The following is a 138,056-nucleotide window of genomic DNA, read 5'->3' on the forward strand; positions in this document are numbered from 1 at the left end:
GCAAGGATGATTCCTGTGGATCCATGCTATGCTATCCCCACCTACTGGATATCAGAGGAAACAGTGGGAGAAGAATTTCCCCGCTGCTCTCCTCAGTTAGTAGCGTGGGCTCTCCTGGAGCAGAGGTGATCACTTCCTGGAGGTCTTCTCTCAGATCTTTCAGGTCAACCATCCAGAGGTGGGAGGCAGGTCCAACCAATGAAAATTCCCTCCACAGCAGGAGACTTTAAAGATGGCTTTCACACTGCTTACCGGCCACGGAACATCGTGCCGAGCTCCTGGAATGACAGCGTCTTCCTGGTGCGATTTGGCAGTTCTTGTGCAAAATCGCGCCAGGAAGACGCTGTCGTTCTGGGAACTCAGCGCGATGTTCCATGGCCAGTAAGCAGTGTGAAGGCCTAGGATCTGGTAGACCCAGGTTCAAATCCCCACTCTGCCACAGAAGCCTGCTGAGTGACCCAGGACCACTTGTGTTAGTTGGTTGTAGCAGAATAAAAAAAAAAAATCAAGAGGCACTTAAAAGACTAACATTTATTTCTACATGACCTGCTCCCCCTTGTCATCTTCTCCCGTAAGAAGAGCTTGCAGTTTGATCTCCACGTATCTGAAGTCGGTTGAGACTCACAAAAGTTCAGATGGAAATAAGCGTTGTTTGTTCTTCAGGTGCCACTGAATCTTTGGTTTTACTGACCTTTGGCCCAGTTACTCACTCACTCTCGCAGACTGACCTACCTCGCTGGGTTGTTGTGAAGTTAAAAAATGCAGAAGCGGTGAATGATGTAAGCTGCTTTGAACCCCCACTGGGGAGAAATGTAACATAAGAAGTAAATAAAAATAAATCCATCTGTCTGCCTAGGATTTAAGACAATGGCAACTCTAGCCAACAATGAATGGGTCTAAACAAGTTGTTCTGCTAGAATTAAAATACGGGATCTTTCAAATAAATTGGATTCAAGTGATTTTTTTTCTCTTCTCCTTTCTATGCCACTTTGACCCAGCATACTGCAGAATGAAAGAAAAGTACGTGTTAAAACCTAGAACAACAGGCAGCAAGATGTAGTATTTTTACTGTTAGTCATAGAAGAATGACCACAATGAAAAGGTGAATGTTATCAATGGAGATTCAAATAGTCATATCATTTTAAAAACATACATTCTGTAAAATTAAAGGGGGAAAGCCAGGTACAGCAACCAAAGTTCCACCCCGTCGCACACTTCTTTGGCCACAAATTTGTATTTGTATTATTGCCAGACAGCAACCGAATCATGGATGTTAAACAAACTTGCAAAATTGTCCACGCTCCTCCAAACCCTTCTTCAAATACATTTGCCCTAAAGAGAATTTTACTATTGAACTAATCTTATTCCCCGCAAAACTGCAAGCAGCTCATTTGTCCTTCAAAGGCACCAGAAGCAAGCGGTAGGACGCAAACAGTATTGTATGTGATGGGTTTCGAAATCCAGATTGATCTGATCAACAGCGTCCAGGCAAAATATGGAGAAGACTCTTAAAGGGATGGGGAGAGGGGAATCCATGGCTGCAGAGGTGGGCAATGTCCACTTTTATGCTGTAATGGCACCTAGGAAACACTGGAGTCCGAAGCCCGAGGAATAAAATGAGGTTTCTTACAGGCAGCCTCTGCAAGTAGCTCTTCTCTGTGTTCTCCATTGTGCAAAAGTTCTTGATCGTGCCTCTTGCGTTTGTTGACAAGAGGACTGGCTTCCTCGCTCCGCTTCCCCTCTGGCACGCCAAGGGTCCTTAAACAGGCAATAGCAGCAGCTTGTTCTGCCAGCTTCTTCGACTTCTCCCTGAAGGAGAGGAGGGCGAAACAGCTAAGAGAACAATGCAGAAAATATGCTGGGCTACTCGTTTTGGATAAAAATGGGAAAACACAACCAGGTGGAGCGAGTTCCAGCTGGTTAGCCTCAGACAGCTCTACTAGGTTAGGGCAGGAAGGTTTCTGAAGCCAGAAGACACATGGTTGTTATTACAGACTCTGGTCTTTCATGTAATTTTACTGGAAGGATTATTCTATGATGCTCTGAGACTCTCTTGGGGCTATAAACAGGAGATTATTTTTAAATAAATCAAATTTCTTATCAAGAACTTCCAGTCTCAAGGTAATGAACTGGGCTTGTGGCTTTCTCGCAAGGCTAGGGGGAAGCTTCTGTTTGGTGGAACTCAGGCAGGGAGAAAGAAGGTACAGGTTTGGGTCAAGACAACAGAGTAGGACAAATGACCTCTCTGCAAAGGATCAGACTTCCTGGCTCGCAAAATTCAGTTTATGTTCAGGTTCAGAGTTTTCCGGGAACAGTTTTGAGTATGAGCACACACAAACCTAACTATGAACCAGAAAAGCATATTTAGATTCTGTACATGTAGTACTCAGGCACAAAAGACAAACAGGCAAGAAAGATGATACCACTTGGAATTTGCTTAGATTTCCCCCCACCCCCCGCCCCGGTCACGTTACAACCAACTTATGGTGTCCCCATACGGCTTTCAAGGCAAGAGACTTCAGAGGTGGTTCACCATTGTCTGCTTCTGCACAGCAACTCTAGATTTCCAGGGCTGACCTTGCTTAGCTTCTGAGATCTGACTAGCCTGGGCTATACAGATCAGGGCTGGCTTACATTATGGTAAAAGAAGTATTTATTTGAAGAAGATAATGCTTTTGCTGAGGAGTGGGTTAGAAGAAGCCAGGAGGGGGGGGAAATGTAGAACACTCATAAGCCTGCAAAACTCAAGGACAGCAATTTCAATCTTAATAAATACAAGCTTTTTTTAACAACAAAATCAGAAGGAGGGAGCCAAACAGTCTAGAAGGCGGCACAAGATCACGGTGCGGGGGGGATAAAACTCAAATGAATGCAGACAAAAAGCAAAAAGGAAGGTATTCACCTGGCACTTGAACACAGACAGAGAAGGCACCAGGCAAAGATAAAGGAAGGGGGGGGTCAGGTGGGTAGCTGTGTCGGTCTGCAGTAGAAGAGCAAGATTTTGGGTCCTGTAGCACCTTAAAGGCCAACTAGACTTCCCGAGTATGAGTTTCAAGAGTCAAAGGTCCCTTTGTCAGATACAAGGAGTAGAAAAGGGTAGGAGACTTTATAATGCAGGGAGGGGGGAAAGCGTTTCGAGAAGTGCTCAACTGGTCACCTCATCTCAGAAGACCCAGATACCAGGAGAAGGGCCTTCCCAGAAGATCTTAATGGACAGGCAGGTGTCTATGGGAGGAGACTGTCCTTCAGGTGGCCAGTGCAGTCTGCACTCTGCATAGCATTTAAGTATGGCCATGGCATGTCTTGGAATACACAGGTGAAATTGGCTTTTACATTTCTCCTCCATTTTATCCTCACAACAACCACCCTGTGAAGTAAGTTAGGCTAACACAATGTAACTGGCCCAAGATCAACCAGCCAGCTTTCATGGCAGAGTGAGGATTTGAACACAGGTCTCCCAGATCCTAGTCCTTGACACTCTGACTACTACATCACACTGGCTCACAAGACGTAAAATGTTCTTTTCTCTCAAGGTTTATACACTATCTAACAGCATCAAAATATAAATGCATTTCCCCCCAAATCCACTTGCAATTCCCCCCACCCCTCCAAAACAGCTTACCAGAAACTTGATCTGTACTTTTGTTCAGCGACTGTGACGACAGAACGGAAGAGTCTATCCCCCGGTCTTTCAATCTGAAACAAGGCAAGAGGCCAAGGGGGGGGGGGTCACCTGATACCAGCTCTGTAAAAACGCAATATACTCCAGTGTCCTGGAATTGGCTCCCAGAATCTGCTACAACATGACTTCTTGCGGTGAATACTTGGGGCTGGCTCTAGCTATACAGCAATGGTCATTTTGGCCCCTCACTTTGGAAAGGCAGTAAGTTCAGCCAGCACTTTCAACAACTGAGAACCTAAATGGGAAGTTGGAGCACTGACTCTCATAAAATACACCTTGCTCATTGATCTAACGTGTATCATCAGGGTGATGGTGCTGGATTTTCAAGGCAAGAGACAGACAGAGGTGGTTTGCCATTACTGGCCTCTGTGTAGCAACCCTGGGCTTCCTTGGGCGGGGGGGCGCGTGTCTTTCATCCAAGTACTAACTAGGGCCAACCTTGCTGAAATCTGACAAGATCGAGCAAGCCTGGGTTACCCAGGGTAAGGCATCACCGGGGCAGCACAGGGCAAAACAGTAACAACAATCCAGGCACCGCAGCTGAGAATTTTTATTCTGACAATGGAAGTAAAGCTCACTGACAGCATGCTAATCCCAGGATCCAACAAATCACGTAACTGGGCCCTGCTGTGGACTGCGCAGCCCTCGCAACAACGGATAGCTTTTGATAATAAAGAGGCGCTTCTAAGCAGTTTGGGTTACAGCATAGTTGAGTCTGTTGTGCAGAGTACAAATTCCAATCCCCCCTCTGCAGGTTACGTGCAAGCCTTTGGCCATGGCCTAAAGGAACCCTTTAGAGATCCTGGACTGCAGGATCCCCTTCATGGGCTGCTAACATTCAAGAAAGGAAGCAGCTGCATACTTGCTCCAAGAACAACGATTGGTAGCAAGGAGTTCCTTTCCCACTTACCATTTAATGGAGGACTAAAGTCGACCTGACCTCCATTTTGCTCTGACCGTTCATTCACCAGCCAGCCTGGGTTCTGAATGGCCAATAAGATGAGCGAGCAGCAGCAAGCCAATCAGTACTTGAAATGGAAATCTGCATACAACTGAGTCTCTTCCTCCCCCCAATCAGGAAAAGACTTCCACGTTCGTTAAAAATGACACAAAGGAAATGCGTGCATGTGCTTTCAAAAAAGCAAGCACAAGGAAGAGAAAGGGGGAAACGATGGTGCAGGGGGACGAGGATTGTATTTTGCTCAAAGATCCCTACATGTTTTGCACACAGCTTGTCTAGATGGTTGCCTTACAGATCCCCTTGAAGAAACTCCGTGAGAAACAGACAGGGATCTTGGAGAAAAATAAATCTCTTTTCTCCCTGCACCATCTTTCCCCCCCTTTTGCTTTCTTGATTCTGCATCGGTAAAAGCCTTCTTTTCAGCATTTCGTAAAAAGCTGCACACCACCACATACGTGCCTGTAAACAAATGGGGAATATCATGCCCCGAGGGGAGGATCCCCAAGTTCTACCTGCACATTCTGAAAAATGAAATAGTTCATAGGTGCCACCCCCACTCCGAGTACTCCCTTAAATTTCCAATTTTTCTATTGGAAGAAAACCTGAAAAAAGCTCTCAGACGGAGAATATCTCCCAATTCTTCCTGCTGTCCCCCACCCCCACCCCCGGCCGCCCCCAGGCTGTCACATCTCTAAGCTGGCTAATGTCCTTGTCTGCAGAATGCAGAGACTCACGGTTTCATACACAGGCTGGGGGTGTTTTTCTTTCCTGCACCATTCCAAGAGACACATTTTGGGTGTAATCTGCAGGGGGTATTCTCGCCTAACGGGGAAAAAAAGTAGAAAGTCAGTAACTATTCATTGCAGGAAAAGGAGCTACTTGGACAGCCAAACAAGCTCTGCTGTGAACAAACAGAGCTGCCTTCCACCCAGTCAAACCACTGGCTTCTCCAGCTCAGCCTGGGCTGCTCCTAAGATCTCAGGAAGAGAAAGCCCCCCCCCCCGGCTGCTACTGCTTGGGGTTCTTTAACTGGAGATGGAGCTTGGGCCCTTTGGCATGCAAAGCAGGGGCTTCACCACTGAGCCGCTGCCCTGCGAGGAAAGCTTTAAGAAAAATATGAAGCTGCTTTATCCCGAGTCAGAGTATTGTGGTGCCTCTAGCTCAGTGGTGTCTACTCTGGCTAGAAGCGGGTCTCCAAGGTCTCAAACCGAGAAAGCTCCTTCCTAAGGCTTTCTCCTCCAAATCCTTTTGAACCAGAAAACCCAGAGAGAGAACTTTTGGACTTCTACATAAAATAACACATGGTATCAATGTGTTTTATTATTTACTTGGGTTGTTAGCTGCCTTTCAGATATTTACCAGCAGAGGACCCACGAGCTTCAAGGGGGGTTTCCATCCTCCCTGGCCTGCCCATTTACTGGCCAGCTTGCCTGCAGGCACCACCCACACCAGCTCCAGCTCTTCCTCCTCCTCCTCTCTCATGTCCCCACCACTGGTGGTGGTGGCCCACTCCTCCCCCAGCTGCTAAGTTCACACTATGGCAGGCAACTGTACCTCCTTTCTCCAAAACGGCATCCAAAACTTCACGACCTAGCACTGCAAGATCTCCGTGTTTTCCTAAAACTGTTCACATCCCCCCCCTTTTCTCAGGATTTTTCTGCACACCTGGGCATCCCCCTGCATTTGTAGAAGCACATCCCTAATCTGTACCTGACCCCGGTGTGCAGATGTAACGATCCACATACTGAGGTCCTGGTTCAGCATCAGCTCTTTGATGGTATGGAGAAATGCAGCAGAAACAGGTTTGGCAAGAGAAGAACATGTTTTGCCATTACATAAAAGCAGAGATGACCAACTTTTGCAGACCCCTGGAATCCCTACCTATATAACCACCATCACCACCTTCGTATGATTAAAAAAAAAAGCGAGTTTCACTCCAATGTTAAGTTTCTCTTTCTGGGGCTTTTGATATACTATAAAGGATTGTACCCAACCAGTTTTCCACTGGTGAAAAAGGCACATATCCCGTGACGCTCCCAAAAGGCTACACAGGTGATCGTGGGCAAAAAACAAGCGGAATGAGGACGGTAACAAGGACAGGAATCATGTGAGATTGAGAGAGGAAGCTGGCTAGGTCCAACCCTATATGTAAAATGTAGGAAAAGGTCTTGGTACATGGAAACGCTGACATAATACACTTTTGGCTTCTGGACCACTGCTGTGACATCAGACTCTCCCTCTAAAAACAGAGAACCTTGCTTTTCCAATCCAAAAGCAGCACAGGAAACAAACTTTTTCTCTTACTTGTCAAATTTAACCGCCATCGTTATGACATCCACGTCTTCCAGCTGGTCATCTTCGCCTTGGTCCTTTGTTTCTAATGAAGCCTTTCTGGCCTCTAAGAGTGCTGAAGTTTCTTTGTAAAAACTGCCCATTTCAAAGATTTCGCTAATCAAAAACACACACACACACACACACATCAGTTAAGGCTCAAAAGATCCCATTTGATTGCAGAAAGGAAAACGATACCGTGATATTAAAGACGATTTTCTAATGTTGGCAACTGCTGGGCGGGAGGTGGGTGGGGGTGGGGGTCACGTATTAATTTTCCATTTCTCAAAAGTGGTGCAAAGAAGACCACGTCACAGAAGAGGGCAACTCAGCAACAGCACCTGCTTGACAAACGCTGCACAACTGTCTACGAAGCCACCTAACCCACTTTTCAGACAAAAAAGGATATTGCAAAGTGGTTCTTGGCAATTAAAATGCAACACACAACCTTGGTGGCAGTTCTGCACACAAATAAACCAGCAGGACCTGCCTCCAGGCTTAGCGACTAAAAGATATGGGGAGGGGAACGATGCGGGGAAAGCAGAAGGACGGAGAAAGAGCTTAGACAGCACCAGGACAGAGGCAAGTTGCTAGAGGCAAGGAAAAGCTGCACTCATCTCCCACCCTTCATTTCTTCCTTTCAATTCTCCCCACTCTTGAACCTTGCAATTAACGAGGCTGCCGATGAACAACATGGCTAGTTCTGGCCTCGTGCTCAGCCTGGAACTTTTTACTGGATGCATTGCCTCAGCTGACCACTAGGTAGCAGTTACATCCCATTTTTTAGAATTCAAAGAGCCAGGGAGGCAACAGGGACTGAGCCTTTTCCAGTGGGCTGGTGTTGAAACACCTGCTGCACGACCCTGACTGACTCATGAACCAGGACTCCTAAAAGCAAAGCAAGCCCCTATCAAAAAACACATACACACTGTGTCAAATTTTGAGATCTGCAAAATATGGGATGTCAAGATTACCACCAGCAGAACTGGAACACACCAGATGTTCAAATGCCAATGGGATTCTTTAAGACCGAGAAGTCCACCCTCCCCTAACAGATCTAAAGAGATGGCTTCCAATGCAAGGAGTTGTGGCAGGAAAAGAAAATCTGGGAAGCCCGGGCACAGATGCGGAAATGCCTGCACGTGCTCACATACATCTCTGAATTGCAGCCTGCTGCCTCAACCTTTTCACTGTATTTACTGCCCAAACAACAGGTGAGACTGAACTGGCAAAGATGCCAGGACTTATGAGGGACCTGCAAATGGGCAGAACACACAGATGGCAGCTGCCTCTCCCCTTGTACCAGACTTCATGTTAAAAAACAAAAGCCTTCTTTTCAAAGTTTATTTTCCGAGCTAGCTAGTATTTTGTCATTAGGAATCCAAACAGGCCAAAAAAGAAAGCCAAATGGCGCTCATACAGAAATTAGCCAGAGTGCTTTTACAGTTTGGATTTTCACACTGCTTTGCACAGTTTGGTATTAACAAAGGAGTATTCCCAAATTATATAAATGAAGAAACCCTTTTCCTTCCAAGGAATGAAAGATAACTGGCAGCTTAACAAAATGAAGTGTATCTTTGTATGATCACAATAACCCTTCTTGGGAGACTTTTTTCTAGACGGGAAGGCGAACATATAGACAAGGGGTCCCCAAACTTTTTGAGCCTGCGGGCACACTTGGAGTTCTGACACAGGGTGGTTGGCGCAACAAGAAAATGGCTGCCACAAAATGGCTGCTGGAGATGGAACCAGTCATAAAATGGCTGCTGCAGAGTACCTTCAGTCACACAGCGAAGATCCTTGTGCTGTAGAAGCAGTTTCTGCCAAAGCAGTATTTTTAAAAATCTGCACAGTCAATCAATATTCCAGTGTCCAATTAGAAGCCATGCTTTGCAAAAGCTCCACCCATTTTCTAAAAATAACTTTTTGCGCACCACGAAAGTTGGTGGTGGGCACAACTGTGCCCATGGGCACCACTCTGGGGATCCCTGATATACACTTTAAATAGAGAAACTGTCTCTTTTCTTTAGGAACCGTAAAAGACACTTTTTATTGATGTTATGTGACATTACAGATAAAACTAACTTAAAAATGTGTTTGAACATAATTAACGGGTGTCTTAATCAGCTAAGAGTCTTTGACAGCACAAGAAAAAGATGAATCAGCTTTTGTAAGCTGTAACACAAAACAGCATCTCAAAGAAACAAACTTTATCCCATGGAATTTCAGAAGGCTTGATACATTACACTGGTGGGACTGGACAGTTATTTTCCTTAAATGGAACAATCCCTACCAGATTTCCTCCAAGGACTGTGCCGCATGCAGCTTCTTCCCTTGTGCATTTTCTAGTTGCTCCCTTAACATCTGACACAAACAGTACTTCGTGTTGGTGTAGTGATTATCATACCGCACTGCCTGAAGGACAAAAGACAAGAAATAATAATTTAAGACAGAAGTATGGTGGAAAGCCCCTGACCTGGATAGCCAGATGAGCCTGATCTTGCTAGAGCTCAGAAGCTAAGCAGGGTCGGCCTGGGTTTAGTAATCGGATGGGAGACCTTCAACAAAGACCAATGTTGCAGAGACAGGCAATGGCAAACCACCTCTGTTAGGCTCTTGCCCTGAAAACCCTGTTAGGGGTTGTCATCTCTGACTTGAGGGCACTCTCCACCACCACATGATGGAAAGCAATAAATTGTGTCACTAGTTACTGAAGCACTGCAATAATCTGCCCCTTCTGCTCAATCTTGTTCTTTGCCAGAGGAGGTCAGGAGAGCCCCCACCCTCCTGGCTTTCCGCAAACAACGCAAAACTGATTCAAAAAGGCCTTTTTTCTCAGCTAAGAGGGAGGTGTTGTAGGAAAGGGATCCCAGATGTTTCGCTAATGATTTATAAGCCAAAGATTTCACCATTATGTTGCCTTACATATTATCTGTTGCTTTAAATATGTACTCCTATATCCTACCTGTGCTTTATGTTGTTCAATGTAAGTCCCAGAATTGATTATGTTGTTTCAGCAATTCCTCAACCCCATACTGGATCTTTGCTAATACTATATCTTTGCAAACTTATATTTTTTTATCCCATGACATTGTTTATGGAAATGTTCTTGACACCGTATGGCAATGCCTGCTCTTGTCCTTGCCACTAATTGTACTAATCTCACACTATGTAATCCGCCTTAAGTCTCAGTGAGAAAGGCGGAATATAAATAAATAAATAAAAATAAATAAATGTATTAAAGTGATACTCACAGTGGCTTAGGGGCTACCTGGGATCTCCTGAGCACCAGTCCACCACATGGCAGTTGCTTCATGTTTCAAGGAAGTGGTCAGGGCCCAAATACAGGAGGCACTGGAGGACAGGCACATTGTAGGCATCCCTGAGCTATGGGCTCGTCCTCTCCAACAACCATCTCCCCTTTTCTCTGCCACTTCTGTTCTTTCATCCTGGCCCCCAGAGGACTGTCAGGAAGAAAGCAAGCTGGCTGCTGGGGAGAGTAATCCACTGCTCTGGCAAAAAGCAAGCTTTTCCCACAGCCAGCTCTCCTCCCAGAGCCTTGGCAATTTAACTCTCTCACCTAAGCGACTGGGTGTCATGCTGAACAAAGACAGAGATGGCAGAGAGGGAAAGCCTCTCTCACACAGCAGATATACAAGGGCTGGCTAAGAGTCAACAGGGGTGGGGAGAGATAACTCTATATGCTCAGAGGCAGTCCAGTAATTAAGGTTATAATTATAAATTTATTATTAATAGTTGTATCTTATACGTGTGTGCATGTGTGAGGGAGAGGAGCTGTGCACAAGGCATTCAGTAGTCATGTGGCTCTGTTCATTGATGGTAAAGGCCAATGCAGTTCTCCACGAGCTGCAGTGAGTACAACCGATTTACACAATGGGATCATTACTAGGCTGTGGCTGATTCCGCACACATTGGATAATGCGCTTCCAATCCTCTTTAGAGATCATTTGGAACTGAGTTTTTTGACTGTGAAACAAAAAATCCACTTCCAAGCGATAGCTAAAGTGCATTGAAAGTGCATTATCCAACGTGTGCGGAATCAGCCCAGGTCTGTGTAATCTAACATGCTAAAGGCACGCAAGCCAACTAACACAAGGCTTGCTCAGACATTCACTTCTCAAGCCAGGACAAGCACCTCCAGACGCTACCCCATTTTGTTTTTTAAGGAAAGGTCAAACTATAACCCTCTAAGTGGCAGGTAAGATTTTGAATAAATGAAGATACGAAGTTGCCTTAAACTGAGTCAGACTGACAGATTCTCTAGCCCAGTCCTAATAATGATCTGGCAGCAACTGTCTAGGGTTTCAGACAGAAAAAGGTCTTTCCCAGCACCTAACCGGAAACGCCAGAGACTGAACCTGGGGCTGTGTATGCAAAGAGGATGCTCTACCTCTGTGTCACTACCTCCCCTCCACCATAAGAAACCAGAGTTTCTTCTTGCCTAGTACTGAGACTGGCTGAAAGTCAGTCTATGTGTAGGATTATCTCAGTTTAAAATTGTGGGCAAATTCAACAACTCATGCGGCTTTCAAGTGACTGCGGCCCCTACAGTTGTAAAAGACTAAAAAGGAAAGAATCCCCAGAGCATACGTATTTGATGTATTCTTGTATGACGTTGTTCAGGGGCTGGGGTCCTTCTTTCCGGAAGATGGAGGGGTTCCACATGGCCGCGCGAGCCACCATCACAGAGGATGCCGCCGTCGCTTGCTGGAAGGCCTCCAGGTCAGAATATTCTTTAATGAAGTCATGGGAGCCTCCACTGAAAAGAGCAACGGCATTGTTCTCATCAGCACGGGCAAGACACATAAACAGCAGCTGTGCTCAAAACACGCAGGGGACACGCATGCATTGATAAACAGAATGCATCAAGGTTGCGCTGCCCCGTAATGTGCATAAACAAAAGGCGCACAGAAGGATGAGAGTGAGTTCTCCTTGCTTTTAAAATGGGCAACTGGTTATTTTGGATTAAACAGCAGCTACCTATTTATGGTATTGCATTTCTATCTTGCTTTTCCTCTGGGGGCCACAAGCAGTCTCTGATAGACCTGCACAGTTTCAGTAAGCCGGTTGTATCGGGTGCCTATGGACCCCGTTCCTGGCCAACATGCTATATTCCAAGCCAGAAGACACCACCATTTGTGGGTGGTGGGCACAGCTACCAACTGGCTGCCACAGGAGGTGGCGCCAAACAGAAAACACCAAGAGTGAGTTCGTGCATAGCTCTACTGGCAATTTTTCAACATTTCAGGATGCCTTTTAAAAATGATCATAGTATTCCAAAGTATTTTCTTGCATACCTTCCTTCTTGCTTACCTTCAGTCATACAGTGAAGTGTGGCAGCTCTTGCCCAAGCAATTTTTTAAGAATCTGCACAGCCAATCAGATCTCCAATGTGGGTGGTGGTGATCTCACCAGGAGGCCTGGTGATCTCCAATGATCTCCAATGACCAATCATAACCTCCGCTGGGTAAATGCCCCACTTGGCCCACCCACTTTCTATAAACACTTGGCAGGCCCCAGGAAAGGTGTTGGCAGGTGCCATGGTGCCCAAGAATGCCACACTGGGGACTTCTGTTCGAAGCAGCCAAAGTACTTTGTGTACCATGTCTCCGTGATCATTACAACAGTCCTGCATAATCATCGTACAGCTGGAAGGGGGGAGACAGAGAGACCAGGGCCTTACCAAAAGGGTCTGAACCAGGGCCTTCTCAGCTCACAGAAACAGACCGAAGCCAGGGCTAAGCTATGCTTCACTCAAGTGACAGTGGGCATTAGAGAAGGGAGATGGCAGATTTCAAATTCATGGCGAAACTGGTCATGAGATATGGACAGTCAGAACATCTGAACCTTTGTTTCGTCATCTGCTCATCCGCTAGTAAGAGGGGAAAGAGTCTTATTCCAACTGCACAAACTCCCAATCTCTAGAAATATTAAAAAAACAAATCAAATCAGTGTAGCTGCTTTCTTAACCTTCATCAGCTAGGATATGATCAGTAGGGTCAGCTGCCTAACCAACACAAAGACAACCAATCCTGCCCAAGGGAAGAAGTGAACTATGACTCTCAAAAGCTCATACTGAAATATATATTGGTAGCCTTTCAGGCACCACTGGACTTTCAGTTCAAAGTGAGAACAGCCCTTTATTAGTACACGAAAATGTACACGTACATTCATGGCATTTAAGTTCATGCCATTTGTAATTAAAAAAAAAAAATTACAAATTTTCATTTGAGAAGACTCCCTGCTTACTAGAAGTGTAATTTATAGTGCTGCCCTATGCAAAGTTACTCCAGCCTGATGCTGTTGCTTTTGATGGGTACAGACTGGAGTATCTCTGCAGAGGATTGTACTTTTTTAGGAGACTGACAACGCCATCCTCAGCAGACTGTCGCCCATCTAAGCCTGTTGACTCTAACTGAATTCAAAGAGGGTAACACTGCTTGGGATGACACCATAAGCTGCCAAAGGAAAGGGAGACTGCAATGGGAAGGGAACCTGTCTCCAGGAAATGAGCAGCCACTGGGGAAACATACAAAAAGACCGGAGAATGCATAAGTCTAGAGAACAAGACAACAACAGAACCAAGGGAAAACTACACAATGGTCTGATCAAGTTTTTAGGGGAGGGGAGAGCCAGGTTTCTTCAGGACACTGAAACACAAAGAACATTAAACATATTTTTTGCTGATATGGCAAAGAGCCTTTGTTTGACTTATTCTCCCATTTGCTGTTATGTTTCTACTGTCCTTTCAAAGCATTTGGAACTCACTATGCCTGTAACTATATAAAGAAACTGGAAAACAAATTGCTGGGGACTGTTGAGTTGATAATGCAGGGCTTCTGTTCACGGACACATCCCCGAGTACTCAGTTGTGTGCTTATCGATATATAAAAAAGCCCATCCTACTCCCTCCCCACGATCGGAGCAATACCTTGCTATTTCAGTTGTCTTACGACACTGTGTGGGGGAGGACTTGTGGGCAGCACACAACAAGGAAAGAAAAAAGAACGGCACATCGATGGCAAACAAAATCAAAGGAAAGCATCAATAGTTTAAAAGGTGCAACAGATCAATACTGTCATAACAGTGTTCCTGTAAAAAAAAAAATCCCAGTGGATTGTTCTGTATCTGGAAATCTTGGCAACATTATCCTACATTCTATGTTTTCTTCCCATTTTGTATCACAAGGGATGTAGCGTGAAAGTTTATGAATTTTCACAGCACCAATATTAGTCGCAATAACAATATTCATTCTCTTCAGCAATTGGGGTTTGATGAACAGTATGATTGCTGATCTGTTGCAAACCCATTTTTAAAGGGAGGGGGGGGGAAGCAAATGAAAGGAAACACAAAGTAAATAATAAAAGTGTTACTGAAACTTGGCTGGAAGCCTCCCATAGTTTGAATGCCGGGACGGAAGGATAATAAGATGTGTACACCTACATGGAAATCAAAGACAGTGGAACTTGTTAGCTTTGTTGGGAGCATGTGAGTAATAAATAAAGGAAGAAAGGAAGAAAAACGTTATGGCTGGAAGTCTCCTACAGAAAGCCAGCCCAAGGACCGGATGCTTATCTTGCACAAAATGTGTGCAAGAAAGAAGCGTTAGGAATAACGAAAAACCAATTCAAGACAAGCCCACCCCTCAAGGGAGCCAAGCGGCCTTTGCAGTGCATCCCTGACAACCAGAGGAAGTGTCACTCCTCCACTATGCTGGGATGGACTGCAGAGGCGAGCACTGCACCTGCAGGCCATTCTGAACTTTGCTGGGGAGGGGGCAGAGAAAGGGTGCCCCTCCCATTCATGCCGTTCTCACCCAGGGTTACAGCTCTTCTGCATCTGCAGCCCTCCCTAAACCCTTCAGGGGCATCACAGGGTGATGCTTAGACTGGCTGAAAAGCTTGAGCCAATCCTGCTTTGACTACCTGTCTAGAGACGAGCTCCGCTAAGCACAGAACGTCCAAAAATTCCCGATTTTCCTTGCGCATCACTTCCCCTTTCGGAAGGCCAAGGAAGGCACAGAGGGTCTGGCTATTCTTGACTTGATCCTAACCGTTAGGGAAGGCTTGGTCGAGGAGGTGAAAGGAGCCAGAGGAAAACAACCACACAGTGGAATTATTGATCCTGGGGGGAAGCGAAAAATGAGTGCCGTCAAAGCAAGTACCTTGAACTTTGGGAAGGTTGATTTCAATAAACTTTAGAGAAATTCTAGGCAGGAATTCATTGATACATAAGCTACCAAAGAGAACAGAATATAAGGGGGGGGCTGCCTTTAAAAAAATGCACTAAGAGCACAACTGCAAATGTTACTAAGGACAAAAACAAACCCCAGTGGGGCGTATAAAGAAACCAACCTGACTGAATAAATCACCTGAAGTAGTAAAAATCAAAAAGGATACATATAAGCAGGGCTTTTTTCCTGGGAAAAGAGGTGGTGGAACTCAGTGATGGAACTCAGGACCGCACAATGATGTCACTTTGGGTCAGCTGGAACAAGGGGGGAGTTTTTTAAAGTTTAAATCACCTTTGGCGAAAATGGTCACATGGCCGGTGGCCCCACCCCCTGATCTCCAGACAGAGGGGGGGGTGGTTTAGATTGCCCTCCGTGCCATTTTCAAGAGGTGCCGGAACTCCGTTCCACCACGTTCCTGCTGAAAAAAAGCCCTGCATATAAGCAATGCAAAGACGGACAGTTCACAGAGGACATCAACTGAGGAGTAGCCTGGACTTGTAGAACAGGCAGAAGAGGGCAGAGAAGATTTAGATGTGGGGGCAGAAAACGAGGCTGAAAGAGCTGGGAATGTCTAGCTTGGCGTAGAGGAGGCCACAGCAAGGACACGATGGGCCTTTTCTGACACCCGAAGGGCTGTTTCATGGAAGAGATGCCTCATATGGCAAGACGAGATATAATGAGAGTGACAGCCGTGGAGGTTTCAGTTGAACGTTGGGAGAAACTTCCCAACAGTAAGAGCTGCTCTACAATGGAACCGGGAGGGGGATGACCATATGCTCTTTGCTGCTGGAGGTCTTCAAGAATAACAACAACAACAACAACAACAACAACACTGCCCTTCAGGACAACTTAACGTCCACTCAGAGCAGTTTACAAAGTATGTTATTAATACCGCCACAACAAAACACCCTGTGAGGTGGGTGGGGCTGAGACAGCTCCTAGAAGCTACGACTGCCCCAAGGTCACCCAGCTGGCTTCAAGCGGAGGAGTGGGGGATCAGAGACGGGTTCTCCAGATCAGACTCCCGCTGCTCTTAACCACTACACCAAACTGGCTCAACAGAAGAGCTGTTGGGGATGCTCTAACAACAACAACAACTTTAGTGCTTTGCATTGCCTGCACTAAACAGAAGGTTGGGTCTCTAAGCCCCTTCCAGTTATATGCAGGGTATTCTTTTTAAACACTTGGTAGAGTTTATAGGGGGAAAAAACTTCTTCCAGGTGTCCAATATGCTTCTGAATAGGCTGTAACACTGTACAAGAGAAGCCCAGGGTCACCTTAAAGACTTGACAACAGCTTTCATGTGACTGACCTCGCTTCTTCGGACTCATGCTGAAATAAACACGGCTAGTCTTTACGGGTGCCATTGGACTTCTGTTTTATTTTGCTACAACGGACTGTCACGGCTACCTCTCTGCTTTGAACACTGTAAATCAAAGCTACAAGATTGCAGTAGGATCACCCCACCGCCAAAAGCAAGCAGGACTTTAAACAGTTATAATTCAATACCTGGCAATCCGTGTAAACCAAGAGGGTTTGTTAATTAAAAAGTTCTGCAAACAACGCACGCTCCCCTGGTGCTCCCACCACCTTATGAGAACATGCTGCCCCAGTAAAGCACACAGAATGCTTCCTTCCAAAGTGCTCGGAACTCATTGCTTCCAGGAGGATTAAGAGAACTGGTTATCGAGGCAGCCAGGAGACTTATGCAAACACTTCTAATATGCAGTTGTCGGTCTAAGCCAAAAAACAAAAGCACAGAAGTATTGTAAAGCTGGTACCAAAATCCTCATCCAAAAAGGAAAAAAATCAAAGTCCTGGCATTAGGCGTTCCCAGGGCTGCAAGACTGTTCCAACAAAAACACAAAATGTACCCCCTGGAGCAAAATTCAGCTTCCAAAAAAAGTTGGTTTAAAAAAAAACAAACAAACCTAAACTTCGATGTTTATAAGAAGAGCCCCGGTGGATCAGACCAGGGGACCATCTAGCCCCACGTCCTGTTTCGCATAGTGGCCAAACAGTTGCCCTGGTAGGCTAATAAACAGGGCACAGAGGCCAAGATCATCCCCTGACCCTGCCCTCTAGCCCTGATAGTCAGAGGTTCACTCTCTCCTTTGGCAGTACGTTTTTTTTTTAAAGTGCATAGACAACATCTGTTGAAACTTCAAAAGCCAGGGGGTTGGCTTGATGAGATTTTCAAGAGGAGGGCTTCTGTGCTCTACAAAAGGTCTTGGGGCCTCCTCAAAACCAAGAAAACCAGAAGTGAGTAAGTACTGAAAATTGAAAAATTATATGCAATGTGAAAAAAACAATCTCCCTAGGTATATTACTGACAGCCACAGCATTCTGTTCCTTGGCGCACCATCTGGATTTGTTTTTGTGCCCCAACTACAAAACCCTCCCCTCACCATGCTGTATTTCCTGCAAGAATCATTCATCTGCCTGCTTCCCGTTAACTATTTTTTCCTTAACAGATTCTCCATTAGACGCCTTAAAATAAAAGAAGCCTGCTTTCTCCCACTTACTTGGCTATTACGGGAACAGAGACGGCTTCTGAGATCGCTTTGATCACGTCGCAGTGGACGGGATGCTGAGGCCTCTCTTCTTTCTTCCTTTGCAAGGGAGAGCGCAAACAAGCAGATCAAAAGATTACCGGCACAAAGCGCCCCTCTCCAAACAGACACAATCCCAGCCAGCCAGGTACTCGTGACGCAGAACAACATCCGAGAAGGGCTAAGAAAATTCCTTCTCCCCAGACGGGCGGATGATTTACCTTCCGTGAACGGCAATGGCGGCAACTCCAGTTTTTTCTATCGTCTTCGCTAAACTTATTGTTTCTTCTTTCTGGGTGAGGTTGGGGGAAAGAAAAGGAAAAACACACATCGCCCACATTTTCGATTTCAGTTCAGTGGAAGTAGTACTTAGCTCTATGGCAATGGAAGGTGGGGAAGTGCAGAAGGGCTGGCCCTATGCATGCCCTAGATGCCACAAAGTAACGGCCTACACTCGCCATCATTGCTGTTCGCTTTTGAGAGGTTTGGACTCGATCTTCATAAAGGGAGCTCTACGTGCCAGGCGCCTTTTCAAACAGACTATCCAATGCATGGGCAACAAAGCAGCTGCAGCAAGACAGCCCTGATCAGGCTTCAACCTGCCACCCCCTGGTGACAGCCACATCTGCCCCAAGCTCTCGTCTGCAAGCAACATTCAGTGCTAATGACAAGAGAGCAGGTTACAAAAGCAATTAAAACAGCTTTTTAAAAGAAGCTGCTCAGCTACAGACTCTAAGCATATTTGCTTCCAAGATCTGTCCACTTTCTAAGTATATTACAGATTTCAAACGTAGCAGAAGGAGAGTATGATGCTGTATAGCACTCCAGGGGGAAAAAAATAACAGGAGGACCAACAAATGTAGCTCTGGATTGGTGTCAGGCCATAGCTCCCATCTTCCTAGCTACGTTTCTGCATACTTCCCAGCAGAGCAGATGACTGCCAAAACCACACCAAGGCACGGTGCACTGCATTAGTGCTGAAGTGTGCACTTAGATGATAACATTAGGATTCCCAACACTGCCTTAGCAAACAATGGGAGATTTGGGGGGTAGTGCATGAGGAGGGTGGAGTTTGGGAAGGATGTGATGTTGCTTCTAAGTGACATCTAGGCTTCCTCTCCTAGTCTCTATGGCCTTTACCAAAGAGACTAGGGGAAATTCCTAGATCCTCACTATGTGGAAGCCATTTTTAACTCCTGCTCCTCAATTCTGCAGGGGCAACGAATTGAGGCTGCAGGTAGATAATTCCCCACCACAAGTAGGTAAATGGGAGACCCACGGCACACTCATATGCACCAAACATGACTTCCGGCACATTTACTCTAAAGGCTATTGAATTAAGAATGCCATCATGTAATTGAAATATATTATCTTTGATCATCTTAATCACTAAGAACTTCACTACGGACTGTCAAGGATGGCAGGTTTTCCACTCACTTCTGACTCAACTATTTTTAAGTGGCTAACAATTTGTTCTTTCTTGTTAAGAGCATCACAGTTTTTCATGATCAGACACTTCAGACACCTTAATGCGTTCTTACTGATGGCAAGATCCGGATTTTGCAGGTCACTGGCTTACAGATTCCTTTGACGAGGGTGCTGAGAATCTAGAGAAAGCGAGGGAGAGAAAGGGTGCTGTTTAAGCAAAAAAGGAATGCAACGTTTTAAATCTTGAATTTCCTGCCCAGTGCAGCCCCCCTGCTCCCTTCCCATTTCGGTTCCTTTCTCATGAAGAACTATGCAAGAGATGAAACACATTGAGCCTTTCCTAAATAATAACCAGAGTAAATAGGATTCCCTAGTCTTACGAATGCTAGTTTGTCTGTTGGAACTGCAGGACAACCCATGCCTGGAAGCCTTCAGCTATCAACGTCCCTAATTCACCATCTACTTCACAGCCGCAGCACAACGTTGGGCATATTTGGGAGTCACCATCTGGACCAGACTTCAGTTCTCTGATAACTATGCCACCCAAGAGCAGAGAGCAGCACTACGGGTGTCTTTTGTGTGAAGTTAAATCAAGGACTCTTTTGTGTGAAGTTAAGTCACATGCTTGCAGGTACGCTTCATTATTCATTTTATTTATAGCCCACCTTTCTCGCTGAAACTCAAGAAGGATTACAGCATAACAAACCATCAGACAGCAGAGACCTCCAGTTGACAGTGGAGCAGAACTAAGGTTACAGAACTGGGCAACAATGCAAGCAAACAAGAAAGTGGAAAATTTTTTCCAATGCTCTATTTCCCCATGGGAAAAAAAAATGCCGCCTCACATATGTAAAAAATAGTCCGTCTGCAGCTGTCGGGGATGCTGTGCTGCAAATTCATGGCGTTAGATGGGCTAAAGGTAAGGTACGAAGCAGAGACAAACCCCAGTGCTTATGTATGGTCCACACTCGTACATGGGGTATCTCCCTTCTTTTGCCAACATTATTTAAATATTTATTTATTTGAACTGGAAAAAGTTTCCAGTTCATATTTTCCAAGAAAAACCACATGACCGACCGTAAAACAAAAAGTGGGTCCAAAGCCAGAAGACAATGCAGTAAAGGGAAGGTGATCCATATAAAAAAGATTGCAACAGATTACAAACCTACTGTATATAAAGGGACCTCCATTATACTACATTTCTACTCCCGTGACAAGAATATCTTCCCCAAACATTTGTTTTGCTCATTCGGCAGAATGATAAAAGGAGGAGGGGGGCGTTCCTGATGGCCTCGGGCAGGCCGATCCAGAAGATGGGAGCGTCTCCCCACCTCTGCAGCTTGTTCTTCACGAATAATGCCATAAGGCATTGCAAATATTAGAGTAAAGAGAATACTTACAGATTCTATTTTGTCAGGATCAGACAGGAGTGCTGCTCCCATACCTCCCTGATAAAATGCAAAACAAAAAAGGGGACGGGAGAAAAGCCTTCGTTAACTCATCAGTACTAAACACGCTACAAAATACTACTATCCAGAAAGCACGGCAGGAAACCTCGAAGCATCCCAAACCTTATCTTTGCTTCCATGCAACACATGCTACCCCTGGCTGTAGCGCTAACCCTTGGCATGACGCCCAGCAAAGACGTGCACAGTCCTCTGACGACTTTTTTTACTCAAGCCTCTGGAACTGCTGGAAGGCAGCCTCGTTTTTTCCATGGAGACGTTTCTGTTATAAGGATGTTATTTATTATATCCTGCTCTCCTTTTTGGAAAGCTCAGAGGGGCTTACACATAATTCCCTCTGGTATCTTACTCTGATACAGAGAAGGACCCACACCCACTCAAGCTTTTGACCCAATGCCCAATAATGCAACTGAGCATAAGGAAGCAGCATGTAACAAACACTTTTGATGAGAAGAGAGACTGTCAAGAGTAGGCAAACCCTCTGGGCCTGGTTCTGGTGCTGCTAACAGCCACACAGTGTCCCAGAAGCCTTCTAAGAGGAGTGTGCCCCGCTTGTTTTATGTGAGACTCACTGGTCTCTGGGTTCTTAGTCTGGAGGTCCTTGCGCACAGCAGTCAGACTCTCGAGACACAGGAAAGGTAATTATTTATTAAATCAAGAGAGTGGTTAGAAGATAACAGTGCCCACTCTCAAGGCAGAAGCAATGGCAATAATAACAATTAAAAAGTTTAGTCTAATCTTAGCTAAAACAAAACTCACTGGACAGATAATTACTTAACCTAGGTGCTCCCGTGGTTCAGCTTCCTCCTTCCCACAGTCTACCCCAGCCCTTTATTCAAGCCAGGAGGAGGAGCCGCCTAACTGAGCACAAACACCAGGTGCACTCAATTAACTAACTATTCGCTGTTCGAGACAGAGACCTCATTGCCACCCCAGGACATATCTCTGTGATTTGAAACGGAAGCAGTGGTGGTCCATTTGCGGCAGACATAACTCGTGAGAGAAGAAGGCTAGAAGTTTCAAAATGGGAAGGTCGCGGGAGCTGCAGTGCCAAAAAAGGAGGGAATTGGACTGTCCCTCTGCTATCTGCAACAGAAGGGATGGCGTACTTGCTAAAAGCCAGAAAGGTGGAGGCAGCACAGGCAAGGAGGGTGGAGTGTTATTCATCCTCTATTTCAGACGAGTTTTGCCAGTTAAGAGGTCTTCTGGAGGATGACGTCGATTGGCATGATATTCTAGAAGAAGCAGTTCTTGTGCAGACATCTAAAGTATTATGAAATCTTTTTGCTACAAGTGTTTGCTGTTTCAAATCCTTATAATCTGTAAGACGCATTATAAGGAGTAGAAGATGCTCTGAATCAAGCCAGGATAGAAATCAAGATACAGAAATGACACAGAAAGAGGCAATAAAGCTCTTATAATGATTGAAGATTGTGTTCTAACCACGGGTGGCTCTCACTTGAAAACATTTGGACATCCTGAACCACAAAGAGACAATAATTATGGACTTGCAAATGAATTTGTGATGGAGATTGCATATCATCCTGAGCAGCTTGAAGAATTCATATGAGAAATTGAGCAGACTTAATACTGGACCAAAGGGACATTTTTGAAGAAATTACAGATGCTGTTTTCAATGAGCAGGCTTTCATAGATGATCCGGGTGGAACAGGAAAGTTATTTCTTTTAAGTCTACTTTTGGCTACAGTTCGCCAAAAAGTCAGGTATTGCTGCAATTCTTTGGGAGGCAGAACTGCTCATTCTGTATTTAAACTACCATTAAATATATCAACTGTAACTAGGCAAATTGCAACATTGGTAGAGGAACGGGAAAAGCTAAAATTTTACAAGTATGCATGCTTGGTGTAATGGTGCTATAGCCTGATAGAGAAGGATACATACCCCTGGGAAACATTGGGAATATCGTAGGTAACTTGGAAGATCTACAGAACTAAATATTTCGAGATGCTATATGAACCCAAAGGGCTTTTTTAGCACCTAAAAATGATGCTGTATATGTAATTAACAGAGAACAATAATGATAGGCAATGCAGCAGGCCAGGAGGTATTTATCCCAAGAATTCCTATACTGCCTACAGATTTTCTATTTCAGTTTAAGAGGCTTCATTTTCCCATTTGTTTAAGTTTGGCAATGAGCATTAATAAAGTTCAAGGACTATCATTAAAAAGAGTTGGCCCTGATTGGCAAAACCCTTGCTTTGGACATAGGTGACTTTATGTAGGATGCGCAAGATCTTTTATTATTTCTATTTAATTATATTAATAGTCCACTCTCCCCACAAGTGGGCTCAGAGTAGATCACAAGATCAGGAGACAGAAGAAAACTATTTATTATAGCTCCTCATAGTAGGATAATCAAATACTACCATAAATGTTTTGCTGTTTCATTTCCAAAACTGTTAATTCATATTTGTAGCCTAATTATGTATTTGCTATTAGTAATTATGATTTACCACATACAGACAGATGTAAAATTGTTGATTATACTGGTTATATAAATACATATATAATAATAATAATATGTTTATTGCTTTTCCGGCCAAAGCCATAAGCCATACAAACACCAACAAAATATGAACTGTACACTTGAACATACCCAATTCACACAGACATAACTCGTCATTATCACTTTAAACTATCTAAGCTCATGAAGATTTTGTTTCTTTATCACCGTGGCTAAAAAGGAAGCCACTATAGCAGAGGTTTGATTGTCAGGAAAGTTATCAGACAATAACACTGAGATTGCCCAAGGAAGGAAGGGAAGCTTTTCTTTTAATATAATAGGAATAATAAATCTCTCTCTTTCCTTACTCCACTTAGGGCAAAAAACTATTATATGATCCAAGGTCTCTAACTTTCCTTGTCCACAGTCAGAAACTCGTTCAGAATAAGGGAGTCCAGAGAAACGACCAGAAAGCACTTTAGAGGGGAAGGAGTTAAGTCTGGCCAATGTGAAGGCTCTGCGTTGAGCTGGAATCTTTAAAGAACAGCAATAAGATGGAATACCCTCTGGAGGTGAAAGTCCCAGGGATAAGCCCGAACATGTACGTCTGGCTCTCTGGAGAGTACTGCTGTAATCGAGATCCTTTAGTTTTAATTTTATAACTCTTAGGGCCTCATTTGTCTGTAAAGATGTTATATCAATATCCAGAATTTTTAGTTTCTGGTTAATTAAATTAGTTCGGCTACTCTTATAGGTATCCTGCGAGATCAAATGTGCAAAACCTACTTTCCCTGAATTGTCCTTGTAAATTTCCTTGTTCAAATACATATATTAATACATAACATTTATGCAAATATACATTAATATATAACTGCGTTTTAATGGCTAGAGTTGGGCTAGGATCTGGGAGAACCAGGATCAAATCCTCGTTCTGCCATGGAAGCTCAATGGGTGACCGTGGGGCCAGTCACACCCTCTCAGCCTAGCCTACCTCACAGAGTTTCACTGTGAGCGTAAAATGGAGAAGAGCTGATGTATGATGCTTTGACTTCCCACTGGGGAGAAAAGCACTATATAAATGAAAATGAAGTCATATATTGTTAGATAAACTAAATTGTTTCATTACTGCTGATTCCGCACACGTTGGATAATGCACTTTTAATGCACTTTATCAATCGTTTGAGGTGGATTTTTTGTTCTGCACACAAAAAAATCCATTCCAAATGATCTAACGTGTGCGGAATCACTCTACATTATATAGCAAAAATATGCAATATTTGTTTAAATTTCTTGATAAAGGTGATCAAAATCCAAAGGCAGTATGTTTTTGTTCTGAGTGATTTGTTTTACAGAACAGTTATTTGTGTCAAACAAATTGTATGGAAATTACTTCTCTCTAGGAGAAATATATGATGAAGCTCCACTTTTGCGGTTTGTCCATGGAGTGTGCAGGGCCCAATAAAATTGTAAATGGCTTAAGGCCATAGCACCTGTAGGACTACCTCTGCCCACATGAGCCTGTCCGTGATAGCTGATTTCTACCGGTGCTCTGTTCTGTGATTCTGCAGTGACAGCAGTTAAAGTGATAAGTGTGGTAGACAAGGGTTTTTCAGGTGCAGCCTCTACACTGTGAAACTTTCCTGAATTAGGAGGTTCATTATCGTCCCCCACACTTTTATCCATCGTATTCTAGGGGGCATTTGGTATTATTAACTTCCTGACCTGATGCTATTTTAATTCTGCACACCACTTATGTTAAATTAAAGTAGATCAACAGAAGAAAACACACAACGGTTCTAAAGAAAACAAAACACTGTGGGCGAGTTTCAACCTGCCTTAGTGGAATATTCTTTAGGGCATCCCATGTTAACATCAATGGCGGCCACGTCATTCTCTCTGAAAAGACAAAGAGGCAACACGTAACAAGAGACAGGCTGCAAATCCATTACCATTAAGACCTGTATTTCCACTATGCATTCTGGATCCTCTGCAGCCATACTGTGAGAAACAATGGCCATTCTCATGTCCTTAATTTGTCCATTACAAAAATCAGACCACTCTGCTTTTGTGCTCAATGAGGGTATAAAATGCGGGTCTGACACTTACAATCAATGTTACTTGCAATTGCAAACGAAAGCTTACGTGCAGCGAAAATTCACGTCTGCAATTTTTGAAGAATTACATTCAAGACAGGGATGATTAAATGAACCAAGATTTGCAGCAAATTCACACGTTATACGAAGCAAGATTCTCAGCAAGCACCAAAGGATAAAAAGCTATTACAAAGATAAACAATGGACAGATACTAACACAAGCTGGGCTACCGTCAGGGCTCTCTCAGCGTCTGCAGTCCCCTGAGGAACAGAGAGAAGTCAAAGTTAGAGACAGTCGGGTAAAGTATTCTTTGTATCCAGACTGGTGAAATATAAACTTCAGCAGGAGAAATGGAATGAGATTTGGTTGGCTTAGCCATTTTTAAGCAATGCTTTAGAGAGAGCAGTTACTGACTGACGATGAGAATTGAGCCTCTGGTGAAAAGGGATTAGTGTTCCACCCTTCCCATGTGACCCTTACCTTTTCATCCACTAACACTGCAATTGAAAACAAAGTTAGGAGTCAAGGGGTTTAGAAGTGCGTGATCTTCAATAGACTTAGGATCTGCAGGAGTCTAAAACCCCAGCAGGGGTCATCACTAGTCAGCTACAACATGACAGCAACTTCCACCACCACCAATTCAGCCTCGGACTGCACTGTATATTGATATATGAACTTCTGGAACAGGATAGGTAAAGGTAAAGATAGTCCCCTGTGCAAGCACCGAGTCATTAGTGACCCATGGGGGGATGTCGCATCACGACGTTTTCTTGGCAGACTTCTGTTACGGGGTGGTTTGCCATTGCCTTCCCCAGTCATCTACACTTTACCCCCAGGAAACTGGGCACTCATTTTACTGACCTCAGAAGGATGGAAGGCTGAGTCAACCTTGAGCTGGCTACTTGAACCCGGCTTCCGCCAGGATCGAACTCGGGTCGTGAGCAGAGCTTGGGCTGCAATACTGCAGCTTACCACTCTGCACCACGGGGCTCTGGAACAGGATACTTTCTTTATAAGATGCACTTACTATTGTTAACTGCTCTGCATAGGCTATAGATATAACCTTATATATTGTGAATAGACAGAATATCCCGTAGACCTAACCAAGCTGGAGCATCACGCAGCCCATCCCATAATGTCAAGACAGGCACAGACAAATGCCTCACTAAAAGTCTGGAAGATGTTCAGGCTACAGAATAGCTAAAGTGAAACAAGAATTAGTCAGCACTTGGATGGGAGATCACTGGGAATCCCTTGCAAGTACCTCCCAACTTTCTAAAGGAAGAACAGAACAAAGCCAGGTCCAACAAACACCAGGCAGCAGGTTGCCATGGTGCCTGAGCACTGCACTGAGGAACCTCCTATTTTCAGTAATGATTTTATTGTTGTGTCTCACCAGCTCTCAGAAAAATTAGCTTATTTATCATTTCAACTTTAAAATAAGCTTTGTTGTAAAAAATGCATGTCCGTGAAGTTTTCATCATTGTTTGTGTATATTAACTTTATACCCTTCCATGGTAGTGGGTGAATTCATTTCTTCGCATGTGCTTCCTATACTTATTCCAATATTTGATTAAATGGAGTTTTTTTTTAAAGCAATAATAAAATTATGAGAATTGGGGGATAATTTAGGTTAGTGTTAGAGGTTAGTTTTTTGTTGTGATGGCGACGCCCAGAGTTACCTTACCCTGTATTCTTGTGTCATGGATTTAATATGAGAAATTGCGGAGTGTTTGAATTAGGTTTTGTGGTAGCAAAAATTAGAAAATAAGGTCATTAAAATACAAAACCTTTAAGGCTGAAAAAATGACTCTGGCACATAGGCTTTTGGGCTGGCTCCTAAAGCTAAAGAAAATATGTAATGGCTTGGTGTAAAGTATTAATAAAACACACATATGTCTTCCTTGTAGGCTTGGAACTAATTAAGTTGATACGGGAAACGTTTTTAAAAATAATGTAAAAGACATCATCACAATCACCAGCATGTGAAACAACCATTAACAGTGTTCAGGCCCTGTTTGATGTTACATTCATGGCATGGAAGCCATTGCAACAGCAGTATCATAAATCCATTGTCCTGTGGGACAAGCTGCCACCACGGCTCCTTCCAATAACACCCGCATTTGGCCCATGGGCATTACAGGGTAAGAACAGCAACTTGAATTATTTCTGAAAGACAACTGGGAAACAGTGCAAGCAACAGCATATAATGTGTCATCTACACAGAAACCCTGAAATATTGTCGGGGCACTGCCAAGAAAACGTTGGGATGCGACGTCTCCCCATGGGTCAGTAATCACTCGGTGCTTGCACAGGGGACAATGCAAACACTCACATACAACCAAATGGGAGACTTTGTAGCGAAAGAATCATCAGTAAGGTTTCCCCCCTCTGTTTATATCTTGTTTCTGGAGTTTCTGCTTTGATTCTGAATTGATTACTTTAAAGTGCTGTTTTTCAGTCCTCTCCTGAGCCACATCACTTTTCTCAGGTGTATTTATTTTACAGATTTAATTTTTCCTTTAAGTGGAATCTGGTGCATTTTACAGATGCTGTCGGCCACTCTGGGAAATTCAGTCAAAATACAGGAAACAAATCTAATAATCAAATAAAAACATACAGTCTCCAAAGAGAGACAGACAGACAGAGACAAACAGAGAGATGGTCTTCCATCGCTCTGTCACCTTTGGTACCACTGAAATGGCAAGATGATGTCTCTGGAAACAGTGTTGGCCGTTACAAAATGTTAATGGCTCAGATTGTATTTCATTTAACAGAAACGCAAGTGCTGGTCATCTCTTACCATTTGAAAGACGACAGAGTCTTTTTCCTTTGCGCAGGTCCTGAACACGACTCTGTCATTGGGAGCCACAAAGTCTACTGTTCCAAGCACCTCTGCAAAACACAGAAGGAAAGCAGAACTGCCTGAAGGCAAATATCACACAAAGAACACTCACATTTGCGTACGAAGACCTTAAAGGTGAAAATGTATCGCCAGTTGCATGTATATCAATGATACAGAGAGTCAGGGCTTTGATTTTTTTTCCCAATTAAACTGTTAAACTCCAAAATGAGACCAGACCGATAATTACACTACAATTTTATGCAGAGTTACCCCAGTCATTGAGTAGTGGGCTTAGACGGGAGCAACTCTGAATAAGATTGCACCGTCTGGAACCAAAAGAATATGAGTAACTTATAGCAGCAACACAGAAAACTTTGAAGTCCCAGGTCCTCTGGGACAGGATGAACTTGGGCCCACTGGGGCTGATACGCCCCACACGGCAAAACAGAACAAAAAGTGACAAGAAACTACACCCAGGCTGCACTTTTATACTTTGGGAGGGTCAGCTGCTTGGGATATGTTCATCGTTTACGAATATGCAGTAAGTGATCCAACCTGAACAAGCCAATACAAAATTGCTATGTAGGCTGAGGGAATACAGTTATGGCAACAGATAGGAAAAGCAACCAACTCCAGAGAATAACAAAAGGAAGTTCACACCTCTTCTCCCTTTTTGGACAGTACAGTTGCTTTAGAAGCAGGACTCCTCACCCAGACACCAAGAGGAGCACTCCAGTTTGTCATCAGGTTCCCTAAGAACCCAGTTTCAGGTGGGTAGCCATGTTGGTCTGCAGTAGAAGAACAAGATTTGAGTCCAGAAGCACCTTAAAGATGAACAAGATTTCTAGAGTATAAGCTTTTGAGAGGTAAAGCTCATTTCGGCAGATTAAGTTCTCAGACACTCTAAAGCTCCCTTCTGTATGACTGTTGAAAGCTTAAGCTCTGGACTCTTGTGGGTCTTTAAGGTGCTACTGGACTAGACTCTTGCTCCCTCAAGAACCCCGTGACCAGGCCTGTCAAACTTTCCTCACCTCTCCTCCCTCCACTCCAAGTTTCTCCTTCTCTGAAGTTTCTTCATCAGCAAGGATGACCTCTGCCCATGAAAAGCATTCCCCTCCCTTAAACAACAAACGGTGAGAGTCTTTGCAGGAAGGGACTTTCCTGCTGCTATTCTAAGTCAGTGCATTTGTCGTAATAACCCTAAACCAGTCAGCTGGAATGAAAGCCTTTTTCCAGCTGATATCCAAGTATATCAGTGAATGCAACGGATTCTCCTACGTTCCAATACAACAGGCTGAAGGAAGAAAACATTCCACAGAGAGACGCTGAACAATTTCACTACAGGGCTCTTCATTCATCCAATGAAGCTGGAAAAAACATCAGGCTGATGTGATTTACAACCAGACAAAAACATCCTTTTATTTGTAAACTGATGACAGCTGATCTCCGCCACTTGTGCGTGAAATTGTTCAAGGAAACGAGAATTTGGAAGTCTACAACTCAAGAGTTACTAATATGGTTATTATTACAGTCTCTCTCAAGGACACATACCATTTAAATCTTATTGTAAATAATTCTATTTAATTCTGTTTTCGACTGTAATATCTGCATAACTAATTTTTAAAGAGAATGGGCCTTTGGACACTTACCGTGAAGGGTCCTTCTCCTCTGAGGACAGGAGGACATCTGTGGGTGTTTCCCACCGTCCTATCAGGGAGGCAGGAAGTTGAAACTTCTTCCTCTTGTAGGTGGGACCACCCCCTGGTCTTCAGTTCAGGTGACTCCCCTCAGCAGTGTTGACTCCTTCATATAAACTGTAATCTATAACTATATCAACTTGTTAATAACTGAAAACAGAGAAGATAAAACACAACGTGCCGAAGAGTGGCAACTAGGAACAGATGAAAAATCACACATATAGAGAATCACAGTGGAATCAGAAAATACTGGTATGAGGTCGGTGGTCATGATAGTAGACGAAGATCCTGGGAGGGCCAGATGTCCTCCTGTCCTCAGAGGAGAAGGACCCTTCACGGTAAGTGTCCAAAGGCCCATTCTCCCTCTGAGGCAGGAGGACATCTGTGGGTGCTCCCAAAGCAGTCCTTCATCGACCGGGCGGGATCGTATCTTCGTCTTCGACCACATGTTGTAGAACTCTCCGACCGAAGGCCGCGTCCGCCGACGCGTATGTGTGCAGTTGATAGTGTTTAATGAACGTGGATATAGTTGTCCAGGTGGCAGCTTTGCAGATGTCGTCAATCGATGCGTTACGTCTGAGTGCTGCGTTGGTGGTTGCACTCCTCGCTGAATGTGCTGTAATTCCCGGAGGGATGTCAAGCTTGAGGGCTTTGTAGGCTTCCCGAATGCACAACTTGATGTTATAGGCGATGGCCGAGGACGACATGCGTTGACCTAGTTTTGGCTGTGACACATTTATGAACAAGGAATCCGTCTGGCGAATCTTTTCAGTCTGTATTATGTAAGACTTAATGGCCCGACGGACATCCAAATTGTGCCACTCTCTTTCCCTGGGATGACTAGGGTTGGGGCAAAAGGACGGCAGGTTGATCTCCTGTGCCCGATGGAAGGTGGAGTAAGCCTTTGGTAAGAAGGACGGATCAGTCCGTAACACCACCTTCTCCTTGTGGAAGATGCACAGATCTGGCCTAATAGACAGAGCGCCAAGCTCCGATATCCTGCGCGCCGAAGTTATTGCCACCAGGAAAATGGTTTTAAGTCTCAGCCATTTCAGAGCGATGTCCTTGATAGGCTCAAATGGTGGCTTGGTGAGTGCTGATAACACGATGTTCAGACGCCAGGTCGGGAAACGATGCACCACTGGAGGGTTGAGCAGGGTGGCCCCTCTGAGAAATCTCTTGATGTGTTGATGAGACGCGAGGGGAATACCGTCAATCTCCTGAACGACAGTACCAATTGCCGCTATTTGTTTTCTCAGGGTCGCTGGTCGTAGTCCCCTGTCTAGCCCCTCCTGCAGAAAACCCAGGACGGAATTTAGAGAGGGACCTAGGGAATCCACCCCCTTACGTCGGCACCATCTGTGGAAAGCTTTCCATGCACAATTGTAGACCCTGATTGTGGAGCCTTTTCTGAAAGCCAGGATGGTATCTATGATCTTTGGCGCGTAGCCCTGTCGCTGGAGACGTCGCCTCTCAATTTCCACCCTGTCAGTGACCACCATTCTGGGTGGGGATGACAGATAGGGCCCTGGTGCAACAGATCCGCGGATATTGGCAGACGTACCGGGGATGCCACTGACATCAATCGTAGATCGGAAAACCAGGGACGCCTGGGCCACCACGGTGCCACTAGAATCACAGTTGCCCCTTGCTCCCGGATCCATTGAAGTAGCTTGGGTATCGTCGGTAACGGCGGGAAGGTGTATAGAAGGGTCCTTGGCCATGGGCATGTGAGAGCGTCTACTCCCTCTGCTCTGGGATGGAAGAACCTTGAGTAAAATCTCGGTAACTGAGCGTTCTGATGAGAGGCAAACAAGTCTACCTTCGGAGTTCCGAAGTAGTCCGTCAGTAGGAGAAAGACGTCCCTCTTGAGGGTCCACTCTCCCGGATGCAGGGTCTCCCTGCTCAGCCAGTCTGCCCGGGTGTTGAGAATTCCCCGGATGTGCTCTGCTCGAATGGAAGAGAGGTTTCTCTCCGCCCATATCAGGATCTGGTTGGCTTCTCTTTGGAGACCTGACGACCTGGTCCCTCCCTGTTTGTTGATGTATGCTTTGGTAGCTATATTGTCCGTGCGGATCAAGACGTGGCAGCGAAAGATCCATCCGCCGAAGTGATGCAATGCCCTCAGGACAGCCTTCATCTCTAGGACATTTATAGGGAGTTTCCTCTCCTTCTCTGACCAGCGTCCTTGGACTGGGATCCCGTCTAGGATCGTGCCCCATCCCAACAGGCTGGCGTCCGTGAAAATCTGCGTCGGATGATGCAATAGAAAACTCTTGCCCTGGCTGAGGTTTGAGTCCTTGGTCCACCAGAGAAGACTTTCTTTTACCGTCCGTGGAACCTGGAGTTTGGTATTTGCTTTCTGTGCAATGTGGAATTGAAACGGTCGTAGCAGGGATTGCAGAGGTCTGGTGTGGAACCGTCCCCAGTACATAGCCTCCGAGTTTGCCACTAGGAGACCCAGCAGTTTGGATAATTCCATTATCGGGGAAGACGGAGATTTGACTACATCCATTACTAGAGCCTTGGTCTTGGTTCTCTTTTTCTCTGGAAGAAAGAGACAGCCCTTCCTCGTGTCTATCGTCAGACCTAAGTGTTCTAGCCGTTGCGAGGGCGTCAGAGAGCATTTTGCCCGGTTGACAAGGAACCCGTGCCTTTCCAGGAACTGGATGGTGAATGCTGTCTCTTCCCGCGAGGCTTCTGCCGAAGTCGATCTCAGGAGAATGTCGCCCAGATACGGGTGTACATGGATGCCCCTCTCTCTGAGCTTCATTACCGGAACAACTAGCAGCTTGGTAAAGACTCTCGGAGCTGTCGCGAGGCCAAAGGGCATTGCCCTGAACTGCAGGTGAGTGTCCCCCACGCAGAATCTGAGGAACCTGCGATGGGTAGGAGCAATGGGTACATGCAAATAGGCTTCTGTTAAGTCTATTGAAGTCAAGAACTCTCCCTGCTGTAGGGCTTCCGCGATGGACCGGAGAGTTTCCATCCTGAAGTGTCTCAACTTGATGAACCCGTTTACATACTTCAGGTCCAGGATGGAGCGCCAATCCCCATTCTTCTTGGGAACAGTAAAGAAGATCGAGTAGACGCCCCGCCCCTTCTCGTCCGAGGGAACCGGCTCGACGGCTCTTATGTCTATCAGGTGTTGTATAGCCTGGGAAGTTATAGCGCGCCTGAGAGGGTCTTTCTTGAGAGGTGAGCGGAGGAACCGTTCCGGTGGGAGGGAGAAGAACTCTATTAAGTAACCGCTTGAGACAATTTCTGAAACCCAGGCATCCGCCTCGGAGTCCATCCACGCCTGCTGGAATAGAAGCAGACGTCCCCCCACCGGAACGTTCAAGGAGTCAGGGCCGGGGTCCCTTGTCATCAGCATCCTGTCTGTTGCCGCGAAGACCCTGAGATTTCCCAAATTTTGCGTGGAAGTTTCCTCGTCTCGGTTGTCCTCTGGATGAGCCCCAACCGCGCTTGTGTTCTTGTCTGTTCCTAGGTAAAGTGTGTTGGGTTCTGAATGACTGGTAAGAATACGAACGTCTCGGAGTGTATTTCAGTGAACGTGGGAGGGACTTCTTCTTGTCCTTGGTCTCCACCAGGACCTTCTCGAGGGGCTCCCCAAAGAGTTTTCCCCCTTGAAATGGGTAGGCTAAGAGAATCAACTTTGCTTGTAGATCTGCAGGCCAGGTTCTAATCCAGAGGAGACGTCTGACTGCGGTGGTGGAGGCCATGGCCCTGGAGGTAAGGGACAGAGAGTCCAGAGTGGCGTCCACCGTGAAGGTACAGGCCTTGAGAATCCTGTTGGCACCCTCCAGCAGTCGTCTATTGTTGTTGGGGAGCAATTGGATGAGTCTCCTTGTCCATACCACTGCAGCCCGCGACACTGTGGAGGCGATGGCTGACGCTTTGATGGAGGTGGCTAAGACCTCGTGAGCTCTCTTGAGTATGGCTTCACCTTTCTTGTCCAGTCCATCCTTAATGTTGCCATGTCCATCTTCGGAAAGCAGACCTTGAGACTGCAACGCTGCCACTGGGGCGTCTATGATGGGTACCTGTAACAGCTCATCAGCAAAGTTAGAAACAACGTAGATCTTTTTTAAGGCATGCGGGACCTGCTTACATGCTGCCGGCATGGACCATTCAGCCTTTAGCTGACGTTCAAAAAATTCAGGGAATGGGAACACTCTAGCTTTGCTTTCTGACCTGGGGAAGAATTCCCTGTTCCCTTTGGGTCTAGCCTTGTGTCCCTTAGTCTTTGCTTCCTCCTCCTCCTCCCCCTTCTCGGCTTCATTTAAGTCCAGAGCTGAGAGGGTTTTTGATAGCAGATATTGGAAATCTTCCATCTGAAAAAGTCTATTGGGCTGGTCAGGAATATCACTATCAGCCTCCTAATCATCTTCTGATAAAAATTCCCCACCCTCAGATTCCTCACTGAGGGACTGCTCTTCCTCCCTCCACCTGGGGGATGGGTCTGGCACTTTACTCTGGGGCTGTTTTCTGGCCGCCTTGGTGGGCCACGAGCCCCCCTGGGGACTTCTACTAGGAGCCTGGGGCACCACAGTGGCTCTGGAGGAGGATGGACCAGGCTGGTCTGAATTGCAGAGGTCCAATATTGCAGCTCTGACGGAGTCCCTAATAGCCACCAGCATCTCTGGGGATAAGGGAGAGGAAGAGGCAGCAGCACTTACTTGGTCTTCAGGAGTGTCAGCGCTGAGACTCTGTGCAGGAGTTGCTGTTCCGTGTTGCCTATCTCCTGCCGGGAGGTTGGCAAGCACGTCTTTGCGTTTTGGCGGGAAAGCACTGTCTGCGGCTTTTCCCGCCGATTCTGAGTCCTGCGCCGCCGCGCCGCTGTCCTCTCTCTTCCTCCTGTGTCCTGCGACTTTCTCCGGCTCCCGGTCAGTTGTTCGGGGCCGTTTTCTGGCGGGCTGATCTGTAGGTGACACTCCTCCACCGGGGGTCCGATCATGCCTGCACGGCAAGTCGGAGCCGGTCGGGTCTGCTCCCGCCGCCGGCAGGACGGCTCCAGGGAGGCAGCCCTCAGCCCTCTCCATGAAGGAATCTTCGGAGTCCGATGACTCCCTTGTCTCCATAGAAGCTTTCTCTCTCCAAGATATGGACAGAAGTAAGGTAAAGGATAGAAAAAGAAAGTGAAAGGAGTATAGGTAGCAGAGCTAACCTAAACTAGAACTGCTCTCCCCTGAGGCAGAAAAAGAACTGAAGACCAGGGGGGTGGTCCCACCTACAAGAGGAAGAAGTTTCAACTTCCTGCCTCCCTGATAGGACGGTGGGAAACACCCACAGACGTCCTCCTGCCTCAGAGGGAGAACTGAGGAAGTCTTGACCACTTAATCTAATATACTTGCACTAGAAAGTATTTTTAATGTTTTGATAAGATTTCCCTACAACGTTCACACATCCCAAGCAGCTAACCCTCCCAAAGTATTTGTAATACCTTTAATTTTCAAGTTTTAAGACTAATTCTCTTACTGCTTTTATGAGTATTTCATTTAATAGCAGCAGCAAAATATCTGGAGTCACCGTAAGAGAGCATGGCACCCAGGAAATCCTTGCATCTCATTTAATTTCACCTTATTTTTCTCTGAAAAAAGCAGCTACTTGCCGTTTACAACTCTCTTGCACTGAAGCATCTTTAGGTCAATCAGCTCCTAAAAAATAAAGGCAAAAGTTGGAAAAAAACAGTAGACCAAACAGTAAAATTCTATACAGTAATCTAGATACTCCAATCCAACCCAACAGCAAAAGGAAACACATAGACACACAGAAGCTGAAGAGAAAATATCACCTTTCCCACCTTATTTGTCCTTAAGGAAACATCTGCACCAACCTTGACCATACTCACCGCTGACTCCAGCTGCCTGTTTAACCAAGACGTGAAAATCACTTGAAACCATGCTCTCAAGTCTTGGTTAAATGAAAACCTAAGGCCATACCACCCTGAACATACTCCATCTCACCTGATCTTGGAAACTAAGCAGGGCTGTGCCAGGTTAGTACTTTGATAGGAGGGCTAACTGCCATTAATATGAGTGCCATATTTTCCTTTACAACATTTAAAGCAAGATAGGGAAAATTCACTATAGATAGGAAAAGAATACGTGAAGACCTGAAGTTAAACCCAATTCCTTAACTATGAACCACCACGTAGTGTTTGATTTCCATAGAACCTGATCTCTGAACCAACTGATTTTTTTGGCAAAGCCACATAACAAGATGGGTATGGGGAATCCCTGCCCAAGACTTAACAAATCATGCTGTTCCAATATCTAGCTCACCACCTTTTCACTCAGCTCTGGCTGCAATCCTAACACCTCTTTCCTGACAGTAAGCCACATTGAACAGAATGGGATACTTGCAAGGAGACCTGCTTAAGATTGCTCCCTCTGTACACAAACCAAAACTGCCTCATTTAACCCACACAGAGAGTTCAAAATACATTTATCAAGCAAACATAAATACATTATTCACAGCAAGGCATTCAAAATGCCCATCTCCTTCTATCCGGGTGAACAGTGAAGGGTTCTTCAGCCAAACAATACAGACAGCAAGATAAGGGCATAACTGGCACAAAGCTAGATTCTTAAATATTAATAATAATAACAACATAATAACATTCTATTTATATACCGCCCTTCAGGACAACTTAATGCCCACTCAAAGCTGTTTACAAAGTGTTATTATTATCCCACAACAATCACCCTGTGAGGTGGGTGGGGCTGAGAGAGTGACGAATGACGAAAAGTTGAACTTCTCAAAAATGAAATATATGTATGACTAGGGCCATGCTGAATGCACTCTCAGCATCAAAAAATTCAAGTCCAAGGAAATAACATACAGGTGCAATGCTGTGTAGTTACTCAAGTCTAAAACAAATTATTGCAATGGCCTTAGACTGGAACAGTTGTGCACTGGACTGCACTGCAAACAACTGGGACTTTTCGGGGCACTGAAAAACATTTCAGGAAAATGGAAACTGTCTCTTCTCCAGTGATTCATCTACCATACCTCACAGTATACAATATCAGCACCATAATCCAAAGCCAGCAGTCGCATCGGGAGAGTACCGACTCGCACCATAGGAGCCAAGATGGTCTTGTTTCTGAAACAGAGTGATGCACTGTTTACCGTCATGGCGTCTTTGCAATTATCTGAAACAAGTAAACAGTGAAAATCAGAAACAAAGTATTGACCTTATTTTTATCATTTCCATTAGCTACGTCACTCAGTCAGCAGACATTAACAGAGCAATCATAAGCAGTTACTCCAGTCTAAGCTCATTGACTTTTATGTGCTTAGAACGGAGTCTCTCTTCTTAGGAGTATTTTATTATTATTATTTATTTACGTCATTTATAGTCCGCCTTTCTCACTGAGACTCAAGGAAGATTACACAGTATGAGGTTAATACAATCAGTATCACGTAAGTACATTTCAATACAATACCTTAAGGTAAACATATACAAGTTTAAAGACATAGCATTAGCAATGATCCAAGACACAGTAGAGATACTGAAGCAAAACAATCAATTCTAGGACTAACATTAGACAGCTTGGAGCGATGGTTGTACATAGGAGTACATATTTAAAGCAGCAGATAATATACGAGGCAAAAATGGTGATGAAGTCTATGATCCCCAACTTGTTAGTGAAGCACCTGAGACCCCATCCCTACAATGCAGCCCTCCCATTTGAGTAAAAAGCCTTTTTGAATAGTTTGGTTTTGCATCGTTTACGGAAAGCCAGGAGAGTGGGGGCTCTTCTGACTTCCTCAGGCAGGTCATTCCACAGGATAGGGGCCACCACAGAGAAAGCCCGTGTATGGGCTGCTGCTGACTTCACCTGTGTGCAGCCTGGCACCTGCAGGAGACCCTGTTAAGATGAGCGAAGCTGCCATGGAGGGACATAGGGAGGAGGTGGTCCCGTAGGTATGCCGGACTAAAGCCGTGAAGAACTTTGTATGTAATTAACTCATACTTTGAACTGAGCACTGTAAACGATGGGTAGCCAGTGGAGCGACTGTAGGATGGGAGTGATGTTCATGCTCCTGCTCGCTCTTGATAACAAATTACAGATCTCCAAGATGTCATATATAAATGCATTCAAAGATATGAACTGTACCACACATGCAAATCCATTCCTCTCTCCCAGATACTACGCAACTTGTAGCAATTCACATTATGAAGATTAGATGTGACATGAGCTCCCGAGTCCAACACGTTGGCTGTTTTTTCAGTTCTTTATCATTTGTGTAAATTAAAAAAAAGAAACACCTTTGCTAGTATAAACTGTGATTGTTTAATTAAGCCTTATAAAATATACAACCTATGTCAAATATTAATTATAATACATAATACTTTAACACTTTCTAACTGTCTTCCTGGAGTTTTCAGGTTCACTCATAACTTTAGATCATCAAAGAAACAAGAAAAGATAATTTGAATAAGTGGTGTAATGAATAAGAGATATTATATAAATAAGGTAAAGGTAGTCCCCTGTGCAAGCACCCATGGGGGGATGTCACATCACAATGCTTTCTTGGCAGACTTTTGTTATGGGGTGGTTTGCCATTGCCTTCCCCAGTCATTTACACTTTACCCCCAAGAAACTGGGTACTCATTTTACCAACCTCAGAAGGATGGAAGGCTGAGTCAACCTTGAACCGGCCACCTGAACCCAGCTTCCGCCAGGATCGAACTCAGGTTGTGAGCAGAGCTTGGGCTGCAGTACTGAAGCTTACCACTCTGCGCCATGGGGCTCCTGATTATATAAATAAACCATTGTATAAACAATAAAATATCTCTTGGTTTAGGTTGGTCACACAGTCAGCAATGAAGTATTTAAAGCACACACACATTCAGTCAACATCAGTAGAAAACTAAACAACAATGGTCCATTGGAAATTGTCCAGTAGCCCACCACTAAGCAAGACCTGCTTTCTGCACCCTGCTGCAGCAGTCAGAGTGTCAGACAAGGATCTGGAATACCTAAGTTTAAATTCTGGATAAACCTTGACAATCTGTCTTGAATTGTGTTTTGCTGCTATCGTCAGGAAGACCAAAATCTCACAATGAAATACAAGCTATCAGAGCTGAGTTTATTCACAAACTATGTAAGCTACAGTTTAGGGCTGCATGGAAGAAAACACTCTAAATAAAAATAATACTAATCATTACTAAACTACCATTTGGGCAGTAATGCTGTGGAGCTTCTTAAATCTGATAAGGCTTAGGGCCTGCACATGTCATAATCCAAACTTCCAATCCATAGCAAATTGGCAAGAAGATTATCTCACTGGGTGACCTTAGGCCATTCAGCAGTCACTTTCAGCCCATGAATGACCCTGTTGTACATATGAAAAGGAGACGGAGGAGGGAGATGTACACCAGAAGACGGGGCAGGGAAAAAAGAATAAAACTTTTATTTTTATTTATTTTACTTCATTTATACCCCACCTTTCTACCAGATGGAGACCCAAAGCAGCTTACATCATTCTTCTCTCCATTTTATCCTTACAACAAGGCTGATATTGCATGACTGGCCCAAGGTGAGATTCCATGGCACAGCGGGGATTCCAACTTGGGTCTCCTAGATCCTAGTCCGACACTGTAGCCACACCACACTGGTTCTTAATAATGGGAGGGGGGGTGATAGGGTAAAAGGGCACACTCTTCGATGCAATTTCTACGTGGAAATTGGTCAGTGATCGCTCTCAGATCCTTTCTTTTACTCAGCCCAGGGTGTGACAGCCACACGTTACCTAGGGATACACACGGCCAACAGTGGGAAAAAGCAAGAGTCCAGTAGCACCTAGAAGACTAACAAAATTTGTGGTAGGGTAGGTGCTTCCGTGAGTCACAGCTCACTTCTGCTGATCAGCGTCAGATCAGTATTTGAAGAAGTGAACTGTGGCTCACCAAAGTTCCTACCCTACCACAAATTTTGATAAGTCTTATATAGATCCAGAGGAGTTAGCCGTGTTAGTCTGTAGTAGCAAATCTAGAAAAAGAGTCCAGAAGCGGTTAAAGCTGCTTCTGGACTCTCTTCTATATTTGCTAACCAACTTTACTATAGCATAAGCTTTCGAGAATCACAGCTCGCTTCTTCAGACGCACAAGATGCTTGCATCTGAAGAAGATAACTGTGATTCTCGAAAGCTTATGCTACAGTAAAGTTGGTTAACGGTGCTACTGGACTCTTTTCTATATTTGTTAGTCTTCTAGGTGCTACTGCACTCTTGCTCTTTTCCACTGCTACAGACAAACACGGATGCCCATCTTGATCTATCTACACGGCCAACAAACACGTGTGAGGCAGAAAAGTTGGTGGGGGAGAAACGTGCGCTTCTCTGAGGCCACAGCAATGCACGCACCGCGCCTGAAGGAAACGAAGCGAGGGGAACTACCTGAGGAGAATTCAGCCTCGCCTCGACTCACCCTCCACACAGCTCCTCCTCTTGCCAGCCGGCCGGCCCCGCTCCAGCGCCCACCCGCCTCAGCACCTCCACTGCGCATGCGTGCAGCTTTCCTTGCCCCTCCAGAAACGCAGAAATATTGCGTCAAAATGCCGCGACGTCATCCTTTCCCTTTTCCGTTTGGAAGCCTGGAGAGCGGGGGGGGGGGTGTCTGTGTGTTTTATTATAATAGTGGTTTTCTGTGGCGTCGCTATAAGCCGCTTTGTGGATGGATATAGATAGGGAAAAAAGTATCCTGTGTACTTATCGTTGGAAACCCAGTTCAAGCTGAAGCCCGAAGTTATAAAAGGTTCTCACTCTTTTTTTACCAGTTTCCATAGAAACGAGCGCGCAGGTCTCAAGCCTTTACGTCATCACATTGCGACGCGGCATTTGTCAATAGTAAAAAAAAGTCCTTTTCTGTGAACGTTGCCTTACATAGTGAGGGAAATCAAAAAGAGTCCAGTAGCACCTTTAAGAATAACCAATTTTATTGTAGCATAAGCTTTCTAGAACGTGATTCTCGAAAGCTTATGCTACAATAAAATTGGTTAGTCTTAAAGGTGCTACTGGACTCTTTTTGATTTTGCTACTACAGACTAACACGGCTAACTCCTCTGAATAGTGAGGGAAAGATGGTTCTATTTCGTCCATAAACCGTAATTTTTTTTAAAAGTACCTTCTTCCGCAGCGTGGGCACAATTTCGTCATCACGCTGCGACTCCATTTAACAGAGGAAAAAATATTTCCCCTCTCTGCGAACAATTGCCCTATACAGATGTAAAAGCGAGCGTGTTTGTCCCAAAATATTTTTTTTAAATGCTCCACGCTCCGCCCCCTGCAAGTGATGTCACCAGGCTGCCGTTGACCTGCCAACGTTCCTCCCAGGCGCCGGTGATTGCGTCATCAGGCTGCGCCCCATCCCATTCATGGCGCTCTCCTCCTGCGGGCCGCGCCTGGCCGCCTTCCTTCGCGTCCCCGGCAGGTTCCCCCTCAGCTGGCCGCGGCTGTCTTCCGGAGCGCCGCCGCAAGGGGAGAACGTGGTCCGGATCCCCCGCGCGTGGCAGCTGCGGCTGGGACGGGAGTCCAACGCGGCGCGAAGGGCCCGCCTGGCCGCAGCCGGCCCGGTCATCCGGCCGCGGACGCTGCTGCTGCGGAGCCGTCGGCAGGAGCTGAACCAAGGCGCGGGCCTCACGGTCGGGCGCTGGGAGCGGCCGTGCTTGGTCTCGGACGGCTGGAAGCATCGCCTCTCCCGGGGGGATTATTTCCAGTTGGAGCGGACGAGGCAGAAGCCGCCCCAGGAGCGGGGTGAAGCCGGCGTTCCCTCCTCTTTTCTGGACCTGGGAGTGGAGCCGCGGGTGGCCTCCGCCCTGCAGGAGGCTCTGGCCATCTCCGAGCCCACTGCTGTGCAGAAGCGGACCATCCCTGCCTTGCTGCGGGGGCACAACGCTCTGTGTGCTGCAGAGACCGGCAGCGGCAAGACCCTGGCCTATCTGCTGCCCCTGGTCCAGCGGCTCGTCCAGGGACAGAGTTTGTTCTCAGAGTACGCTTCCATCTTCTCCCCCCGAGCTGTGGTGGTTCTGCCGTCGCGGGAGCTGGCGGGGCAGGTGCACAGCATCGCCTCTTCCTTGTGTCTGAGGTTGGGCTTGCAAGTGAAAGAGATCGGCGGAGGCCGGGGCACCAGCGATGTCCGTCGGAAGCTGCGCTCCGGACCCGCCGATCTCCTGGTGACCACACCGGGTGTGCTGTGCACAGCTTTGCGAAAGCAAATGCTGTCCTTGGAGAAGATGTGCTTCCTGGTGCTGGATGAAGTGGACACCTTACTGGATCCCTCGTTTGTAGACCTGGTGGAAGATGTGCTGCAGCATACTCAAATTGCTATGAGCTCCAAGGAAATAAAAGACGACTGGGATCCAAAAACCCAGCTGGTTGCTATGGGAGCCACCCTCCCAAAGGGGCTGGGCGATCTGTTGAGCAACGTAGTCGACTTAGGCAGCTTCAGCATCCTGACAAGCTATCACCTGCACCGCCTTCAGCCTCATGTGGAACAAAAATTCATGCGCCTGAAGGGCTGCGACAAAGCGTCTGAGCTGCTACAGCTCATCAAAGATCGAGGACCCTCCTCTGGAGCAGTTCTGATTTTCTGCAATGGCGCCAGCACCGTCAACTGGCTTGGTTATATCTTGGATGACCACAAGGTGAAACACCTCCGACTGCAGGGAGGGATGCCGGCAGATATGAGAGCCAAAATCTTCACTACCTTCCAGAAAGGACAATTTGACATCCTGGTATGCACTGATATAGCCTCCCGGGGACTGGACACCACACAAGTGGAGCTGGTGGTCAACTATGACTTCCCGCTGACATTGCATGACTACTTGCATCGAGTGGGGAGAGTTGGTCGCATAGGCAGTAAGTTTCTGGGAACTGTGATCAGCTTTGTCACCCACAGGTGGGATGTAGATCTGGTCAAGAAAATAGAAACTGCCGCTCGCAAACAGGCTCCTCTGCCAGGCATGGAGCCTCCAGTTAAGAAGTCTTAAAAAGAGGTCCAAGTCCAACTGAAGACTTTGTGCCTAAAATAACTCTTGAATAAACATGTAACCTCACAGTGCTGATCCCAGGTGCAGTATAATGTTTTGTAAATTTCACCTGAGGATCTGAACACACCCATACACCCAGCAAATCCCAACCAAAGACATGGCAATGCAACCTAAGAAGCACAAAATAAAGTTGCAAGCGTAAATATCTGCTACCTTGGAATTGCTGAACTTGTATGGGTTGATGTTTCTGTGTGCTGGCTGCCTTTGTATGTGGACTGTGTTAGGGGCTGGAGAGTGGCATGCTGGACCTGATCGTCTGTCTGATTTAGCAATTCGGTGCCTCATGGAATCTAGGGGAGGAGCAGCAACCAAATAGGCCAGGGCAGCTAGGGAATTTTTATAAGAGTCAGACTTTACCCCTCACACAAACACACATTTGTGTAAACTGTGATATTAACATAGGAAGGTGGGACCAACAGTTGTGAAATATGTGCTTGTTCAACAGCAGTGCACTAGCTCAGTGTGAGCAGGATTGGGCTATGTACCCAGTAAATAGTAATTGGTATGATTTGAGTCTAGATTCCAGGTTTGTTTAAGGAAACCATCTTTGTGCAACCATTCTGTCTGAAAGTCAAGTCTATAGCCCTATAAATGGGTGGGCTTCTTTGGCATGCACTGACAGGTGCAACATTGGAGTTGGACATATGTCAAGATTACTTAGTAAGACCATATTTCATTGTAAATTGATCCCCTTGAGCGCATATATGTGTGTCTGTGTGCAATAAGTCCAGAGGAGTTTGCCGTATTAGTCTGTAGTAGCAAAATCAAAAAGAGTCCAGTAGCACCTTTAAGACTAACCAACTTTACTGTAGCATAAGCTTTCGAGAATCTCAGTTCTCTTCGCCAGATGCGACCATCTCTCAAAGAGAACTGTGATTCTCGAAAGCTTATGCTACAGTAAAGTTGGTTAGTCTTAAAGGTGCTACTAGACTCTTTTCAATGTGTGCAATAAATAGGTGTCATACATAACAGTGTGAACTTCAGAATTTTTGGTCACCTGCTTATTAGCCCTACAGGGGTGCGCTGTGTTTGTTTTATAACGTGTGTTACCTTTCATCCAGTGATGCAGAATGGCATGCATACAGCCATCCTTTTTATCTTCACAGTAATCCTATGAGATAGGTTTGGCTGAGAGGCTGACTTGCCAAAATGTTTCTTGGCTGAACAGTGATTCAAACTCTGTTGGGTGTTCATCTTTCAGAATTGCAAGGTCTGCCATGGTTGCACAGAAACAGAGAAAAATGTAATGAAACGAATTATATAAATTATAAGTGGAGGAGAGGAGAATTGGAAGCCAAAAAAAAAAGGGTACACTTAAATCTTGTGTTTTTAAATGAATGCTGTGCCTGTATGGATAGCCCAGGCTACCCTGATCTTGTTGACTCTCAGGTGCTAAGCAGGGTCAGTTCTGGTTAGTACTTAGGGAACCACGTATCATGGAAGTCCAGGGTTGCTGCATGGAGGCAAGCAACGGCAAACCACCATTGTTTTGCCTTGAAAACCCCATAAGTAGTTGTCATAAATTGGCTGCAATTTGATGGCACTTTACACACACACACCTCATTTAATCTAAACCTTGATGCCTGGTGAATACTTTCAGCAACAATGATATCTTTGAATAATAATTTGATTTGTCTAAAATAGCAATCTGGTTTTTTTTCTACTGAATAGAAATGTTGTGCTTCACTGGCAGCACAATTCTATGCAGAGGAACTGCATTCTAAGCCCACTGAAATCAGAGTCGGACCCATTGTGGTGTAATGGTTAAAGATTCAGACTGGGATCTGGGAGACCCAGATTTCAATCACCATTCTGTCGTGGCACCTCACTGGGTGACCTTGAGCCAATCACACATTCTCAGCCTAACACCTCAAAGGGTGGTTGTTGTGAAGATAAAATAGAGGAGGGAAGAATGATGTTGTTAAGCTCTTTTCAGTCTCCATTGGAGAGAAAAGTATTTAAATGTCTAAATAAATTTTTAAAATCAGAATCAAAAGGGAGGGTGGGTTATAGATGGAGATTGGTTCAAGCTCTTTAGAGGAAGACTGAATAATTTTTAAAAACCTCCTACATATACAAGAATATATTCCAAACCTTTTTTTTTGGCAGCCAGGTATTGTACTGGCTCCTTTTGGATGTCTAGATCGTGCAGCACAGTGTGCCTCAATGTTGCAATCCTGAAAAAATTGCATTATTTAAGTTCTGTGGATCTTTATGGCTCTTAAATGTGAAAACGAGCTTTTATGCACTGTAAAGAAAAAGGTCAGCACTGGATACCCTTCAAATATTGTCTATTCTGTGGGATCAGTTAAAAACAAAATTTGTTCTAAAACTACAATCTGAAGATGAACAAGTCCATCCATATTTAATTTGATTTAAATAACATTTGCTTTGTTATTTCTATTTGATGTTAGTGCTGTTGTATATACAATTTTAATTATTTCCAGTTTAAAAGAAAAGTTTCAGCAATGTGTGTCATAACAATTTTAATGGAAGTGGCTTTAAAGACCTTTCAAAATAACCATGTTCACAGTGGACTGTAGCATAAATCCAGCACATTAATGGTACTACCAGTCTCTCACACTTTAATTAACACTTCCCTTTCCTAGATTGTTCTGTTCTATTTCCTTTGTTCCAGCCATCACTTAATGCAGCTAGATAAACACCCTTCTCACTGTGTTCCAAATGCTTCCAATTTTGCTTTTTTTTAAAAAAACTAAGCCAACAAATAATTCTGTATCACTCAAATGTTTGCAGTATAGTTAAATTAGGCAGAAGAGTTTTAATAAAACCAATTGCTCAGCCAGAGGATGACAGCACTTTTCAAGCTGAAGCATGGCGTGTTTTTAAAGCGGTGGTTACTAATTTACACAATCAAACAAAAGACCTTTCCATTCAGATTAAAAATAGCGCGGTACTTCTCATGTTGACAGCAGCAATATGACATAGCAGAAGTCTACAGCCCATGGCTTCAGTTATACACAACCATAGCTTTTTGGCGTGGAGGGGAAAACCTTGAATTTTTGTCTGGAAGTTCAAAGCATATCAGTATTAAACAACAGCAGGCTATATAAGCAATGCCTTTAAACAAAGAGACAGATGAGCACTTGGAAGGATCACCTGTAAATCTCGTTGGACTTAATCCTGACTCAAAACAAAGCCTAAGTATGTGGCATGGCTTTTTCTGAGTCATCCTCCATTCTTCACTCTTGCTTGGTGTTCAGTTTGTTCCCTTCCTCTGCTGTCTTTCCCCTGCATACTTATGTCTAGTAGTCAAACTCCTGATCTTCCAGAGATCTCAAGACTTTGTCATGGCAAACTTGCCATCCCTATCTACCTCTTAAACCTAAACCAGCACTCTTTGAAGGGGGAGACTTTGGAGATACATTTTTTTTAAAAATTGATAAGTTGTTATTTCAGTCCTCTTTACCCTGGATCTCTAGAAGTTAAATCTGACTTGGCCAAGCAGGATTTTACCTTTTGCGCATATGCATATCTTGAGCACGTGGGCATGCATAAAAACGGTAGCCCTACCGTACAGACTACAACCTGCCACTTCATTTGTTGCAACTGCAGACCATTTTGGTGAGGTTTCTGGTTGAAAATGTTGCCTCGAGAAACATCAAACCTCTGTTTTGAGATCATTGCAATTGTGATGCCATGGGGTTCTGGTGCAGAAAGAGCTAATAGCAACAACTCAGTCCTCAGTCCTGCATGCAACCTGGGCTGGAAGATGTTCTTTCCGTCTAATTAGTCAAGGCCATTCCCACCAGAGAGTGTTAACAGCCTGATTTCAGAGCTGGGAGGGGAAAATAGCAAGCAACCAAAAGACAGCTCTGAAAAAGTACCAGTCTGATCCCCTGATCGACTGAAGCAGGCCCAGGGCCTATAATTGGCCTAAGATCTGGCAAAGAGCTTTCAAGCCACCTGACCCTTCTTTCGGATCCTGCTAGCTTCTCTTTTGGGAGACCATAGAGGAGTATAAGGGCAAACATTAGCGTTAAGGGAGCCTCAAGAATACTCTGCCCAGCTGACATTAGGAGCACGCAGTGTAAGCAACAGGCTCCCAAGTAACATCTTGCTAAGATAGACGTTCTTATTTTATATGCTTCAGAGTTAAAAGACCTGAATTGACTTCTTTAATAAAGAGATTATTTTCTTATCTCGGTTGCCTTTTGCTTGTGAACGTACCAACTCTGGAACCCGGGAAGAGGTAGTCTTGCCAGGAGTATTAAGCTAAGGGGTTCCTCTGACTTCCAGGCATGGGGAGGCAGAAGGAGCGACAGGAACACGCCTCTTTTTCTTCACCTGTCACAGAGCTTAGGCACTGTCAGGGAGGCGAAGGGATGCAGATAAAAGTGCTTGGCGGGGAGGTTCAGGCATCCTAGCAAGACAGGCTGTTGCAGAATGGATGAATACCTTGTATAGGATGCAGAGAAGAACCTTCAGCAATGGGGAACGAAGCCTGTGCAAAAACAGGAACATCCTAAATGCACTTGGAAATGATGGAGTGTATCAAAGAACAGACTGGGTTTTTCTCCCAGCAACCCTCTATACTACAGCCCCCACCCCACACAACTTTTGTTCATGCATGTCCCATAATGCCCAGCATAATCTTTTTTGCAGGTCAAAGTGGGGGCAGCCTTTTTTTCCTACCAGCTGGTTCAGTCCAAGAAATTTTCTTCAGCTCTTCCTAAGTACGTAGAAAGCCTAGCACAGGGTTCCTCAATGTGGTACACGTGTCCACCATGGTCCCCGTGGACACCTTTTCTGGAGGCCATGAAGTGTTTTTAGAAAATGGGTGAGGCTTTAGCCCATCAGGGCTTTTGATTGGCCATTGGAGATCTGGTTGCTTGTGCCGATTTTTAAGACAGCATCTGTCACCATAGCACAAGGATCGTCACTGAATGACTGAAGATAAGCTGTGATGGAATTTTTAGTAATATGTTCCTTTTCAAAGACATCCTATTAAACAAAGCTTCTGTGTGAAATGTTGAAGAGTTGCTATGAGAGTTATGCATGACCTCACTCCCTGAGATTTTGTGGTTGGCTCCGCCTCTTGTGGCAGCCGTTTTGTGGTTGCACCGCCATCCAGTGTCAGAATTCCAAAGGTGCCTGCAGGCTCAAAAGGTTGGGGACCCCTGGCCTTGCATTTTTCACAGATACTGTTTGGATTAAACTGGGATGAGTGGAGGGTACAGTTCAACGGAAGGTGGCAAACCGGAGAAGATAAGATTGGTCCCTCAGTCAATTGCCAAGTCAGGTATTGTGAATTGGTCATCTACGACATGACCAATGTTAAATATTCCACAAAGTCATGAAAGCCACTATGTAGGTAGTAGCTTACCTTTAAAAAAATAATAATAATTATGTCATAATTTGTTACTTAGGGCAGGAGAGAGTTCTTGTCCCCTAGCCCTGCAGGAGCAAACCTATCAGCTGAGCAAAGTCCCGTCTCCCGCCCATTACTTTAGCTGCGCTGGCATCTCCAGACAGGGAGAACTGAACAGTTGCAGCTCGGGTGTTTTTTGATCACTGGTTAATTTTGTTTTATGATTTAAACTTTTAATTAAAATTTTAATGTACACATTTAAATTTGTAATTTTAAATTACATTATGTATGCCTATAATAAATACTAAATGGTATATCTAAAATATTATATTTATCTTTTTAAAAACAAGTCTTTTAAAATTAAAGATAGTGTGGTGAAATGGTTAGAGTATTGGACAAGGATGTAGGAGACCCAGGTTCAAATCCCCACATTCCCATAAAAGCTCACTGGGTGACCTTGAGCCAATCACACACACTCAGCCTAACCTACCTCACAGGGTTGTTGTGAGGATAAATGGAGGAGGGGAGAATGATGTAAGCTGCTTTGGGTCCCCATTAGAAAGAAAGGTGGGATATAAAAAGATTTTTTTTAAAAAAAGCCTTAGAGGAATAATGTGTAGTGAATAGTTCCATACTAACGAAAGCATATTAACCGTGGGTCAAATCCACACGAGAACTGTGTGAGGGTCAAACAAAAATTGTTGAACTTCTTGGCTCAACACTTGCCTTTTGTAGGTTCCTTTCCCCTCCCTCAGCAGTCCTTTTTGAACCTAGGAAACTTTATTCCCAGTATTGTAGGAAGAAGTGGGGCCTCACAGGACCTTGCTGTGGACAAGGAGTCCCTTCCAAGGACCTTTAGAGTCCTGCATACACCCTCCTTCCCTCTTCAGCCCTAGAGCAGACAAGGGCCTTTACCGGCTGCCACCACTCTGGTTTTGGGTCTTGACTGGGGAATGCCCAGGGCACCTTTTCTGTCGCCTCCTGGCAACGTCCTGTTTGGTCAGGGCGTGACATGTTGTACGGCTAAATACACAGCATGGAGAGTAAGCAGAAAAAAATATTTATCAAACACGATAACAGTTAAGTAAGCAAGAGAAAAGTTATTAAAAATGGGAGCAGAATTAATACAAGATAAACTACAATACAAATGGCAAACTTGACAAACTACAAACAAATGGCAAAAATGACAAACTACAACTACAAATGGCAAAAATCACATGATGGAAAAGAAGCTGACTGGAAAACAATAAGGTTCCCTGACACAGGTGCCTTAATCGATCCTTAATTCTATCTCGCTGAGAGACTTTAAGGGCGGAGACTCAGGGCATGGTGCTTGATGATGTGATGACATCAGGCTGGATATCCAGAAATGGGCCGTTTCCACACGGCTTACCTTCTTCCGGAAAACAGCATCATCACGTGCAAAGACGCTGTTATCGCGCGAAATCGCATGAGAAGACGCTGTTATGGTGGAAGACAGCATCTTCCTAGTGCAATTTCACACGCAAAGACACTGTTTTCTGGAAGAAGGTAAGCCGCGTGGAAACAGCCATGATGTCACTGTGTCACTGGATTCATCTGAAACTCTGTGGCTATTACTCCATGCAGCTACTGAAGCCAAATTGTCATGATACTAGGCTTGATGCTGAGGGGTGGCCTGTTGGCCGACGTTATTACATCACTTTTGTGTATACTTTTGTGTACAACCAGAAAGTGACAATGGGTAGCTTGAGCAATTGCAGAAACTCTATGGTAAAACTCAACATTCTCTACACAAAAACTAGTTTGGTGTAGAGAGCCAGTTTGGTGTAGTGGTTAAGAGTGGCAGGACTCTAATCTGGAGAACCGGGTTTGATTCCCCACTCCTCCGCTTGAAGCCAGCTGGGTGACCTTGGGTCAGTCACAGCTCTCTCAGAGCTCTCTCATCTCTACCAACCTCATAGGGCGATTGTCATGAGGATAATAACAACACACTTTATAAATCACTCTGGGTGTTAAGTTGTCCTGAAGGGTGGTATATAAATTGAATGTTGTTATTGTTATTGTTATTACAGCATTTTAAAGCACAATAACAACTAGTTTGTTTTTGTAATTTGCATAAATATCAAACCTCTTGATCATTAAAGTATCTTTTGGGGGTGGGATCCAATACTTTAATTTAAGTAATTTGATTTATTAGATTTTTGCCTGTCCTCCCCACAAGTGGACTTGGGGCTAGTCACAACAGTATAATAATAACATTCAATTTATATAGCAATTTATATAGCAATTTAGCAATTCTTGATCCCTAGTTCACCAGTACACTGACCAACCTTTTTTTTAAAAAATCGATCTAAGGAAAAGCCCAGAGAAAAGTGTCCACTTTCTTATGATCAGTTCTTCTTTTAAAATCTTCATTTATTTACTTCATTTATACCCCACCTTGCTTCCCAATAAGGTCCCAAAGCAAGTTACGGGAGGGTTTAGGGGAGACACATGCATTGGGAGGACTTGCACCACTAGGTCGGGGCCGATTTTTATCAAATCAGATCCGCACAGGGGCCTTCGCGTCCTTGTTGCACTGGGAGTGACATCATTTCTGGAGCAACAAGAAAGTGCTCTGGAGCACATGGGAGCATGCTACGTAGGGTTGCCATGTCCCTATAGCCTCCCAGTGGGAGGGGGGCACCTGGCACTTGCCTCGTGCCAGCAGCATGCAACTCTTTGTGCACAAAGCATGTGCACGCTCCAGCACCTGCGCAATGATGTCACTCCCGTAATTGAAGTCGTTCCGCCAACTATGGGAGTGCTCCCACGCTCCATGTGGGGCTGATTCAGCCCATTTGGGGCCCAAAATTGGCCCCAAAAGAAGTGCAGGAATGCTTAAGCAGCCAGCACGACAACAACGCTTCTGGGAATGACATCGTCATGCTCCTGGGGTGCCTGCTGGTGGTGGGTGAACTCCGGGGGGCTTACCACCTCCTGCCGATTGTCGGTGGATAAGTAGGCAAGGGTGCAAATCCCCAGGAGTTTGCCCAGCTCCGGCAGGTGCCTTAGTGCTATGGGGGTTCCCAGGCCCATTCCTTGCATCTTCCCGCCCCCCACCCCGCCAGATGAGAGGTGGAGTGTGTGGAGGCTGGGAGCAGGGAATCTCCTGCCCCCACCAGAGGAATGAGATCCCTACATTGATCTCTCTTTCACTTAAAAATGTTTTTACAACATGCTTTATTACAATTATTAATCCTTTACTGCGAGAGTCTCCATGTGAGCACACGAGCTGAATTCAGATGGGCTGTCACTGACATGGGTGTGAAAATGCTCTTGTAAGTATTAAGAACCAATGCTTCTTGAAAGAGCAAAAGCTAGAGAAGTGGGTAGAAAGAGATTTTAAGCGCTTGAGGGTTCTCCCCGAGACTGGGCCCTCATACAAGTATTGTATTTACCCCAGAAGAAGGCCATTTTTTTCAGGGTACACCATCAAGAAAAAAGGGGGTTATTGTACATTCACATACAAATTACAAGCATGTACCAGAAAGACAAATCTTTTTGCATACAACATTTTTAGGGGGTTCATGTTATATCCAGAGTAATTTCGGTGGTTCTGGGGCTTCAGAATCACTTAGGCAGCATGGGAATGTGATCAGCTGGCATCTGGGGGATCTTGCAATTGCCCTAAAGTTTATTGGTCCCTGTCCCCGACTCCCCTGTCCCCCGTGCCACCTGATTCTCTGGCAGCAGGGGGGATCAACTGTACAGTCGTAGGGGCTCCCGAGACCCAGCACCACCCCCCAGTGCAGGGCCCAGGTCAGCTGCCTCAGATGCCCCATGGCTAAGAGCCAAACTACAAGTGACGCCTGACACTAGTTGGACACTTGTCAGCTTCCCTCAAGTTTTGATGGGAAATGTAGGCATCCTGGTCTCGCAGATTCGCTCTCCGACTGCTGTCCAATGGACTTTTCAACTGTCACTTGTCCAACATTCCGCCAAGCTGCCTCTATTTCCCATCAAAACTTGAGGGAAGCTGACAAGTGTCCAACCTGTGTCAGGCGTAGTTTGCCTCTAAGACTAGCCCTGTTTACATCCAGATTTGTCTTCCATTTGGATAAATATAGGAATGCTCAGTTTGCAGCTGGAGGATTCCAGATCCAGCTTTCCAAAGGACACAATTTGATTTGTTTTCAACATATATGACATACAGATCTAGATGCTGGAAATCAACAATGCTTTCAACCAACACAATAATATGGGTTGTTAGTGCTGAAGGTAGACCTCACTTCAGAAGGCCCTTGGCAGTAATTTGAAGAAACACTTTTCAGCTTTCAGCGGTATCCTTTCCCATCCCCCCCACTCTCCCATACTTGTTGTCTCTGCGAATTGACCCATTTCACACATGGATATATTTTGTTATTAGTCTTTACAACTATCTGTTAACTCTTGCATCTCAGGGCCAAACTACAAGTGACGCCTGACACTAGTTGGACACTTGTCAGCTTCCCTCAAGTTTTGATGGGAAATGTAGGCAGCTTGGCGGAATGTTGGACAAGTGACAGTTGAAAAGTCTGTTGGACAGCAGTCGGAGAGCCAAGCTGCAAGACCAGGATGCCTACACTTCCCATCAAAACTTGAGGGAAGCTGACAAGTGTCCAACCTGTGTCAGGCGTCACTTGTAGCTTGGCCCTCAGTCTCCTCATGTAGCAACTCAGGTGGCTTCTCTTTCTTTGGACATCAGAAACACCTCAGAATGCTCTCAAGTTACTACCGGGCCAGCTGTGTACAACTGGCTAACCAACATTGGCAATGGCGAATGGATGGTCTACAAGTCCATAATCAACACAAGAGGCTGTCCAGATCAAGTCTGCTTTTCCTAAACAGTTCAATTTGGGTGTGGGGAGTTTCTCCACACCTTCTCATTCTCTTCTGTTTGATCCTCCTGATAACCCTTTCTTGTTCCAGTTCCTCTTCAGGCATTAATTGTCGAATGAGTGGTGGAAAAGTTCTCCATACGAATCCTCACCAACTTCTCTTTAGGGGCTGGCTGAAGGAGAAGCTTGCAAGCGAAGACTTGCCGGCAGGCTTTGCGGAAATTCTCGGACAAGAAAGCGTAGATGATCGGGTTGATGCAGGAGTTCCCGTAGGCTAAGCAGTGGGATATTATACGGAAGGTAAAGGAGAAATTGTTCAATGGGAAACGCCCAAACTCTACCCACATGGTGATGATGTGGTGAGGTAGCCAGGAGATCAGGAACACGGCAACCACAAGTAGAACTGTTTGTGCTGTCTGGAGAGAAATACGCACACAAAGATGTTAAAATGGATTGTCTGTTACATGGCTTCATTGATCAGTACATAAGGTTCACACCAAATTTCACCTAAAATGGAGTCTGGGCCAAAATTTGCTCAACGGCCGTCTGTCTTGCTTGGGTTTTTCAAACAGTTTTAATTGGGAATGTTGATTAACATAAAGAGCTATTTTTTTGAACCATACCCACTACTAAACCATTAAACAGCACATATAAAAATAACAGTATTAGTAGCTGTCATATTTCTTTCCCTAATTAATTCAGACTAATTGAGCTGCTTCCACCTGGAGGCACAAAACCACATCCCTGATATGGAATCATCAGCAGCATGGAAAGAGGCAAGCAGAACACAATATGCCCCATCTCTACCCACTCACTGCTGTTGCCATCTCCCGTGCCCATTTCCATCCATGGCATCAGAGCAGAAACACCAACGCAATAAGAACTGCACTTTCCAGTGGCCCATAAGCCCTCCCGTTCAGTTCCCAGATAAAGCTGCGCTGCAGCTCAACTGTGAAAAGCAAAAAAAAACCATAAACCACTAAAGGGGTGGTGATGGTGACGAAAGGAGGTGCTTAGTGGTTAAGTGGCTGGATTGCAAATGGCTTAACTTGGGTAAGCCACTCCTCTCAGCCCCAGCTGTATTGTGGAGATGATAGTACAGTGACCTCATTCACTGCTCTAAGTGGGGCACTAATCTGTCTAGAAGAGCGGTATAAAAGTGCAGTTATTATTATTAATTTGAGGGAAGAATGAGCTAAAACTTTCTTCCGCTATTGAACGGGGGCAGAGCCTCTACAAAGAGGTTTTCCTTTGATCTGTCTCAAAGAATCAAAAATCAGGAGGACCATGCTTAGAATGAGTACAATCCGGGCTTTTTTTCAGCCGGAACGTGGTGGAATGGAGTTCTGGCACCTCTTGAAAATGGCCACATGGCTGGTGGCCCCGCCCCCTGATCTCCAGACAGAGGAGAGTTTAGATTGCCCTCCGTGCCGTGGCACGGAGGGCGATCTAAACTCCCCTCTGTCTGGAGATCGGGGCCAGGGCCACCAACCATGTGACCATTTTCGCCGAGGGCAATTTAAACTTTAACCCCCCCGCCCTTGTACCAGCTGACCCAAAGTGATGTCATTGCGTGGTCCCGGGAACGTCTGCGCACTTTGCGCATGTGCATGTGGTACCAGGGATGCCACCTCCCGCCAGGAGTTGCCCCCTGTGCTGGCACCCCCACTGAGTTCCACCACCTCTTTTCCCAGAAAAAAAGCCCCGAGTACAATGTTATGGAGAAGCTCACTTTAAATTTGGGGACATGGTGCTCTTGGTGGAGGGACCCATTCAGAATCAGCTTCCGATTGACCTTAGATTTGATTCTCCCCAACAAGAAAAAAACTCTAGTATTAGTGCCCTAGGCAAACTATGCCTTTGGTATCTCCCCTCCTCGCCCCATTCAACATATATACACATGCATAAGGAGGAATATTCAACTGGCTCATTCCAAGGTCTGCAATCCTAAGCATGATTACCTGGGAGTAAATCCCACTGAACATAGTGGGACTTACTTTTGAGTAGGCTAGGCATGAGCATAGAGCGTGTGCTGGTTTGGTTCCCTCTTTATGCCCTGCACCCTGGCCCCCCGAGGCGGCCTATGGCCTTCTCTCCTTTGGTGCCCACACCCCCAGCGCTGGCATCCTAGGTGATTGCCTGGTGGGTGGGCTAGACCTGGTATTCTGGACAAGATGTATGCCTTTGCAAGTGGGAAGGGTGTATTAAACACTCTCCTGACATCAAGTAAGCCGTTTTCATGGCAGACATGGATGACTGACAACCCCATTTAATTAGCTTCATTGTCGGGGCGGGTGAGGGGAGGAATACAGTCATTCCGATTTTTCTGTTCCATGCACAACCAAAAGAGGGAAAAAAATAAAATTGGCTTTATCTTTACTTCCATAGTTCCTGGGTAACCATAAATTGCTGCTAGGGGACTGTGAACCCTGTTGCGTAGGAAGCTGGTTTCCAAGTTCCACCGTCACAGAAGTGATACTAAGGTAATAATACCTGTGGGTGTCCCTGCGTGGGTGGCGTTCCATGTACATCAAGGTCTGGCCTCTGAAACGGTAGCTCTGTTGTACACATAAAGCTTGATTATGCAAAATGTTTCCCTCTCTGGAGGGCTATTTGATGGATCTGGCATTTAATGGAGGGCTATACGGTCTGCTTATTGGTTCTTTGATAGCCAGAACTGTTTGAAGCCTGCCCAATTTGTAGTTTGCTCAGCTGAATGTTGGGTGAAAGTCATAAAGAGGCCACCAGGGAGCCATCAAATGCCTTATTTTAGATGTCTTCTTGGGACTGCAGAAACAGGGGTGGAGTTCACAGGCATTTCGTGCAAGAGTCCCAACCTTGCTGAAGCTGTGGGCACTTCTGAAGTTTTGAGAATAGGTATGTGCACTACCTAGGCTGACTTGGTGCCTACTTATGGCAAGCAATCTGCCAGTAATGCTCCTTACTGCCCACTGCAATTCGGAGTAGTGGCAGGAGAAAAATAAAGGGGGAAAAGGCTCAAGCCTCTACACTGGTACATCGATTTGAAAGTGACAATGGGTAGTCTAGGAATCACCGGAAGTACTATGGTTGTACCTGGAAGAGACATAATACTGTCGGCATCATCAATGTCACATGCCATCCCCACCCCTCAATCCTTCTACTAGTGCTACCACAAAACAGTTGCTCCTACGCTTACCAGATTGCCCATTATGGCAGGTAATCTCTTAGCCCTAGCTCCCAACCACTACTACCATTCTTTGCTCCAGCAGAAGCAGAAAAGGAGGGACGAGAAGCAACGCTGCACGATGTTACAGTAACACGTTCAGTTGTACCAAGAAATGACAACACGACACTCTAGGAATCTCCCAGATCTCTGTGGTCTTTGCCACAGAGATTAGTAAATTCCTAGAGTACTGTAATGTCACTTTTGGGTACAACCAGAAGTGCCAAAGCGACATTGCATTACATCCGTTTGCCACCCCAATTTTTACCCCGGCTGGAGCAAAGAGCCCCACTGGCAACCCTAGTATGGCCAAGCACAATATATTATTATTATTTGCGTTATTTATAGTCTGTCTCACTGAGGACGGACAGATAGATAGATAGAAGCAACCACCAAATGGCTGCCATAGGGAGCAATTCCAAAGACCATCATGGGTGATGGAACCAATCTCAAAATGTTGGGAGGTTCCAAACCAAGTGACCTCCTATGATGGATATTGGAGACAGCTGTGACCAAGTGGGTGCTCCCTGTAGACCTAAATGTGATGCCTCCTGGCCTCTTTCTGAAGAACCTCTTGCTCCAATGGAGGAAACTAGCAAAGACTGGCTGTTTGCTTTGGGGAAGAAGGAAGTGTATAACAAGAAACCCAGTAGTGGGGCTATGACATCACTAGGTGCCACATCGGGGACTGGTGCAGACCCTAACAGAGGTTCATGGACAGTTTAACCTAATCAGTCACCAGATGTATGAGTTGGGGTTACTCCAAGCTACTAAAACAGGCGTTGCACAGCCCTTGGGAAAACTTGTGGTAGCGTTTTTTAAAAAGAATGAGAGAGAGAGTATTTGGGAGCTGGCTAGAAAAAAAAGTGCTTTCTGAGTGGAAGAAAGTGCTGATCTGATGGTTAAGTCAGGAGAGACTGACTGGCTGAAGGTCACCAGCCAGCTTCCATGGCAGAGAAGGAGATCTGAGCCTGGATCTCCCAGATCCTAGTGCAACACTCTAACCACTACACTGCTTCCATTCCTACTTGTCACTGGATCGATATTATGACAACACCGTACACCCCCAGCCAGGGCTTTTTTTCTGGGAAAAGAAGTGGTGGAACTCAGTGGGTTGCCCTCAGAGAAAATGGTCACATGGCTGGTGGCCCCGCCCCCTGATCTCCAGACAGAGGGGAGTTGAGATTGCCCTCCGCGCGAGGGCAATCTCAACTCCCCTTTGTCTGGAGAGCAGGGGGCGGGGCCACCAGCCACGTGACCATTTTCAAGAGGTTCCGGAACTCCGTTCCACTGCGTTCCTGCTGAAGAAAAGCCCTGCCCCCAGCACTCCAAACCAGGAAAACGAGCCAGAAAATCCTGCTCCTGGAACGTCCCACCATTCAACATTTCACGAGTGAAAACGTGATCACTACTTGGAACGCTCCCATGATGCTCCCATGATGAAGCGCTGCCTTCCAACCATGGACACATTGATGAAAGCTCTCTTCAGCACGTTGCAGGATTTATTCATTTACCGTGCCCGTCCTGCGACAATTTAAAAGCGAGGAGAGTGTTTGTTCAGTTGGAGAAAGGCACCCTGGCAGGGGGAACGGACCCTTATTTGTCCGATTATATGTAATCAACAGTTCCAAATGAACTTCTCAAGCTGTGCCACAGAGAGCAGCACACAGAGAGCAGCATGGCATGGTGCCTCGATGTTTATGTATGTGCATTTCCACACACGCTTATCAGAGGAAAGATGCATGTCACAAATTTAACTTCTGGGGATCTGGACAACAAGAGGGCTGAAACCGGACAACCTCTAGGGTTGGCTCCAGACTACATTTTCCATCAGAGGAATAGAATTTTCCTGCCTCCCCCCTCCCACTGTGGCCCACCACCCTTCACAAAATACTGCTCCTGTGGCATCGGGGGCCCTGAGGAATGCCATAACAGGGATCTGCAATGGGAAGGGAGAAGCGATGGATTCATCCCCTAGCAATTTGCACAAATACAGTTTTCAAACAGCAGTCTCCAAAGGCAAAATAGAGACAGAGAGCAACTAGCAACATGTCCCTCTTAAACAGGGTTAACAAGTTACAGTGTTGGGGGGGGGGCACTTTGGTATGTGCTAGCCTGAATCCCTGCTCCTCCTTATCCATTGGGAATTTTATTCAGCCCTGGACACATATATGGTCTTCCAGAGGGGTAGCAGTAATAGTCTATTGTTCCAAATAAAGCCAAAATCTGGTGGCACCATAAAGACTAACAACATTTATTTCAATATGAGCTTTCGTGAGTCAGAGGTCACCTCCTCAGATGTCTGTTGCAACATTTTCAAATATATTTTCCTGGTTGCATTCTTGCTAGTTCTTTTCTGATAAGGTTCCTGTGTCTTGCTCAGCTGTGCATCTCTTGTAAATTCAGCAGGCAGTGCTTTCCCCATTACTCCCATCTGCTGAATTCCTGATTATCATACAGCAATTCATGACACAGGAGCCCTGTTGGAACAAACCTGGCAGCTGTATTTCACAGCATAAGAGCTAGAAACTTTAAAAAAAATGAAGGGACAATTTCCCAGAATTGTAGAATCTGGTGCTTAGGAAATTCTATATTTGCAAAGCCCTTATGCAGAATCATCACATAAATACAGCCCTAAATGTGCTGTACTGTGCTGTTAGCAGGGAAGAGGGTGAAACAACCTGCTAAACAGAGCAATGAACACCTGAACAATCCATCGAAAAACTGGTTCCCTGTTTGCAACTCCTAAATGCAAGTGCCAAACCGGTGGGTGTTCGAGCATTCCTAATCTAAATTAGAAATGCTGTGTGTCAAGTACAGATAGAAGAGAGCAATTCTTTGCCAAGGTGATAGCAGTGAATTTAAGTGGAACTGCATTTTTTGGTGGAAAAAAACCCGCCATGGCCCCTGAGTATCTGCTGGATGGGCAATTAGGCAATCCAACCCATCTCGCTCTCCTGCTCAGCATCTAGCCGTCATTTGCATTGGCCTCTCTTCTCACTGGCTACTCTTGAATGCCCACAATTACGACCTGGGTCTAAATTTGATTTGTTGTTCAGACATCCCTGCAGAGATCTGGGCCTCACATCAGTAAAGTGCTATAGTTGGAAAAACACCCTAATTATGTTGCTCTGGTTACCCCTGTGAAGCCAGGCATCTTTGTCCTGAATGCACTGTATGTGGCTCGGAGAAGACCATGTCATTTGGGGCTGAAGAGAGACAATGCCTTACAGTATGCATCCAAGAATTATTGCAATCATTTCGAAAAATAATTGCCAAACGGCTTTCACGGGGGAAAAAACCTAGTGAGGATGATAAGCCGCAAGTGGACATAAAGCTTTCTGGATAGAACACCTGCTGCAACTAGTATTTGAAAGCTGAAAAGTCTCAGAGGGTAGAATTACATATTAGTTTGGGATATGCATGTTTCCAAGTTAGCATTTGCTCAGGTAACACAAATGCAGGGCCATTTCCACACAGCCGGTCGTTCCCGCCCTTTGCTTGCTTTTTGAGCGTGTTTTGCTGAGTTGCTCCAAAAACTCAGCCTCCACACACACTCCCTAAAAGTGCTTACCTTGCGCTTTGAGGTCACAGGACAGTCTCCACTGTTCTTAGAAAAAGCGGTTTGGGAGGGGAGGTTGGGCACTTTCGTCATCCTCACCGGCCTCCCTTTCATTTTTTTTTTTTTTTGCTCTGCACATGCGCTGTTGCATGCTGAGAGCTTCAGAGGAGGAGCTGCACCATGATTGGAGGATTCCTCAGAGCGCTTTACCCAATCACATGCCCAAGAAAGCAGAAGAAGCACTCCGTCAGCCCGTGGCAAAAGAAAAGACCAGAGAAAGTGTGATCCCAGAAAAGGCACTGACAAAACAGAAACCAAGCAGCCTGCGTTTTGCAAACGGAGATGTTTAGAATCGTGGGGGAAAGCCGCCAGAGTTCCGTGAGTGGGCCGTCCCTATATGGATGTGCGGAAATGGCCCAGGTGTGGAAGGGAGATTCATTAGGGAGATTCAATGGGAAGAGAGGAGTGTTTAACCCCTCCTGAACCTGCTGATTCTCCCCCTCAAACGTCTGTCTGATATGGCCAGGATATCTCAGTAATCTCTCTTAAATACCTCACAGGGAGGGGTTGGTAATCTACCTTACCAGGAGAGAGTTGCTCCTCTCACAGCCCTGCGGCATGGCCAACAGGGAGGAGAGCAGCATCACCAAATGCATCCTTCCAGCCCAGGTGCAGCACAGCCAATGAGGAGAAGTGATGCTGAAGCCAGCAAAGACAAGCACAGCCAGTGACAGATTCCCTTTATATTTTACAGTGACAAGCAACTGGTAATTTGTGGGCTTTCTTTAAGATCACATGATCTTAGTACTAGAACAGCAGCCTTGGGCATTGTGGAATAGTGAGGTATAAGTTTTTAAAGTATCAGTAAAATAAACAGGGATTACAGACTGCTGTACAAGACATTTTACTTGTTCTTCATAATGTGTTAAGCCATTCCTCATTTTTGTAGTCTTTATCATGGAACAAAAAATATTATAAACAGGACTTCCAAGTGTTAACTTTAGCTGGATAATCTTAGAATTGGGTCCTCTGCAAAATAAAGCCATGACTCTGGATATTCGACACTAATCTATTACTACCACCACCACCACTCAACAACAACAATAATTCCGTACCAAGAAATTCTGAATTCTGTGGTCTGTACAAATAATGCAAATTACATGATCTGTGTAATCTTTTACTTTGCATAGTTTATGCTGCAATCTTGCCTATTTTATTAATTTGATTTAGCTAATCCTGTGAGAGGCAAGGAGCTTTCAAGAGCAACAAAACCCCGCTAAGTGACTAATGGAAGTCTCATCCACGCTGTTGCTTTTGAGATTTCAGCCCCCATTGCCCACATCCTTTCTTCATTGCTATGTGAGCAGGAGACTCGCTCTTTGAAAAATAAAACCTGACTTTTTTCAGGAAGAGGAATTTTGCACTGAACAGACAACCAAAAGGGAGCTTGCGGCAACCAAAAAACCACAAGGAGACCGAGACTTGGAAGGGCAGCTATAAAGGAAATAGAAAAGATCCTTAAGGATAAGGATGTGTTGCTGGGGACCAAGATCAAGATCCTTTATACTATGTTATCAGGGCTTTTTTTCTGGGAAAAGAGGTGGTGGAACTCAGGACCGCACAATGATGTCACTTTGGGTCAGCTGGAACAAGGGGGGAGTTTTAAAAAGTTTAAATTGCCCTTGGCGAAAATGGTCACATGGCCGGTGGCACCGCCCCCTGATCTCCAGAAGGTGCCACCAGCCATGTGACAGGGGGCGGTGCCACCGGCCATGTGACCATTTTCAAGGGGTGCCGGAACTCCGTTCCACTGCGTTCCGGCTGAAAAAAAGCCCTGTATGTTATTCCCCGTTACAACATATGGATGTGAAAGTTGGACAATAAACATCAGGATTTGAATCCAGTAGCACCTTAGAGACCAACAAGATTTTCAGGGTGTAAGCTTTCGAGAGTCAGAGCTCCCTTCTTCATACACTTGGGAAGGGAAGAAAGCAGACAGGAAGAACATCGATTCATTTGAAATGTGGTGCTGGAGAAGAGTTTTACAGATACCACTGACTGCCAAAAGGACAAGTAAGTAGATTCTAGATCAAATCAAGCCTGAATTCTTCCTGGAAGCTAAAATGACTAAACTGAGGCTATCGTACTTTTATCACATTGTGAGAACACAAGACTCACTAGAAAGGTTGAAGGTAGTAGGGGAAAAGATCAAACATGAGATGGATTGACTCAATAAAGGAAGCTGCAGACTTCACTTTGCAAGACCTGAGCAAAGCTATCAATAATAGGATGTTTTTAACAGCGTTCATCCTTAGGGTCAAAATAAGTCAGAAGTGACTTAATGGCACACAATACATTCTTCATTCTTTCTGAACCTTTGTACATAACTGTATAGATAGACTTATAAAAACCTAGCATATTGTAGGGATGGTGAACAGACAACATGTTTTCATTTCTCCTCTTAAACGTTTTCAGATTTCATTCCAGATTTCAGCCTCTCTTTTGGTCTCTTTAAAGAACGTAGCATTCTGTTGGGGTCTCTCTCTCTCTCTCTCCGTACCTGATCTTGGGAAACGTGGACTGAATGGGGCTTTACGTGGTTCATAGAGATGAGATTGACTTCATTGAAAATGAAGTTTAATAAGTATACCAAAAGAACACACTGCATGAGTAAACACAACAGACTGAGTAAGAGTAAAAGAAGTGGGAACAACCCACACATCTTCTTTCCCTGGCATATGTTTATCTCCTAAGATGGTAATAACAGATGGGCTCTCTAATTCTTTATGTGGCAGACATTTAGGCTCATTCACTACCTTGGATCCGGTATTCAGGAATCATCCCTTGCTTTCTCATGGCTGCTCTCTTGACCATCTACGATGGACTCCTTCCTCCTTCTGAATGTGTGTAAAACTGACCATTTCTTCAACAAGCTTGGATGTTTTTTATTTGCTGGCTCCCCTCCACACACACCACACAAACCTTTTCCTCTTATCTGCCGCAAGGTCCATGCTCACATGGCCTCCCAAGACTCTGCAGCGTACGTGTGAACTCAGGATGTCCATTATCCTTCTCTGGCCAGGGTTATCAGTATTTCTGTGGCACCGAAGGTCTCTGTACTAGCAAGGGAATTCCTCCTACCAGGCATCTTTTCCCAACTTTCCTCCTGCTAATCAGCAAGGAGCCCCTAATACCCTCTACTCCTGCACAGAATGCAAACTTTGGACCTAATCTTTGGATGGAAGCAGTGTTGCCAGCCCCTGCTGTCATGGCAGGGAATCCCCCGCCCTTATTCCCATTTCCCACCACTGCTTGGAGCAGCAGCAAGAGAATTTTTTTTAAAATGGTTATTCAGCCAACAATATGATATTACTTCCACAGAAAACACAGAAATGGAATCAGCCTTCTCTAGGAATCAGTAGAAACTCTAAGGTATGAAATTACTTCCAGGTTCTCCCAGAAGTGACATCATGCTGCTATTGACATCTGGCATCCATGTCCTTCTGCTTTCCCACTGGTTGCCAGATAGAAGGCATTTCACCATAGCATATGTTACACATGAATTTCTGGACATTATCCATTGCTCCCCCTTCCCCACAAATTTATGAGGAAGGAAGGAAGAACTAGAATGACCTGCTAGAATGATGTAGGCTAGCTACAAGCTGAATAATTATAGCTGCTATTTTCCTCATCTAATAGAAAGTTCAAAATAACTTACTTTGCTTTTGCTTAAACATGAAATGATTATGCTAAACGATATGGAAGACAATTACTTTCCATCTTCTTTCACTGATATTTAAACACGAACAGCTTTCTTGGGTTTTCCTTAATTCAAGAATTCTGGGCTAATTGCATCTTGAATAAATCAAACTAATTACGCTTTTCACACTGTGATCATGAAACCTATTCTTTACAATTAAAGGATCTGTCACTTTTAAATTAGGCTTTCAAACATGTGGCCAAATATTAAAATGGAGGAAAGAACAAGATTATTTAGAATTTAAAAGAAGACACTAAAGCAGATTGGTTAATTAGTGCCTTGCCATTTTATCAGCTCATTTGTGGAAGAAGCAAAGCTGTTCTCAAAGGCAGTAATTGGATTCTTAAGGGCTTCCTTTCCAACACCTGTAGTACCAGTGATTCTTATATATGCCCTGATATCTAATCACCAACCTGACCTAGGTGGTCAAGATAACCTGTTCTTATCAGATTTCACGAGCTAGACAGGGTTGGCCCTGCTCAGAATTTGAATGGGAGAGCCAAGGAAGACCAGGGTTGCTATACAGAACCAGGCAATGGTAAACCATCTCTGAACTCTCTCACCTTGAAAACCCTAGCAGAGGTCACCATAAGTCAGTTGTGACTTGATAATAATACACTCATCTAGTCTCCAAGGGTTTGTCCCCATGAAGATTAAAAAATCCCACACAATAGGACCAGCTATGCTACAATTTAAGGTGCTGAACAGTTGGCAGGATTTTTTTTAAAAAATAAAGGGACTACACAGCATACCCGAAAAGGTTAGAACAACATTGTCTGTGTATGTGCAGAGATTTAAAACATTTTAAAACTCACTGGCATTTGGGCAAGATGGCATCTGGAGGACAAGAAGGTAAAGCGGGAGGGAAGCAGAGCGAGGAAAACGATTGGAAGGAAGAGGAAGAGGAGTCACAACCAGGGGCAGCGGCAGGAGGGAGCAGCAAGAGAATCGGGGGGGATTCCCTTTCCCCAAGCCTTGCAGGTCCTCCTGTTATTAAATGTTTTTGAAGGGGCTGCAATGAGAAATTAGAAGGGAAATATTCACCTTGCAACGAGTTCACTAAGACTTAGAAAGGCCGTTTCCACACAGCTGGTCTTTCCCACCCTTGGGGATCGCATGCTGAGAGCTTCAGGGGGAGGAGCTGGGCAGCGATCAGAGGATTCTTTGGAGCGTTTTTACCCAAGAATGCCCAAGAATGAAGAAAAAGCACTCCATCAAGCTGTGGCAAAATAAAAGACCGGTGAAAGTGCGGCCGCAGAAGAAACATCTAAAAACTGATCGGAAAACACCCTGCAACTGTTTTGAAAATGGAGACGTCTGGAGTCAAGGGGGAAAGCCGCCAGCATTTGGTGAGTGGGCCGTCCCTTTAAGGACATATGGAAACAGCCAAAGATAGGTTTACCAACCTCAAGGTGGAGTCTGTAATTCTCCTGAAATTACAACTGATTTCCCGGCAACAGAGATAAGTTCCCCTGGAGAAAATGGCTGTTTTGGAGGGACGAGTCTATATCATTATACTCTGGTGATGTCCCTCCCCTCCCCAAACTCCATCCTTCCCGGTTTCATCCCCAAATCTCCAAAAAGTCCCCAACCTGGAGTTAGCAAACCTATGAGTGGAGTTTCATGATTGGGGTGGTGGTGAACTTTTTTCTCCATCATTTCCCTTGTAGGGAAAAGAAATATTGTTTAATATATTGTCGAAGGCTTTCACGGCCGGAGAACGATGGTTGTTGTGGATTTTCCGGGCTGTATAGCCGTGGTCTTGGCATTGTAGTTCCTGACGTTTCGCCAGCAGCTCTGGCTGGCATCTTCAGAGGTGTAGCACCAAAAGACAGAGATCTCTCAGTGTCACAGTGTGGAGAAGATGTTGGCAGGTAATTTATATCTACTCAGGAAAGTGGGTTTGGGCTGAGTCATCCTGTAGGAAATATTGTTTATTTACTTCATTTATTCCATGGCTTTCTCCTCAGTGAGGACCCAAAGTGGCTCCAACAAGCTTGTGAGCTGAGTTAGGCTGAGTGTGTGTGCCTGGCCCAACGTCACCGCACAACCTCCCACGGCAGAGTAGAGATGTATCTTCGCCACCAATGCAAGGTATCTTCCATAGGAGAAGCAGCACTTTAAGAAGGGGTAGAATTATACACACTCATCACAGTGCCACAACCCTAATCCATATTCCCGCTCCAGTTGCATTTCAGGGCCAAATGACACGTCTTGCCTTCCAGTCAAGGAAATCCAGGATCTTATTTTGTTTGGTCTCAAATGAAGTCTTTTATTCAATAAGCCGCAAGTTCATGTCATACTTCTTTCCCCATGCGGAGACAGAGCGTTTAGGCCTTATTTCCTGAGGGCAGACTGGAGACTGCTGTGCTAAATGCTCCTTCTCTCATCCATCCCAGAATGATAGGTGGCCAAGTCCCTAATTACTTGGCTGGATACGATAATCCCGGCACAGCAGCAAAAGAAAAATGGTGGGTGGAGGACAGCAGGAGGCTTAGTAGCTCAGTGGCTAAGTAGTGAATAAGCTGCTTTTTTGTGTGACTTCTATACATATGGTGTGTGTGTAAAATGCCATCAAGACACAGCTAACTTATAGGGTTTTCAAGACAAGACACTAACTGAGGTGGCTTGCCGTTCGTTACCTGCCTCCACATAGCAACCCTTGTCTTCACTGGAGGTCTTCCATCCGATTACTAACCAAGGCCAAGCCTGCTTCCAAGATCTGCCGTAACCTGGGACAGATTTCTTAACTTGTCCCTCCCTGATGCTGCATTCTTTCACTTCCTGGCCTGTCTATTGCATTAAACATTTAAACAACTTTCGGTCTATTGCGTTAAACATTTAAACAACTCTCAAGGAGGAAAAATGAAGGGATTAACTGTATTTTTTTAAAGAATTGGATGCCGACTTTATTGTCTTTGATGAATTTCTGTTTATGGGATAATAATTCAGACTTTATTGTCCCCGGGCTAACAAAAGGGATGACAAATGGCTTTTTTACCCTCCAGCGCAGGAACAATTCCCCATGGTTCTGCATGAAATGGGAGTCGGGTCTGTACAATAAAGCATTGGTTTCTAATCTTACTTTTAAATTTACATTGCTGGGAGGGGTGTGTGTGCCAGTATATTATAGCAGTTAGAGTATTGGACAAGGAGCTGGGAGACCCAAGTTCATATCTCCATGTGCTGCCAAAGAAACTCAGTGGGAGTTTCAGTGGGAGACCTTGGGCCAGTCATACACTCTCAGCCTATCCTATTCCACAGGGTGGTTGTTGCAAGGATAAAGTAGAAGAAGGGATAACGAGGTTGGAAGCCACTTTGGGTTCCCACTGGGCAGAAAAGCAGGATCTAAATAAATAAATAAATTGCCATTGGTAAATGAATCAACTAATCTATGTGTTGGTGGGCTCCCAGTTTCTATAGACATGATGTCTAAAGGAGTTTAATATGAGTACGACCGTTGTGACATTCAATATTTTATTTAACATCCTTAAAGTTTTTTGCAGGGGAAGGCTGCTGGGTTTGTTTGATATACACGCTGGTTTAATGTATGGTAGGCAGGGGGACCTTTAGCAATGTGAGAAAGAGTCCCGGAAGAGTTCAGGAAACGATCTTTGCAGTAAGAATTGGAATCTCATTAGACCACCAAAGAACACCCTTGTTTTCTTTTACAATATGGCATCGCACACCTGAGGCAGAACTCCTGGTTCCAACCTTCATCATCCCAGGAAAGTCAATGATCACTAGTCCAGGGAGGAAGAAGTTAAAAGTACATTGTCTATTCAACTGCTATGCAAAACCCATCAGAAAGAGCAGCACATCACTCCTCAGTGCTTTTGATGTGCAACTCCAGGCATTAGAAGGCTGTGTTAAACGACTGTGATTTTATCTCTGTATATTTTATTTATTGTTGTAACCCGCCCTGAGCCTGCTTGCGGGGAGGGCGGGATATCAATATCGATATTGATATCGATATTGATGATGATGATGATGGGTTGGATCTTGTAGATTCATTCCTCTAGAGGAGGGGTATTCCTCCAACACAAGATCCTCCAAGTCCCTTCCATCAAGTGAAGGCTCCTTCCACTGGAGGAAAAGTGCCTCTACTAGGGGAAATGGATCCACATGATCCTACCCAGTGGTTTGGGATTACGAGGGAAGATCATTGCGTGGAACTTCTTTAGTTGGTCATAAAAATGGTGGGACAGGGAATCAGTGATAAGATGATGGTGATAAATGAGCTGCAGCAGACTCGGGGTCCCCAACAGATGAATGGCATGGTGTTGGGGAGTAAGAAAGCTGATATCCAGGCCACAGAGAGTCGGAGTTCCCCTGGAGAAAATGGCTGCCTTGGAGGATGGACTCTATGGCATTATACCCTGCCAAGGCCCCTTCCCAAACCCTCACCCTCTCCAGGCTCCAACCCCCAAAGTTCCAGGAATTTCCTAACCCAGAGCTGGCAACCCTATGTGTTGTCCTCTTTAATGGGATAATGAGGACCCTGTGTTGTCCTCTTTAATGGGATAATGTAATTCAACTCTATAAAGCTATTTAGGGGTCTGATTTCATGAGCTGTTAAATATGTGGTGGGTTTGGGGAAGTCCAAGCCAAACTTGCATTTAACATCACCTTCAAAATGGTGTGTGTGTGTAGGGGGGCAGGAAATAGCCTCCCAAGCTCACAGGCAAAGCAGAAGAGAATTCATCTGTCCCTACTTTCCGCCCAGCGAGCTATTGCAGAGAGAAAAGGTGTGTGTGTGGGGGGGGGGGGGGAGGGTGTTATTTACTGGTGGAGACGTGTTTCTTGGGCAGACACATGGAATGGGCAGTAAAAGAAACAGCCTCCCATTCCCCACAGCCCTCTCCTGTCTGCAAAAGCACACTGGGTGGAAAGCAGAGACTGAGAAAAGCTTTCCTGCTCCATGTGCACACTCCGAAGCCTGTTTCCTCTCTCACACACCCTATTTTGAAGGTGAGTGTGGTCACACGTTAAACACAAGTTGAGTTAGGGGTTCCGCAAACCCACCTTGCATTTAGCATCTCGTGTAATTAGTCCCTAGATTTACAAGAACTAGAAGGCAAGAACTCTAAATAATACACCCGCTTATCCACATCTCTGAGGCTGTTTGTATAAAATGGTATATATAATTGAACTGGAGAAATAAATTCTTTCAGTAAGTATTGATGTAGATGGTATAGCTAGCTTTTTTTCCCCAAAAAGCACCTACAGCCAAATGCATTTTATTACTTGATAGACAATAACCCCTTTTCCCTAATGGTTTGAGCAGTGCACAGTAAAATAGGAAAATAAAAAGTTCAGTAGCATCTGCATATCCACCTTGGCTTCCCAGTTGCATACGTACCTTTACAGAACATCAATTGCATGGCAATGCTTTGACACGTCAGTAAGAACACTGACTGCAATCAAGCTACAGATCCAAAACTCAATTACATGGACTTTGATGCTGACATTCCAGAGCAACCATCAGTAAAATGAAATCACCAACAGGATTTTCTGAGGTTGGTGCCTTCAAAAGTCTATAAGTATCCATCTAAGCTCTCCAGTGTCCAAAGATTTGGGCACCCCCCCCCAAAGGGTTCCAGTGTTGTTGCCTACTGGCAGTAGTCCAACACATTTCTTCTGATGCTACAACATTTGATATGCACTCTAATGAAGGTTGTATGTCATCTTCTACGGTGCATCTGTGTGAACACTGCACTAGGAGATAAATGCGCACCAGCTAAATGCTACAAGTTTTATGCAAAATGGGTACATTTGCATATTTACTAAATTTGTCTGATTGGCTGCTGTGGCGATGGGTAGGGGGAGCCAACAGCAGCACACTATGGATGCTTTTCTTCCAGACTGGTGGAAGTAATATTCAGACAGCCTCCATAGTTCAGTTGGACTTCTGGGTTCCCTGGTATTGTCCACTAATATTCAGATCTGCTCTGCTAGACCAGGGCCGGATCAATGGGGGGGCAGGGGGGTAGTCTGCCCCCGGCGCTGCCAAAGAGGGGGTGCTGGGTGCAGCTGCCAGCCACCGGGAGTGCGCGGGCGGCAGCATGGGGGGCTGGGAGGCTGCCCGTGCCATTTGCCTGCCCTGCAGGACAGGGGGTGGCTGGTTTGCCACGCGCACCCTGTCCTGCAGGGCAGGCGAAAGGCAGCACGGGGGGCTGGGAGGCATCCCGGGGCACACCAACTCCGCAGTACCCCAGGGCAGCCGGCGAGCCGCATGGGCAGCACACTTTTCCCTGTGTGGTGATGTCATGGAAGTGACATCATCACACAGTGCCGGGAGCGCGCGCACACTACGAGCCGGACTTGGGTTGCCCTGGGCGCCGGCAACCCTAGAGCCTGTGCTAGACTTAGAGCAGAACCACGAGTGACAAAAGGCACAGATTGGACACTTGTCAGCTTCTCTCAAGTTTTGATGGGAAATGTAGGCGTCCTGGTCTCGCAGCTTGGCTCTCTGACTGCTGTCCAATGGACTTTTCAACTGTCACTTGTCCAACATTCCGCCAAGCTGCCTACATTTCCCATCAAAACTTGAGGGAAGCAGATAAGTGTCCAATCTGTGCCTTTTGTCACTTGTGGTTCTGCTCTTAGAGAACAATTCCAGGCAGGTCTACTCAGAATTCTACTCAGTGCTGTTCAATGGGGCTTACTCCCAAGAAAGTGTTTGTAGAATTGCACTGTTTGAGTAGGATCCAAAGAATCATAGTGCTCATGGAAAGGATCTCGGCCACCTCTCCCTTCCCACTGCAGCCTGTGCCCCCCACCCCAGCAGATTCTGAGGGTCAACTCGGTGGTCCTCTTGAACAAAGGCAGCTCTACAGAGTCATGCTTTGCAGACCACTTGAGATGAAGACCGCTCGTATAAGAGAGAAATACATATTTGCATGTATTATTATTTTTCTTCGCTTATTATGGTTAGATGATATGATCTGTACATTTTTTTACTGAATGAATAAAAATATTTCATTCCAAGGTGAGAACATCTGCCAGAATTCCAGACTCTATCCCAAAGGGAACAATAGAAGCAGATAGGAAGCTGTCAAGATGAAGATTCAAAGACAGTTCAGCCAGGTATCGATTTCCTCCGGCTTTCAATGAAGCATGAAAGAATCACTTCAAAGTGCAATTTTAGCAATTGCACTTTGACTCTGGTACGCACTCTGTTTCTGACTGAGGTTTCAGGGCTCAGAGCAGTCATGTTTCAAAGCAGTGGCCTGGTAATAGTCGTGCTTTGTGTGCACAGGTCCCCAGGTCCAATCCCTAGCATTCCTGGTTCAAAGCATCTCAGGTAACACACCTACCCATGTGAAGTTGCCTTATGCTGCATCAGACTCTTGGTCTATCCAGGCCAGCTTCATCGACTCTGATTGGTAGCTGCTGCTCTGAGTCCCGTGTCACCTACTACCTGAGATGCTGGTGACTGAACTGGGACTTCCTGTATGCAGAATAGATGTTTTGCCATTGAGCCACAATGGGTATAGGTAGGAATGCCAGGTCCCTCTACCATCCTGGTGGGAGAGGGGACCCAGTGCATACCTTTTTGGTGTTCCCTGCTGCTCCTTGCACATGCACAATCCCACACCTATGTGATGACATCACTTCCGGGAAGTGACATCATCACGCAGACTTGGGAGCGCATGCGTGCTTTGCAGCGGGCTGGTTTGGACCCCAAAAGGACCGATTTGGCACATTTGGGGCCCAAATGGGCCTGCTGAGTGGCATGATGGAGTTACTCCTAGAGGTGACATTGTTGCACCACTCCAGGATCGCACCCAGGAGGCCCATTCCCCCACCTTTCCTCCCCTGCAGGTTAGGTGAGTAGAAGAGGAGGGCAGAGGGTGGGATCTCCTGTCCCCAACAGGGGAATGATGTCACTAGGTATAGGGAAAGACCCTGCTGTGCCTGAGTGCAGAGGGTAATGATATCAATACCTATTTGCAACCTGTACACTGAGTATTTGTTTGAGCCATGAAGCACTGGAGAACAGACAATGCTGAGCTAGGAGGACTTAGGTTTCTTAACACTATCTTGGCAAATGCTGAGAGACTTGGGAGGGTGGGGCCTGGGGAGGACAGAATTTGGGGAGGATGTTCTGCCACTTCTGGGTGACTGTCTAGGCTGCTTCCCTTAGTCTCTATCATCTTTATCATAGAGAATGGGGGAATTCCTAGAGCATCACTATGTGGAGGGCAAGTTTTCTCCTGCCCATCAATTCCTCAGGAGCTGGAGGCTGGTAATTCCCCACCCTGAGTGGATAAATGGGAGGCCAAGGCAGACCCATGGTCTGATTGAGTATCCTACCACCGCAAGTGCCGAAGGTATAATTTCCAGCCTATAGAAAGATCATTCCTGGGTCCTCAGGATCTGTACAGAGGAACAGGAAAAAGACAAGGATTTGTAATCACTCGTTTTTCCTCTGCCACTAGCGCAGCTCTGCTGAGGAAAGAAGATTAATTAATTTTCTTATTCCTCTTCCCTCCAAACCATTGATCCTTATGGCTGTTTCTCTGCATGGATTCTGCAACCACAAGAACAATCTTTTCAGGGGCTTGGGAAAAGCTGCAGTGATAGAGAGAAGCGCATGGAGGTAGAATAAGGCAGTTGCCTGAGTTTAGATGATTTGTTTACCTTTCTTTTTGATCTCACCGATGTCCTTGAAATATTCTTCACCTTTTTATGAAGATGATACAGAACCTAAGAGAAGAAATGAAGAATATGAACCTTTACTGAGTGATTTCCATTTCCAGCAAACTTCACCATATGCAGAAGTTTCACTCACGAGGGAATCAATATAATTGATTTTTCCAAACTTTTGTCAAGTTATAAATGAAACTGTTAATTAAACCATAAGAGGAACAATTTGGCGAGATAAACTTGAACACATCTGTCCGCTTTTCTGCAAATATCTCCTATTAGTCATGCCAAATATCTGTGAAGCACATCCTATGCCAGCCCCAAGGCACTGCAATATCAGAGGCAGAAACCCCTCAAAAATCACCCCATTCCCCATAGTCAACATGTACATCTTATAAACAGAAATTAAATCGCAAACTGTTGCCCTTTCATACAGCCTGAATTATTCGTTTGTTTATTACAATATTTCTACCCCACTTTTCTCCCTTATAAGAATGTGTGGAACCGGCCTAAATAATCAGATGACCACCCTGCCAGCAGTCTCTTCCTACTTCTGTTCAAAGAAGATGGATCAAAGGAATTGGACAGGTTCAAGGAGTTTCAGGTGAGCCCTATTCCCAAGTGAGGAAGGGCTGTAAAGCTAGTCCCTCCCGATACCCACAATCTATAACTTTTGGGATTGCAAGTAAGATGACAATGAAATGTTTTTGGAATCAAAAACTTCCCATTTGAGAGAGGTTTTTTGTGAAAGCTGATGGCCACCTTTCACAATACCACACTCCAAAAAGGGTTTTGGTAAATAGGGAAAGATCTACCAGGTACTCTTTCACCATTTCTTAACATCTAAGGATGTTCTTCAATGGAAGCAAATTGGTGTGAGATGATCTCCAAATAACTTCATTGCACACACGTTATGTACATTACAGGTTGTATCTGAAGAAGTGAGCTGTGTGACTCATGAAAGGTCCTACCCTACAACAAATTTTCTTAGTCTTACAGCAGCTACTGGTCTCTTGCTCTTTTCTACTGCTACAGACAAACACGGCTACCCAACTTGACTTACCTCTGGTGCTTCATTGTGTTAAGCATTTTTCTCCACTGCTCAGCCAGGTTGTACGAAAGCCATTTAATAGTGCTACCCCAAACAGAGCTATGAATTTCTAAATCCATTGAAGTCAATGGACTAATAAGGGTGTAATTCTGCTTAGGATCACATAGTAAACCACGGAAGGGTGCAAGGTGAGAGTGAGGGCTTTTTCTCCACATGGTCCATTTTGGTTTAAAAATAGCTTTGCACACAGATGGGAATGAATACAGGTAGACCACCTGACACAGCTAGGTGGGCAATCACCACTGTTTAAGAGCTTGTTTGCATTTTGCTCCTTTCCAGGATCAAATTGCTGCCAGTAGTTTCTTTGCTTTTGTTTTAAGAAAGTCATGGCGAGAACAAATTTCCATCCAGTGCTCCAAAAAAAAAAAAAAAGTATGTTAACCTTTTGAAGAACACTGTGACAGCAACACAGTAACCAAGCAATTAATGCATTTCACTATTAGAGCTAGGGGGCCAAAAGTACTTACGCATATTAATGAAAAGAAAATCCATCCATTAAATGTAGCATTTATGCCTTTTGTTGGCCTGTTCAGCCAAAACAATGAGGCAGAAGCAGACCAAACGAATCTCAAATTACTGTAGTACAGAATGATTTCGTTGAAAGGTAACAGACAAGCATTGGGTTTGATCTGTTACCTGGTCTCCCAACAGAATTGATTCACTTTCCTCAGAAAGTGATATCTGGCAGGAATGAGATAAGCAGGCAAAGTTGTTGCACCAGGAGCTGACCCAAGATGGCCGGGCGCCTGTCTAGGTAGGCTCTGACCGCCCGCACAGGGCACGGGGCCCCCCGCCCCACTGCCCAGAGCCGTACCAACGCTCCATGCCCCAACTGGTCGGTCTTGGACCGCCGTACCCTGATCTGGATCTCGGCCCCCTTGACCGTGACTGTGACGTCGGCCCGCACTAAGGCCCTGTTGGACAGATCCCCGGAAGAGGCCCCCACTAGCTCGCTAACGCGGAAGTCCCCGTAAAAGGCGAGGCTGAAGGCCGCCATGAACAGTGAGCATTCAAAAGCGGAGTGACATGTCCCACTCAGCTGCCCCAGCAGAACCCTCAATACCTCGACTGTGATGGGCTGCCTGGAGTCCTTGCGAGGAGGCTCCCGGCGGGCCCATCCCGCCACGGCCCTGCGGGCCAGGAACCTGGCAACCCTAAATCTTAAGCATATCTACTTGGAAATAAGTTCCAAGGTCCCTAGGTATAGGCTAGGATCCCCCGCTGCCCTGTAGGCCACCTTGGACCCCCTCCACCAACAGACCCCCAAAACTGCCTGAAACTCTGGCAGTAGGAGGAACAGCCATGTGGAGAAACGCTTTCTGTTTGTACATTTGGAGTTTGTTAACACCTTCACTCCCCAGTTTAAGAAAGTCTCTCTTAGCTGAGAACAGGTAGGAGGGAAGCCAAATGCTTTCCAAGCCATACCTAGCTGGGGGCTTTATTTATGCAGATGTGGCCAGAAGGCTTTCTGCTAGAAGCTTACCCTCCCAGATGTGTGGGGGAGACAGAGACTTGGAGGACTGAAATGCCGGAAAGGTTTCTTCCTGGAACTTCCAGGAAAAGCTTCTCTGATCTGCACCTTTGATCTGCCCAGGGAGTGGGCAAAGGGAGAGAATAAACCCTGGCACAGGAAGGAAGGTCTCTTTGGCTGATTTGAGCTGGGTGCTGAAGGAGCTGAGACCTGGCTCCTTGCAGGCAGCAGCCTTTGGTCATGTGGAGGCTGGAGGCCTGAACCATGAAAAGTATGAGAACATCTCAGTATCAAAACAGACAAGATGCCTGATGCATGGAGGACATGTGGCAGTTTCCAGCAAGGTTCCACGGGAAATGTAGTGAGAAAAAACCTCTGTCAGGGAGAAGAGGAAGAATCCCCCCTCTCCCTGGTAGAGGTTCTTTCCCTAGGTGTCTCATCTAGTCCACTCGGCTCCCTCTCACCACCACCAGCTCCCCTTGCTCCCCTAAAAGTACTCTGCAGCCAGAGGGAGCTGACCATGCTGGTGGCAGCGAGAGGGAGCCGATTCCACCGGTGGCAGTCAGAGGGAGCTAGCACGGCGATCGGCTTCTTGTACCTCTCACTGCCACCAGCGTGCTCAGCTCCCTGTGGCTGCCGAGTGCATTTAGGGGAGTAAGGGGGAGCTGGCGGCAGCAAGAGGAAGCCAAGCAGACAAGACGAGACACCTAGAGCAGAGGTTCTTTCTCACTACACTTCCCATAGAACCTTGCGGGAAATAGATGAGTGTCCTCCACACTTCAGGTGTCTCGTCTGTTTTGGTTCTCAGAGTCTCTCTACACAAGACATCTTATATCGGGATGCTCAAGTGACTCACTTTCTGTGGGGTCTTATATTCAAGTGTACTCTGTCTCCCTAGGAGTGCATGTGTTTCCACAATGGGAGAACAAATGTAAGCTCATTCACTTGAGCCATCCCCGTGTAAGTGTCCCTCTACGCAAAACATTGCGCCCTGGATGTGCTCAAGAACCAGTCAAGCTCATTGACAATGCCAATGATGATCAATTTGCTCCATTATTATTTATTTTATTTTATTCCATTAAACTTCTATTCTGTCCTCCCTACAAGTGGGCTCACGGTGGAGCACATCATTCAAAAACAATAAACATAATTTCACAATATCCATAAGAATGTCATTAAAACACATTATAAGTAGACATGGGCACGAACAGAAAAAAACCCAAACATGGGCCGTTTCCACACAGCTTACCTTTTACTAGAACACAGTGTGTTCTCACGCGAAATCACACAATAACAGTGTATTCTTGCGCAAAATTGTGCAATAACAGTGTCTTCCTGGTGCGATATCGCGCATGAAGATGCTGTGTTCCGGCAAAAGGTAAACCATGTGGAAACAGCCCTGTGTTCGTTGTTCGTTGCCATCCACAAACAACGAACATTGACGAACGTGATCTGTTCACGAATACGTTCGTTGTTCGTGGGGGCCAACAGGCTCTCCTCCAGCCATCAAGATCCCTACCTCACCACTCCCAGAAACCTTACCTGAGCAGGCAGCAGGAAAGGTACCAGTAATAAATAATAGCTTGGCCCAGAGCCTGGCAGCAGCCCTGGAACTTGAAGAGGTAGATCCTTATCCCACCACACACAAAGAAAATTCAAGCTCCAATGCACTCTCCCTGTCTGTCTCTCAAAATGCTAACAACAACTGTCTCTCCCTCTCCACTGTCTGCAAAATCAGAGCTGGGAGCCCCCCTCCCCCCTGCTCTTTGCTTCCTTGTAACAAATTTGGAGCTCTACACTTGAAAGGAAGACCTGCCTATCAAGCTAAATTGGGCTTAGATTGGGGTTTCCAGGGCAACAGCAGGAGTTCAGACATAGTTCAGGCAGTCCCTGCCTCTGGTTGCCAAGGGAATTGATTGCAGGTGCCAGATTGTCTGGCTTGACAAACAGCAATGAACAGCAATGAACGAGGCTTGCAACAACTGCCTGTTCATTTAGAATTGCGCCTCACGAACAGCTTGTTCGCAAACAGCAGATTGGGCTGTTTGTAGCATTTTTTCGTTCATATTGCTGTTCGTGCCCATCTCTAATTATACGCTATTTATGACAGTAATAAAAAGTTTCCAAGATGGCAGCAGTCACTGTTTGGCCATGTTCACCAACAATTGAACAATAAAAACAGGGTGGTAAGCATATATGATGGGAGAATTTAAGAATCAATCATTCACCTCCCCCTCCCTGCATGTTTCTTTCTTGCACCCGGGAGTTGGCTAATGTACCAAAATAGTTACATGTGTTTTTGTTTCATTTTTTAGCACTCAGGTGAAAAAAAAAGTTACCCCCTCCTGAGCTAGTGGGATGAATGTTCTGTTGCGAATGTGTCACTTCATATTGTTTGGAAAAAAATCCTAGCCTCTTTGGTTTGGTTTTGTAAAATTCAGCTTCCACCTGTTAGGGTCAGTCTACAAAAGACCGGCTATTTGATCTGCATTTGGTCCCACTATAGCCCTTTTCAGCGATTAGATAGTTGGTGCTCCTACTTTGTGTACCTGGAGAGTGAACTACTCACAAGCTACCCACAAGTGTACCTGGAGAGTATGCTACCCAGAAGCCAATAGGTATGATTGCCATGTTCTGTGAATAGAGCAATGTGTGTTATTTTCAAGTTTTGAAAATACAAATGAATACCTATAGCAAACCTGAGATTCCAATTGCTTGTGTTAAAGCTGGAAAATATCAATTTGCACTATTTGCACAAAAAGGTATTGTCTGTATTCAGAGGATCCCACAGCATCCTTTCCCAATAGGTCAGCCCAGAGCATCCCCTCCCCTCACCCCATAACAACTAAAAAGGCTTTTATTCTGCCCTGAGGCCAATAACTGCTCTGAGAGAGCAGTTTGTATCTGAATACTTGACAGATTTTCCTACCAGCAATTCCACAAAACCCCTCAAGGAAGATTTATTGCACAAATATTGGTAGTTTTTTTTTAAATCACATTTTTGAGGTTCCCAGATTGACAGTGCCATCCTAAGCATAGTTGCACCTTTCTAAGTCTATTGAAGTTAAGGCAGTTAGAAGGGCATACGTCTGCTCAGGATGGCTCTGTTAAGCACTTGAGGAGCGGTATCGACTTTTTAAGAAGAGTGGCTACATTCTCCAGTTGACAGCAGGGTTGCTTCATTCTTCTGCCCAGAATGATGTATCAGACACCATGGTGGTTTGAGATGAGGATCGTTCCAAGCTGCAGGAAAGAATTTTGATTTTTGCTTTATGAATCAACCTGCCCAGAACCTGCAGTGTTTACTGGTTTTCCCCCTATAAAGGATAATCACAGCTATTCACTAAAATCAGGGACTGAAGCTGGAACGAAACCAGATCTGTATGCTATCGCCATTTTTATAGTACTGTCAGTGGTGCTATGCATTGCTAATGTACAAGGAGATGGGGCCCTGCCCCAAGAAGCTTACAATCTAAAATATGACACCCAGATGAGATAGCAATGGCGGGGGTGGGGGGTGGGGAATGTCATTCATTTCAGGTACATGAATTTAGGCTTCATTTCAATAAGGGATGGTAGTGCAAGAATTATACCGAAGTATAATTCTTTGAGGTTGTGCTTCAACCTGTGTGATTAAGGGTTGAATCTAGACTAAATTTTCCACTAATGGAAAGGGAAGTGTGATTTCCGCCAATCCCTCCTTCCTGCTGCAGACCCCTGATTGGCCCTTCATACCCTTCCTGAGGGTCCCCTGTCCCCCCAGGAGCAGCATTTTGAGGACAAGGATGAGCTGCAGTGGGAGGGGAAGAGGCAAGAAAGTTTTGTCCCACTATAGAAGTGTCATCTGTCAGTGAAAAAATTAGAGTATTTCTAAACAAGATGCCTTGACACATGTTCATCAAGTGTAGGGAGATGCAATATTAGCCAGGAAGAGTAGTTTTAAAAGATAGAGTTGGCAGAGATCGCGCCTCAGAGGGTTTGTTAATTTCATCTTCACCGCCCAGAAGGCTCTGTCAATTTCACCTCTCCAGTCTAAAACTGTGTGGAATCACATTTGCAACCAGAGGGCAGCGAGGAATGGAAATGGGCTGGAGCTGCCTTCCAGAGCCGGGCTTGGACCTGGAGAGGTTATAATAGGCTGAATTTCCCTTCTGGCATTTCACAGCCCCTTCACGCAGCCCCAGTGTATAGCACAGCTTTTGCCCTGCTCTGTCTTTTTAAACTCCTCTTCCCGGCCAACATTGCATCTCTCAACATGTGTTCTTCACATGTCAGATGTCTCATGTAGAGAGACTCTTAGTCTGGGTCTGACCTTAAAGCTTCAATAGATAAATACATGAAAACTTGCAGCCTTAATTGTAACTCAGCATTCTTTTACAATGTGCAAAGTTTTCAGAACCCTTTACCCTCATCAAGGTACTTCCTCAAAGGTAAGTCAGTTTTATTCCAGAGTTACAAATTGGATGCTGAAGGATGAAAACTCCCATCCAGCATGCTGTCAAATCACCCCTCTACCATGACCTCAAACCGATCGCTCTTTCTCACTCTGTGCTACTTTGCAGGGTTGTTGTGAGGGTAAAACAGAGGAGGCGAGAACCATGTGCCATGTTGGGTTCCTCGGAGGAAGGGGTGATTTTGAAAGACGATATATATATAGCCGTCTGGCCCAATGTATTAACCTATCAGGGAGCAAAATAAGATTGGGAAATAATAATAGGTTTGAATGATGCTTACGTCCAATCAACTGCATATTAACTGAGTAAGTTCCTAGTGGTTTCATGTCCTGGAGGGTCACTGTAAATCAGGTACGAGCAGAGCCAAGCCCCTGTAGCTTCACAGTTCCTCAGGGGACATTTGGTCATATTATTTCTATAAATTAGGATGAAATGAATAGGATCCCCCAGGCTTTAGAAATCTCACCATTTCCTCTCTGCTTACCACCTTCTGCCCTGCCCTCCATTCAGGATACTAGTTTTCACTGAGAGCCAAGCTACAAGTGATGCCTGACACAGGTTGGACACTTGCCAGCTTGCCTCAAGTTTTGATGGGAAATGTAGGCGTCCTGGTTTTACAGCTTGGCTCTCCATTACAGCTGCAAGACCAGGATGCCTACATTTCCCATCAAAACTTGAGGGAAGCTGACAAGTGTCCAACCTGTGCCAAGCATCACTTGTAGCTTGGCTCTCAGTGCCCTGCTATCAGTTTTTCTCTTGCTGTGTATACACTGATGGGCCTTCCCATTATAAATTTCCCTTAGACAGCTGGCAAGGACTTTAGTTTGCATATTCTCTTGCAGACCGCATGCTTTTTAAAAGAAAGAGACAGAGAAACAAAGGAAGAAAAAATGCATACGCAATTACAACTGAGAGGAACAACTGCCTTTCCCATCCATGTACAGTAACTCAAGCTTCTGCTTATTGTTAAAGTCTAACCTCAATTAACACAGTTATTCAGTTAGAGGAATTCAGACAAATGGAGGGTGGAAAGAAAGAAATCTCAAGGAGAATTGTTTAAAGAAACAGTTTAAGAAAGTGAGATTTGAGTTCAGTACAGTAGCATCTTAGATACCAGCAAAATTTCCAGGGTGTAAGCTTTCGAGAGTCAATGCTCCCTTCGTCAATCTAAGAAAGTATTTCAGATTCCATCAAGCTGTATTAACTTTACCATGTTTAATTGTCCTGATTACCCATGAATGGAGTGGGGGGGGGAGCAGTTTTGTATACTTGGAGGGATGTGTGTGCATGCACATGCGCATACACTCTGTAACAAAACCATAATTTACCTAGATTTCCAACTGTATCTAATTCTCTTTTTCACTCAACTTTTAAGGGAAGGACTGGTGTCATTTTTCCTGGTGGCAGGTGTTTATAATGAGAAACATCTGCAACAAATGTGCGCTGTCTGCTAGGAATTGATGTTAATTTCTTCAGGGGCTCAACCTGGAAGCCATACAGCAAACCATTTTTTTATCAGACAATAGTTACCCCAGAGCTGTCTCTAAACAGGCTACCTGGGAAGGGAGTAGAACATCAGGATTGCCTGCTGTGTTACAAGCAGGGCTCATTTTGAGGGGGGACGTGCAGGAACGCAGTTCCAGTAGTTCTCCAAAGAGGTCATATGTCAGGTGGCCCCGCCCACCCGATTTTGGCCATTTTGGGCCCGTTTTGGCCTGGATTGGGCCCAAAATGGCCAGGATCGGGCCTAAAACAGCCAAGATTGGTCCCAAAACAGCCAGGATTGGGCCCCTGACAGGTGGAGGCTCACTCTCCCACTCAGCAGCGGCCCAATTCTGACCGTTTTGGGCCCCTTTCCAGCCATTTTCAGCCCCTTTTTGCCATTTGGGCCAGGATTGGGTCCAAAACAGCCAGGATAGGTGGGGTCAGGGGGTGTGGCATATGCAAATCAGTTATGCTAATGACATACTTCCAGTGATGTCAAGGGGCATGGCACATGCTAATGAGTTATGCCAATGAGTTATGCTAATGAGTTCCTGCAGCTCTTTTTCTACGAAATGATCCCTGGTTACAAGAAAGGTGCAAATCCAGGTACCTTGCTGCATCCCAAGGGATCTGGAAAGTGCATTGGTGTAAGAATGCCTCTGTCCTGTCTCACTCTGGATAGTAACCTTCCTCCAGAGTTCAGGGTGCATGGGTGGGAGGGCTGGCAATGCTGATTTAGTGATCTGGGGGAGACACTCTGTGCATGTTCAGGAGCATTCTCTCGCCCACTATGAAGTCACATATTCTAAGGCTGAATCTCTGACATTCAGAACAGGGGCAGATCTTTGGCTTAAACCAGTGGCCCTCAAGCAGGACCCCACTTCTATACTTATGCAACTTTTCGGAACCCTCTTGCAAGGTGGTTCCCTGCTACTTTCCCATCTGCCGAACATAAAATGCAAGAACCTTAAATCAATCAATACTGGACGTGTTTACCATTTATTGTTTGTTTTAATGCGCAGCATTACTGAGCAACAGAGTTGTTTCATGGCCATTTTGCACATTAAGCAGAGGCAAACTCAACGTTTCCATCCAGCCTTGCAAAGCCTCCTCTCCCAGACCCACCAACTTCCCTCTTGGCCTCCGGAACACATGAAGACGCTTTCCACCGAGTGAGACCATCATCAACCTGCCCTTGTTCTCCAGGATCTCGGGCAGAAGCCTTCACATCAACTACTAACAGACCCTGTTCACTGGAGATGCCGGGTACTGAACGAGAGAACTCCTGCAGGCTAATCTTCTGCTGCTGAGCCGCAGCCCCTTCCCCAGAAGTCTTGAACACATGAAGTTTATACTCGGTGCTTTTTCCCTTAAAAATCCCCAGGCGCCAGTATGCATGATGTTCTCCCTTCTCAGCCCAAGTCCCAAATGCCCAAGAGGTGCCACTACTCCATAAAAATGGCACTAGTACTCCATAAAGAGGTGCTGGTACTCCATACCAGCAGGTACCCCCTGAAAAAAAAGCTCTACTAAGTCAAACCTTTTATCTATCAAGGTCAGTCTTGTCTTCCCTGACCGGCACGGGTTTCACTCAAGCCTTTCACACCACATACTTTCAACCAGAGATGCTGAAAACAACCCAGGACTTTCTGCCTGCAAAGCTGATGCTCTACCACCGAGCCGTGGCCCCTCCCTGAGAAGGAGTCATGGCTCACTTTTTGGTCCTGAGAACCACTGGCTTAAACTAAGCCCTGGCTAGAGTCCACAAGACCCATCCTGGACCTGCTTCCACCCTTGTCCATCCTCTCTCTCTCCATCACCCACCTTGGCATAACAACAAGTGATGAGCATCAGCGGCAACAGGTAGCCCACAATCAGGATGGTAACCTTGTAGATTTGCTTGGCTGTGGAGTTGCCAGCCCACTGTTCCCAGCAGAAGGAACTGTTGGGCGCCTGGTAGTGCCCGCTCACGAGGGACTGGTGCTGAGCCACGGGGATGGCGAAGAGCAGGGAGAGGACCCAGATGGCGGCCACCCCCATGGTGGCGTTGCGCTTGCTGCGGATGCACAGCGAGCGCTTGGCGTGCACCACGGCGATGTATCTGTCCACCGACATGGCCACCAGGGTGAATATGCTGACCAGCATGGTGGTCATGGCTAGGTAGTGCACCCATTTGCAGAAGAAAGCGCCAAAGACCCACTCGGGCAAGGAGTAGATGGTCGCCTGGAAAGGGACGCAGAAGAGCAGGAAGGAGAAGTCGGCAATGCTCAGGTTGAGGATGAAGATGTTGGTGGCGCTGCGTGAGGGCCGCCCTACTGGCCGGAGGCGCCCTAGGACCACCAACACCAGCGTGTTCCCCACCATGCCCAGGAAGAAGATTAACCCAAACAGCACAGGTACGATGACTGTCTCCGGTCCCCCTCCAGATGTGTTTGTCTCCTCAATCTCAGAGTCAGTGCTGTAATAGGTGATGTTGGTCATGAGGGAGGACAAAGCCTTTTCCATGCAGGTGGGTCACTTCATGGGACCTCCTGTGAGGAGATGATCGTCTTTCTCCTTTGACCCTCCCGGTAAGTGATGAGTCTGTGTGTTTTGTCCGGAGGCTTTGGAGTTCTTCTGGGTCCTGGGACCAAAGGGTGCTCCTCTTCCAGGATCCCGGAAGCCCTCTCTCCAGATATCTTCTCCAGTGTGGTGGTCAATGGAGGTGTCCCCTCTGAAGGGTGAGTGTCCAGGAAGCTTGGTAGTGCTGTCTGGGGTTGATCTCCACCAGTCTCTGTTCTCGGAATCCAAAGGTTGACAGTAGGACAGGGGTCTAAATAACCCTTGAGGCTAGAGAGGCGGTCGGTTTAAGTCTGCTTCAGCTGCTGCTGAGGCTTATGAGACACACTGAAGAGAGCGGCAGCCGAAGCTATTTCCAGCCCCTCCTCTCATTTTGTAGCCAGAGGGAGGGGAGACCACTCTCTGCAGAGCACATGAGACACGAAGGGGTCTCTTCACACACCAGCTTATCTTCCCTTCCTCCTTGCCCAGTTTTAAACCTCTTGCATTGCAATTGTAAAATCTCCAGGGGCTATAATGATTTTTTAAATGGCTCGACTCAGCTTTCTAGCCAGTGCTAACAGCATGTGTGTACCTCTGCATAAGATGCAAAAGGCTAAAAAAGAAAGTCTTTTAAGTATCATGTGTGGCAATGTGTTACCGTTGCCGACTGCAATTTTTTAAAAATTTATTTTTTCTCTTGCAGGCTGCCGGAGTGCTGGTGGACAATGACAGCTCGGGGAGGGAGATCTCCCACCCTCAGTAGGAATATGGCAATCCTAGGCTGAAGAGTAACATTTGGAATATGGGGACCAGTTTTTGAGCTGATATATTCCAGGGACAACCTGTTGGTTTTGGAATGCTGCTTTAGCAACTAACACTGTCTTGCCAGATACTGCAAGCAGACTATCTATTACCAGTATATTTAGACTGGTTAATCTTTACCTGCTGTCAAAGTTTTCATATCGGCTATTTTATCTATTGCATTTTAAAATTGGACTGGAGCAGCTTTTATGTCAAGAGGTCTTTTTACTCAGGAAGGCTGCGCTGTAAGGAAGTGGTCTCAAGCAGATACATAAGTAAAGGGGTGGGGACTATAGACTTTACTACTACATACTGTCTGTTGCTGTAAGTATGATCTTACTGGATATGTTGTTTAATATGTCACTCTTAGAAATGCTTATGATCTGTTTTAGCATTTCTTCAACTCTGTATTGGATTCTTGCCAGTTTTAATTCTTTGCAAACTTGCATTTATATACCCTATTACATTGTTTATTGAAATGTCTTCGAAATCGACTGTACTGACTCGCACTGCGTAATCCACCTTGCATCTCAGTGAGAAAGGTGAACTATAAATAATGTAAATAAATAAATAAATAAACAAATAAACAAATAAACAAACAAATAAATAAATATTGTTTTAGCGCTGTTGGCTTGTATCCGTGGTTGCTGGTTTTTATTTTGAGATCATTTTTCTGATGGCTTTAACATGACACGCTTTGGGTGGGAGAAGGCATTAAAATGATTTAAATAATCCTGAGAACACTTTCCTGGGAGTAAGTTCCTTTGAATAGACTTGTGTAGGATTCTGAGTTGCACTAGGATTGCACTATAAATCTCTAGTACTGTACGGTCTCCTCACTGGAAAATAGGCATTGTTGAAAACTGCCTTTGATACTTGGAAGTGGGAAATGCACAAGAGTACGAATACCCCCTGCATTCTTCCTCTGGAAGTGCTCTGGTGGAATTAGTAGATGACCTTGTTGGGAGAGAAGCTTTTTACAACGGTGGTTAATGCAGTTCATTACACTACAACATACTGCAATTTTCAGTATAGCTAAGAATCAGTTTGTCGCTGATTTAAATCTCATGATTTGGTGCCCCCCTCTCCCCAATTGTAAAGCAAAGGAGCATTTTGGAGACATGCAAACCAGCTCATCTGAAACCCTTTAATTTAGCATGAGCCAGATGTGCTAATCTGCTGCAGTTTTATATATTCTCAAAGGATGTGAGCAATCCTTTTTGTGCTCTGTTCCAGAAACCTTGATGCATCTTGAAACCCGTTTCCATCCCAACCAAGTCCTGTATTCTGTTTTAAGATTTTACAGACTGCAGATTAAGAGCTTCTCCCTCACTCCCTTAAACATTTCCCCCCCCCCTTGCCCCTTCCTTGTTTGTATAGAAAATCCAGCGAAATAAAGAGTTGGGAGTTCCAAAGCCTGTTTACTGCTTCAGAATATATTGGTGGAGAGCCAGTTTGGTGTAGTGGTTAAGAGCGGCAGGACTCTAATCTGGAGAACCAGGTTTGATTCCTCACTCCTCCACTTGAAGCCAGCAGGGTGACCTTGGGTCAGTCACAGCTCTCTCAGAGCTCTCTCAACCCCACCCACCTCACAGGGTGTTTTGTTGTGGGGATAATAATAACATACTTTGTAAACCGCTCTGAGTGGGTGTTAAGTCATCCTGAAGGGCGGTATATAAACCAAATGTTGTTGTTGTTAATAATAATAATAATAATAAGAAGAAGAAGAAGAAGAAGAAGGTATAGTGCTACTATAATATTTGGAACTTTTCTACAAACCCACTCTGCTATTTACAGTCTTTCACTGTTCAGGAGGTTTTTAAATTGACCAGAGGCCTGGCTTTTGGTGGAGAGTTAATAAATTCTACTCTGAAAAATGGTTTCTGCTATATAACCTGTTTTTTCCCCAGCTATTTACTCTATTCTGGCTAGAAAGATATTTTTTGCCCCCTGTTTGTTTTTAAAAACATTTAGTACATTTGTGTGTGTTCAACAAAACAACAGCAGAGTTTGTTTCCAAGGAAGCGGTGTTCCGTTGACTCAAAGATTATCGCACATGTGGCAGTGCTGGGAATGGACCAGCCTTTAAGCAATCACTTACAATTTCCTGCTTTGAACGAGCATTCTTTCACTGCGTTATTAAACTAACAATTTAGGTCAGCAGTCAAAGTTTCCAACTCTGGCCTGGGGAATTCCTGGAGAATGGGAGGCTGTGCATGGGGAGGGCAGAGTCTGGGGAAGGGAAGGAGTTCACAGGGAATGTGGTGCCACCAAATTAGGGTTGCCAGGTTTCCGAATCCTTACTCTCCCAGTGGAGGGGCGGGGGTGGAACTGGCACTTACCTCGCCAGCTGGCTCATGTGCACTTCCGGAAGAGACATTGTTGTGCCCTTGGGGAGCGTGCCTGCTGTGTGCTGGCTCAGGATGTTTTTTGCATCCTGGGCCCATTTCCCAGGGCCTCCCTTCCCCAGCCAGGTGAGTGGTGGCGGGGGACAGAGGCTGGGAGCGTGGGATCCTTGGCCCCACTGGGGGACTGCAAAGGACTTGGGAAACCCCAACTACCAAGGAAGTTTTATTTGTGAGCGGAGTGATTTTCCTCACTTACCTGTTTGTCTTGTTCTGACTCTTGTGATTCTCTCCGTATTGTTGTCTTCTTACGACAGCATCTGTCCCTTTAAGGCCTCGTTCAGGCATCTCCACTAAGAAAAGGAGTGGCGGTAGAAAAGAGAGAGCACTTTTGAAATTGGATTATGGAATCAATGGCCATATTTAAGTGTTTATGAATATGTATCCAGGAGTCATTCTGTAGAAAAACAGCTGGAGGAACTCATTAGCATAGCTCATTAGCACAACTCATTAGCATATGCAACACCCCTTGACATCACCCGAAGTGTGTTTTTGGCATAACTGATTTGCATAAGCCACACCCCCTGACATCACCTATCCTGGCTGTTTTGGACCCAATCCTGGCCATTCAGGGCTGAAATTGGGCCTAAAATGGCAAAAAGGGGCCCAAAATGGCCGAAAGTGGCCCTTTTGGGCCCCAATTGGGGCTGAAACAGTCCGGATCGGTTCAGTGCCGGGCAGAGGAACCCCCAATGCACTTGTCACTTTATATATATATATAAACATAAAAAATTGAATGGATTTGTAATTAATCAATACAAGAGAGTATACTAGACATTCTCCAGTAGCTGGAGTTTCCCCTGTCCATTGTGGTGCTTGTTCCTGGAGCAGCCTCTTTGTTGTTACACCCACTGGCAGCCCTACTCAGAGTCTACCCTCTGTAGCGGCCTACTCCTCCAAGGAAACTGATCTCTGTAGTCTGAAGATGAGATGTAATTCTGGGAGCTCTTCAAGCTCTACCTGGAGGCTGGTATTAAGGGATTTTCTAACATTTTACCTATATGAGTTCTTATTGAAGTTGCCCTCTTACACAGAAGGCAATTTCTGCCTCGATGGGTAAATTCCTTGGCCGTCGTCACACGGGCCCTTATTTCGTCAGTTTTGCACTAGAAATACTTTCTTTTGTTATCATTATTAGAACGGATTCTCCCATCTTTTGATGACTGCTTGCGCTTCCAGTCAGTCACATTAAAAGGGAAAAGCGCAATTCGATGGTCAGTCAAAGTGCATCCAGAAATGGGGCCCTAAAAATCCCGCTCCCTTTTAAAAGAATTTTTTCCGCATATTTGCGTTATATCACTCTTCTATTATAATGTTGTGCTGGGCCAACCCAAAAGCCAACCGTGATAGGTAGCAGAGGTTTCCCACCCATGGCAGAATAGTGCTATAGTGTTATAGCGCTATAAGGCTGACGTTTTTTTAAAAAAATTACTTTGAGGCTTAATTGCGGGTTGCACTGAGGCTTGTGGGAGTGTAGGGCAAGAGAATCAGTGTTCGGTGAGACAGATGATCGGGGAGAGTGAGCGTTTTGGTGCTGCAAAGCGTTCGTAGTCGATCCAGGGCATTCACATGGAAGTGGATAAAGACGACATAAAGAGTCACAAAGCATGAATTGGGGAGAATGGCGAAACCGCAAGAGAACTGGAATAAGGTGAGCATTCAGCGGGAGATGGCACTAGTTTGGCGCTAAATTTATGGCCGTGTGACAACGGCCCTTCTCTCAGCTAAAGCTACAGGTTGTGATGAACCTACAGTAAGGAGAGAGTGTCAACATTTCTTTTCTTTTCATTTTCTTTTTTTGCCTTGGATAAGCAATCTCTTAGGTTTTATACTCATAACAAAAGTACGGCTCCAGATATTTAAATATGTTTATACTACAGGATCTGATTTGTCCTGTCTCTTAGACTTGCTGGGTGCCATGTTTCCTGGAGGAACGTACTGCTGAAGAATTATTTGTATTAACTGTTGATCTTTTATTCTGTAAACAAATAGCAATTATTCTGTAAACAATTAGCACTGAAGGGTATAAAAAGTCCCCCAATGGAACTGGACTTTACACATTTTTACCAATGTGTCACAGGTTTTATCAATATAAAGAAATAAACCCTTTGAAGATCACTGCCTTTGGTGTCTTGATTTGTGTAAAGTCATTGGCTGTAAGGGGAATATGAATAAAATACAGAGTACTTCAAATAAAATCCCCTTACAACTGGCAACTAGGGTTCCTAGGTTTCCCAAACTCCCTGCAGTTTGTCCCTCTGCCCGCCAATCACTGGCTGTCAGCAGGAAGTGGCAAGCTGCCCAGCAATCGACCACCACTGGCAGGCAACCTGGGAAAAGTGAGGTCACTCGAGACTACTTCTGGAAGTGACATCATCACTTTGTGCTTCCTCACTTTGCGTGAGGCTCATTTCAGCCCCAAACAGGCCAATTCTGAAAGGACTGGACTGGCACAAAGCACAGGAGCATTCCCACAGATGGTGCAATGACGTCACTTCCGGAAGTGGTTACTTGGGCAGATTGTCCAGAGAACTGACCCTGGTGATGGGCAATACTGAGATTTTGCTTTGGGTTGATATTAATGACATAAGGAAGGAGTTGGTATCAAATCTACTTAGGACCTGTTAAGACCTAATGGATCAGGAGTCTGCAACCTGTGGCTCCTCAGCTGAATGCACAGCAACAAATGTGGCTCTCCATGAAAGAAAATCAAATCCTTCCATTAGGGTTTATTGGAGAGGTAGGTGGTGGTTTGAGTTTGGGGCTAGGAACTGAGAAACCCAAGTTTGAATCCAAGTTTGAATTGAGTGCTGAAGGGAATGGCAGGCAAAGATGTTTAAGGGACTGCAGGGTTTTTTAGAGATGCGTCACAAAAAAGGAAAAGATAGAGGTGAATGCTTGCCAGGAATCCAAGAATGACCCACACACAGATTTATGCCAATCACACAGGGTGTTCCTTGGCATATTTATTACTTATTAGGAGACCTCGTGGTGTGCCATTTCCTAATAACATACTTCAACAACCAGTGTTTGGGTTATAGAAACTTTGTGGATTATTAATCAAGAATCAGGAACATATTGTTTCATTTATGCAAATAGCCTTGATATTGGCTTTTTGTTGATCTCTTGCACTGAATTTTTACATCGTTTGTGTTGTATCTTGAACAGTGTGACATGCCAGCTTTATATACAAAAACCAGGTTTTATTCAGCCAATGGGAAAACTTATGGACTAAAGAAATTAAATTTACAAATTGTCAAATGTTAAGAGAGAATTGGTATAAAATGATTTTAGATGGTATATTACCCCTAAGGACTTGGCAAAAGCTAACAAGGATTATAGAGGAAGATGTTGGGAATGTCAATGTAAGAATGCAATATTCCATTATATGTAGTGGACTTGTAAGAAGGCAAGAAAATATTGGACAAAAATACATGAAGAGATGCAAAAGATATTAAAGTTTTGCTTTGAGCGGAACCCTAAAAAAAATGTTATTAGATATTTTACCTAGTAATATTATAAAAGCACACAGTGAACTTCTTAAATATATGGTGACGGCAGCGAGAGTAGTATATACAGAAAAATGGAAGACAGAATCATGCCCAGTTGTGACTGAGTGGATGAACAAATTGTATGAATATGCATCTATAGCTGGATTAACCTGTTATATACATAATAGACCAATCATAGAATTTCAGAAACAATGGGCTTTTTTGACTATGTAGCTGAAAATTAAGAAAAATTAAAAATAGCTATTACTAAAGTAGATCAACTGTGAAACTGACATTTTAAAATTTTGAGTATAAAATGAGTGTATGTAAGTAAGGGGATAGAGAGGAGAAATAGTTTGTAGTATAATATTCTTTTATATATTCTGTTCCTATTGTCTTGATGTACTGTTATATATTTTGCTTATGCTATTTATTGCATTGTTTACTGTCTTTACTGATTACTGTTTTTTTCCCCTTTCAAATAAAATTTAAAACTAAAAAAAAAATATTGTCGAAGGCTTTCACGGCTGGAGAACGATGGTTGTTGTGGGTTTTCCGGGCTGTATTGCCGTGGTCTTGGCATTGTAGTTCCTGACGTTTCGCCAGCAGCTGTGGCTGGCATCTTCAGAGGTGTAGCACCAAAAGACAGAGATCTCTCAGTGTCACAGTGTGGAAAAGATGTAGGTCATTTGTATCTACTCAGGAGGGGTGGGGTTGAGCTGAGTCATCCTGTAAGAGTTTCCCAGGGTGTGGAATGCTAATAGCGGGAGGCTTCACTGTATCCTGAGGAGGTTCTTTTGCATATGGATTGGTACTTGATGTGCTAATCTTCTCTGCAGGGCTATTGTCGGGTGTGGAGTGTTTTGTTAGCCTGGTGTTTTTCAGAACTGGCAACCATGCTCGGTTCATTCTTAAGGTTTCTTCCTTCCTGTTGAAGTTTTGCTTATGCTTGTGAATTTCAATGGCTTCCCTGTGCAGTCTGACAAAGTAGTTGGAAGTGTTGTCCAGTATTTTGGTGTCCTGGAATAAGATACTGTGCCCTGTTTGAGTTAGGCTATGTTCAGCCACTGCTGATTTTTCAGGTTGTCCAAGTCTGCAGTGTCTTTCATGTTCTTTTATTCTTGTCTGGATGCTACGCTTTGTGGTCCCGATGTAAACTTGTCCACAGCTGCAGGGTATACGGTATACTCCTGCAGAGGTTAGGGGGTCTCTACTGTCTTTTGCTGATCGTAGCATCTGTTGTATTTTTCGAGTGGGTCTGAATACTGCTTGAAGGTTATGCTTTTTCATAAGCTTTCCCATCTGATCAGTAATTCCTTTGATATATGGCAAAAACACTTTTCCTGTGGGAGACTGTTTTTCTTTGGTTGTTTGATTCATCCTGGGTTTGATTGCTCTTCGGATTTCATTTCTGGAGTAGCCATTTGCCTGAAGTGCGTGGTTTAGATGATTAATTTCCTCATTGAGAAAGAAGAAAATAAAAGAAGATTAAGGAACTCCTGGACCCCTCCACCTACAAAAAACTAAAACGAGATCCCACTTGCAAAATCACCAGGCTAACAAATGCGCTGATCAAGAATTCCTCACTACATCCCGACACGCACAGAAAACTATGCAAGACTGAAGCACAGCCACCTAGACTATATGGACTCCCCAAAATACATAAGGATTCAGTCCCACTCCGACCCATTGTGAGTGCCATTGGTTCACCGACATATGAATTAGCTAGACATCTGGCAGATCTCCTGCAGGACCACATCGGGAAAACCTCATCTTACATCAAAGATTCAGCAGATTTCATCAACAAAATCAGTTCTCTGAAACTCAATCCACAAGACATACTTGTCAGTTTTGATGTTGTATCCCTGGTTACCAAGGTTCCAGTAAAAGACACTATTGCACTGATTAATCAGATTTTCCCAGAGGATGTAACAGCCTTATTCCACCATTGCCTGACAACCAGTTACTTCCAATGGGACAACGAATTCTATGAACAGATGGATGGGGTGGCCATGGGGAGCCCACTCAGCCCAGTTATAGCAAACTTCTACATGGAACATTTTGAAAAAACAGCTCTAGAATCAGCACCCCACAAACCTAGTGTATGGTTCCGGTTTGTGGATGATACATTTATCATTTGGAGCCATGGGGAGGAAGAATTGATGGGGTTTTTGAATCATCTCAACAACATCCACCTGAACATACAATTCACCATGGAGAAAGAAATCGAAGGAAAACTCCCATTCCTGGATACCTGGGTCATCCGCAAAGCAAACTTTCAGTTAGGTCACAAGGTCTACAGGAAACCAACTCACACTGATCGGTACCTACACAAAAACTCCAATCACCATCCCCGACAGAAAAGAGGCATAATGAAAACCTTAGTGGATCGTGCAAGACGGATATGTGAGCCGCACTTTCTCAATGAGGAAATTAATCATCTAAACCACGCACTTCAGGCAAATGGCTACTCCAGAAATGAAATCCGAAGAGCAATCAAACCCAGGATGAAGCAAACAACCAAAGAAAAACAGTCTCCCACAGGAAAAGTGTTTTTGCCATATATCAAAGGAATTACTGATCAGATGGGAAAGCTTATGAAAAAGCATAACCTTCAAGCAGTATTCAGACCCACCCGAAAAATACAACAGATGCTACGATCAGCAAAAGACAGTAGAGACCCCCTAACCTCTGCAGGAGTATACCGTATACCCTGCAGCTGTGGACAAGTTTACATCGGGACCACAAAGCGTAGCATCCAGACAAGAATAAAAGAACATGAAAGACACTGCAGACTTGGACAACCTGAAAAATCAGCAGTGGCTGAACATAGCCTAACTCAAACAGGGCACAGTATCTTATTCCAGGACACCAAAATACTGGACAACACTTCCAACTACTTTGTCAGACTGCACAGGGAAGCCATTGAAATTCACAAGCATAAGCAAAACTTCAACAGGAAAGAAGAAACCTTAAGAATGAACCGAGTATGGTTGCCAGTTCTGAAAAACACCAGGCTAACAAAACACTCTACACCCGACAATAGCCCTGCAGAGAAGATTAGCACATCAAGTACCAATCCATATGCAAAAGAACCTCCTCAGGATACAGTGAAGCCTCCCGCCATTAGCATTCCACACCCTGGGAAACTCTTACAGGATGACTCAGCTCAACCCCACCCCTCCTGAGTAGATACAAATAACCTACATCTTTTCCACACTGTGACACTGAGAGATCTCTGTCTTTTGGTGCTACACCTCTGAAGATGCCAGCCACAGCTGCTGGCGAAATGTCAGGAACTACAATACCAAGACCACGGCAATACAGCCCGGAAAACCCACAACAACCAAAAAAAAAATAATTACGCAATCTTGAGTAAGCTTTTAGCTCAGAAACATTCTTTGGTCAGAAAGCATTATGAACTGCTTGGTTTTTGTCCATCGCAGAGCACAGCCTTTGAACATCTACTTCATATCCTAAATAAATCACCTCTGACTTCAAAAAGGTACGCTTTCTTCTCTTAAAGCGCAATCCTGCCCCCTTCAGTCTGTTTAAAATTTTCATCTGATTTTGTGAATATTCACATATTGTGATCCCTATGATTAATATGTCATCCACGTAAATGAATACATGAGGAATCTCTTGAAGTATTCCTTCCATGGTCCTTTGAAAGATTGCCAGGGCAGAAGAGACTTCAAAAGGTAAGCGAAGATACCTGAAGAGACCTTTTGTGCATATTGATTGTAACATATCCTTGCGAGTCTTCATCTAGAACAAGTTCTTGATTGGCATGACTCATATCTAATTTTGTAAACAACTGACCTCCTGTTAATACTGTAAAAAGTACTTCTATTTTGGGAATAGGGTATTGTTCCAGCTGTGCTACCCTGTTAACAGTCAATTTGTAATCTCTACTTATATGTACTGAGCCACCTGGTTTTAACATAGGTTCTTCTCTATGTGAGCAAGAAGCAAGAATTAATTCCCTAGGCAATGGAGGGGAGGGACGTTCTGCAGCCCTTGGAACACACCAATCCAAGCCCTTAAAAACTTGACAGGCAGCTCTGGCTGCCAACCAGAGAGCTCCCATTCTGCTGTATATGAGCAAGGAGCAATAATTTATTCCCTAGGCAATGGCTGGGAAGGTGAGATCTGTGTGGTGAGTGAAGGGGCTCTTCCCCCACCCTTTTCTGTTTGATTTTGCTTCATTGCAACTTTTTGGTGCTGCAAGAATTGGCATTTGCGACTCCTAGTATCTACTGGAAGGTTCCCGGGAGCGACCACTTTGGGGGTCTGTAACTCAGACCTCCGAAATGCAATCTTGGCCAAACTTGGAGGGTGGCTGGAGGAGAGCCTGCTGAAGCCTCACTACAAGTTTAGCATCTCTGAGTGTAAAAGGGGTGGTCCTAGGGCCCTCAGAAGTGACAGACCACGGACCAACGAACCGCTCCGTGAATGGGGTGGGTCCGTGAAAAGTTCATTGTCCATGGTCCATGAAACACGATGGACCACAGGCCAGTGGTCCGTGGGGTTTTTCCAGTATGCACCTACCTTTAATGGGTACAATTGGAGCTGCCCATTCTGAAAACTTTATAGGCTCTATAATACCTGCTTTTAATAAACTTTCCAATTTCATTTCTACTTTTTGTCTCATTGCAAAAGGCACCGATCTAGGTTTAAAATAATGAGGTGTACTGTTTGATTTATATATATTCTTGCCTCCATACCTTTCATAGCATCTAATTCTTCCTGGAAAATCTCTTGGTGCATAGATGAAACATCTTCCAAGAAAAATCCCTTCTCCAGATTAAAAACCTGAAACTGTTCATCAAAGATTAAATCTAAATCAGCTAACCATTCCCTTCCTAGTAAATTGGGGACACTGCCTGAAACCACTACCAGTGGTAACAGTTTTACTTGACCTTTGTAGGACACACTGACCTCAACATCACCTAGTACCTTAAAAGTGGAATCCTAAGAAAAGTTACTCCCGTCTAAGCTCATTGAAATCAATGGGCTTAGACTGAAGTAACTCTGTTTAGGATTGCGCTGTGTTTCGCCCATATATGTTCTCAATTTAACTGTACTAGACTGCAGTAAGGGTGCCTTCCCCACCTGCCATAATTCCTCAAATGAGGTTTGAGTCATAAGAGTCATACTGCAGACTGTGTCCAGTTCAAAGGATACCTTCTTGCTTACATCTAATGTAATGCATGTAGTATCCAACCATGCCCATTACGATCCAACTGGGCCCAGTCAGATTGTTAATGGTATAGGCTACATCCTCAGCCACACTTTCATCTTCTACTGCATGCATCGTATGATTGATGCTTCACATTACTTTGTGTCATAGATCTGTGGACTCTTCTAATGTGGCCAATGAGACCACAATTGTAACATTTTGCATTTTTAAATCTACAGTCTGTGGAGGCATGGGATTCCACACAATGATAACAGCTGTCTCAACCTTTCTTTTGTTGGAAATTGCAATGTCTGGTGTACTGCAGCAGCAAGAAGGGAAGAAGAGGGGGGCAAGTTAAGACAGTGAGAGCAGCATCTCTCTTCTTTCCTGGGAGTCATTTCCTTGTCTTGTTTCCTATTGGGCTAAACAGGGCAATATCCTGCTTCTTCTCTCTCCTGCCTTACAATTCTTCTCCAAGATGTAGTCAGATAGGACTCTGGCTGATTCCGCACACGTTGGATAATGCACTTCCAGTCCTATTTATAGATCATTTGGAATGGATTTTTTTTGTGTGCGGAACAAAAAATCCACCTCAAACGATTGATAAAGTGCATTGAAAGTGCATTATCCAACATGTGCGGAATCAGCCTCTATCTCTTTCTCTTTTCTTCACTCTCAAGTATGTATTTCTTAAATAAACTTTTTAGCCTCTTTAATCAGCACAGCGTAACGCCTCTGCTTTATTTGCACTCTGCCAACATCTTTCTCTTTTCTGGTTTACTTGGAAAACTTTCAAAACACATTCAGGCATTCCCAGCATGGGATCCTTCTCTTCCTGGTACAGGGGTACAGCCTACAAGTCCTGTATGTTTTCAGCCACAGATTCCATAGCCAGGACCAACGTCAAAGCCGAATCAAAGGCCAAGGTGGATTTAGACAGTAGGCAGCTGTGTATTTTCTCATCATTTACTCCGCAGGCTACATCTGTGTCGATGTGGCACCATAATTGCAGTTCTGAGAAAGCTTCCTCAGTTCATTCACAAACTCCCCTATAGACTCCCCAGACTTTCTGGATCGTGAATTAAATTTAAAACGCTCCACTATCTCACTAGGAGCAGGATTAAAGTGGTTCGTCAATAAATTTACTAACTCTCCAAAAGTTTTACCGCTGAGTTTTTCAGGTAGTGACAGATTTCTCATTAAACCATAAGTGGAAGGAAGGCTCTGCACTGCTGAGCAGAATCACTTTCTTTTTATCCTCATTTGTTACACCATTTGCAGTGAAAAAAATGTGTGATAATTTCACAGTATTCCTCCTAAGTTTGTTGTCATGGATCAAATTGTGACAGTCCCCACAATGGCAGCCATTTTGTTCTATTTTGAGGAATTACAAGATCAGCCAAAAAGAATTAGAGAAACACCCCCTTCTGAGCCTGGTTGTTTGCCAAGATGGGGCTTCAGTTTATCCTCGTTGCCGTATGTTGTATCTTGATTCTTGAATACCATGACATACCAGCTTTATATAAAGATAACATGTTTTTTTCAGCTCTCACTCAGGCTCGGCCTGCATTATTCAGTTGTCACTGAGAGCGGGACCACAAGTGACGCCTGACACAGGTTGGACACTTGCCAGATTCCCTCAAGTTTTGATGGGAAATGTAGGCAGCTTGGCGGAATGTTGGACAAGTGACAGTTGAAAAGTCCATCGGACAGCAGTCAGAGAGCGAAGCTGCGAGACCAGGACGCCTACATTTCCCATCAACACTTGAGGGAAGCTGACTAATGTACAACCTGTGTCAGGCGTCACTTGTGGTCCCGCTCTCAGCCTCAGCAGCCACCAATTTGCTAAAGGAGCCCTAAAGAATGCACAAAGCAGAAAGCTGTCCCCTAAAGACTGCTTGTACACATTACAACAGTTTGGATCTTTAATCATACATGGTTGCTGACCCTTGCTATAGATTACAAAAGCAAGCATACAGTGTGCAACTATTAAGCTGTTTTCAGCAATATAGCTAGTATTACTGCTGAGGAGAGCTATGTTTGTGAAAGGTGCACAAGAAAGGTTATATAGGTATCCTCGGAAATCTGCTCTTCCTTCCAGGACAGGGGACTTTATCATTGAAAGTGGACACATATATTTGGATGTAAGTTTGAGCACTGTGAGATCAGTTGCTAAGTAAACTGGCAGAGGAGTGGGACCTAGGACTCATTGTTAGAGTCTTGGTGTCGCATTAATAAAATCTCAGATTTAACCTCTGGCATCTCTAGTTAAAAATATGTCATGTAGCATGGAGCAATGGTGCAATTCTAAGCAGAGAGACTCTTTTTGAAGTATGTTTATTCCAATGGACTTAGAAGGCTGTAACTCTGTTTAGGACTGCACTGCAAAACTTGGCTAGCTGCTACAGACTTGGGCTAGATGGATCAGTGGACTCCGTGTGTGTGCATACATATATATGTTTGTGTGTGTGTGTGTTTACGCACATAAATATATACATACATATATAGCGAATTAATGTCGCCCCCAAAACACAAATATTTGCTGTAAGTTCAGAGATAGCCGAAATCCAACGTTTTTCTTGCTTGGATCGACTGTTGTGCTTAGAGCTGTTGTGCTTCATACCTCTGCCCTGTCTCAAAAAGTAGGAAAAGGCAAAATGACTGTGTGTGTTAAGAAATCTATGAAAGGACTTTTTAAAAATTCTGCATGATGAGGAAAAGATTAACAGAGGGGGTGTGTGTTTTTACACAAACTGCCAACACCTGGAATCAGCCGCTGAAATGGGTTAGCAGGAAATTTAGAGAAGGCAAAGGAAGTCTTTCTTAATGTATCAAAATCAAAAAGAGTCCAGTAGCACCTTTAAGGTGCTACTGGACTCTTTTTGATTTTGCTACTACAAACACTTTCTTAATGTATGTTTCTGGAAGTCACTAATTACCACAAGACGTGGTGCAGGCTTCCAGCTATGTTTACTTTTTTTAAGAGACTGGATTCATTTGTCTAGAGTAGCTATTAACTGATGGAACCTCCATGTTCAGAGACAGTTTGCCAACGAAGGGGGCAAATAGCAGAAGGCTGTTGCCTTCTCAAAGGCAACACCGTTGGAAACAAATAGCAGATTTTTGGCCCTATTCCAGTAGGACTCTTTTTATGTACTCTTTCTTCATGATAAGAGCATTGGCTCACAACAGGCCTCAAGAGAATTTTCTAAATTGGCTAGAGTAGCTTCCACGCCTAAAACCAATCCTAGAGTGTGTGCTAGTAGTGGTAGCAGAGGATTATATAACACAGAGCAGTTTTTTTTAGATGCTGTTCACCCGAGGGCTAAGGAGGGACTGGATTTCTGAAAGGCCTCTATTTTTTCCCCCACGTGGATTTGATTATCTATGCTGCTGAAACTCCATCAGACATTTTCAAAAGCACTTTGAAATCATATATGACCCTTCACAGTGCTTCAGTGGAATATGTAGTAAGTACACTTATTACTGAGATGGGACAATGGTTAAGTGGACTTCTCCAAGGGTGATGGAACCCATAATAGCAGAACCTGGAACAGAATAAGAGATAAATAGTTTCCATTAACAATGCTTCTGTGGAACCACTTTCACTGACTGAAAGAGCAGCTGGGTTGTTGTTTCGCTGCCCCTCTGTTCCCCTACTCCTTTTCATCTTCCTTCATTTATGTTGGTTCATTGTTCTCTTCATTCAGTATAAGTGCTTGCTGGCAAGCAACCTTGGAGATAAGATAATATGGAGGTTGAAATGATACTGACAGATGATTTTAAGGATAATGGAAGGAACAATCAAGGTAAGAAGAGGTAATAAGAAATATAGACCTACTAACCATTATTGGGCATATGTATATCTTTTGTTTGGGTGGGGTTTTAAGAAGCCTTAATAAGAAAAAAATCGCAGCTTTCTGGCAAAATATCTAGAAGTCTTACTGGAATTGTCTGTTGGACTTATCAGTTATATGTAGGCTTTATACATGGATGAAAAATTGGGTTGTCAATGTAACTTCTCTGTTTATGGATTCTATGGGACTTAGGAAGCAAACTTTCACACAATTTTAAGTTAAGAAAGAATTTTTCTTTTTTAAACTTTTTAATAAAATACGACTGTTTTTAAACTAACTCATAAGTGCAACCGTTAATAAAATACAACTATTTTTTTAAAAACCGTAAGTGCAACCATACAGAAAACTTTAAATCAACAAATGTCTTTGGAAAGGTCAAACAGTTCAACATTCCACAAAGCAGTGAGTCCCTTTTCACTAATTCGAAGCAACTGTAGCCCAGGCTTCTGTTCTCTTGTTGGGGAATTACAGCCCTGCAAAAATAATACAATCCCAGTAACACCAACCAAACACAATACGCAAACACCACTTTAAGTCATATTGTTTACATACAACATTTGATTACCTTATTCAAAGGGTTGCCATCTTCCAGGTAGTAGCTGGAGATCTCCTGGAATTACAATTCATCTCCAGGTGACAGAGATCAGTTCCCCTGGAGAGTGTGGCTGCTTTGAAGGGTGGACTGTATGGCATTATACCCTGCTGAGGTCCCTCTCATCCTTAAATCCCACTGTCTCCAGGCTGCACCCCTGAAATCTCCAGGAATCTCGCAACCTGGAGCTGGGAGTGTTCCTCCACCCAGCAGAGGCCCAATCCTGGCCATTTTGGGGGCAATCCAGGCCATTTTGGGCCCAAATTGTCCCCAAAAGGCCAAGATTTGGCAGCTGCTGGGTGGGGAAGAGGTCCCCCATCCAGCAGAGACCCGATCCTGGATGTTTTGGGCCTCATCCTGGCCATTTTGGCCCAATCCTAGCTATTTAGGGCTCAAATTGGGCCCCAAAAGGCCAAAGGGGCCCAAAATGACCAGGACTGAACTGCTGCCGGGTGGGGGACTCTTCCCCCGCCTGGCAGAGGCCTGATCCTGGCCATTTTGGGCATGATCCTGGCAAAAATGGCCCAGATCGGGGTGCTGCTGAATGGAGGAGGGTTCCCCCACCCAGCACCAGCCCGATCCAGGGCATTTTGGCCCCAATCTGTGCTGTTTCGGCCCTGATCAAGGCCGTTTTGGGTACTAAATGGGCCCCAAATGGCACCAAAATGGCTCGGATTTAAGCTGAACCAGCCTGGATTGGGTCTCCGCCAGGCGGGCGAATCCTCCCTGGCCTGACACTGACCCGATCCAGGCCATTTTGGCCCCAATCCAGGCAGTTTTGGGTCCTAAATGATCCCAAAATGGCCATAATGGCCTGGATTGGGTTGCTGCCGGGCAGGGAAACCCTCTCCCATCCAGCACCAGCCCGATCCTGGCTGTTCCAGCCCCGATCCAGGCCATTTCTGTGCCGTTTTGGCCATTTGGGGCCTATTTAGGGCCCAAAATGGCTTGGATTGGGGCCAAAATGGTCAGGATCAGGCTGGTGCCAGGCAGGAGAACCCTCCCCCACCTGGCAGTGGCTTGATCCAGCCTGTTTTGGGCCCAATCTGGGCCCAAAATGGTCGAGATAGGCCCTTTTAAAAATACTCACGTGACACGAGTCACGTGGGTATTTTTAAAGAGCTGCTGGAATGCCGTTCTGGGGTGTTCCGGCTCAAAAAAAGCCCTGATTTTTGTAGTTCTTTTACTTGCTGAGATATAAAGAAAAGTCAGCTGCTTGTTAGAAACCTGCTTCCTGTTCTTGGTGTTCTGTCCCATGACTGCTCAGGCACCAGGATAAGTGAAAAGTGCTTGTGTTTTTAATCTTATAAAACTATGTTTTATAATAATAACAGTGTTCTTATAGAATGCTCTTCTAGAAAGATGAGTGCCTCACTCAGAGCAGTAAACAAAGTCAGTGTTACTCTTATCCCTACAATACAGCTGGGGAGCTAGGCGGAGAGGAATGTCTTGCCCAAGGCCACTTGCTGAGCCTGATCTTGTCAGATTGCAGAAGCTAAGCAGGGTCAGCTTGGGTTAGTAATTGGATGGGAGACCTCCAATGAAGACCAGGGTAGCAGAGCTAGGCAATGGCAAACCACCTCTGTTGATCTCTTGCCATGAAAACTCCACCAAGGGGTGCCATAAGTCAGCTATGACTTGAGGCCACTCTCCACCACCACTTGGTTACCTGTGTCCGGGGTCTGAGCCCCAGCCCCCAGACTTGCCAGGAGGGAACAGTGGGAGGCAACCAGGAGGCAGCAACCCCGCCGCCCCAGCCAGCAACCAGGTCCAGAACCTGCCTACTCCAGGGGGAAGGGGCAAAAGGCCAGAGCCTCCGAGGGCTGGAGGGAGCAGGGAGAGACCAGCTAGTCCCACCCTCCAGGGGGAGGAGAGGGGGCTAAGCAGGCCAGAAGAAAAGGGCCAAGGCAGGGGGAATAGGGGCCCAGCAGCAGCCCAAACAGAGCTCTTACCTGGCAGGGAAGAGAAGCAGCCACAGCAGCTCAGAGCCACGCCCCAGCCTCCACCTCAGCTTGAAGTCAGCAGCCTGGCTCAGGAGATGCTCACAATCAAGCCCCTCCAGGTGGAGCTGCTGAAGGCATTCTGTGGGAAGAGCTGGGCAGCCAGCCAAGGGGCCACAGCTGGGCCTACCTTCAGTAATTGGCTCAGCCAGAGAGGCCTGGCAGCCAGCCAACCTAATGCAGCTGTTGCTGATCCAGGCAGCCCAGCCAGCTACCCCAGTTGCAGCAACTTGAGAGAGCCCAGGCCAATGCTGGGAAGCCAAGGAGGGGTGTGGCCTGGCAGGCAGGGCCTGCAAGGAGGGTGGGGTGCTGAGAGAAGGCCCTATACAAGCTGGCTGGGAAGAGCTTTGGTGTGGTTGGGTGTGAGTAGGGTGTGGAAGCAGAGCAGTGTGAGAGCAAAGGCGAGGAGGAGGAGGAGGAGGAGGAGGAGGAGGAGGAGGAGGAGATGGAGATGGAGATGGAGATGGAGATGGAGATGGAGATGGAGATGATGATGATGACGACCAAAGTGGGTGAGTGGCACAGGTTGAGCAGGACAGCGAGTGGACTGAGAGGGAGTCTGGGTGAGGTATACTGCCCCTCCTTCCACAGAGCAGGGTCCTGCAGAATCCCTGGCCCCCCTTTGATGTCAGGAGCAGACCGCCCAGTGCCCTGCCCAGCGGCGGCCGCTGCTAGCCCTGACAACCTGGTTTGAAGTTTTGGACTGATTCAAATCCTACCTCTATGAACATATGAAGCTGCCTTCTACCTAGCTAGCCCTTTGGATTCAACTAGCCCAATATAGTCCCCTCTGATTGGCATCATCTCTAGGTCTCAAGCTGTGGACTTTCTCAGCACTACTACCTGAAGATGCTGGGGATGCAACTCAAAATCTTCTGCATACAATGCATAGATTCCACCACTCAGTTATGGGTCCATACCATTATAAGGAGGAGGGAACAAGATACACATTTCCCTTTATAACTCTGCAATAAAAAAGGCAAACTTATTGCCTCTGCTTCAATTGCAAGGATTTGAAGCAGACTGAAGGATAAAGGAGTAAGTGCAAAAGTGGAATTACAGCTAAACACCAAGAAGTCAAATTTTATTACATGATTTTAAGTTGACAATGAAGAATTTGACATTTAAAAGATTTTCTATTCAGTTGTCAACCATAAAGAAGCCTGCAACCAACACCAACAACAACAACAACAACATTCAATTTATATACTGCCCTTCAGGACAACTTAATGCTCATTCAGAGTGGTTTACAAAGTATGTCATTATTATCCCCACAACAAAACACCCTGTGAAGTGGGTGGGGCTGAGAGAGCTCCAGAGAGCCGTGACTAGCCCAAGGTCACCCAGCTTGCTTCAAGTGGAGCAGCAGGGAATCAAACCTGGCTCTCTAGATTAGAGTCCCGCACTCTTAACCACTACACCACACTGGCTCACCAAACCAAGAAACTAATGAGACTAAGACTTGGAACGGCATCCATGAAGGAACTAGAAAAGATCCTTAAGGATAACAATGTGTTCCTGGGGACCAAGATCAAGGTAATCCACACTATGATATTCTATCTGCATTAGTATGTAGGGATGTTAAAGTTGGACAGTGAAGAATTGGACAGGAAGAAAACTGATTAATTTGAAATGTGGTGCTGGAGGAGAGTGTTATGGATACCATAGATCGACAAAAAGATAAATAAATGGGTTCTAGATCAAATCAAGCCTGATTCTCCCTAGAAACTGAAATGGTGAAACTATTGTACTGTGGATAAGTACAAATATGAACATAGTTACAAACCGAAACGATAATAAAGACACTAAAGTGCCACTGTGTACATATTCAATAAAGGTTTATATTTTCCTGTGTATATCAATAAAGCCTTATAATGATTGTTTTGCAAATTATTCACTACACAAATTATAAGACCTCAACAATGATGTTGTAATAATATCAAATGGAATTAAACAATCCAAGTAAAATGCAAACATTAGCCGTTAGACGCAGCCGTTATACTTGCTTGTCTGTTGTACTGATTGTTTTGCATTGTAATCTGCCTTCAACCAAAAACAATTAAAATCACTAGCAACAATTTTTCAAATAATGATAACTTCCTAAAGTTTAAACTTTAAATACTATAACATGAAAGTTCGTTACAATCATACTCACTAATATAATTCAGTGATATAAATATCAATATATAATATACAAATATATTCAGTGATAAATATATAAATTTAAATATAATTCAGTGATAAAAGCCCCCTCCTTACATTTTGATTATCAAAAATAATAAAAATATCATCTATATATCTGCCATAATAAATTAAATGTTTATAATACGGATTCATCACAAGATTGCAAATGACATTATTCTCTAAGGGTGACATGAAAAGGTTGGCAAATATAACTAAGTTCTTTGAATGGATTAACAATATTCACGATGACATCAAATTTGAATGTCATCAAAACTCAACTTCTATATCATTTTTAGACATTGTTGTGTATAAAAATCTATCTAACGTATTAGCTGTAAAAACTTATATAATACCAATTGATAAAAATCATATTTGCATTATAACTCTTGTCATCTTCCTCGCATTAAGAATAATATTCCCGGTGATCAATTTTTGCGAATAAAAAGGAATTCTTCTAAGTTTTTAGCCTATAAAAAAGAGTATGATAGGCTGGAATGCAGTTAAGAATTAGGGGTTATCCTATATCAATAGTTTCACAGGCAAAGAGTCATGCTAATAGTACACCACGAGCAAGTTTGTTTAAAGAAAATAAGGACATCAATAGAAGCAAAACTTCTTTGTGGATTTCAATATTCTTCTTTAGCCTTTTCAATCAATAGAAAAGAGCAAGAGTCCAATAGCACCTCTAAGACTAACAACATTTGTGGTAGAGTATGAGCTTTCGTGAGTCACAGATCACTTCTTCAGAACTGTGACTTACAAAAGCTCATACCCTACCACAAATGTTGTTAGTCTTAGAGGTGTGATTGGATTCCTGCTCTTTACTACTGCTACAGACAGAACACAGCTACCTGTCTTTTCAATCAAGTGAGTGATTTTTAAACATTGGCATATATTATCAGAATTGACAAGTTTCCAGAATAAACTGCTGATAGGCTTCAGAAATTCCGGGAGTATAAGGGACATTTTAATTAAATTTGATATACTCATAGGTAAGCCGACAGGCATTATTAAGCCAGGCCGCTTTAAATATGGTCAGTGGTCAGTGTGTTCTCTTGCATTATAAACTGACAAATTTCAATACCCTGCTGAGGGCCGTGAGATAAATCTATCCCAGTTTACCATTTGTGGCACCAAACAAGTAATTTATGGCATTTTCCACCCATATGGATGTTTGTGCATTGGCATGAGCACGAGAACCATAGAATTATAGAACATGGTTCACGTCCTAAGACTGCGTCACTGTTACTTCAGAATTTTTTGACTCAGGAGCATAGTGAGGATGAGCTAAGGTTTTTTGTTACATAAAAGTTTATACCTCACAAATATAATCTATTAGACCTTCAAAGCAGTTATGAATATTAGGGGCTCATTGGGTATATAAACTGAGGACTTATTCTCCTCATGGTCTTAACAGTGGCTATGAATTGTCTTGTTTCATTTAATGTGTTCCCACTAATTAAGGGATAACCTGTATCTTTAAATGTCATCTGAGATTTCTGTTAATATGCATTTAAATGGTAGTGCCTTATATGAAGTAGGAGACTGAGGTCTAGAGATGGTCACAGACTGAAATACGAACCAAAATTAAGCATGAACCAGGCTGGTTTTTGGTTCACAAACCGCGGTTCATCAGAGCCCATTTCTGATGAACCACCATGAACTTTAGGCTGGTTCGTTTGGTTCATTTTTTGGTTCATCACTGCAGACAGCCTGGTGCCGATCAATCACTTTCCTAGGCAACAGGGGATGGACTTCCTGCAGACCTTCTGCTGACCTGGCAGTGACCTTCTGCTGGCCCGGAAGTGACCTTCTGCTGGCCCAGAAGTGATGATTTTCTGACCCGGATGTGAAGTTTTCACGAACCAAACAAACCAGTTCGTGAACCAGGGGCAGGTTCATGAAAGTTCGTAGTTCATGGTTCGTGAAATTTGATGAACCACGAACTGTATGGTTCGGGTTTTTTCTGGTTCGTGCCCATCTCTACTGAGGTCCATTAAATTGTGGTTGAACTGGGGGCTCCTATCACTGAATTATACTTGCAGAATTTGTGGTAAGATTCCAGTTTAATTAGTACAATTGTAACGAACCTTCATGTTATGGTATTTAAAGTTTATACTTCAGAAAGGTATTGTTAGAAAGGATTGTTGCTAGTGATTTTAATTGGTTTTGGTTGAAGTAAGATTACAATGTACTTGCTGTAAATATTACCTGAGCTGTGGAATACAGCAAAACAATCAGTCCAAGACTTGTTTTGCTACATAGAAGCATTAACGGCTGCATGTTATGGCTAATATTTGCGTTTTAGTTGAATTGTTTAATCCAATTCTATATTATTACAACATTGGGCAATCTCAGTGTTATTGTCTGATAACTTTGCTGACAATCAAATCTCTGCTATAGTGGCTTCCTTTTTAGCCACGGTGATAAAGAAACAAGATTTTCATGAGTTTAGATAGTTTAAAGTGATAATGATGAGTTATGTCTATGTGAATTGGGTATGTTCAAGTGTACAGTTCATATTTTGTTGGTGTTTGTATGGCTTATGGCTTCGGCCGGAAAAGCAATAAACATATTATTATTATTATTATTATTATTATTATTATTATTATTATTATTATTATTATTATTATTATTATTATTACAACATCATTGCTGTTGTCTTATAATTTGTGTAGTGATTAATTTGCAAAACAATCATTCTAAGGCTTTATTAATATATACATGAAAATATGAACTTTATTGAATTTGTACACAGCGGCACTTTAGTGTCTTATTATCATTTTACTAATGTACTTTGGTCACATCATGAGAAGACTCACTGGAAATGGCAATGATGCTAGGAAATGTGCAAGGCAGTAGGAAAAGAAGAAGACCCAAATTGAGATGGCTTGACTCAATAAAGGGAGCCACAGCCTCCAGTTTGCAAGATTTGAGCAAGGCGGTTAATGACAGGAAATCACACTAGCCAGGCAAACTGGCTGAATCAGCAAAGCTCTCTTCTTAGCTTAGGGCTTATCCTGAAGAGTCCACCTGTTCCTGGGCTTCTTCCAGCCAGGGCTTGACTGAGGCCCAATTTTCTGAAGCTCTACATGTCCTAAGGTGGTGATCCAGCTCAGTAACTGGTATCCACACTACCAGCCTGGCACTTGGTCATCGTTCAGCTGCCTCCTCATGGGCACACTGTCTCTGGTGCTCTGTCAAGCGGGGGGAGATCTTGAGGGGCTGGTGGTCTGGCCCTACAAGGCAAGGGACTGGCTGCCCTGGTGTATGGCACATTGACAGCATTGCCTGGAACTGAGCCTTCAGTGCAGTTGCTCACTGCCACTCCAAGCAGTGACAAGAGAAAAATTAAAATGCTGCCAGCCTCTGGGCTGGCACATCTCTTCCAGTACAACATGGAAGTGACAGTGGGAAACTCTAGGAATCACTGGAAACTCTATGGCAAACATTATGGTTTTACCATAGAGTTTCCAGTGATTCCTAGAGCTACCCATCATCACATGCAACACTTCCCTAACTTTCTTACTAGTTACCAGGCTCGGTCTTTTTGACCTGCTGTATCACATTTTATTTGTCTGTTAAGTACTATGTTTTATTTGTTGATTATCTACTATGTGTTATTTGCCAATGTATTCATTATATTACTGTTGCAAGGAATCAGTTTAGCTTTGGCATTTGGTAAATATTGTCCCAGCCATTAAATCACTGTTAGTATGACAAAGGACTGATATGCATTCTCTCAAACTGTTGGTCTGGCTGTTTTTCAGAGAAGAACATGAGCTACTGGGATTCTGGTAGTGCCTAGGCAATTGCTCAGATTTGTTTCTTTAAAGTGAACAGTGTGTTGTATTAAGATCTTGAGAACTGGTGAAGCATAATGGCTCCACCACCCCCAAACTCAGTTGGTAACCCGAAGCAAGACTGTTTTTTCTCATTCAATGTCCCTTTGTCCAGATTTGTTTATTCTATTTATACCCCACCTTTCTTCCCAAAGGAGTACCTAAAGTGGCTTACATTTTTCTTGTTTTCTCTGTTTTATCCTCACAACAACTCTATGAATGTAGGTTAAGCTAAGGGCGTGTGACTGGCCCCAATCCACCCAGCAAGCTTCCATGGCAGAATATGGATTCGAACCCGGGTCTCCCAGATCCTAGTCCTTGACGCTCTAACCATTGCATGATCTGTACATAAATCAAATGTCCCCCTCCCATGGAGATGCCATTTCTCCTACCAGGGGAAACAGGCAACATAATGATGACATAGCTCACTGTGCCGTACGCCTGTTTTGCATGGGAAGCTGCCCTGTTTGAGCAAAACACCTCTTGAGTGAAAAGTCCCACCAGCAAGTGCTCTTTCCTCAGACAGCGTCACATTGAAACCCAGCCTTGTTTGCAGTAGGGGAGATAATGACACTAGCATGCCCTGCAAGGCTGTTGTAAGGAGTGTTGTGCAGTGTGAAATGTCAGGTTACCAACATCAAGGTGGAGCCTGGAGTTCCTTTGGAATTACAGCACATCCCCAGATTACAGCGGTCAGTTCCCCTGGAATAAATGGCAGCATTAGAAGGGGGACTGTAGAGTCTAGGAGAAACAGAAGTCCTAGAGCGACATCACATCTGCATCGAGTTTCTTCCTTCCCTAAACTCTGCCTTCCCCAGATATCCCGTCCAAATCGCTGGGAACTTTTCAAGCTGGAAACTTTATACCCTTGCAACGTGCTTTCTAAATGCTTCGTATTATGATTCTTATCACTCTCACATCAGCAGGAATACAAAGGCTGCAATTTTATAGACGTTTGCTAAGGTTGATTACATATTGTGTAGGACAATTAAGTTCGACAAGAATATTCTTTAACCAGCTTGTAAGTCTATGAGGGACAGGATGTTCAAGAGTAAATGAAGGCAGCATGCAGCCTTTAGTCTTTAGCAATGTGCAGTATGTATGTATTATTACTACGACTATTATTATTAGGATGTATTCTAATAATAATAATCCATTAATAACACTCTACTAAGTGAACTTTGAAGCTTTTCTTCAGCCTCAAGAGGCTTTCCCCCAACTTGAACCACCTCTGGATATACGTTGAAAACACTTCTTGGGTAGACTGGTCCCTCTAGCAGTCCCTTTAATATCGGTTTAAGCTGCAGCAATTTTCAGATGCACTAGATAATGCACTTCCAATCCTCTTTATAGATTATTCGGAACAGATTTTTGTGTGTGCGGAACAAAAAATCCACCTCAAACGATTGATAAAGTGCATTGAAAGTGCATTATCCAATGTGTGCGGAATCAGCCCATGTTTAGCTCTATGGCATGAAAAGCTTCAGTTGCCCATTTCTGCATGTAAAACCTCTATAAAAGAGGCGGGCGGGGGGCGGGAATTACTTGGCTCACTGGCAACCTTATTCTAGTGTAGACTCACCACGTCTCTCCTCCATTCTATCCTCACGGTAGGCTAGGTTGAAAGAGGGAGACTGGCCGAAGGTCAGCTTCCATGGCAAAGCGGGGATTTGAACCAGATGCTAATCTGACAGTCTAACCACTTAAATACACTGGGTTTAGGGAAGACAAAGCTAAGGACACACACACCTCAGATAACCCTCCATTTCTCCTGTTATAAACTGCCAACCCAATCTGGCAATTGGCCCCATATTGGAAAGCCAGCCTGACCTAATCCAGATGGTTGGCAACCTCTGGATGCATGTGGGAAAGCTGTTCAGGGGACAGAGAGGGGAAGAATGCTGACAGAGCTGTAAGAGTTCTTAGCTGGAGTGAACTGAAATGTGTCGCCTGCAGAAGGGGTGGCCTTTATCCATTGTGCTCTTCATTAGCCATTATTTTGGATTTGCTGATTGCTGGGAAGATGATAATGATAATGATAATGATAATGATAATGATAATGATAATGATAATGATAATGATAATGATTAAAAGGTGCTAGAAAATGAACAAGCCAAGATCTTGTGGGATTTCAGAATTCAAACTCGGCACTTGAACATAATACACCAGACATAACAGTTGTGGAAAATCAAAAAGTTTGGATAATTGACGTTGCGATTCCTGGGGATGTCAGAGTCAAAGAAAAAGAACAAGAAAAAATGATTAAATATAGAGATCTGGCAATAGAAACCACCCGACTATGGAAGAAGAATACAACAGTAGTCCCCGTTGTCATTGGGGCACTTGGAACCATCTCAAAAAACTTTGCAATTCATATGGAAAAACTGCAGCTTTCTGACATAACACCTACAGAACTGCAAAAGACGGCGCTACTTGGAACAGCGTACATATTACGCCAATATCTGGTTGACACTTAGGTCTCTGGTGGAAACTTGTATCAGCTTAGCAAGGCCAATCAATAATAACATGTGACCTCTGCTTATTGTTGATTATGTTTCAGATAATTTGAATAATAATAATAATAATAATAATAATAAAACAGTCACTTTATAATAGTAAAGAGTCCAGTAGCACCTTTAAGATTAACCAACTATATTGTAGCGTAAGGTTTCGAGAACCACAGTTCTGTTCATCAGCTGCATCTTATGAAGAGAGCTCTCACCCCGCGGCCCCATACAATAAAGTGGGTTAATCTTAAAGGTGCTACTGGACTCTTTACTGTTTTGCGACTACAGACTAACACGGCTAACTCCTCTGGATCTATGATTCAATTTATATACCGCCCTTCAGGACAACTTAACACTCACTCAGAGCAGTTTACAAAGTATGTTATTATTATCCCCACAACAGTCACCCTATGAGGTGGGTGGGACTCTGGAAAAGCTATGACCCAATGTCACCCAGCTGGCTTCAAGTGGAGGAGTAGGGAATCAAACCTGGCTCTCCAGATTAGAGTCCTGCCTCTCTTAATCACCGCATCAAACTGGCTCTCAGTTAAGAACCAATATCATTCTAAAATGCCAACAATTAGAGGAACGAAGGAAGCCATTACAGACTGCAAAATAAAAATTAAATGAGACGATCAAATGGGGAAAAGTAGGCGCTGTAATAGTAGAACTCATTAATCCTCCCCCCCCCAACCAGGGAATGGCAGCGAGCGATTGGCCAATGCTCCATCAAGCTGTAATCAATAAAGTTGTTGCCATTTTCTAACCCAAGAAAGGTGTCGTGTGAGTCATTGAGCTGGAACGCAGACTGATGTAGCACATAGGCGACAAGAACCAATATCATTCTAAAATGCCAACAATTAGAGGAAGGAATGAAGCCATTACAGACTGCAAAATAAAAATTAAATGAGATGATCAAATGGGGAGAAGTAGGCACTGTAATAGTAGAACTCATTAATCCCCCCCCCGCCAAAAAAAACAGTAAAGAAAAAAAGCCTTCCTGGGATTTGTCACAAAATGTGTGTCCATGGAACCAATCTTCTCCCTCTTCCTCATCAAAGAATGCCACAATAGGAGCAGAGCAGCAAAAAGTGAGCCCAACGTGACCAGGGTGCCCTGCCTTCATGACATCTTCCAAGATGTGTCTCCATGGCAATTGTGGTTGCCACCCCACCAGTTCCGCAATCCCCTTGAGTTCGCATGCCTATCAGTTCCCTTCAGAAATGGAAGCCTTGCTTTTAAAAAAAAATCTGGTACAAGTACAGAGATAATGAGGCATTTCATTCGACTCGAGCCCGTGTATCTTGTTAACTTCTGGCCCCTCCGAAACACACCCACAGCGATACAGAATCGCAGAGGGACGCAACGTGATGCTTTATTAGTGCTCTTTGTCAGAGGGCAGCCTAATGTTTTCAGCAAAAAACAAACAAATGTAATAATGGCTTTCAGCCCAATGAAGTGCTTGTAAGTGCAAACATAATTGAAATGGCAAGGCTCTTTTGGATGGCAGCCGGCTTCTGTTTATAAATGTTTGATTTCTGCAAGCTTGTTAAATGTTTATCAAAGAATTTGCTTGACTGGTCTTGATCTATTAACACAGTTTTCCCTGAAGACAAAAACCTCAGTAGCCCTTTCCTCCTATTAGAGCTGACAGGTGCATGCATGCCTGGAAGACTTGGCTGGGCAGGGCATGGGGAAAATAACATTGTAGATGCATCAGTGTCACTTCCAGCTTAAACCTGGAAGTGACATCACTGGTGCTCTAGGATTTCACCAACTCAGGGCTAAGCTACAAGTGACGAATGACACTTGAATGGCAAGTAGATTGAGTGGAGGGCAAGTGAACAGGGAGAAATACACTTGCCGTTCAAGTGTCATTTGTCACTTGTAGCTTGGCCCTTAGGCTGGTTTTAACTGGAAGAGGAGGATTCAGTGCTGTCCTTTTCCTCAGGTTTCAGAGGGGGACAAACCAAAGAGTTAGAAAGATAGAGAGGTCAGGGCATTTTGTTTACTGCTTACTGCTCTGACTGTCCTTTGATATGTAGATTGCTAGTCTCAGGATTTCCTCCTCCTGACTTCCCCTTTCCCACTTTTTCTCTTCCTGGCATTGTTCCAGGCAACATCTCTCTCCTCCTCCCTCCATCTTGGAAGCCTGGATGCAGGACTTGTCTTGGCATTCATGTCCATCCTCAAACTAGATAGGATCTGTCTCTCCTCCTTTGCTATCAGAGTATGGAGTTCCTACGATAAAGAACTCTTATTTCTTTTCTAAATATAAAGCAAGTGTATGATTTATTATTTTCTCTCCTGCACACATACCAGCCAGCAGAACCAGCACACAACCACCTATAATCACGTTTCCTCTGCCAAACGATAGACTCTGCTAGCAGCCCAAACACAGAATCCTTTAATTGGGTTTCTCAGGCCTACATAAGATTTATTATCAGTAAGGGTGACACACTGACAATGTCTTTCCCCATCTTCCTCACTCATTCAAGCAGCATCAGGGACTGGGGAGCCGTGGTGGGAGATGTCCCTTCATTGTGGGTAAGTTCTAGGCCTCCGATACAGAGAGCACAGGGTGGGTCCAACATCCCCACCCTGCATCTGATTGATCAGGCACATGAGTTGTGGATTCTCCTCAGCTCCCAAGTGTGCAGTGCCTAGTTCGGGTCATGACTGTGCCACATGTGGAAAAGGGGGCCTAAGCTGTCTGTGTTGGTTTCCTGAGCAGAAATCATCCTGGAGTATGCTTGTCAATCTCCAGCCAGGATCTGGAAATCTCTTGGAATTACAACTGATTTCCAGACGACAGAGATCAGTTCCCCTGGAGAAAATGGCTGCTTTGAAGGGTGGACTGTATGGCATTATAATCTGCTGAGCTCCAGTTCTTCCCTAAACTCCATCCCCAAGCTCCACCCCCCCCCCCCAAATCTCCAGGTATTTCTCAACCTGGAGTTGGCAACCCTATGGAGATATACTGTTTAGCCCAATGGGAACCCCCAAAGGGTTGCCCAGCACTTCATTGAGAAATTCCACCAAATGAGCCTCTCTCCCGGTCTCCTCTATGTCTGCAGGGGGTATTGACCATCTACCCCCCACATATGAGTGACCACGCATGGTTAAGCCGCACCTCCACCTCCGTCAGATGCTATATGGTTTTTATATGGTGAGCAGGTGTTTTATTAGAAAGCTGTGTTAATTTATTGTGACTTTATCTTGTATATTTTATCTTCTCTTGTGACCCGCCCTGAGCCCGCTTGCAGGGAGGGCAGGATATAAATATAATAAATAATTAATAATAATAATACATTTCTGGAAATTTGAGGAGAAACCTGGGAAGAGCAGCGCTTGGGTAAGGAAAGGAAGCAGAGTCTAAGGCCGTAGAGTTCACTCTCCAAAGCAGCCATTTTCTCCAGGGGAAGTAATCTCTGTAGTCTGGAGATGAGGTGTAATTCCAGAAGATCTTCCTTCAGACCACACCTTGACGTTGGTAGCCCTAGAAAGGGGGGGAAACTATAATTGCCATTGTCTCATGCAATATTTTTTAGCAACCTGCTTTATGTCTGCTATGCTTTACAGCAGTTTTACAATGTTGTGAACAGGCAAGATAAACTCAGGGAGCTTATTAGTGCAACGAGAAGCAGGATTCAAGTGTTTTTATTTGTTCTGGATGCTACTTCCAGGTAGATTTTGTCAGGTCTTTTTTTCTGGGAAAAGAGGTGGTGGAACTCAGGACCGCACAATGATGTCATTTTGGGTCAGCTGTAACAAGGGGGGAGTTTTATAAAGTTTAAATAGCTCTCGGCGAAAATGGTCACATGGCCGGTGGCCCCGCCCCCTGATCTCCAGACAGAGGGGAGTTTAGATTGCCCTCCGCAACGCTCAGCAGCGCGGAGAGCAATCTAAACTCCCCTCTGTCTGGAGATTAGGGGGTGGGCACTGGCCATGTGACCATTTTCAAGAGGTGCCGGAACTCCGTTCCACCGCATCCCCGCTGAAAAAAAAGCCCTGGGTTTTGTACATAAATTGTTCTACATTAAGCACCAAAGTATCTCAGAGCGGAACTACAAGTGACAAAGGGCACAGGTTGGACACTTGTCAGCTTCCCTCAAGTTTTGATGGGAAATGTAGGCATCCTGGTCTTGCAGCTTGGCTCTCCGACTGCTGTCCAATGGACTTTTCAACTGTCATTTGTCCAACATTCCGCCAAGCTGCCTACATTTCCCATCAAAACTTGAGGGAAGCTGACAAGTGTCCAACCTGTGCCTTTTGTCACTTGTAGTTCCACTCCCAGGGCCAAGCTACACATGACGAATGACACTTGAACGGCAAGTGGATTGAGTGGAGGGCAAGTGACCAGGGAGAAATACACTTGCCGTTCAAGTGTCATTCGTCATGTGTAGCTTGGCCCTCAGATTGTCATTGCTGTTCTCACTCCACAGGAATTGGTGTTGACCGCCAAAGGGCTTGGATGGGGAATATTTTGTCCGCTTTTTCTCCCTAGCCATCCAGCAGTATCACAGAAGGAACAGATTGGGCTCAACACAGTTGCAATTTCCTTGCACTTGTTTTAGTTGTTGTTTAAAATATTTTTTTAGAACTTGGTAAACTGCAGGTTTTAATTTGTGATGTAACAGCTTCAATTAAAAAATGGAAATTGGTTTTCAGAAAAGGTAAATTATTGGATTAAGTAATCTTTCCCTTTAGCTACAATGAATAGAAGCAAGGCAAAATGCTTAGAGGGGAGAGGAGTCATTCGAAAAGCAAATATGGTTAGTGTCTTTATCCTGGGGGCTGGATACATGTTGCATAAGGTTGTCTAGCAATCTGGTCAAACCTTGGAAATGTTGCAGCCCCACCTAGTGAGGAAAGCTGGCTATGGCCCTCAGGAGAGAGACCGGGTTTGTGGCTGTGTTGTTCTCTGGTAAATGGCTGGACCAGAGGGATCTCCTTGCTGTGGTCGAGAGGGTTACAGAGGGCTATTAACTCTCTCTCTCAGAGCCAAACTACAAGTGATGAATGACACTTGAACGGCAAGTGAACAGACTCACGTGTATTCCTCCCTGTTCACTTGTGCTCCACTTGATCACGTGACCAAGTAGAGCACAAGTGGAGCACAAGTGAACAGGGAGGAATACACGTGAGTCTGTTCACTTGCCGTTCAAGTGTCATTCGTCACTTGTAGCTTGGCCCTCACTCTAAAGTAAACAAAGGATATGTAAATGAGAAGTGTAAAAAAAATGTGCTTTCCAACCTCACTTTACTAAAACTGATCATATTCACACGAGTGTGGAGTAGTGGTTAGGGTGCTGGACTAAGGGTCTAATTACATGAGACACTAAACTTGAGGTGGGCTGGGATCATTCCAGCCCGTGTTTAATGCGTGATTCGACTTACCTTCAAAATGGGCTCCTGTGCTCGCGACGAGTAGGAGAGGCTCCGTCTGACCCTGCTTTCCGCCTTTTGGGCTTTTATGGACAGAAGAGGTAGGCAGGCTGTTTGTCTTAATGCCAGAGACATGGGCCTGCCTAGTCAGACATACTGCACCCACCCCATTTCATGGTTCTAGCTGCAAAATCTGGGCCTGTTTTGCACACACGCTTGGGAGCCCACGTCCCCCACAGACACATGCTGTTTTTAGTTGAATATGGTCGCAAATTGAACATTCCCCCCAACCCTCCTCACATTTAGCATCCTGAGTAATTAGACCCTCAGATTCAGGAGACCTCAAATTTTCATGTTGCTGTGGAGCCCTGCTTGATAACCTTGAACCAGTCACTTTTTCAGACTTGCATGCCTCACAGGGCTGTTGTGAGGATAAAATGGAAGAGGGAAGAATGAAGTACACCTTGGTGGAAAGGTGGGATAACAATGTACTTCATGAATGAGTTAAAAAGTTTCCAGTCTTGGCAGGTTTGTCTCAATTGGTTTAAAGTAACAGTCCCCCATCTTGTTGAGCCAATGGACAGTTTTTGATTTTTGAGAACAGGTAGTAGGCACTATAACAAAATCTCTGCCATGTGGACTAAACCCAGTCACAAATAGTTGGGAGGTTCCAAGCCAAGCATCTTATGGTGGAGGCAGCTGTTTCCAAAAGGGAGCTCCCTGAAGACACAAAATGGTGCCTTCTGGGTTCATCCAAAGTACTTCTGGACCAGTGAAATGGCAAGAAGCCTGGATTGGCTTTTTACTTCAGGGAAGAAGGAAATGGGCACCAGGAAGCGCATCAGCGGGAGCCATGATGCCCATGGGTGCCATGTTGAGGATCAGTGGCTTAGACTATATGCTCTTGCTTCGATAGATACTCATCTAATGGTCCAGTTGCTGGGAAAGAAGAGGAGAGCTGCAATGTTAGGGACTGGGTAAAAGAAGCGTCTTTGAGGAAAATGGAAAAGGACATTGCTGTTGCTGCTAGGACTGCTGGTTTATGTCCTCTGTAGAGTGCATCTAGAATGAATAGGCCACGTGACTGTTTCTCATTTTATTTTCATTGTTTCAAATGCTGGCTCTTCTGCACAGCTGAAAGTTCCATCTGTGCGGATTTCCCCCTGCCCAATTTAGCACAGACTTCCATTGCCAGTTTGGTGTAGTGGTTAAGAGCACGGGACTCTAATCTGGAGAACCGGGTTTGATTCCCCAGTTCTCCACTTGACGCCAGCTGGGTAACCTTGGGTCAGTCATAGCTTCATCAGCCCGACCCACCTCCTAGGGTAATTATTGTTATGGGGATAATAATAACATACTTTGTAAACCACTCTGAGTGGACATTAAGTTGTCCTGAAAGGCGATATATAAATCAAATGTTGTTGTTGTTGTTGTTGTTGTTGTTGTTGTTGTAACACTGAGCCTTCATTGGCCCCAAGGCTTTGCAACAGAAGTGGCAGGGTTTTTTTTCTTTTTTCTTTGGCACGTACTCCATAGCCTTGGGGTTGGATCCAGACTAAATTGGCAATTTCCACCAATTTCCTCTTCCCACAGCTAAGGTTGCCAGCCTCCAGGTGGTGGCTGGAGATCTCCCAGAATTACAACTGATCTCCAGGCAACAGAGATCAGTTCCCCTGGAGAAAAAGGCTGTTTGGGTGTGTGTGTGTGATCTCTATGATATTATATCCTGCTAAGGACTCTCCCCTCCCCAAATCCTGTCTTCTCCAGGCTTCACCTACCAAATCTCCAGGAATTTCACAACCTGGAGCTGGCGTAGCAGACCTCCTTCATGTTGTTTCTGTGGTATATTTTACAGTGGAACAAATCTGCTTCCCTTATATTTACGTGTATTTGGTCTCAAGACATGAAGTTAGCTAGAAGTAGAGACTGCTTTAATTCTCTTGTCTTGAAAGACACACATCCCTGTATCTTCTAGGTAATAAACAGATGTTGTTCAGAGAACATGCACCCATTTCTGCAGTATGAACCTAAGAGCAGGAACCTGAGGGAGTACCCTAACCTTGACCTACAAGTTAAAAGGGACATGACAGGTTTTTTTTGCAGGGAGGGAGAGTTATCCTCCATAAGCATCATTTTATTGATATCACTGGAGGCCAAACTACAAGTGACGCCTGACACAGGTTGGACACTTGTCAGTTTCCCTCAAGTTTTGATGGGAAATGTAGGCATCCTGGTCTTGCAGCTTGGCTCTCCGACTGCTGTCCAAGGGACTTTTCAACTGTCACTTGTCCAACATTCCGCCAAGCTGCCTACATTTCCCATCAAAACTTGAGGGAAGCTGGCAAGTGTCCAACTCGTGTCAGGCGTCACTTGTAGTTTGGCCCTGAGTGGCAGTGGAATGTGGGAAGCAGGAAAGTTCCAGTCCACTGATGGAAAATTTCATCCCAGATCCAACCCCATGTTATGTTTTCTACAGTTGTCCAATGTGGCTAAGCCACATGGGTTTCTGACTAATGGTATTTTGACTAATTATGTGCAGAATAGGAGCAGCATAGTTTCCAACATTTAGCATGTTATTTCAGAATTTCAGGAAAGCCATTGCTAGCACCACTGCAACCAGGAGGACAAATTTCCAAGGACTGGTCATATGATTTGTTTTCCTGCAATGTTTGGGCTAAATTTGATCAGGGTGAGGAGAGCCCAGAAGTAATTTTTGTTTGGGGTCCCAGCAGTAGCCCTTCAACTTATACAGTTGCATACAGAAACGTGACCCCCCCCCCCCCACACACACACAGAGTGGGGTTTGTGGGAGTATTGTAACAAATATAAAATGCAATTGAGGCAAGTAAGAGCAGGGCTTTTTTTCAGCAGGAACGCGGGGGAACGGAGTTCCGGAACCTCTTGAAAATGGTCACATGGCTGGTGGCCCCGCCCCCTGATCTCCAGACAGAGGGGAGTTAGATTCCACTCTGCTCAGTGGCGCGTAGGGCAATCTAAACTCCCCTCTGTCTGGAGATCAGGGGGCGGGGCCACCAGCCATGTGACCATTTTCTCTGAGGGCAACCCACTGAGTTCCACCACCTCTTTTCCCAGAAAAAAAGCCCTGAGTAAGAGTACATTCGCACTATGTTTTCAAACAGTCATCTTCTGTTTGCAGACGAGATGAAAGGAAGACAGATTGAATGTTGCACAGACTTTTATTTGTATGCAACACAATATCCTGTGCTTTTTCTGCACTCTTGCAGAATCACAATGCTGTAGGTCTTGGTGTCTGATTACAATGAATGGGTCTATCCAATGAGCCTGGTCTGCCAGGTGGGAGCAACGGCCTATGATAAAAGATGTTCATATTCCTTAATAGCGATGGATGCTTCCTCCATGAGTACCAATTGTTAGGAAATGGCACTGTTCGAGTTTCCATTAGAAACTGCAGAAATGAACCTCTCCCGGCTGTAGGGAATGGCATGTCTCTCCGTGTATCTCTTTCTCTGTCTCACTTGCTCTATCTGTGAGAGAGAAGAAAGAGCCATTTCGAATCGAAAGAAACAGAAGCCGTTTTCAGTTGTTACACTTTGAATGTTCCTATTTTGCATACAATCATATGGGTATGTATGGTCACCATTTTGTGTGCACAGGGCAACATATGAATTTTATGCACCTGCAACAAACCTCCAGTTCTGAAGTACTGAAGATGGAACACATGTGCATTGCCCTATCCACACAAAATGTTGACCATGCTCTTCCAATATACAAAATAGGGGTGCCCAAAACATAATTAATGAGAATGTGTGTGTGAGTCCATGTGTGTGTATGCGACAGAGAGAGACTATGGTGAGTTGGCTGAAGCACTTGGGAGTGTACGTAGGCCTACTGTATCCTAGTAATGAGAGGGCAAACTTCCACCGATGCTCGCCTGTCCTTGCTAGTATTCAGCTGAGTGGTGGAGGGAAGGGGAGAGGATATTGGCAATATGTTGATGTAACTTCTTGCAGGAACCTGGAAGTGACAATTGTAGTGACACTCTAGGAATCTCTCTAATCTCTATGACTCTTACAGAGTTCAGTGAAATCCTAGAGCATCATTGATTTCACTTCTGGGTTCTGGCCAGAAGTGACGTTAAACACATTTTCAATGTCCTTTTCCCCATGACACCCCCCGCAAAGTCTCCTGGGGTTTCCAGGCTTTTTATTTTATTTAAAACATTTTTATGCCGCCTTTCCAATCCAAATAGGGTCCCCAAGTCCATGAACATGAAAACATTTGAACTAGGGTTACTGATCCCCCGGTGGAAGCAGGTGCTTCCCCGCTCCCAGTCTGGCCAGCAGAGGGGGGGGGAGTGTGGGGAATGGGCCCAGGCGTGTCTATGTGCTCCAGAGCACTTCCTTGTCATGCTGGGAATGACATAGGGCCAAGCTACACATGACGAATGACACTTGAACGGCAAGTGGATTGAGTGGAGGGCAAGTGAACAGGGAGAAATACACTTGCCATTCAAGTGTCATTCGTCATGTGTAGCTTGGCCCATAGTTCCCAGCATAAGGAAGTGCTCCAAAGTGCATGTGTGCCCTCATCCCCCAGTTTGGGCTCCAGAAGACCTGGTAACCCCTAATTTGAACATTAAAACAGCATTTAAAGTAATATGTTAAATCATTCAATAGAAACATAAACAAACAACACCAAAACCAGGGAGGAGGGTCAATAACTGTTAATAGCGATAGCTGGGCAAACAGGCAAATAATTAGAATTCTGCCCACCACCACAGGCACCCAGCAAGGCAATCCAGGTTGGTAACTTTAGTTGTATCTGTATGATATTCCTTTTTAGGCATATGGGGGCTGGGGGTGGTTTAGAAGTGGTGAAAGTAAGAATGATATTTTTTCTTTCCAACTCTTCAGATAGCTTCTCCTCCCACTAATATTTATTGTTAGATCAGCTGTTTTTCTTCCACCCAATTCTCTTTGGCTTTGTTACTGGAGAAAAACAGCTTGCAATTTTCCAGGGTTCCTTTTCACAGTTAGTGCTCCAGCATAGCTGAATGTATTTCTAATCAGTTCCTGCAGAGGAATCGGCGAAAGAGGGACTAGTGTCTTTAATGAGTACATTTTTCTTGGTTGGAAAGTGTGCTCATTTGTTTTTAAAATGGTTTATGATAAATATATATGAAATAAAGATTACCTGTTGCATTTGATGGGAAGAGTAAAAGGAGCAATTATACTACTCCCCCCACCCAGGGTTGCCAAATGTGGATTGAGAAATCCCTGGAGAATTGAGGATCGGGCCGAGGGAAGGAGGGGTTTTGTCCGAGGGACCTCAGTGGGGTACACGTGAAGGGTCTCCCTTGTTTGAGGGTTCCCTCATTATACTTTCATTATATATGAAGGGACCAGCCAGATACAGTGATGATTAAAGGAACTTGAGACTTTAGGGTTGGATCCAAACAGAAGGCACTTCCGTCAGAGGCACAGGGCTTCCTCGTATCCTCCTCTCGTTCTGCATCCCCCAAAGATGCTGTTACTGGGGGGCAGGAGACTTTCAGGAATAGGTTGAGAGGCAAATTAGGGGGTCTGCAGCAGGAGAGAGGAATTGGTGGAAGTTGCACCCCCTCTTTCATGAGCGGAAAATTTAGTCTGACTGCAACCTGTAGTTCCCATGGGTCCCGTCCCCAGGAGCAGCATTTTTGGAAGATCAGTGGATAGCAGGAGGAGGCAGGAAAGTGCCTTCTGTGAGCTGAAAATTTTAGTTTGGATCCAATCCCATAGCTAGTAGCCCTTAGAGGTGCGCATTTTGAACATTTTCATGCAGTTTTTGAATCCGTGGCTGTTGAGCAAAATGTTTATCACGACTGGGTAGTTGTCTGGCGAGGGGTTGCCAGGTTGGACTCAAACTTTCTTCATTTTCTTTCGTTACCATGATTTTCATGACTGTTCTTTTCAATGCGGAAGGGGAGGGGGGACCAATTGGAGGCTCTGGGACTGCTGTTTTTTGCACTCAACAGCACAAGTATCGTACAGAACGCAGTCCTCCCTTTGAACCATTGACTCACCAAATTTCCAGCACACGGAAACAGGGAGGTCAGTGTTAACTAGGGCTGCCAATCCCCTGGCGGGGGTGGAGGATCCCCTGCTCCCAGCCTCTGCCCCCCGCCACCACTCACCTGGCTGGCATAAGGAAAATGCTGTGGGGAATGGGCCCAGGAGGCAAAAAACCTCCCAGGCCAGCACATAGCGGGTGTGCTCCCCACGAGCAGGAGTGACATTGTTGCACCCGGCAGTGAGCATGCTCCTGCTCTTCACGGGGCGGGAAATTTGCTCTTAGCCTGGTTTCTGGGAAACACTCTCATCCCGTACCTGGAAGAATTCAAGTTCAATGCTAACTACAAGGTAAGTGCCATTCATATGCAGAGTCTAAAACATGTCCAAAGGGGGAAAGGTGTAATTATAAACTTTTTTGTAAAGCTTTAGGCAATATTAGTTATCAACAGTGTCTAATTTTTTGTCAGTGTTTTGGATAGGATCTAAAATTATGCCTACAGTATATGTAGCCACTATACTGACACCATCTCCCCCCCCCCTTTTTTTTTCAATACAGTATTTGGGTTTAGAAATCCTGCATGTCAGCATAAGGATTATCTTGTGTCTTGCTAAGAACAACTCTAGCAGATTTCCCGCTTTTGAAATCTAAAACAACTTTAGCAGTTTCAGTCACGATAGGTGTGATTGCTTGCATTCATCCATTGTTACTTTTATCTCTCTTTCTCCCCCATTTGCCCTTTTGTTCTCATCAATGTTCTGAACATATGCTTTCCCCCTTATATCGCCACAACAAAAAGGGCTAGAGATTTACTTTCTACTTTGAAAAGTGAAGCCTGGAAATTAAGACAACCTGATAGACATATTGCTATAATATTATTATGGTATAACAATATTCAACCACAAATTAAACAAACAAAAAACCCCTCTAAACAGGCTTCTGTTGATGTGGAAGATAAGTGGGAATGCACTGGGAAAAGGGAAAAGTCGGGAAACCTGCTATGTGGAAGCCCCACTGCCTCTGCACTGTATATTCAGCCATAGCACATAAGCCCATCTCCATGGACAACACCATCAACTGCAAATTCCTTGAGCAAGGACCTCTCCTTTGCCCCTATTACTCTACAAGCAGGCGTGTTTGTTAATAAATAAATAGCAATCCGCATTCCTCTAGTCACATTTTTTAAAGTTTTATATTTGTGTTCATTCTTCTGTTCACAAGGAGGCAGAAATGGGGGAGGGGGGAATCTAACAAAATCAAATTGCCATCAGAATCTTAACCATTCCTATCGGACCAGTGGAGCATCACACCGTGGTTACAGCTTGCTGCCTCCCGTTCTCTCGCGGCTTGTTCCTGCTCTGGCAAACAAGAAGACTGCTGAATTTGTTTTTTTAAAAAAGGGATCTATGAAACGAATTTCCCAGCCTATAAACATAAAAAAATAACTTCATTGGTTATGTGTCCTACAGCTGCTGGTGGAAAGTGCGGTCAAGTCGGGTTTTCAAGGCAAGAGACGTTCAGAAGCAGTTTGCCGTTGCCTCCCTCTGCTTTAGTGACCCTGGATTTCCTTGGTGGTCTCGCATCCAAGTCCTAAACGGATCCAACCTTGCTTAACTTCCAAGATTTGATGAGGTTGGCTAGCCTGGGCCATCCAGGTTAGGGCATCCTACAGCTACCTTCCATTACATAAAAAGCTGATTCACATGTTACATAGTCAACATTGTAGTATGTTAACTGATGTGGTCTGAGTAGGGGCCCATTACTATGGTTGGGTCTCAGGACTCAGGAGATCCCCTGCCCCTCTACTGAAAAACTTAAAAAAACTGCACAGCATTATGTATGGTGTGTCACATCACTTTGTCCGGCGACGCCTGCCTGTTGTCCACCCTCACCCCCAGCCCTGCAGCAGCAGGCACCCCCTTTAGGCCCTGCAGCACAGCCTCTGGCAGTACCTCAGTTGCAGGAGCCCCTCCAGGCCTCTCTCACCCTTAGGCCAGTTGCAGCCGACGCCCAGGCACCACTCTGGGGAACAGCCTGCAGCCACTCAGCAGACTCACCTGTCTCCTGCAGTTGCCCAGATGGCTCCACTTCATCCAGGCTCACAGGAGGGTGCCATCAGCACAAGCCAGGCAGGCGCAGGCCCCAAGATGCCAAGGGAGCCACTGGGGAAGGTTCAGAAGCAGCAGGGGCGAGCCAGGCAGAGAGCAGACCAAATGCCCCACCCGAGGTGGGGATGGAGTGGCTGGGGCCAGGAGACTGCAGAGTCTACCCAGCCCTCCCATCAGATAGGCTGGGAGCAGGGCCAATCAGGGCGACTGGGTGGCGGTTGGGGGCAGAGCCAGGGAGGTGGGGCAAGGGGAGGCCTTTAAATTTAGGTTCCTGTGAAGGCACCTGTCTGGAGAGCTGGTAGGATGGCAGGCCGTCAGGAGAGGGCGCCAGTGAGGGAGGAGCCTCACACACTTCCAGTAAAAAAAATGGAAGTGACATGGTGTAGATCTAGGAATTGCCAAAAACTCTATGGTTAAATGGGTTTTAGTGGAAGTGACATGACGCCACAGCTGGCATCGCAGTCCCCCTCATATCTCCACCTACAGCCCTCCCACTGGCTGGCACTTCCTAGCAACCCTAGGTCTGGAAGTTCCATGCTTGGAAGAAAATTCCCAGCTCTTCATAGGAAATGTATGTGTAGTTATCAGTACATGGAGATTTCTCCAACAGAACAAACAGTGGCTCCCAAGGCCATTTCAGATCAGGAAAACAGCGGGGGGGGGGGCTTAAGTTCCCTCTCTTCCCATGTCATGATTCTGACCCAAATTTTGCCTGCACACCCCTGGGTTTTAAGTTCTGACAGAAGATACTTGATCGACAGAACTCGTGGCAGCCACATAGAGGATACATGGACTTTGAAACACATGAATCAATCGGACTTCTGAAACCACAGGGGTGGGGGAATTACATCTTGCATCTAGAGACAGAGGCTTTCTATACTCTAGGATTTTTAGAACAACCCGTTGTTATCTTGTTCCAGGGCCACTGGAAGTACACAACCTTAGCATCATTCCTACCAAAGAGGATCTCCTGAGAATGCTAGCACTTGATTTTATTTGGTTACAGATCCCAAAGTACAAACAGACCTTTTGTGGTTTGATAACAGATCTTTTAGGGGGGGGGGAGTGAAGTCCCATGTCTTAAAAACTGTATAAGGTAGAAATCAAGGAAAATCTTTTCCCAACATGGAGAATGAAAAGCTTCGTGGTGCTCTATATCAGCTTTGCAGTTATTGATTGTTTTCTTTGCATGGGGAGGGGGAGCCCTAGTTGGTAACCCTAGTTAAGGATGGCACATTAGCCCTACAAAATACATAAATGCAGCAATTTGAGAATGGATGTATTGCTCTGTTCTATATATCTACCAAGAAAAACTATATCCGTCTGCTTCCCTTTTGGTGTTTTCCTCTTCACACATTACATAGGTTGGGTCTGCGGTTCCCACCTTGGAACAGACCTTCACAATCACACGAGTCACAGGTTCTCATTTTCTGCATGTGCAGTGCTCAGTTCAGGGTCTTGACCCACACCCACACCTTTTCTCCAGCCAGAAATAGACATGGGGATGCTATTGAGGCTGTTGGGGAAACCCATGTGTATCTCAGGGGACATGTGATTTCTAAAGCTACCCACCATTATTACCAGGTTTTCCCTGGAAGTGACTTCATCATGTCTGTGACACCTCTGGGCTTTCTTCTCTTTTCTTGCTGCTTGGAATGGCAGCAGGCAATGGGAGCTCAAGGTAGGGAATTCCCTGTCCCAACTCGAGGAATGGCACCCCTACTGCCCAGTCTACTCCTAGGAAGTCTACTCCACCACTGTGTCCACATTCACTGCCATCAAACCAGCTATTTCTGGAAAGAACTGTGAGGTAAAAGTAGAGATAGGAAGGCCCTGGAAGGGTGGGAGAGTCACTAGGGAAGGTGTCTGTTTTTAATTAGGACTTTTGGACATGTTTTCCAATGGGGAAAATGGAAATTTGAATAAAACATGGAGAAATAAATTTCTGGTAAAATGTTATGTCTCTTAATATGAGGAGTAAAAAGGCAAGGGTTTAAAATATTGCTTTAGCTGCCCTTCGCTCTCTCAAAATGTTTTCTAATGATCCTGTATGGCATTCTGCAGTATTTGGTAATTACCATAGGAATGGTAATTAGTGACTCTCTTGTCTGGTTCAAATTCCTGATTCTTCTGCAGCATGAGAAAGAAATTGGTCTGTGTTCGGGAGTATACGCAAATCCGGGAACAAGCTAACTTTTTAGAAAGCACAGAAAGTTGTTTCAGTGTGCGCAGATCTTCAGTTTTCCGACACTGGTGAAGATAAAAATGGAAGCCTCGAACTGAACGTTACTGACCGTTCAGAAACTGATTCTGACTAGAGTAAGGAGAAACTTAACTTTGAAGCATTCGTCATATTTCTTGTGTTTGTTTTAAATTTACAGTTTGTTTTAAACCAAAACTATTGTTAAAAATTGGCACTTGTAGAGGGGTGGCGTCCTGGTCCCACATTCCCCCTAAGCTTACCATTTGACCACTTCCTGTGGTCAAACTCCCAGTGGGTCTTCCATTTAGCTGCCACCTCTCCAAGCAGCAGCAGGACGAAAATAAAGGGGGAAAGGGCTCCAGCCTAGTTACCAGCACATAGCTTCTTGGTACAAGCCAGAAGTGACAATGGCCCTTTCCACATGTCATTAAAGGAACAGCCCACTCGCCGAACACTGACTGCTTTCCCCCTTGACTCCAGATGTCTCCATTTTCAAAATGGTTGCAGGCTGTTTGGCTTCCATTTTTTCGTTACCTTATAAGTCATAAGTTTATTATTATGGTACTGTGCCAGTATAACATATATCTAAAAGTCGACAGACAATAATATTAATAAAATAGATAGATAAAAATAGATTTAAAATAAAGATAAAAATTAGACAGTGAACTATATACAGATAAAAGGATAGGTACTTACATGTGCATACATGTAGATGTGTTAAAATACCCGGAAGAGATTTGCAGCCAGGCCTCATCCATTAGCAAACCTAAGGGAATTTACACTATTTTTTCAGGTTATGTAACAAGCGGCACATAATTTGGCTACATTAACGGTGATAGTCTGAGATTCATCAGAGAATAAGTAATTGATACAATTCGGTGCCATTTCTGGGAGCGCAGTTTCCTGCAGTCTCAGAAAGGGCACCAAAAAAATGGAAACCAAACTGCCTGCAAATGTTTTGAAAATGGAGACATCTGGAGCTGAGGGGAAAAGCTGCCCGCATTCGATGAGTGGCCAATAATAACTCCAGAAATCTATGAATTTACCATATAGTCGCTGTCAGGGCTTTTTTTCTGGGAAAACAGGTGGTGGAACTCAGTGGGTTGCCCTTGGAGAAAATGGTCACATGGCTGGTGGCCCCGCCCCCTGATCTCCAGACAGAGGGGAGTTGAGATTGCCCTCCGCACCGCTCCAGCAGCAGGGAGGGCAATCTAAACTCCCCTCTGTCTGGAGATCAGGGGGCGGGGCCACCAGCCATGTGACCATTTTCAAGAGGTTCCGGAACTCCATCCCACCACGTTCCAGCTGGAAAAAAGCCCTGGTTGCTGTAATGTTTTGCCACATACATTTTTTGGGTTTTGTTTCTGCTAATTAATGTGGTTTTAAAAATTATTTGCCCCCAGATTCTGTGGGAGAATGAAGTACAATGACAGTAGAAAGAAACCAATAAAAACTGGTAGTGTGAATGTGCCCTTAGAGTCTCTGTACACGAGACATCTTACACGAGGACACTCAAGTGAAGGTAGATGCAATGTTAGCCAAAGGGGAGGTGAAATTGACAGAGCCTTTGGGGAGGCGAAGATGAAATTAACAAATCCTCTGAGGAGCGATCTCCACCGGCTCTGTCTTTTTAAACATTGCGTTTCCCTAAACTTGAGCATCTCCAATTAAGAAGTCTTGTGTAGAGAAGCTCTAAAAAGTTAAAGAATTCTTTCTTTATGAAGTATATTTGCAGGCTATACCCACATGGTGAGGATACTTTGTTTTGTATTCATTGCCTTCCACTTTGGAAGGAAAGGGAGAGAAAAAGTCAGTGAGAAAAAACGTCCTTCAGGGAAAAAACTCTTTTCATCTCCTCTGCGGCCCCCACAAAGTCATCTTTTAAGAAGCCTATTTAACTGAGTAAGATAACTGACAAAAAAAATTCTGACCATCTGTCTACCAAGAAATAGGTATTTACAGCTTCAATGAATATTCTATAAGCACTGTAAATCTAAAGAGTGATGATGACTGGCTATCTTGGGACGGTGTCACCATCTCAAATTTGTCATAGGTTTTACACATCCACTTGATGACGTCAATTTGCTCCAAAATTAGACGCAGGGCATCTTTGTTCTGAGCGCTGCAGTAGATAAACATGGACCAAAACTGGAGCGGAGCTGGGGGGAGTTGACAAGAAATTTTCATTTATTTATTTGAGAAATGAACAGCCGGCCGTTCCATAGTTAATTGCCTTCTTGGCAGCTTATGTATAAACTGAAAATAAAATCACAAAAGCTCCTAATTATAAAACAGCAGTAAAAGACAAACATGGGCACTAACAAAAAAATGAAAGTGTGTGGGAAACAGTTAGTTAGTTAGTTAGTTAGTTAGTTAGTTAGTTAGTTAGTTAGTTAGTTAGTTAGTTAGTTAGTTAGTTAGTTAGTTAGTTAGTTAGTTAAGAAAAATTGTATGCTGCCTGTTTAGGAAATGTTTGCCTTATCAGTTCTCCTGAAGAAAATGGCTGTTTTGGAGGGGGGACTCATTATACTCCACTGAGGTCCCTCTCCGCCCCAAACCCTGCACTCCCCAGACTCCACTCCCAAATCTCCCAGAATTTCCCAACCTGAAGTTGCAACCCTGCCTGAAGGAAAGAGCATTCAGACATTATTTATTGATTTAGGTATTTATTCCCTGCTCTTCTCCCCTGTGGGCTTCCAACATTGTTTCCCCCTCCTCCATTTTATCTTCACAACCACTCTGTGAGGTAGGTTAGGCCAAGAGGGAGAGTGACTGGGCCTAGATCACCCAGCTTCCATGGCAGAGCAGGGACTCAAACCTGGGCCTCCCACATTCCAGTCTGACGCTCTAACCACTACACTTCAAGCAATTCTGAATATGGCTCACAGATCTGAGGAACTTATTTCCCTCAGGGAGTGATGCCGGCAAGCCTGGAGGGGAAAAAGTCCTATCCCAATAATAATAATAATAATAATAATAATAATAATAATAATAATAATAATAATAATAATAATAAACATTCAATTTATATACCGCCCTTCAGGACAACTTAATGCCCACTCAGAGCGGTTTACAAAGTATGTTATTATTATCCCCACAACAAAACACCTTGTGAGGTGGGTGGGGCTGAGAGACCTCTGAGAGAGCTGTGACTGACCCAAGGTCACCCAGCTGGCTTCAAGCGGAGGAGTGGGGAATCAAATCTGGCTCTCCAGATTAGAGTCCTGCCGCTCTTAACCACTACACGAAACTGGCTCTTAATCTTAATCGAAGCCTAATGTGTAAAAATGGGCAAGAAACTTTTTATGGCATAGAGGTAAATAACATCACCTGGTAAATAATGTTGCATTAAGTCTTTATTACAGGGACAGGGAATTATTTTCTCCAAGCAGCTGGTAATCCAACAGTATCCTCATGCACTGACTTTGGGAAGTGATCAGTGGGCTTTTAAACTTGTGAATAATCCCCCCCCCCAAATCAGCCCAAAGGATAAGTTGTTGAGAATTGCTGCTTGAGGGGCACATCATGATTCGTGATTACTCTCATTTCAAGGATTGCGGTAAGGTAGGGAATGACAGCATTTTTCTCTTCCAAGCAAAATATGACCATCGTTCCTTCCCATGCTGCTGCGTAGTTCTGAAACAAACCTGTGCTGCCACAGTCCGTGCACTCAGGGCCAAGCTACAAGTGACGAATGACACTTGAACGGCACGTGAACAGACTCACATGTATTCCTCCCTGTTCACTTGTGCTCTGCTTGCGCTCCACTTGCGCTCCACTTGATCACATGTATTCCTCCCTGTTCACTTGCGCTCCACTTGCACTCCACTTGATCACATGTATTCCTCCCTGTTCACTTGCGCGCCACTTGCACTCCACTTGATCACACATGATCAAGTGGGGCGCAAGTGAACAGGGAGGAATACATGTGAGTCTGTTCACTTGCCGTTCAAGTGTCATTCGTCACTTGTAGCTTGGCCCTCCATGTGAACAAGGCCAGCAGCAGCAGGGCTCCAAAAGGCCATACTTGTCCCCTTCCATGCCCCAGAAGGACAGGAGCAGGCCTGGCCGTTGTGGCACATGGACACCCTCCTTGGTGTGCTGCCCCCGTCCAGTTGCGTGGGTGGCTTGGCTGGAGAACCAAGCTGCAGGTGGCGCTGTTCAGCACTTTGGAACGCAGTTGAGAAATGCTAGCTGCGTCAGCTGGCTCTGCTTTCCGATCACAATCCATGCAGATGGTGGGGAGTTAATTGGAAATAGCAGCACAGGCTGGTTTCCAGCCACGAGTGTGAAGGGGTCCTGCTGTCAGATCCAGCTCCGGCCCAGAGAGAGGGGATCAAAGCCAAGGCAGATTCTTACAAAGAAAGTTAAGTTAACAAAAAGCCCGAGTCTCTCTCTACCCAAGAAGACATCGACACTCAAGTGAAAGAGCTTACGCTTGATCTGCCATTGCGGATACACATGCACTGCTAATGGAGGCACAGTACACTCGAATATAAGACCACACAGAAAGGAAGTCACTTGAGCGTCCCCGTGTAAGATGTCTTGTGTAGAGACTCCGCAATAGAAACTATTATAAGATCAGCTGTGCAAGAGCTGTGATTGTTTCACAGGGTGGGCGAGGTGAAGGAGATTTCAGTGTGTAGCTACTGACCCAGGTCTGAATCCCCACTCTTCCATGGAAGCTCACAGGGTGACTTTAGGCCAGGCACACTCTCTCAGGGCCAATCTACAAGTGACGAATGACACTTGAACGGCAAGCAGATTGAATGGAGGGCAAGTGAACAGGGAGAAATACGCTCACCGTTCAAGTGTCATTCGTCACGTGTAGCTTGGCCCTCAGCCTTACTTATTTCACAAGGTGGATTGTGAGGAAAAAAGAAATGAACTGTGCTTGGATTGCCAGAGCTGTTTCTGCTGATGTCTCCATGTTGGTCAACTAGAGTTGCCAACTCCAGCTTGGGAAATTCCTGGAAAGTGGTTCCTGGGGAGAGTGGAGTTTGGGGAGGGGAGGGAAAGGTGCTCAGCAGGGATATGAAGCCACAGAGTGCAGCCTCCAAAGCTGCCACTTAGGGCCGCACTACAAGTGATGAATGACAGTTGCCTGGCAAGTGAACAGACTCACGTGTATTCCTCCCTGTTCACTTGCCATTCACTTGCGCTCCCTTTGATCAAGTGGAAAGCAGGTGAATGGCAAGTGAACAGGGAGGAATACAGGCAAGTGTCATTTGTCACTTGTTGTGTGACCCTTACTCCAAGGGAACTGATCTCTGTAGTTTGGAGATCAGTTGTGATTCCAGAACTCCAGTCCCCACCGGGAGATTGGTAACCCTCTCAGACCAGCCAAAATGGTCGGAGTGTTTTCACAAGAGCCTTGAGGTGATTTGTTGATGCTCCAGTTTAGAAAACTCAATACAAAGTTTTCTGCTTTAAGGGCCAGTGGTTTTTGAAGGAATGTAAACTGAAATCATAATGCAAATAAAGAATGAAATGCTATTTAAAACATTGGCATGAAACGATGTAGAGCAACAGGGTTTCTTATTACTTGTATTACCTTGAGCCAAGGGAAAGGAGGGGTTATAAATATTTTAAGGAATAAATAATTACACAATGTTGCAAGCTGTTTCAGGTCTGCGTTGGGGAGAAAAACAGTGTATAATTATCTAAATAAATGAATACATTTGTGACCCAACAAGCTTAACATCAGCCATGTCATGTGGCCTGCAAACAGGGCCTGGATTCCTTGGAATTGCAACGGATGGCCAGACCACAAACAGCAGTTCCGTTGGAGGAAATGGCAACGTCAAAGAGTGGACTCCGTGGCATCTCTTCTCTGCTAAACCTCCGGCTTTCCCAACCCAGATCTGGCAACCCTACAACCCCTCTGCTTTTGGCAGGGGGAGGCAGACAGTCAAAACTGTTGCTTTACTTATTGCTCAGAAGACTGACGACATTTGCCTTCTTGGATGACAAATTAAGACAGCTTCTCTTGCTTCCCGTAAACTCCTCTGTATTTTAAAACAGATGCAACAGTTCAATGGAGAGCTTTCTTCTCCGCACAGAGCTACAGCTACAGCCACACTTAACTTGCTTCTAGAACAAGGTTCTGCAAGACTTTAATAATTAAAGAGCCAACCCTATGTCAAAATTCAGAGATCGACAAAAAGCCAATATAAGAACACCTGTTTGCATGACGGAAGATATGCAACTTACCATTGCTGATCATTGCTAAGCCGATTAATAGCTCGTAGAGTTTCTGCAGCCCAAACACTGGTTGTTCAGCACAGCAACCTTTATTGGCATAAATAATACAGACGAAACAGAAGAAATGTCACTGGTTGTTATAAGTCCTTTATTAGGATGTGGTGCACACACCGTCTCCCAATAAGTCATAAATCTATACGGGAATATCCTGCAGGATTGTTTTAATGCACTGGCATAAATCTGTGTGTGGCTCCCACTTGGATTACCTGGCAGCTGTTCACCGCTTTCATTTCTCTTTCTGTAAACCATCTCTAAAAAGTCCTTTAGTCCCATAAAAATCTTTGCCTGACATTCCCCTCTCATACTGGTTATTCTAACATCCCACCTCTCTCTCAGTTGTATCTTAAAGATTCCACTTTCTTTTTAAGGGGTATCATTTGTTTCTGGAGCCATCGGTTGCAGACCCCTGAACTACCACTGATGTACATCATTGCAACCCTAATTTCAAATCCCACAACACCTACCTGAGCTCCAGCCAAGCCAGTTTGGATTTTCCTAATGTTTGTGTGTGGTGTTGAGGGTTCTTGGATTAATTTTGCTCAGCTTGTTTCGGTAGAGCCCCCTCAGCTTCAGTGGAAGTTCATTGGGTCTGAATGGTATAAGGACAGAACAAAATTACCTTGTTGACAGGCGCCCTCTGACCCTGATTAAAACTTTCACCTTATTGAACGTGAAACTCCATATTCTCAGTTCTGGATTTGACCCAATCATTTTTATTTGTATGAATATAATACAGAGGGAAAAATATTTAGAGGATGTGAGAACAATCTCTAAGCTATTTCTTTGCCCCAAAGCCAAACTGGAATATTTGGATTTGGTTAGAAAATGGCAAAGCCAGATAAGGCTTATGTAAAATGGGTACAGAAAATTCATTTTCTTCTATAATCCGTCAATGTGCAGAGTTTGAATGTATCTGGGTTCAGTGTGAGGTATTTAGATCCAGATGCTTGTTTGGTATTTGAGGACTTAAGGCCTTTTTTCACACCCATCAATTAGGTGGGCCTATCTCATTAGTTCTGTTGCCCTCTCGTTGTCGAAGAATGTCGAAAAGGAGCGCTAACAGCCATAAGAGCGACTTCACCCGGACCGTCTTGGAGCTTAGAAGTATGAGACAGAGAAATTCCAACACTGGCAGACAGAAGCGGAAGTTTTGTTATAGCTGGTGGTTTAATTTCTCTACAAGTTTAATGGTAGAAAATAATAAAGTGGGGGTGGGAAGTACCCCGACCCCAAGTAGGGCAGCCTTTGTGACCCGCAGGCTTGTTTGCCAACAAAATTTTCACTGGACCTCAGAAGCATATGTAGCTCTGGTAATTTCAGTCTTATATTGCTTGTTCGTCACAGTGATACTTTCTTCCTACAGAGAAAGCACACTGAGATCTCATTTTGAAGGAGTGCAGCAAAGCCCCCTTTTAAAAGATTCCCTCCTACAACCTTGCTGGAAAACAGTGTACAGCTCATAGTCTATTTATATAAATGCTTGGTGTTTATGTGGGAAGCCTCAAGTACACTTTTGTCTCAGGTGCAATTTCTGACATGGATGTGCTGGACTGGGCTAGACTGCTGTAACATTTTGTGCATTGGGCTTCCCTTGACTGCTTCTAGTTATGCGGAATACAGCAGGGCTCATCGTCCATTCCTTTAAAATCAGTTATAATGTGCCTTGAGTCTCGGTGAAAAAGATGAACTGTGGATGAAGTATGAAAGCAAATAAATTTAGAAAGGCTTTTAAAGATATGGCCCAAGTAACCTTCCACCATTGGTAAAAGTGCAAGCACCAAGTGCAAGCACCAAGTCTTCCCCAGTCATCTACACTTTACCCCCAGGAAACTGGGTACTCATTTTACCGACCTGGGAAGGATGGAAGGCTGAGTCAACCTTGAGCTGGCTACTTGAACCCGGCTTCCGCCAGGCTCGAACTCAGGTCATGAGCAGAGCTTGGGCTACCACTCTGCGCCACAGGGCTCCTAACCTTCCACCATCTGCACACTGAAAACACAACTAGTAATGATGCTAGATAATGAAAATATAATATTTTAATATGCATCCTCCACATTTTTTCACCTTGGATTGACAAAGATGTTTCCTAGGCATGAAGCGGTGTGCGTGACACGTAGAGCGAAAATATATTTACCCTTATTGTGACATGATTGCAGAGTGCACAGCTGGGTGACAGCTTGAATGTTTTCTGAAACAATTGTATAACTGGGCTGGCATTCAAGAACCAGGATAAAGTAGGTGGGAAGAAATTTTAATTCTATTGGATAAGACTCGTGATATTTCTAAGACGTGCCCAATTTTTTAATACTTCAGGAGTGATGTCTTGCTTTTTGAAAAAGTTCCTTACAAGGTATGCTCTCCTCTACTTCTGTACTCACTTACTTTTTTTCCCCTGTGGAAGGAGTAAAGAGCAAATTCCATCCCAGCAAACCTATCGTAGACAGCAAGAGTCCTGTCCCAATTTTCTGTAGTATTTAACCCATTGCCTTTCTTCTGACTGGTGGAATCAGGACTTGATTGGTGCAAAAGTAGAATAGTAAGAAAGCCAGTCTTAATCCTAGCCAACTCAGTGCTCTGGTGTATGTCCCCAGTAAATCACTGTAGCCCTGTTTTGCACAGGGAAACTTAAGTCCTCTCTATCTCTCTGTGCACCACTCTCCTAATCTGATTTGGCCTACCTTGTAGGGTTGCTGGTCCCTCAGTCAGATGGGGATCCCCTGCTCCCAACCTCTGCCCCGCCCCCCAGCACCACTCATCTGGCCACAGGGGATTTGGGCATGCCTGGGGCCTGCACAATGACATCACTCCGGGAAGTGATGTCATCACACTGCGCCAGGAACTTGCACATGGGAGAAGACATTCGACAGGCACGTGCTGGTTCTGCCCCTCCCACCAGGAGGGTAAGGGGACCTGGCATCCCTAGACTGCCATATCCACCTGAAGATAGTAAAGTTCAGCATGGAGTTCTCAGCACTCACAGATTGGAACCATAACCAGTATAACAAGTTGCTAGGCCTTAAGGACCACACCACACAAGATGAAGAGGGTACATAATTAGATCCTCCCACTGTGGGGGGGGGGCACACAGGGCTGCAAAACTAGGGCCTCAAAGGAGGATGAGCTGCCCCCGGGCAAGCTCCCTTAGAGGGGGGGAGAGGGATGAGCTGCCCCTGGGCATGCTCCCTTGGAGGGGGAAGAGAGGGATGAGCTGCCCCCGGGCAAGCTCCCTTGGAAGGGGGAAGAGAGGGATGAGTTGCCCCCAGGCAAGCTCCCTTGGAGGGGAGGGGAGAGAGGGATGAGATGCCCCCAGGCAAGCTCCCTTGGAGGAGGGAGAGAGGGATGAGATGCCCCCGGGCAAGCTCCCTTGGAGGGGGGAAGAGAGGGATGAGCTGCCCCTGGGCAAGCTCCCTTGGAGAGGGGGGAGAGAGGGATGAGCTGCCCCTGCTACACCCCCAGGCAAGCTCCCTTGGAGGGGGATAGAAGGGGAATGAGATGCCCCTGGGCAAGCTCTGTTGGAGGGGTTGAGAGGGATGAGATGCCCCCCCAGGCAAGTTCCCTTGGAGGGGGGGAAGAGAGGGATGAGCTACCCCTGGGCAAGCTCCCTTGGAGGGGGAGAGTGAGAGGGATGAGCTGCCCCCGGGCAAGCTCCCTTAGAGGGGGGGAGAGGGATGAGATGCCCCCGGGCAAGCTCCCTTGGTGGGGGGAGAGGGATGAGCTGCCCCTGGGCACACTCCCTTGGAGGTGGAAGAGAGGGATGAGTTGCCCCCGGGCAAGCTCCCTTGGAGGGGGAGGAGTGGGATGAGCTGCCCCCAGGCAAGCTCCCTTAGACGGCAGGAAGAGGGATGAGCTGCCCCCGGGCAAGCTCCCTTGGAGGGGGGAGAGAGAGGAATGAGCTGCCCCCGGGGAAACTCCCTTGGGCGAGGGGGATGAGCTGCTTCCCCTAGGGCAGGTCATGTTCTCTCTTCCCTGATGTCTTGGAACTCTCCTCTGCATTTCTCTGTACCTAAAAAGAAAAACGAAGGTCAGAATCAGGAACATGAAATATATTTCATCCCAGCACCTCCAGACCAATCCTTTTATCCCATTGTTACTTTCTTTGACAATCTGTTATCTCTCTCCCCTTTATCTTCTCTTTCTTTTTACTATTGCAGATGTGGTCTTTATTATCGGCCTCCATTGTGTTTTTCTCTTTACTTAGGTCCTTTCTTAATAGTCTCACAGCCATTAAGAGTTAATTCTTTAAAAGGGCAATACAAACATGATTTTAAAAATCCATATCAAAGTATTTTCACCGGAAGCCTCTGAAGGGAACTGCGGTGGCTGCCTTTTGTCTCTACCGAATAGCAATGAAAAGACAGATCTGGCAGATCCTTTTTTACCTATCTGCCTGACACCAAAATGAATGGAGTAAGGACGCTCTTTCTACATCTTCATTTCAGATTCCCCAGTCCTCAGAATCATTAAAATCAGGGGTGTATGCTGAAAAATTTTTCTTCCCATTTCAGATCTAGGATTTATTTATTTATTTATTTATTTGTTTATTTATTGGTTTATTTATTTACTGGTTTATTTATTGGTTTATTTTATATGGGTGTTTCTGGCTTGGATTTAATCTGTTTGGGGTTTTTTCTTTTCCTGAGTTTCAGCCCTGTTCTTTACAATGCAGGCTTCCATACTCCCTGACAGCTGTTTTGGCACTTAACAGCACAAAATCACACAGAAAGCAGTCCTTTCTCTAAACCATCAACCTACTGAGTTTTTCCTACACACACAATAATGGACCCTGAAGAAAGCTGAATCCCCCCTCCTCCTAAAAAGTCCTGTATTTTTTTCCATCGCTTTTCCTTTTGCTGTGGGCAGGCAGGATTGTCTTTGAAAGGGCCGAGAAGGCAAATGGCTTGTAGGATGGGGAAGAAACAAACCTAAATAGGTCTACTCAGACATAAGTCCCATGTCGTTCAATAGTGCTTACTGCCAGGGAAGGGTCTTTAGAATAGCAGCCTATGATTGAAGTGTGCACATTCCAAACAATTCCAAAGCCAATAGGAGGGGAAGGGTCTCCTCTTGTGAAGACCTGATTGGCAGGGAGACAATGCCATTGACCTGGTAGCAATGGAGTAAAAAAGATGCACATTCCCCCTTCCCGGCAGCAGAGTAGGTAATAATGGAAGGGTTCTCTCCCTTTGGGATCCAATAGGTGAATGAAGTTAAGGAAAACAAGAGGCCGCCATGCAAGTCCAGCGCCTGCCTACCGCTGCAACATGAGAACCTTTCATTATAATTTGGTTTCCCAGATTGGGCTCACTGATCCGGAAGCTGCTTTAACGAAACAAAAGAGCAATTTCCAGTTGTATTTCCGGCTTGTTTGTTTTCTTTCCCATGCCCCTTATTGAGAATTAACACACAAACTGGCTGAGATTTGCGGTGTTGTCAGCACAAGCAACATAGGGCGAAGCTACAAGTGACGAATGACACTTGAACGGCAAGTGTATTCCTCCCTGTTCACTTGCGCTCCACTCAATCCACTTGCCATTCAAGTGTCATTTGTCACTTGTAGCTTGGCCCAGAGCGTTGTCCAGTGCTGTGATTCTGGCTGAGCACAGCTCTCAAAAGAAACCGACCCCAACTGTCTAGAGCATACTGGTCTGTTCTCCCAGGGTTCTGCAACTGGTCTTCTTCCAATGTATAGGAATGACGGGGAGAACCTTTGTGAGGTCATGGACTACATGACTGCGGAGGCAACATGTTGTTTTTTGCCCTCGCTATTAAGTCCATCTCTTACCTCAGATGGGCTGTGGCACACCACTTCTCATAGTCCCAGAGGAGCTGCCGGCACAGTTCTTGGGCTAACTGGAAGTGATTCTGGCCAACCTGGAAGTTCATGAGCCTACACAGGAAGGGATATCATATTAAAGTGTCTAACAGGTGTGACATGATAGCTGCTGCCCTC

At 44.9% G+C, this 138,056-nt stretch overlaps 3 protein-coding genes across 7 annotated transcripts; 1 reads left to right on the forward strand and 2 right to left on the reverse strand.

Annotated features, from left to right (window-relative positions):
- Positions 1–538: 538 nt before the first annotated feature.
- DUS2 (dihydrouridine synthase 2) lies at positions 539–40,288 on the reverse strand. Of its 5 annotated transcripts, XM_055000855.1 has the most exons (17): positions 40,219–40,274; positions 36,792–36,934; positions 35,389–35,434; positions 28,036–28,127; positions 25,449–25,492; positions 24,970–25,034; positions 20,609–20,652; positions 19,322–19,387; positions 18,002–18,072; positions 17,754–17,840; positions 11,586–11,754; positions 9,268–9,389; positions 6,948–7,091; positions 5,378–5,465; positions 3,623–3,696; positions 1,631–1,809; positions 539–1,002 (listed from the first exon to the last, which is right to left on the reverse strand). In XM_055000855.1, the coding sequence occupies exons 2-17, from the start codon at positions 36,915–36,917 to the stop codon at positions 980–982; spliced, it is 1,440 nt and encodes a 479-aa protein (XP_054856830.1). In that variant the 5' UTR covers positions 36,918–36,934; positions 40,219–40,274; the 3' UTR covers positions 539–979. The 5 variants fall into 5 exon arrangements, with proteins under 5 accessions (XP_054856830.1, XP_054856831.1, XP_054856828.1 ...); XM_055000856.1 differs by lacking the exon at positions 539–1,002 and having other exon boundaries at positions 1,051–1,809; positions 36,792–36,885; positions 40,219–40,288; XM_055000853.1 differs by lacking the exon at positions 539–1,002 and having other exon boundaries at positions 1,051–1,809.
- Positions 40,289–41,164: 876 nt separating this feature from the next.
- Positions 41,165–43,611, forward strand: DDX28 (DEAD-box helicase 28). Its single transcript, XM_055000616.1, has one exon. The coding sequence runs from the start codon at positions 41,165–41,167 to the stop codon at positions 42,776–42,778; it is 1,614 nt and encodes a 537-aa protein (XP_054856591.1). The 3' UTR covers positions 42,779–43,611.
- A 9,498-nt stretch (positions 43,612–53,109) lies between these two features.
- On the reverse strand, positions 53,110–83,216 carry LOC129343867 (galanin receptor type 1-like). The gene is made up of 3 exons (XM_055000249.1): positions 82,536–83,216; positions 72,185–72,250; positions 53,110–53,427 (listed from the first exon to the last, which is right to left on the reverse strand). The coding sequence occupies exons 1-3, from the start codon at positions 83,214–83,216 to the stop codon at positions 53,110–53,112; spliced, it is 1,065 nt and encodes a 354-aa protein (XP_054856224.1).
- Between the last annotated feature and the right edge of the window lie 54,840 nt (positions 83,217–138,056).

This window comes from Eublepharis macularius, chromosome 16, assembly GCF_028583425.1.
Source record: "Eublepharis macularius isolate TG4126 chromosome 16, MPM_Emac_v1.0, whole genome shotgun sequence".
Classification (NCBI taxonomy): domain Eukaryota; kingdom Metazoa; phylum Chordata; class Lepidosauria; order Squamata; family Eublepharidae; genus Eublepharis; species Eublepharis macularius.

What these genes read in the sequence shown, in the direction of transcription:
- DDX28 (XM_055000616.1), top strand. Translation starts at nt 41,165, where the DNA reads ATGGCGCTCTCCTCCTGCGGGCCGCGCCTGGCCGCCTTCCTTCGCGTC.
- LOC129343867 (XM_055000249.1), bottom strand. Translation starts at nt 83,216, where the DNA reads ATGGAAAAGGCTTTGTCCTCCCTCATGACCAACATCACCTATTACAGC. An exon ending in TCACTTGTTGTTATGCCAAG is followed by an intron (nt 72,251 to 82,535) that starts GTGGGTGATGGA and finishes TTCTTCTCTTAG; the next exon opens with GTTCTGTATCATCTTCATAA. An exon ending in CGGTGAGATCAAAAAGAAAG is followed by an intron (nt 53,428 to 72,184) that starts GTAAACAAATCA and finishes ATTTCTCTCCAG; the next exon opens with ACAGCACAAACAGTTCTACT.
- DUS2 (XM_055000853.1), bottom strand. Translation starts at nt 36,917, where the DNA reads ATGACGGTAAACAGTGCATCACTCTGTTTCAGAAACAAGACCATCTTG. An exon ending in CTGATATTGTATACTGTGAG is followed by an intron (nt 35,435 to 36,791) that starts GTATGGTAGATG and finishes TTTATTTTTTAG; the next exon opens with GAGCTGATTGACCTAAAGAT. An exon ending in CCCAGCCTGTGTATGAAACC is followed by an intron (nt 3,697 to 5,377) that starts GTGAGTCTCTGC and finishes GCCTTGTTTCAG; the next exon opens with ATTGAAAGACCGGGGGATAG.